The following is a 121,896-nucleotide window of genomic DNA, read 5'->3' as shown; positions in this document are numbered from 1 at the left end:
TTAGTCTTTCCGAGGGTGTATTTATGGGATGTTACCATATTGGAACAGTTGCTGTTCAGTAGTTAAATAATCTATTATTCTGTTAAGTTTTCCAATAGAGTTGTTAGTCTAATTCTTCTTTCTTTTGTTGTATTTTAACTATAGTGTTTGAATAAAGTGTGCATTGTTTTCAGCCTGATGGATTGATCAATTGAATTGCATCCAGAGCAAAACACCTTTAAAATAAGAAAAAAGTTAGGCTATCTCCTTGACATGTTTTGACAGGGTTTGGTCAGGTCCATAATTGAAGTGATTTATCAGCCAGATACCAGAATGATTTGCTTGACACTCAGAGCAGATTACTCAACCAACTAAAAAAAAGATATTCCTCTTGGTCTACATGTTGATGCCCATGAGAAATATATGTTTGACAGAACAAAAGGGGTAACACATCTAGTGTCTTCAAAATAGCACCATGTGTTCTTTGACAATCAACAACTGGATTGTCAGTTTAGTGCTGTTCTTAAGACAGCACCTCCAAAGGGCAGCACTCATTCAATGGTGTCAGAAATAGCCTTTTTTTAAAAGTTCTACATTCAAGTCCTACATGTAAATTTGTGATTCTGATACGTGTTGCAAACCGAGTTATAGCTGTCACACTTCGAATAAAATTTTAAAAATGAATGCCCAATTGTACTTTGTAATTTATTTATACGAGGTAAAAATTTATTTATACTGTTGACTGGTCTGTACAGAAGTTCAACTCAGTAGTTCTGTTTTCACAGATGCCGCCCAATCAACATTTTCTGTTTTATTTCAGACTCCTAGCATTTGCCATGTCCTGAGGAAGGGTCACTGGATCTGAAACATTAAATTGGAATAGGTGGGCGGCATGGTGGCACAGTGGTTAGCACTGCTGCCTCACAGCGCCAGAGACCCGGTTTCAATTCCCACCTCGGGCAACTGTCTGTGTGCACGTTCTCCCCGTGTCTGCGTGGGTTTCCTCTGGGTGCTCCGGTTTCCTCCCACAGTCCAAAGATGTACTGGTTAGGTGAATTGGCTACGCTAATGGGGGAGAGGGGCCAGCAGGAGTTCATTGTCCACATTGGACAGGAATTGGGAGGTCATGTTGGGCTGTACAGGACATTGGTTAGGCCATTGTTGGAATATTGCGTGCAATTCTGGTCTCCTTCCTATTGGAAAGATGTTGTGAAACTTGAAAGGGTTCAGAAAAGATTTACAAGGATGTTGCCAGGGTTGGAGGATCTGAGCTACAGGGAGAGGCTGAACAGGCTGGAGCTGTTTTCCCTGGAGCGTCGGAGGCTGAGGGGTGACCTTATAGAGGTTTACAAAATTATAAGGGGCATGGATAGGATAAATAGGCAAAGTCCAGAACTAGAGGGCATAGGTTTAGGGTGAGAGTGGAAAGATATAAAAGAGACCTAAGGGGCAACGTTTTCACACAGAGGGTGGTACGTGTATGGAATGAGCTGCCAGAGGATGTGGTGGAGGCTAGTACAATTGCAAATTTAAGAGGCATCTGGATGGGTATGTGGGAAACAAAAGCTCACTCACTTTAATAATTTCAGTCCGAGACCAAATATCTGAAACAGAGTCGTTTATTTGTACACTTGCAAGTGGGTGCCATGTCTAATTGCCAGGTAAGGCAATGACAAATGCACAGTAAACCTCAACAAACTCTCGCAATTTATAGTTTTGTCCCATATGTTTTCCTTATTCCATTGTTTGTTCCCTGCTTCGCTTACGTCACTCATTTCCTTAAGACTGATCCCACAACTTCTGTTTATCCGGCCTTGTCAGTGACAAATGTCTATCTCTGCCTCCCCCATAAAGTTGTTTGACGTCATCCCATCCTTTGCTTACCATTATCTGCTCCCTCCATCTGCGCTGCCCCTCACAGCATCTTATCACTAAGCCCTTTTAATTGGGGTTTGTTCCTGTGTCTCTGTACAAGTGGGGAAACAGATGTTTTTCCTGTTTGCCCATACATCCACCATTGTTCTGTAATCACGTCTCATGCTAACATACCATTTTCTTTAACGGATTATATGTTTTCTCATTTTTGCTAAGTCAGCTCTCGTCCGAAACAATCCCAAACTAATGTGAATTCATTTACTCTGTATCAGAACTTATAATTGCAGAAATAACATTAATTCACCTATATCCCACAGGTATATGAATAGGAAGGGTTTTGAGGGATATGGGCCGGGTTCTGGCAGGTGGGACTAGATTGGGTTGGGATATCTGGTCAGCATGGACAGGTTGGACCGAAGGGTCTGTTTCCATGCTGTACATCTCTATGACTCTATAAATTGCCCATAGTGTTAGATGAAGGGGTAAATGCAGGGGAATGGGTCTGGGTGGGTTGCTCTTCGGAGGGTCAGTATGGATTTGTTGGGCCGAAGGGCCTGTTTCCACACTGTAAATAATCTAATCTAATTTCCTTCACAGATGCTACTAGACCTGCTGAACTTTCCCAGCAACCTCTATTTTTGTTGCAATAATTTATCTTGTTTAAAGTGGCATCAGGTTCTGTATGTTTATTTTTAATGCAATTTGTAAAATTCTACTTGCTGAATTATTTTGAATAAAATGTGAATGCAATTAAAGTTGCCAAAATAGAGTTTAGGCTAAATACAAATTAAAGTTTTGGTTGTGAAGAGCCACGCCCCCTCACTAAAGGGTTCGGTAATTGCCGGAATAACTCGGGTCAGGTTCGGCCTTACTCGGGCCGCCGGGAAGTTTCGGTCTCACTCGGGAGGCTCGGGCCGGCAGGAGGGATCGGCCTCACTCGGGAGGCTCGGGCCGGCGGGAGGGTTCGGCCTCACTCGGGAGGCTCGGGCCGGCGGGAGGGTTCGGCCTCACTCGGGAGATTCGGGCTGGCGGGAGGGTTCGGCCTCACTCGGGAGACTCGAGCCGGCGGGAGGGTTCGGCCTCACTTTGGAGACTCGGGCCGGCGGGAGGGTTCGGCCTCACTCGGGCCGGCGGTAGGGTTCGGCCTCATTCGGGCGACTGTGGCCAGCGGGAGAGGGTTCGGCCTGACTCGGGCGACTCGGGCCTGCGGGAGGGTTCGGCCTGACTCGGGCGACTCGGGCCGGCGGGAGGAATCGGCCTGACTCGGGCCGGCGGGAGGGTTCGGCCTCAGTCGGCGAATCGGGCCGGCGGGAGAGATCGGCCTCACTCGGGCGACTCGAGCCGGCGGGAAGGTTCGGCCTCACTCGGGCTTACGGGAAGGTTCGGCAGTGGCCGGTCGCCGCTCGGCGAAAGGACGATGGAAGCGAAGGGAATCGGCATGGAGTCGCCTGAAGTGACGGCGGTTTCGGTGATGGGGGAAGAACAGATCGACATTGCCGAGCAGCTGCCGAGTACGGACGAGGGCGGCTTCGCAGGCAAGTGCGGTTAGGGAGGGGGAGGGGAGGAGCGGCTGGATATGAATAAAAATTAAAAGTGCCGGCCGGGCTCTGCAGTTCATGAAACAATAAATAAAATTAAATGAAGCTGCAGCGGCAACAACCGGCCGTTTAGGCTCGGGAGGCGACATTAAAATCCGAGAGGAGCCGATCAGGCCCGAAAGGGTTCGGCTTACAGCTGTCCACTCGATCCAAACGGAATTATTCTAGTCGGCTGTCTGTCGTTTAAAGGTGATGGAGTCACCTGGCTGAACGAAAATAGATCATTGGCAGCAGGATGGGAGATATGGGGAAAGTGGTTGGGGAGTAAAGTTATGGGGTAGGTTTTGTGAGGAGGGAAGGTGTGTGTTTGTGTAAGTTGGAGCAGGGAGCAAGGGGGGAGCAGTGGGTTCTGGCTGTGATTCTGGGGTAAGGGTTGGGGTGCGCGATGCTTTGTGGAGAGATTATCAGGGGTAGATGAGAATGTGAAATTTGAAACAAACAGAATGATCTTATTGAATGGGGATGTAGTCTCAAGGGAGGGTGTGAGATAGGGAATATCAGGATCTGTGGATTGGGTTGGGCTGGGAGATTGAGGTTGAGTGGTTAGATTCCCCTGTTTTAAAAGACTTCATGCAAGTTATTGCCTTGGGCTGTCATCATCCTTTTTTGGAGGGACTGCTACACACACACACTAGGCTAATTGTATTGGTAGCAAAATGCTTTGAAGTTGTCTGATGTCTATAATTCACTACCTCTCACAATTCTCAAAACTCACGACAGATGGAAGTTCCTTTGTTTTCTGGTTCAGAGAGTTTTCTTCACTCGTGACCCCGAATCATTGTTGCAAAATTTGCTGAATTGAATTTTTCCTGCCTTAACATTCCAAGGAGACCACCCAAACAACATTTAACTGGTAAAATAAAACAAAGAACAGAATTAAAATATAAAATATAAAACAGAGTTAACATTTTGAGTCCCAAAACATTCTGATGAAGGGTTGCAGAACTAGAAACATTAACTGTTTCTCTTCACAGATTCTGTCAGATCTGCTGACTTTCTGTAGAAATTTCTGTTTTTGTGTGTTTCAACATTTAGCCAGACCTGTCACTGCTCAGCTTCTAAGATTGGCACTGAACTCTCTGACTGGTGAGGACGCTAAACACTAGACCAAGGAGTCACTGAAATTTGTTCAGAGCAATAGCAACTTGAACACCTGGTCTGGCTTCACTGACTAACTGGAGTCACTGATCATTCACACGTAATCTTGACTGGTTGATTAGAAGTGGCGAGAATGTTTTAACTGTATTTTACCACTATGTAATCAAACAATTTTTCTGAACCAGAGAAATTGTGTGTTTGATGCATCCTCATGACAGAAAAGTATCCCAAATCGTATGGCTCTCAAATTGTTTTCATGTTAGTTCAATTTCTTTAGGTCATTAATGTCCTTTGAGAAAGATTAGCTACTGTCCTTACCTGGTCTGAGCCTATATGTGACACAGCAACCTGCTTGGGTTTTCATTGCCCAATAAGATGATTGAGCTCGCCACTTAGTTGTGTCAAACTCATAGTAATGACAACCGTGCATAGTCCTGACTAACAATTCAACACTAATGCCAAAGTTGGGAGGTCTGTCCCACGGATTAGTCATGTAACAGCTTGACATAGTTACTGTCACAGAATTGTCAATAGCCAATGCCCCAGTATCTTTCATCACCTTTCCTAGGTATGTCCTGTCATACCAGCAGGGTTGACCCATCAGAGAAGTTAGAACCCAGCATGACTGGAAAAAAAGTTTAAGCGTTTGCGACCATATTCAGCAAGAAGTGCTGAATGATGAACTGTCTCCACCTACTCCTTAGTTTTCCATCATCACAGATGCCAGCCAATTTGATTCAGAAATGGTTGAATACACAAGGCACAGCAAAGCCTATAGATCCTGACCATGTCCTGACTCCAGGATAAACCATGTGCCAAGTCAAGCTATTCAGGACATCCACAACATTGGCATCTACTCAAAAATAGGAAAATTGTGGAAAGAATGTACCTGGGTAAAAGAGACAGAACAAATGTAGCTGGATTAAAAAAAGCAGGATGGTACGGTGGTTAGCGCTACTCCTTGTGTCTCAGTGGGTTTCCTCCATGTGCTCCAGTTTTCTCCCACAGTCCAAAGATGCGCTGGTTAAATGTATTGGCCACACTACACTGCCCTGCATTGTCAAGGAATATACTGGCTTGGTGGATTAGCCATGATATAGGGTTATGTGGATCGGGTGGGATGCTCTTCAGAGGGTCAGTGTAACTCAATGGGCCAAATGGTCTCTTTCCTCACTCCAGGGATTTCATGATTATATAAAATCCACTCTTGACTAATTACTATTATTGGTTTACTCTCAATCAGTAAAATAATGGAAGGTACATTGTTCCTCTCATCAAGTGGCACTTATTTGGCAATAAAGGGCAGCAGATGCATGGGAACACCAGAATTTGTAAGTTTGGCTTCAAACCACACGTTATCCTTTGTTGACACTCTTTGTCAGTGGGTCAAAATCCCCTAACAGCACTGGATGTAGTTGCATCATATTGCCTGCACACGTTCAAAGAATACAGTTCAAGAGCATATTAAATGTGTGTCTTAGTGATATCCAACATCACAAAATGTATTAAAAAATGGATTGTGCTGGCTGATCATTGTCACTGATTCCTAAGGTAAAAATCTACATCTGTTCTCGATCCTGAATCCATCTTTGATCACAGATAGTCTCCGGCATTCACATTTCATGAGTGGTTGGAAATATTACAGAGAATGGAACATTTCATTTGCATTTTGTTTAATGCACCCACCTTTTTGGGACTCTTCAGTAATTCTAAGCCTAGGGGTAGGTAAGTGCTGGGATGTGGGGGCAGGTTGCTATTCTGTTTAGTTGATGTGTGGGGAAGATAGCCTGTATGTTTCTTGTATAATTTAAGTGCTAATACAACTATAGATTAAGAAAGGGGAGAGGTACAACCAGACCTGAATGTCCTCCTACACCATTCATTAAATGTAAACCAGTGAAGAAGACAAATGGTACATTGGCCTTCATAGTGAGAGGATTTGAGTACAGGAGCAGGGATGTCTTACTGCAATTGTGCAGAACTTTGATGAGATTACACCCGGAGTACTAGGTGAAGTTTTGGTCTCCTATTCTGAGGAAGAATGTTCTGGCTATGGAGGGAGTACACCAAAGGCTTACCAGACTGATCCACGAGACGACAGGACTGACCTATGCAGAGAGACTAGATCAGATAGGACAATATTCACTGGAGTTGAGAAGAATACAGGGTGAACTTGTAAAACCCATAAAATTCTAACAGGACTAGACAAGTTAAGTGCAGGAAAGATGTTTCTTATGTTCGGGGAGTCCAGAACAAGGTTTCATAGGCCATTTAGATCTGAGATGAGACATTTCTTCACCTAGGGAGTGGTGATACTGTGGAATTCTTTGCCACAGGAAGCAGTTGAGGCCAAAACGCTAAATGTTTGCAAGAACAAGTTAAGTATTGTTTTGAAGGGCTATATGGCCTACTTCTGCTTCTGTATTCTATGTTTCAATGTTAAGATTCCCAAGGACTCCTGGGAACATGATATTCTCACAAGAGCGGGAGAAAGTCTGTTCAAGATGTGGGATGGGAAATGAAGAAGAACCTAGTTGTGGAAATCTCCCAGTATTCCTGGGAGTGAGTTGGTCTTCTCTCTAGAGTCTGTTTGATGTTCTGATGGAATGGAATGGTTTGGGAAGTCCTTGGAGTTTGTCAGTAATACACGAGTTGGGGCATCCAGTATGTGTCAATGTTCTGCGGAAGTGGACAGGTTTGTGCAGCTCCTGGGAATATGTCAATATTTCAGTTGAAACTGACCTGACAGTACAGCAAGAAACAAGACACATACTAGCATTTCAAACTCTGAGATGGGATACACAGTGCACCATCAGTGTGGAATATCTAATGATTTCTGACACATGGAAGAATTATGCACGTTATTTTTACTGGTGGGGAAAACAGTTAATAGTTTATTTTCCCTGGTTTCTGGGTTCCAGAAGTGACAACGGTGACTGTGGGCAATATGACTGGACCTGCGGACAATGTTTTTACAACGTCTGTTGCGAATGCCTCCATATCAGAGCATGTACTGGTAAGTAGTTTCATTTACTCATATGTAGTCTTACATATCCCATTAACCATGAGGATCATAAGCTACCATTTATGTTACCTCCAGCGAGATGTCGTGACCAGCCATGTATTTCCTTCTCCTTCCTTGTCAGCATTCCACAGGGACATCCTGGTCCATGCCTCCTCCACTCCCAACATCTTCCCTCAACCCCACAGCACCTTAAAAAGCAATCACAGAAGATGTAACACTTCTCTGTTTACCTCCTCCTTACTCAGGTCTCCGCAATATGTCCCAGGTGAAGCAGCGATTTACTCTGTTATGGACCAGGCCAGACCCCCTCAAAACATTTCAAAAAAGTGGCCCAGACTCTCACTTTGCTGGTTCTTTTAAGTAGGTGTAGTGCAGATATTACAGGAGTGATGCAGCTGGTCAACCACTTAGTTTTAAACAAAACAGAATTTATTTACAATATTACCGAATGAAACGCGAACAAAAGAGTCATAGATTCCTAGAGATGTCCTTGTCGACCAGATATCCCACCCCAATCTAGTCCCACCTGCCAGCACCCGACCCATATCCCTCCTAACCCTTCCTATTCATATACCCAGCCAAATGCCTTTTAAATGTTGCAATTGTACCTGCCTCCATCACTTTATCTGACAGCTCACTCCATACATGTACCACCCTGTGTGTGAAAAAGTTGACCGTTAGGTCTCTTTTATATCTTTCCCCTCTCACCCTAAACCTATGTCCTCTAGGCTGGGTGACTGCTTTGCAGAACATCTTTGTTTGTCTGTAGAAATGACCTTGGGCTTCCAGTTGCCTGCCACTTTAACACACCACTGTGTTCCCATGCCAACGTATCTATCTGCTGCAGTGCTTTTGTGAGGCTCAGCATCTCATCTTTCACTTGGGGATACTGCAGTGTTTAGGAATCAACATTAAATCAAATAACATTTGAGCTTGATTGTGTTCTACCATTTTGTTTTACCTACCCTAATCCCTGGTCTTGTGATGACATGGTTTACTTTCAGCACAACCTGCCCATTTTCTCTTACTCTTAACTCTCATCATTTATTCAGATTCTCTTCAGTCCTGATTTACAATCAACAATGACTTATCTGTCTACCACTTTCATATCTCTCTTTTTCTCTGTTTCCATCTATCCATTCAGTTTTTCACCTCCCACCCCTCCTCCTTCTGCATAAATACTACTACTTCCAAGTTGCTATCAGTTCTGATGAAGTCACCTGACCCAAAACGTTAACACTGTTTTCTTCCCACAAATACAGCCAGATATGCTAAGTTTATCTAGAAATTTCTGTTTTTGTGTCTTGCATATCCCATGTTTTTATATCAGTTTAAATCTATTGTGTATTGGAATAGTATGTGTCTATTTCTGACAGTTGGATTTCTGTCAATGTTAGCCATGGTTCAGAGATAGCACTGTTACTTCTGTTACTCAGGAGGCTGTTGGTTCAAGTCTCACTTGAGAGACATAATCCAAAATCAAGACTGAAATTTTCAGTGTTGCCAGCAAGCGATGTTCATGTCCCACGTGTAAATTGTTTAGTGCGTGTGGGGAGTCATACACCAGACTCTCAAAGGACCGATACTGAGGGTGCACTGCAGTATCATAGGGTAGTACTATGGGAATGCAGGACTTGGAGAGGCAATACTGAAGGAACACTGGAATCATGAGCAGTATTTGAAGGAGTGCTGCAATGAGGCAGTATTGAATGAATGCTGTGCATTTTGAGTCAAGGTCTTTTTGATAGTTTGAACTGAAGTTTCATCTGCGCACTCAAAGGATGTAAAAATAATCTGTGGCACTATTTGAAGGAGAGCATAGGAGGTCTACCTAATGTCACAGTCAATATTTATTCCTTTATAAACTGCATTAAAAGCAGATTATTTGATCATTATTTCATTGCTGTTTATGGAATCTTGCTAGCCACAGATTGGTTAGAGACAAAACAAATTGCACATGCTGGAATTCAAGACAGACCAGCAGGAGGCTAGAGGTGACCATGTTTACTATGTCATTGCAATTCTTGATTGGCTGTGAAATTGTTTTGGATGACATGAGTTTGTTAAAGGTATTAGATAAAATGAAGTTCTCTCTTTATTTAAATAATTGACTTGTCACTTATAATTTCTTTATATACTGGTTTGGTCTCCATCTCCTCCTTGATATGCCTACAGAGTTCTTGCTGCCTGCTTTATGGCTGATTCCCAGATTTAATTTTCATCTGCTCATCTCTCCTTCCCATCCACAGAACTTTCACATTATTCTCATCTGGCTTAGGTGACTACGTTTCCACTCTTTTTGACATAGAACAAAAACTTTTTGTCCCAATGTTTTTCTATCATTGTGAAGTGAATTAAATCCCTCCTATCTTAATCTTGACAGTCTGGGTCCTAACAGTTTTCCAATTACCTTGAACAGCATCACCAAAACAGGTTAACAGATTATTTATCTCATCAATGTGAGAGTGCTGTACACACATTGGCTGTGTTTACCAAATTAGAGTTATTAAGCTCTGGTATACACTTTACATACTTCATGATTTCAGAATACAGTAATATAAATGCTTTTGAGAAACCAGAGAAGCGAATAAGGTGAGGGGTGATTTGAACAAAGTGTCAAAGTAGGAGGGGTTTGACATGGTTGGCAAGCAGAAATTGTTTCCAGTGATAGGAGGATCACTAACCAGATGTCATATATTTAAAATAATTCACAAAAGGACGAATTTCTTTTGATACACACTGAGTTGTTGTGACTTAGAGTGTACTGCCTGAGAACACAATAGACGAAAGTTCAATAATACTGTTTTGAAGGGAATTGGATAAATAGCTGAAGGAAAGAAATTTACTGTTCAGGGCAGCTAAGGAGACGCAATAAATATCAATGATGATGATATTGTGAGAATAAAGAACTAGTGAAGAAATAAATAAGTGACAACAATCTAATTCATGCCAAAAATAGCAAACAGTGAAACATTTTTAAAATGTAAAAGTTTGTTACTACATGGAACGTCTAGCCAGAAGTGGAGAAAAGCAAGTTGCAAGTAATCTTTTGAAAGGCATTTGGATAAATATTTGAAAAATTTAAAATTTCAAAAGGTATCAAGTACAAATGGAGGAATTAATGACCTTTCTTTCTGCTGCAAAATTCTATGGCAGATGGCTGAAAATCTCTTGGAAATAGCTAAGAGGCAAAAAGGGATGTTGATATGAGACTAGGAAGAATTGTCCCAGGTGTAGTCAGGAGCCCCTGGGGAAGAGTACAGGGAACCTTGTTCCAGCCTGGGAGATCCTGATACTGATGCTGAATGTTTCACTGTCAGGCATCAATTATTCTAATGCAATTTTCATTAAAAGCCTAAAGGTCCAGTCTTAAAAACCCAGAATTTCGACTGAGGACATGCTGTAAACCATAAATAGTCACATTAGCATCCTCTCAGGCTCAGGACTTCCACATTTCTGGCTTTTCTTGACACTTGACAGAGCGTTAGATGTTAGCATTAGAGATTATATCCTTGATGCTTCACAGAAAAGCATTCTTAAAAAAACATAGAAACCTAAACATCATGTCGGCTGAGGCCTATAAGACCATAGGACATGGAAGCGGAAGTAGGCCGTTAAAACCATTGAGTCTGCTCTGCCATTCAGTGACGTTATGGCTGCTGTGATAATCTGGAAATGTGTTGCTGGAAAAGCGCAGCAGGTCAGGCAGCATCCAGGGAACAGGAGAATCGACGTTTCAGGCATAAGCCCTTCTTCAGGGCTTTCCTGAAGAAGGGCTTATGCCCGAAACGTCGATTCTCCTGTTCCCTGGATGCTGCCTGACCTGCTGCGCTTTTCCAGCAACACATTTCCAGCTCTGATCTCCAGCATCTGCAGACCTCACTTTCTCCTGCTGTGATAATCCTCAACTTCATTTTCCTGTCTTTTCCCCATAACCCTTGATTGATTTACTGATTGTAAATCTGTCTATATCAACTTTTGAATATACTTAATGATCCAGCCTCTTCGGCCCTTTGTGGTACACAATTCTACAGAATCACTACCCTCCTGAAGAAGGAATTTTTCCTCATCTCTGTCTTATATAGGCAGCTCCTTATTCTGTGATTATGCTGATTGGACCTAGACTCTCCCACAAGGGGAAACAACCTTTCTACATCTACCCTGACAAGACTCCATAAGAATCTTGAACAAAATCAGAAATTGCTGGAGAAATTCAATAGGTCTGACAGCATTTGAGGAGAGAAGCAGGGTTAAAGTTTTGAGTCCAGTGACCCTTCTGAAATGATAGTAGCTAGGAAAAGGTGGTATATGTTGAAGAAGGCTTGGGGAGAATATGAGTGAGCAGATATTTGGGGATGGAGCCCAGAAAGAGAGAGAAAGACAGGTTGTAGGCAAAATAATGAATGATAGTATGCCAGAGAGCAAGAAAAGCTGATAATGGGGGACCGTAAGTAGGTGAAATTGGGTTGGCTGTGCTGAAAGCAGTCCACGTTATCAGAGGGTCTTGAGTCTGAAAGTGGGTAAAGGAGGTCTTCTAGCTCTAAAATTCTTTATTGTGATATTGGGACCTGAAGACTGCAGGGTCCCAAGAGGAAGATGACATGCTATTCTTCCAGCTTGTGTTAAGCCTCACTGGAGCATTGCAGCAGACTTGTGACAGACATATTGCTCAAAGTACACTGTGATGTGTTGATGTGATATATAACTGGAACCTTGGGGTCATTTCTATTCTTTCCACCAAAGTGAACAACCTCAGATTTTCTCTCATTATATTCCATCTGCCCAGTTTTTGCCCACTTACTTTACCTGTCTATATATTTCTGCAGCCTCTTTGTAACATTCTCACCCACTTGTCTTCCCACCTATGTTTGTGTCATCCATAAATTTGGCTACAGCACATTTACTTTTGTCATCTAAATGATTAATATTGATAAATATTGTAAATAATTGTGCTCCTAGCATGATTCCTATGGCATTCCACTAGTTACAGATTGCTACTCTGTCATAGAAGGTAGGAGTAGAAGTAGGCCACTGGCCCTTCAAGCCTGCCCTACCATTCACTTTGATCGTGACTGATCATCCAGTTCAATACCCTGTTCCTGCTTTCTCCCCATACCCTTTGATGCATTTAACCCTAAAAACTGTATTTGACTTGTTCTTGAAAACATTCACTGTTTCGGCCTCAACAACTCCAAAGATTCATCACTCTGTGGGCTTAAGTGTCTTAACCCATATCCTTAGACTGTGACCCCTGGTTCTGGACCTCCTGGTCACTGTTTTCCAAGTGTTTTGCTAATAAATCTTTTATATTTGGCTATAGCATTTTCCCTACTACTTAGGTCAAGCTAACTGACCTATAATTATATGCTTTTTTTCCCCTATCTTTTTTAATGTATGTAAGTTTGCTTGCTGAGCTGGGAAGTTCATTTTCAGATGTTTCATCACGATACTAGGTAACATCATCAGTGAGCCTCTGGTGAAGCACTGGTGTTAGTGACCCGCTTTCTATTTGTGTTAAGGTTTCCTTGGGTTGGTGATGACATTTCCTGTTCCTTTTCTCAGAGGGCGGTAAATGGGGTCCAAGTCGATGTGTTTGTTGATAGGGTTCTGGTTGGAATGCCATGCTTTGAGGAATTCTCGTGCGTGTCTTTGTTTGGCTTGTCCTAGGATGGATGTGTTGTCCCAGTCAAAGTGGTGTCCTTCCTCAAATGTGTGTGACGATACTAGTGAGAGTGTGTCATGTCTTTTTGTGGCTAGAAAGACTCCATACGGACAACAAGCAAAACTAATGTCATTTACAAAATACCTTGCAAGAACTGTAACAAACACTACATTGGACAAACAGGCAGAAAACTAGCTTTCAGTATCAGAGAGTGTTGAATATTGCTGAACATTGAGCAATCAGTGAACATTCCCACTTCTACCTGATAATGGAAGAAGTTTATTACTGAAGCAGCGGAAGATGGTTTACCCTAGGGCACTATCCTGAGGAGCTTTTGTAACAACCAGAGTTATATTTTTTGTTCTCTGTATTACTACAGGTAGTGGAGAGTTTTCCCCTGATTTCTATTGCCTCCAATTTTCTCGGGCACTTTGATGCCACCCTCAGTCAAATATGGCTTTGATGTCAATGCCTGACACTTGCACCTCACCTCTGAAATTCAGTTCTTTGCTCTTGAGACAAGGCTGTAATGTAGTCAGGAGCTGAATGAACCTTTGCAAGTCAAAACTGAGCATCAGTAAGCAGGTTATTGCTGAGCAAGTACTGCTTGATTGTGTCAGTGACCCCTTCCCATCCTGATCAAGATTAGACTTGTAGCACAGTATTTGACCAGGTATATTTACACAGCATTTTCACTGGACATGCGTGGGCAAACTTTCACATTGCCAGATAGATGCTAATATTTTAGATGTGCTGGAACATCTTGGCTAGGAAAATGGCTAGTTTCGGCACCCAGATCTTAAGTACTATGATTGGAATATTCTCGGGGCTTTTAGCACTTTGCAGTATCCACTGCCTTTAACCAATTCTTAATTCACATGGAATGAATCAGATTGGTGAACACTTGACATCTGTGATAGTAGGGGCTTCCAGCAGTAGTTGAGATGAATCATCCACTCTTCACTTCTGGCTGAAGACCATAGAACCATAGAAACGTTATTCAGCCTATCGTGTCTGCACTGGCTGAATAAACCAGCTGCCCATTCTAATTTCACTTACTAGCACTGATCCAAGGCATTGGAGGTTACACTGCTCCACATACAGATCTAGATTTCTTTGAAATGAGTTGAGGTTTCCACCTCAGGCAGTGAGTTCCACCACCTCTGGGTGAAAATCTTTTCTTCTTGTCTATTCTCTAATCCTTCTAGCAACCACCTTTAAATGTTTGTCCTTTAGTAATTGACATTACCGCTAGGAAGAACAGGTCTTCCCTGTTCTCTCTATCAAAGCCCCTTGTTATTTTGTACACCTTGATTAAGTCACCCTTCAGTCTGCTGTGTTTTAATGTAAACAAATCTATCCAGTTTTTACTCAGCCCACACTCCTCTCCCCCCCTCAGCTCCACCCAAGGCCCCAAAGGATCGCTCCACATCCAGCAGAGATTTTCCTGCACCTCCAAATACCTCATCTACGGTGTCCATTGCTCTCAATGTAGTCTCCTCTACATTGGAAGATAAGAAGCCAACTTGCGGAACGTTTCAGAGGAGATCTCTGGGACACATACACCAATCAACTCCACCGTCCTGTGGCTGAACACTTCAACTCCCCCTCCCACTCCACTGAGCACATGCATGTCCTGGGCGTCCTCCACTGCCAAATCCTAGCGGCCCAACACCTGGAGGAAGAACATCTTCTGCCTTTGGACCCTTCAATCACATGGGGATCAATATTGATTTTACCAGTTTCCTCATCTCCCCTCCCCCCAACTTATCCCAGATCCAAACCTCCAACTTGGCACCGCCCTCTTGAAGTGTCCCACCTGTCCATCTTACTTCTCACCTATCCGCTCCACCCTCCACTCCAACCTGTCACCATCACACCCCACCTTCAACTACCTATCATATTCCCAGCTACCTTCCCTCCAGCCATACCCCACTCCCATTTACCTCTCAGCCTCCTTGGGACGCCCCCCCCCAACATTCCTGATGAAGAGCTTATGCTCGAAACGTAAGCTCTGCTGCTTCTCAGATGCTGCCTGACCGACTGTGCCTTTCTAGCGCCATGCTTTTTGACTGCAATTTTCAAACCCTGGCTACTTTCTTGTAGATCTCTTGTGTAGTCTGTCTAGAGTAATTATATCCTTTGTACAATGTGCTGATCAGCCCTGTACACACCAATCCAGTTGTGGTCTGACCAGTTCCTTGTATAGTTTCAACTTTAAATCCCTGCTCTTGTATTTAGTACCTCATCTAATGAAGGAAAGCATCCCACATGTAGCCTTCACAGCCTAGCTACCTCTGTGCGGCCATCTTCAAGGACTTGTGTAATGCAGCCCAAATTGTGTCACTTCCTGTACTCTTCTCAAAATCCTCCCTTTTGCTTTGTTTGCCCTTGCTAAATGTGTAACATTTTACTTACCCAGATTGAATTCTATTGTCAGTTTTCTAAACGTTCAACCAAATCATTGATATCTGAATGTAGGTTTGCTCGCTGAGCTGGAAGTTTTGTTTTCCAACGTTTCATCACCATACTAGGTAACATCAGTGAGCCTCCAGGGAAGCACTGGTGGTATGGTCTGCTTTTTATTTGTGTGTTTAGGTTTTCTTGGATTGGTGATATCATTTCCTGTGGTGATGTCACTTCCTACTCTTTTTTTCTCAGGGGGTGGTAAATGGGATGCAAGTCAACATGTTTCTTGATAGAGTTCTGGTTGTAATGCCATGCTTCTAGGAATTCTCATGCGTGTCTCTGTTTGGCTTGTCCTAGGATGGATGTGTTGTCCCAGTCGAAGTGGTGACCTTCCTTATCTGTATGTAAGAATACTAGTGAGAGTGGGTCATGTTATTTTGTGGCTAGTTGATGTTCATGTATCCTGGTGGCTAGTTTTCCACCTGTTTATCCAGTGTAGTGTTTGTTATAATTCTTGCAAGGTATTTTGTAAATGGCATTAGTTTAGCTTGTTGTCTGTGTGGGGTCTTTCAAGTTCTTTAGCTGCTGTTTTAGTCTGTTGGTGAGTTTGTGGGCTACCATGATGCCAAGAGGTCTGAGTAGTCTGGCAGTCATTTCCAAAATGTCTTTGATGTAGGGGAGAGTGGCTAGGGTTTCTGGACGTGTTTTGTCTGCTTGTTTAGGTTTGTTGCTGAGAAATCAGCGGACTGTGTTAATTGGGTACCTGTTCTTTTTTAATACACTATATAGGTGATTTTCCTCTGCTCTTCGTAGTTCTTCTGTGCTGCAGTATGTGGTGGCTCATTGAAATAATGTTCTAATGCAGCTTCGATTGCGGATGTTGGGATGATTGCTTCTGTAGTTCAGTATTTGGTCCATATGTGTTATTTTCCTGTTTGAGGTTCCTCATTGGCAGTTTGTTTTACTGCGACATCTAGGAATGGCAGTCTATTGTTGTTTTCCTCCTCTTTAGTGAATTTTATGCCAGTAAGGGTATTATTGATGGTCTTGAAGGTTTCCTCTAATTTGTTTGTTTAGTGATGACAAAGGTGTCACCCATGCAGCATTCCCAAAGTTTGGGTTGGATGGTTAGCAGAGCTGTTTGTTCACCACAGGAAATGACATCACCAACCCAAGGAAACCTAAACACACAAATAAAAAGCAGGCTATACCACCAGTGCTTCCCCAGAAACTCACTGAAGATGTTACCTAGTATGGTGACGAAACATCTGAAAACAAATCTTCCAGCTCAGCGAGCAAACTTACATCCAGAACCTCAACCTGAGCTACAAATCTTTTCAAAACTCATTAATATCTCTCTGTAGTAAAGTCATTTTTCAATATCAAGGCAAATTTCTGTGTTGTCTGTAAATTTCCCAACCATGCCTCCCACATCTAAGTCTCAGCATAAATATATAGCACAGTCAGCAAGGGACCCAATCTTAGCATTGTGGAGCACCATTTGAAAAACATCCACTGACCATTTGCCTCTGTTTTCTGCCACTGAGCTAATTGTGGATTTGAATTGACTCATTCCATTCTATTCTGTGGAAGTGCACATTTCAGCTTTGTTTTTTGTATTCGTTTGCTGGGTTTCCCATTGTTGAGAATATGTATATTTGGTTTAATAGTCCACCGCCATTCACTGCTAAATGTGGGAGGATGTCAGAGCTTGGATGTGATCTGTTTCTTGTGACATCAAGGCATTCCACTGATACTTGCATTGCTTGGCATGGTTCAGCAGATTAACTGTTCATGTTTAGGAATACCTTTTGCTGGAATTCCCTCCTGTACCATTCATTGAACTAGGGTTATTTATGATGGGATGATAATGGTAATACAAGGCCATGAGGTTACAGATCGTGTTTGAATACAATTTTGGTACTGCCGATGGCTTTCAGTTCCCACGTGGATGTTCAGGTTTAATATTTTGTTTAAAGTCTATCCTACTTAGCACTTTGATAATGCCATACAACTGAATGGAGGGGTGTTCTCTGTGTGAAATATAGAAAAAAGGAGCATAAATTGGCCATTCTGCCCTTCGGGATTGCTGTGACATTTGAATATGATCATTGTTGATTATCCAACTCAATAGTAGTCTTGTTTTTCTTCCATGTGCTTTGATCCTTTTAGCCCCAGATGCTACGTCCAACTCCTTGAAATCATAAAATATTTTGGCCATAACTACTTTCTATGATCGCAGATTTTACAGGCTCATCACTGTCTGGGTGATAAAAGTTCTCCTTATCTCAGTCCTAAATGGTTTACCTCATGTCCTTAGACAGTGACCCTGGTTCTGGACTCACTTGCTGTTGGGAGCATCGTTCCTGCATCTACCCTCTCTAGTCCTGTTAGAATTTTATTGGTTTCTATAATATTCTCTGCCTAAATCTTCTGCACTCTCGCGCATATAATCCTAACCAATTCAACCTCTCCTCACATGTCAGTCCTGACATCCCAGACATCAGGCTGGTAAACCTTTGTTGCACTTCCCCTATAGTAAGATCATTGTTCCTTATATAAGGAGACCAAAACTGCACACTGGTGTAATCTGATCAAGGCCCTGTAAACTTGCAGTAAGACATCCTTGGTCCTGTACTCAAATCCTTGAGTGAAGAAAATGCTTATTTCCTCAATAATGAATCTGCAGTAGCCACTGCTTCTGATGCTGTCATGGGTAGGTAATTTGGCAAGAGTGATGTTATTGGATTTTCCCTTTTGTAACTTCCCTCAGCACCTGCTACAGGGCTATGTAATATTTTACATCCTTGAGAACTCAAGCCAATGTATTAAGATCTATTTCGAGCTAATCTTGGAGATACACATTTAAGTTACCTACCCAGAGTACACTCTGTGTCCCTGGTATTTTTGTGGTTCTTCCACTTGGTGGAGGAAAATTTTAAGAATATTGATTGGTCAACTGAAAGGGTGGTGTGGTAGGCGGTAAACAGCAATAAGATTGTTTCTCCATACTTGCTGTAATGTATGAAACTTCAAGGTCTGGTGTCAATATTTGGGAGTCCCAACAGCAACTCCCTCCTGACTGTATGTCCACTTTGCCCTGTTCTGTTAGGTCTGTCCTTCTGTTAGATTAGCACACTCACCCAGGGATGGTGATGGTGATGTTGGTGTCTTTTAGGTATGATTCCATGAGCATGACCACATCAGGCTGTTATTTGACTAGTCTATGAGATTTCCTCAAACTTCGCACAGGCATCCAGAAGTAAGCAGGGCTTTGCAGGATTAGACAAGGATATGTTTGTTGCTGTGATTTCTGATGCGTAGACAGTGCCGAGTAGCCTATCCAGTTTTATTCATTTTTGCCATTTTAGTGTCTGTCACAACTGAGTGACATGCTGTGCCATTTCAAAGCCAAGTTAAAAGGCAAGCATGTTGCTGTGGGTCTGTGTTCATGTGTGAGTCAGACTGGGTAAGGATGGCAGATTTCTTTCCCTGAAGCAGATTTTTAAACAGATGTTTTTAATAACAATTGGCAGTGTTTCTACATTTACAACAATATTTTATAATTTCAGATTTATAAATTGATTTTTATATTTCAGCTGGTAGTGTTCAAATCACGGTCCCATTGGCTACGGCCTGTGCAGTACTAGTCCAGTGCATTAGTATTACGACACTACCTTCCCATTAGTTGGGACTGGTAGGTTTTAAGCAAATGAATAGGGGGTGGGGAAGAAGAAACAAAATTAAGTTCTGTCATAGGCTGGAGGGCAGGAGAAATGAAACGCCAAGAGGCTTCTGGGTGCAAGACTAGAGAGTGTGGTAATGGGACAAGTAAAGAAACAAAAGGAGTGTGTTGGTGAAGATGTGAATGACTGAATCATGGGTGACCAAATGGCAGAGAAAGAGCAGGAAGGCAATTCAGGTGTCCCCTGCAGTCATGTCCCTCCAAAATAAGTATACCATTTTGGATACTGTTCGGGGAAATGGCTCACCAGGGTAAGGCAGCAGTAGCCAGGTTCATGGCACTGGCTGGCTCTGCTGTTCAGAAGGGTGGGAAAAAGAGTGTGGAAGGGCTATACTCATAGGGGATTCAATTGTAAGGGGAGTAGATAGGTGGTTCTTTAGTGAAAAACGAGACTCCCAAATGGTATGTTGCCTCCCAGCTGCAGGGTCAGGGATGTCTTGGATCAGCTGCAGAAAATTTTCAAGTGGGATAGTGAACAGCCAGTTATCGTGGTGCATATAGGCACCAATGATATAGGTTAAAAAAAATGGGATGAGGTTCTACAAGCAGAATTTAGGGAGTTAGGAACCAAGTTAAAAAGTAGGACCTCCGAGGTAGTAATCTCAGGATTGCTACCAGTGCCATGTGCTAGTCAGGGTAGAAATGATGGAATAAGCTGACTGAATGACTGGCTTGAGAGATGGTGCAGGAGGGAGTGGTTCAAATATTTGGGACATTGGGACTGGTTCTGGGCGAGATGGGACTATTACAAATTGGACGGTCTACACCTGGAACAGACAGGAATCCGTGTCCTTGGGGGTGCTTCTGTTAACGCTGTTGGGGAAGGTTTAAGCTAATGTCACAGGGGGATGGGAACCAAATGAGGAGGTTAGTGGACAGGAAAGAGGGAGTAACTAAAGCTCATAAGGAAATAGATAATGAAGTCAGCGTGACAAAGGGGAAGAGTAGGCAGGGAGCAGATGATGAACGCAAAGGGACTGGTGGTCTGAGGTGCATTTGTTTTAATGCAAGAAGTATGGTAAGTAAGGCAGATTAACTCAGGGCTTGGATTAGTACCTGGGATTATGATGTTATTGCTATTACTGAGACTTGGGTGAGGGAAGGGCATAATTGGCAGCTAATTATCCCAGGATATCGATGCTTCAGGCAGGATAGAGGGGAAGGTAAAAGGGGTGTAGGAGTTGCACTACTGGTCAAAGAAGATATCACAGCTGTGCTGAAGGAAGGCACAATAGAAGACTCGAGCAGTGAGGCAATATGGGCAGAGCTCAGAAATAGGAAGGGTGCGGTAACAATGTTCGGGCTGTACTACAGGTCTCCCAACAGCAAACGTGAGATAGAGGTACAAATATGTAAACAGATCATGGAAAGATGTAGGAGCAATAGAGTGGTAGTGATAGGAGACTTTACTTTTCCCAACATTGACTGGGATTCACTTAGTGTTAGACGTCTGGATGGAGCAGAATTTGTAAGGAGCGTCCAAGAGAATTTTCTTGAGCAGTATGTACATAGGTTTAGGGTGAGAGGGGAAAGATATAAAAGACACCTAAAGGGCAACTTTTTCACGCAGAGGGTGATACGTGGATGGAATGAGCTGCCAGAGGATGTGGTGGAGGCTGGTACAATTGCAACATTCAAGAGGCATTTGGGATGGGTATGTGAATAGGAAGGTTTTGGAGGGATATGGGCCGGGTGCTGGCAGGTGGGACTAGATTGGGTTGGGATATCTGGTCGGCATGGACGGGTTGGATCGAAGGGTCTGTTTCCATGCTGTTACATCTCTATGACTCCATGTAAATAGTCCAACTTGGGAGGGGGCCAAACTGGACCTGGTGTTGGGAAATGAGCCCGGCCAGGTGGTTGAAGTTTCAGTGGGGAATCGTGATCAAAATTCCATAAGTCTCAGAATACTCATGGACAAAGACAAGAGTGGTTCTAAAGGAAGAGTGCTAAACTGGGGGAAGGTCAACTATACTAAAATTAGGCAGGAGCTTGGGAACGTAGATTGGGAGCAGCTGTTTGAAGGTAAATCCATATTCGATATGTAGGAGGCTTTTCAAGAGAGGTTGATTAGAGTTCAGGAGAGATATGTTCCTGTGAAAATGAGGGATAGAAATGGAAAGGTTAGGAACCATGGATCACAGGTGAAATTGTGAGACTAGCTAAAAGGATAAAGGACGCATACATAAGGTCTAGGCGACTGAAGACAGATGAAGCTTTGGAAGAATATTGGGATTTGTAGGACCAATGTGAAATGAGAAATTAAGAGGGCTAAAAGGGATCATGAGATATCCTTAGCAAACAGGGTTAAGGAAAATCCCAAAGCCTTTTATTCATATATAACGAGCAATAGGGTAACTAGAGAATGGGCTCGCCCACTCAAGGACAAAGGAGGAAAGTTATGTATGGAGTCAGAGAAAATGGGTGAGATTCTTAATGAGTACTTTGCATTTGTATTCACTGAGGAGAGGGACATGGCGGATGTTGAGGTCAGGGATAGATGCTTGATTACTCTAGGTCAAGTCAGCATAAGGAGGGAGGAAGTGTTGAGTATTCTAAAAGGCATTAAGGTGGACAAGTCCCCAGGTCCGGATGGGATCTATCACAGGTTACTGAGGGAAGTGAGAGAGGAAATAGCTGGGGCTTTAACAGATATCTTTGCAGCATCCTTTGACACAGGTCAGATCCTAGAGGACTGGAGAATTGCTAATCTTGTCCCCTTGTTTAAGAAGGGTAGCAGGGATAATCAAGCTAATTAGACCTTTGAGCTTGATGTCAGTGGTAGGGAAGCTGCTGGAGAAGCTACTGAGGGATAGGTTTTTTTCCTATATGGAAATAAATGGGCTTATCAGTGATAGGCAACATGGTTTTATGCAGGGAAGGTCATGTCTTACAAATCTAATAGAATTCTTTGAGGAGATGACAAAGTTGATTAAGGGAAGTGATGTGGATGTCATATACATGGATTTTAGTCAGGCGTTTGATAAGGTTCCCCATGATCGGCTGATGGAGAAGGTAAAGTTGCATGGGGTGTTCTAGCTAGATGGATAGAGAACTGGCTAAGCAACAGGAGATAGAGTAGTAGTGGAAGGGAGTTTCTCAAAATGGAGACCTGTGACCAGTGGTGTTCCACAGGCATCTGTACTGGGTTGACTGTTGCTTGTGATATATAAACATAAATGATTTGGAGGAAGGTGTAGGTTGCCTGATTAGCAAGTTTGCAGATGACACTAAGATTGGTGGAGTAGCAGATAGTGAAGGGGACTGTCAGAGAATACAGCAGAATATAGATAGATTGAAGAGTTGGGCAGAGAAATGGCAGCTGGAGTTCAATCTGGGCAAATGGAGGTGATGCATTTTGGAAGATCCAATTCAACAGTGAACTATACAGTAAATGGAAACTTCCTGGGGAAAATTGATGTACAGAGAGATCTGGGTGTTCAGGTCCATTGTTCCCTGAAGATGGCAATGCAGGTCACTAGAGTGATCAAGAAGGCATATGGCATGCTTTCCTTCATCGGACGGGGTATTGAGTACAAGAGTTTGCAGGTCATGTTTCAGTTATATAAGACTTTGGTTTGGCCATATTTAGAATGCTGTAAACAGTTCTGGTTGCCACATTACCAAAAAGATGTGGTTGCTTTGGAGAGGGTGCAGAAGAGGTTCACTTGGATGTTGCCTGGTATGGAGGGTGCTAGCTATAAAGAGAAATTGACTAGATTAAAATTATTTTCATTAGAAAGATGGAGGTTGAGGGGGACCTGATTGAGGTCTACCAAATCATAAGAGGTCTAGACTAGGTGGAGAGCAAGAAGCTTTTTCCCAGTGTAGGGTACTCGATTACTAGGGGTCACAAGTTCAGAATGAGAGGGGAAAAGTTTAGGGGAGATATGGAAAGTTCTTCACGCAGAGGGTGGTGGGTGCCTGTCAGCATTGTCAGCAGAGGTGGTAGGGGTGGGAACAATAGCATAATTTAAGATGTATATAGACAGATACATGAATAAGCAGGGAGCAAAGGGATACAGATGCTTAGAAAATAGGTGGCAGGTTTCGATAGAGGATCTGGATTGGCGCAGGCTTGGAGGGCTGAAGGGCCTTTTCTTGTGCTGTAATTTTCTTTATTCTTTTGTTCTTTGTTGATGGAGAAAGTGAGGTCTGCAGATGCTGGAGATCAAAGTTGAAACTTTATTGCTGGAACAGCACAGCAGGTCAGGCAGCATCCAGGGAACAGGAGATTCGACGTTTCGGGCACAGGCCCTTCTTCTTTGTTGATGCACAGATTTGCCCAAAAACAAAGAAAGGGGAAAGCAAGATAATAAATCTAAAACCAAAGGTGACAGATGTTTTTGATGAGTCAAATTTTGATACGTCAAATTCATCGAAATTTATAAAACAGCAATCAAAAAGGTTACAGTTTCAGTAACACAACACCCCTTTACTTTCAGCACTCCCATGCTGAGAGTCTGTTACTTTCAGTAGCTGACATTTTAAGTGATTTTCAATTTTAACATATGTAGTTTAATTATTTTTTATCCAGTTACTGCAATGCAAGGGACAGAATTCAGTAACCTCACAGTTTGAGATTCCCTGCTCAAATGTTGTTTATTTTGATTTTTCTCAGTCGGGAAGAACTACACTTCAGATTGGAGAAGGACTCCCCACCGACAAAGCAACCCTAATAGTAGTTCACACGGATGGAAGCATTGTGGAAACTACTGGACTGAAAACACCCAGTGCACCAATAACTCCAGGTAATGTACTATGCTGCTCACTTCTCAGTACAACCAGTAGAAGGAGTGCTTGCTGTGGGATTGAGTTTCCATGAGAACTGCATGGAAAGGTTAAAAATCACACAACACCAGGTTATAGTCCAACAAGTTTAATTGGAAGCACTAGCTTTTGGAGTGCTGTTACTTCATCAGGTGGTTATGAATTTCACAATTGTAAGACACAGAATTTATAGCAAATGTTTACAGTGTGATGTAACTGAAATTATACATTGAAAAATACCTTGAAAAATACCAAATCATGCATGGAAAGGAGCACTCCTTGGAGATTATGGTTTAAGATTAAATGTGATTGATTTTCTATTCATGGGCAGTACCTGTCTTTTTTTAAACAACTCAGATATTATGTCTTCAAGATCACCTTGAACTACCTCTGTCTGACTCTGCAACCCATGCTCCCTTCATTATAAACTTAATAACCACTTGCATTTCTACATCAATACATCCAGAGGTGCTTCACAAGAACATTATTGAACAAAAAATTATTACCAAACACACACAAATGATATTAAGAGTGTGCAAAACTTGATCAAATAGGTGGCTTTTAATATTGGAGAGTTTAGAGGGTGGAATTTCAGACATTTAGGGCCTTAGCAAATAGTGGAATGATTCAAATCAACTGAGTGCAAATGGCCAAGTATCTCTGAGGATCATAGGGCTGGTAAAGGTAAGATATGGAGTAGCTACACCATAAAGTACCATAAATTAAGTTTTGGATCCACCAATCTTTACGTATTTGTTTACAGCACTTTTTAACTTTCTTCCTGATTGTCAGCTTGCAATCTATTCTTCCTCACTGTTTTAAAATGAAGATTTATCACATTCCTGTGTCTAAGGATATGATAATAAAAGGTACAAAAGATTATTTAGGCTACAATTAGAATACTGCATTTATGATGAGTTTGGGAACATTTTTTATTAAAGGGAATTTTGTTTGACAAATTTATGAGCTATTTTTGAGGATGTACATTTAGAACATAGAACATGACAGCGCAGAACAGGCCCTTCGGCCCTCGATGTTGTGCCGCCCTGTCATACTAATCTGAAGCCCATCCCACCTACACTATTCCATGTACGTCCATTTGCCTGTCCAATGATGACTTAAATGCACTTAAATTGGCGAATCTACTACCATTGCAGGCAAAGCATTCCATACCCTTACTACTTTCTGAGTAAAGAAACTACCTCTGACATCTGTCTTATACCTATCTCCCCTCACTTTAAAGTTGTGTCCCCTCGTGTTTGCCATCCCCATACTTGGAAAAAGGCTCTCTCTGTCCACCCTATCTAACCCTCTGATTATCTTGTATGTCTCTATTAAGTCAACTCTCAACCTTCTTCTCTCTAATAAGAACAGCCTCAAGGCCCTCAGCCTTTCCTCATAAGACATTCCTTCCATACCAGGCAACATCCCAGTAAATCTCCTCTGCACCCTTTCCAAAGCTTCCACATTCTTTTTATAATGCGGTGACCAGAACTGTACACAATACTCCAAGTGTGGCCGTACCTGAGCTTTGTACAGCTGCAGCAGAACCTCCTGGTTCTTGAACTCAATCCCTCTATTAATAAAGGCCAAAACACTATGTCTTCTTAACAACCCTGTCAATCTGGGTGGCAACTTTCAGGGATCTGTGTACATGGACACCAAGATCTCTCTAGGAGAAAGTGAGGAACTGCAGATGCTGGAGATCAGAGCTTAAAAATGTGTTGCTGGAAAAGTGCAGCAGGTCAGGCAGCATCCAAGGAGAAGGAGAATCGACGTTTCGGGCATAAGCCCTTCCAGCAACACATTTTTAAACCAAGATCTCTCTGCTCATCTGCACTCCCAAGAATCCTACAGAGATTAACGCAGTACTTTGCATTCCGATTACTCCGGCCAAAGTGTATCACCTCACACTTGTCCATATTAAACTCCATTTGCCACCTCTCAGCCCAGCTCTGCATCCTATCTATGTCTCCCTGCAACCTACTACATCCTTCGTCACTATCCACAACTCCACCGACCTTAGTGTCATTCGCAAATTTACTAACCCACCCTTCTAAGCTTCATCCAGGTCATTTATAAAAATGATGAACAGCAGTGGACCCAACATTGACATTTGCGGTACGCCGCTAATAACTGGACACCAAGATGAACATGTTCTATCAACTAAAACCCTCTGTTTTCTTTCATCAAGCCAATTACTGATCCAAACTCCCACAATCCCATTCCTCCGCATTTTGTATAATACCTGCTGTGGGGAACCTTATCGAACGCCTTGCTGAAATCCATATACCCCACATCAACCGGTTTACTCTCATCTACCTGTTTGGTCAGTTTGTCAAAAATGTCAATAAGATTCGTTAGGTATGACCTACCCTTCACAAAACCGTGCTGACTGTCCCTGATCAGATTATTATTTTCTAGATGGTTATAAATCCTATCTCTTATAACCTTTTCCAACACTTTACCAACAACTGAAGTGAGACTCACTGGTCTGAGATTACCAGGGTTGTCTCTACAACCCTTTCTGAACAAGGGAGCCACATTTGCTATCCTCCAATCCTCAGGCACTATTCCTGTAGACAATGATGATTTGAAGATCAATGCCAAAGGCTCGGCAATCTCTTCCCTTGCTTCCCAGAGGATCCTAGGATAGATCCCATCTGGCCCAGGGGACTTGTCTATTTTCACGGTCTACAGTATTTCTAATACCTCTTCCTTGTGAACCTCAATCTCTTCTAGTCTAGATGCAAGTATCTCTGTATCTTCCTCCCCAACATTTTCATTTTCTATAGTGAACACTGTCGCAAAATATTTATTTAGTGCTTCCCCTATCTCCTCTGACTCCACACATAACTTCCCACTATTATCCTTGATTGGCCCTAATTTAACTCTCTTTTATTCCTGACATACCTATGGAAAGCCTGAGGGTTAACCCTGATCCTATCCGCCAACAACTTCTCATGTCCCCTCCTGGCTCTTCTGAGCTCTCTTTTTGGTCTTTCCTGACTTCCTTGTAACCCTCAAGCGCCCTAACTGAGTTTTCACATTTTGTCCTAACATAAGCCTTCTTCTTCTTCTTCTTGACCAGGGATTCCACTTCCTTAGTAAACCACAGCTCATGTGTTCTATATCTTCCTCCCTTCCTGACAGGTACATACTTATCTAGGACTTTTCCTTGAATAAACTCCACATTTTTAACGTGCTCATCCCCTGCAGTTTCCTTCCCCATTTTACACGTCCTAAATCTTTCCTAATTGCATCGTAATTTCCCTTCCCCCAGCTGTAACTCCTGCTCAGTGGAGTACACCTATCCCTTTCCATCACTAAAGTAAACCTGACAGAATTATGATCGCTGTCTCCAAAGTGCTCACCTACTTCCAAATCTAACACCTGGCCAGGCTCGTTACCCAGTACTAAATCTAAAGTGGCTTCGCCTCTTGTAGGCCTGTCTACATACTGTGTCAGGAAGCCCTCCTGCACACACTGGACAAAAACTGACCCATCTATAGTACTCGTACTGTAGTGATCCCAGTCAATATTTGGATAGTTGAAGTCCCCCATGACAACTACCCTGCCTCTCTCACTCCTATCGAGAATCATCTATGCTATCCTTTCCTCTACATCTGGGACTATTCGGAGGCCTATAGAAAGCTTCCAGCATGGTGACTTCTCCTTTCCTGTTTCTAACCTCAGCCCATACTATCTCAGTTAACGAGTCCCCAAACATCCTTTCTACAACTGTAATATTGTCCCTGATCAACGATGCCACACCTCCCCCTCTTTTACCATCTTCTCTGTTCTTACTGAAACATCTGAATCCCGGAACCTGCAACAGCCATTCCTGTCCCTGCTCTTTCCATGTCTCCATAATGGCCACAACATCGAAGTCCCAGGTACCAACCCACGCTGCCAGTTCACCACTTTATTTCGGATGCTCCTCATGTTGAAGTACATACACTTCAAACCAGGTTCTCACTTGCCAGTGTCAGATATTTGATTTGGGACCTCCCTACTCTCATCCTCTTCTGTTTCTGTCCTACAATTTTGGTTCCCATCCCCCTGCTGTATTAGTTTAAATCCACCTTTAATAGTTTTAGCTATTGACCATGACTTGGGGCTGCTCTCTCTCCCCCCGAAGGATCCCAAAAACACGATCAGAGACATCACGGACCCTGGCACCTGGGAGGCAACACACTAACCGTGAGTCTCTCTCGTCCCCACAGAACCTCCTATCTGTCCTCCTAACTATCGAGTCCCCAATGACTATTGCTCTGCTCCTCTTCCCCCTTCCCTTCTGAGCAGCAGGTGCCCCACTGCTTTCCCCTGGTAAGTCATCCCCCCAACAGTATTCAAAACGGTATACTTATTATTGAGGGGAATGGCCACAGGGGATCCCTGCACTGCCTGCCGGTTCCCTTTCTGTCCCCTAACTGTCACCCATCTGTCTTTTTCTTTTATTTGGGGAGTGACTACCTCTCTGTAAGTCCTGTCAATAACCCCCTCTGCCTCCCGAATGATCCGAAGTTCATCCAACTCCAGCTCCAGTTCCCTAACGTGGTTTTTGAGGAGTTGGTGTTGGGTGCACTTCCCACAGATGTAGTCAGCAGGGACACTAGTGGTGACCCTTACTTCCCACATTCTGCAGGAGGAACATTCCCACTGTTCTAACTCCCGAAGTGACTACTAAAAAAATAGATTAGGAAATAAACTATCTACCTTATCTTGTCAATCTGGCTCCCACAACCTTTTTTTAGGTTTAGAGGAGGAGGATGGGTGGGAGACACTACCCGAGTAGTGTCTCGGGTAACGCAACCATGCAAATTTAACCTGTTCTACTTACCCTTCCCAGAAGTCCTTTGCTCACCCCTCCCTCACTGGTCTGAAGGTAAGAAGTTTAAATATACTTACCGGCCTTCACAACAATCACCTCACACCAACGTCACCTCCTCCTGGCTCTCGCTGCTCCGAAGTAGGTGGATAAAAGAGCCAGCATTTCCAAATGGCACTCAGTCAAGTGCCATACAAAATAAAGAATGATGGAGTTAGAAGTTTATATATTAGCATGGATACAGGATTGGTTATTAGGAAGCGGAGAGTATGAATAGATGTTAATTGGTTTTAAGTTAGTCAGTAGTCAGTTGGCAGACTATAAGTGGTGGTGTCCTGCAAGGAAAAATAACAGAGCTTCAACAATTTACACTCTGTATCAATAATTTAGAGGAAGTTATGAATCCATGTTTGCTGACAGTGCAAAACTAGGTTGAATGTACATTGTGATGAGGATACAGAGGCTGTGGAGATACAGACAACTTGAGTGAGCAGGCAACAAGGCAGCAGATGGAGTATAACATGGGAAGTGTGAGGTTATTAACCTTTATTAGTAAGAATGGAAAAGCAGACATTCTTCAAAAGATATGAAACTTTTAAATGTTTATGGTGAGAGACACTACTTCGTGAGCTGCTAGGATCCCAACTGATGTTATGGCTGAAATCTGTCTTGATTGATCAACAAAACAGAACTTTATTACACATAAAGAAAGAAAAAGTAAAACAAAAAACAAATTTTGCTATATAAGTATAATACTGTTTGAAAATTTTCAAAACACTCAGCAAAATGAAATACTATCCCAACATAATCACTTTAGAGCTATTAATCAAAGTCCAGAGAAATTTCCTTCCAAACTAAATCTGCAGCTTTGACTTAACGGCTTATTTCCAGTTCCTGTCCCAAGCTGTGAAGCATATTTCATGAATACACATACTTTCTCAGCTTTGAATAACCAATGCAGGTTACCAATCACTCATGATCTAGAAGTTTCACAATAGACTTTTAGACAGAGGTAATTTATCCCTTTAACTACTCTGAATAATCTGCTTTTCCAGGAGAAACTAAAGTTGTTTCTGACCCTAGTCAGGTGAGCTGAACCCAAAACTGAACTGAACCCAAAATCTTCTATGACAGCTAATGGCTTAAGTGTTTTCCCTCTCCTGTCAGAACAAAACCTAACATAAACAAACTTCCATTATCCTTTTCATGTCCTTTCAGTCATATCCCTCTGACATATCCTTGTTTAAAATCTTTGTTGCAGAAAGACTGGCCTAGTTAACAGTGCCCACATCCCATGAGTGAATTTTAAAAAAAAAACCTGGTTGTGCTTGTATAAAGAACACAGGAAGTTAGCAGGCAGGTCCAGCAAGCATTAGGATATATATGTTCCGTTGTTCTTTATTAGAAGAGTTTTGGAGTATAAGGATGAAGCACTCTTGCTGTAATGGTAGAGGGTTTGGTGGGATTACACCTGGAATACTGTGAACAGTTTTGGTCTCCAAATCTAGGTAAGGATATCTTGTGAGGTGGTACAGCACCTATTCTCTTTGAAGTTTAAAGAATGACAGTGATCTCATTAACCTTGTCAGATTCTGAAGGAATCTTGATGGACAGAAGCTGGGGCGTTGTTTCCTCTGGCTAGAACATGGAAACAAAGTTTCACTCATTGAATTCAGGGGCATGGTTGAGAAACTAAATTGCTTTCACCTGTCTTTGCCAAACTGCCGCAGTTGTGGTGGAAGTGATTGTTGAGATGCTGGGTGGGGTAAAGAGGAGATAAGGTTGATTAATCATCAGGACTCCATCCATACTAAAATGCCATATGGGTTCCTGGGCTTTATAGTAATAGCATAGAGTATAAAAACAAGAAAGGATAAAAGCTAGAACATTTTAAAACAGTAACTCAGTAATGGTAGCCCTCAGGTTTATGTCAGGAGACAGAGTGAAAAAAAAATCAAGCTTTTTTTTCTTAATATACCAAACTTTTATTTACAAAAAAATCTAAGGATAGTAGTTTTAAATGTCTCAACTTTTGACAGGTCTGTTGATGGTTCCAGTGAGCTTGACAATTTATGAACTTTTTGTGCATGTTCACGTTTACTTTTATTGATGCCAAAAGGAAGTTTACCACTCCCAAAGGTGTCCAGGAATTTTATCAAAACCTATGCCCTATTTTCTTGAAGGGGTATCTTGCAACACTCAAATATATGAAGCAGAGGTCGAACTCATCACTTAAAGTCCTGAAATCATGAGGAAAAATAACACTTACAGGCATGACCAATTAGTCACTGCTTCAAGTTGAATAGAAAGAAAGGTTGAGGAACTGGTCTTCCAATTGTGGACCACTTCTTGCTGCTGATAGGCTTCTGAGTAAATGGGAGGGGGTGAAGAGCTGCCTTATTGCCCTCCAGGGATTGGGAGTGTGGTTGGAGGAATAGATTGCTGCATTGAGTCTTGGGGAGATTGGAGAATTGCAAGGAGACATGGAAGTCACAAGGGGGTTCTGTGGAGTTGGAGGGCAAACCAGGGACATGGGGCTGGGGATAATGGGAGTGGGCTTTAGGGAATTGAGGGGTGCTTCAATGAGGCTGGAAGGGGGAGAAAGGGAAGCCTCAAGGGATGTGAAAGAGAAAGGCAGGCTGGAAAGTAGGGGAAGAGAGAGGTTGCACATAGAGAACTGTTTCAAATCTGTCAACAATGGAAGAATCGGCTGATTAGGAGTTAGGAAAATTGAAATCAAAGAGGCAATGAATCACTTGCCATTGAATTTCTATCTTAAAACTGCATATATTCAGGACCTTCTCTGGGGAAAAAATTGCAATGGATACTATTGATAACTACTGTATCAATTGTTAATATTAAATCTGACATGCAGCGAAAAGGATGATAACTGTCTGTTTAGAATATTTGAGTTTTTTTAAATTTGTGAGGGAAATACATTAGCTGTGACCTCATTAGTCTGCAGAATGTTTTTTGCTGGAAATTTACAATATACTGTTATTATTTTTGCAGTCTTGGATTCTGAAGTAGACATAAATTGGCTTTGGTTTTCAGTGTTGTGAAATTCTAATCCATTTTGCTTCAAGGACGGATCAGAAATTTGTTTGGAACAGTGAGTTAAAGACTGGTTTCCGAAGAAATTATGTCACTTTATCTAAATGACTCAATAAACGCCCAGTGAAATAATTATTGACTTGAGTGTTTGTGACCCACAGAAAAAGACAGATAACCAAGGGCCACAGGCAGATGTAGTTGAGAAGAAAACACTCATTTGAGCAGAAGGACAGTTTTTAGTTTGCAGGAGTCTTCAGCTATTTTAGTTGTCTCAGAGTAGTCCAATACAGATAAAAGCTATTGCGTTAGTCTACCTGTAACTCTCAGGGAAAGATAGTAACAAACATAATTTTTGGTGAAAATGTAGAATGTTGCCAAAACAAAGCTCCATGACCTTTTTCAGTTCAGTAAGAAATTTTTACATAATGATGGGAATGATATCTCAATGGGGTTTATTGTCTATAAAAGGTGTTGTCAGGAAAAAGAGGTTGAATCTTCTTTTTACTATTTATGATAAGATATTTCCAAACTGATTATTTTCTTTTCAAAGTAAGCTTGTCTTTTTGTTACAAGTAGATTTATAGCCTCGTGTGAATGTATTAAGCAACTAACTATCACGGTAACAAAATTACAAAAAGCAAAGATTGCATTCATCAGGATAATTTGCAAGAATACCAATGTAAAGGGAAAATCAACATTTATATTGTAAGAATGGAGTGTGCTGATTGGTTTGCAAATGCATTGCCATGGAGAATACACCAGTTAATGATGATTGACAGTTGACATGCAGGCTTTGTTTAAATTTTAAACCAGGCTGTAAAGTGCACAATATATGTACATGTTCTTGCTGTCTACAATGAACAGTGTCCCATGTATTAATATATGTAGCTTTCTGTGCATGCAAATATACCCAAATGTGAATTTGACTGAAAATCCTAAGTTTACTGTCAGTATAATTATGCTCCTGTTTCAACTCAGCAACATTTGTGACAGGCATTCACTGATTCATCTCTCTGGGCAATGCATTGTCCACTCAGTGTCAACCTGCCTGTTTTAATATTTAACCAAAGCTTGTCAGTTAACTGTTGATCATAATAAACTGGTTTATTTTCCATGCTATTGCCTCTGTCACTTACCAACCAATAAACATCTTCCAGTCATACAGTATAAAATGGGATGTTTCCCTTACATTGGTATTCCTTATTGTAAATTGCACCTATTGATGCAAGGGGGAAAATCTTTGACAAAATGTGCTGTTTTGCAGCAACAAGACCTATAGTGTATCAGGCCAGACTGCACTCTGGAATCTGACTTGTCCAGTAATACAATCAGCTGGATTCATGACATTGTGTTTTACATAGTGGCATTTTGTGTAGAAGTCCGAGTACTGAGTACAGGAGTTGGGAGGTCATGTTGTGGCTGTACAGGCCATTGGTTAGGCCACTTTTGGAGTATTGCATACAATTCTGGTCTCCTTCCTATTGGAAGCATGTTGTGAAACTTGAAAGGGTTCAGAAAAGATTTACAAAGATGTTGCCAGGGTTGGAGGATTTGAGCTATAGGGGGAGGTTGAATAGGCTGGGGCTGTTTTCCTGGAGTGTCAGAGGCTGAGGGGTGACCTTATGGAGGTTTATAAAATCATGAGGGGCATGGATAGTCTTTTCCCTAGGGCTTAAGTTTAGTGTGAGAGGGGGAAGATATGAAAGAGAGCTAAGGGACAACTTTTTCACGCAGAGGAGTGTGTCTGTCTGTCTGTCATGGGCTGCCAGAGGAGGAGGTGGAGGCTGTTACAATTGCAACATTTAAAAGGCATCTGGATAGGTACATGAATAGGAAGGGTTTGGAGGGTTCCGGCTGGGTGCTGGCAGGTGGGACGAGATTGGGTTTGGATATCTGGTTGGCATGGACGAGTTGGAACGAAGGGTCTGTTTCCATGCTGCACATCTCTGACTCTAAGTATGTACCAGTTATTTTGAAAAAATCTCCTGCTACCTTTGCCAGTTTAAATACTGTGGTATCTATTAAATCAACGCATTCCTTGTGTTTTACATTTAATGGGATTTATGCTCATTGAAGACATTGATGAATTCTTCTGATTCTGCTTCTTTGTAGTCCAAATACCCTGGTTGTCAATGCTCATACATAATATACTATGTGACTGTAGCACCTAACATAAGAGTTAGTGAGAATAAAAAAGCAGTCCCCTAAAACAAAAAGGTAACCCTCAAGGCGAGCCCTTTGGTTTTGGGTGGACATATTCTTTGCCCTGGTAGCTTAGCTATCTCAGCAAATATACAAAGTTCAGACCAGGACAAGTGATTCCGCCCCCCCGGTTACCAAAACCAGACATGACATGAGTAGTTGCTGATTGATATGGGCAGATGGCTTCGCAAAATGTGCTTGTAAAAAAACAATCCATTCACATTCCAACATTTGTGAAAACGGTAGGTGCCATATTAAAGGGTGAGACATCTGATTTTTGGCTTATTTTCTATTTTCACAGTGACAGAGAGGCTGTCTTTCATTGCGAAAATTCAGGCTGCTATGTCCAATGATCTGAGTGAATTCTTTCATTCCTGAGTCAATTGTGACATTTAGGAGGAAATTATATAAACTGTTATAATGCTGGCCAGATTTTAGAGTAGCTGGCTATGATATGGAGTGAGAAAAGACACACCATGACAGATTAAAGGCCTCCCATGCCGTACTTTCCAGGACTGTATGATATACAGAAATTAACTTATTCTTAGGAATTCCATACAAGAGCTGATTGCTTCCTTAAGAGTTTCTTTCATTATGAAACTGGCAGGCGTTAAAATGTTCTCTGAAACGTGTTATTTTCTGAGATAGCATTCTAATTTTTACTTGAATAGACAATATTTTAATAATCAAAGAACAAGGATCCTTATGTTTAATACTATTTCTGGTACTTTTCTTTACCAGGTCCACAGATAGCTTCGACTCCTCTGACATCAGGCCCGGACAAAGAGGGAACAAAATATAATTGGGACCCTTCTGTGTATGAAAACGAACTTCCAGTCAGATGTCGAAACACCAGTGGAATTTTGTTCAAAAACAAATTAGGTTCGGGTAAGAAAATCCAAATTTCCTAAGATGTTCTTCAGCTCGTGTAAAGACCTTTTGTAAACTAATGGATAATCAAAGATAATCATAAGCAAAGTGCTTAGCTAATGATTTCTGGAGCTACCGGCAGAACAGAATCACAGCAAAACATAGAACAGAAAGAGGCCATTGTACTCATTGTGTCTGCACCAGCTCTTCAAGTGAGCATCATTACCTCCTGACAATTTCCTGTTTATTTCCCCCATACTCTTGCACATTATTTGTATTTAAATAATTATCCAGTTGAGGCATTTAAGAGGGTATTGGACACTTATTGGAATATAAATAATGTGCAAAAAACATTGGGAGAAAGCAGAGAATTGACAGGTGATAATGATGCTCATTCCAAGAGCTGGTGCAGGCAGACTTCCAAGTAGTTCATTCCATACCTTAACTACTCGGTGTGTGAAAAAGTTTTTTTTCACATTATAAGAAGGTGGTTTGTTGTCGAGCAGTTTACATGTGCCTAGGTTCCAGTCCAGAACTCCTGATGACAATGTCTCAGCCAAAGGAAAGCCAAATTTATGATATTTTTCACAGTGAGCTATTTCTACAACGTAACCTTGATGTTTTATATTTGGATCAGTTCATCAGCAGTTCTGTGATCTAAGCATGATACCTTGTGAACTAGCGTGGTCTGAAGATAGAGAGACTTGTATTGGTGGAGTTGGTTTAGGTGGGAGGAAGTAGCTTGGATGGGAAAATCAGCTCTGGAAGAGCAGCTTTGTTGGAGGTGCTTAGTTTGGGGATCTGACTGCTAAGTGATGATATCAGGCCACTAAGAAGGAGCATTGGGTCAGTGAGTAGATTCTGACATTTTAGAGGCCCGTGTCCACCGTAATGGCTGTTGGTGGATCTGTGGATATCAGTGAGCATCAAAGATAGTCTATGACTCCAGAAGTTGGAACAGAGAAAAACTGCTGTTGTGGTTCTGTTCGCCGAGCTGGAAATTTTTGTTGCAAACGTTTCGTCCCCTGTCTAGGTGACATCCTCAGTGTTTGGGAGCCTCCTGTGAAGCGCTTCTGTGGTGTTTCCTCCAGCATTTATAGTGGCCTGTCCCTGCCGCTTCAGGTTGTCAGTTTCAGCTGTCCGCTGTAGTGGCTTGTACAGGTGTTCCTCTTCCTCTTTTTGCAATTCTGGTGTGCTGCAGTGCCACAACACACTGCACTACACCAGAACTGCAAAAAGAGGAACACCTGTACAAGATATTCGCCAAAAACGGATACCTGCGCAATTTCATCAACAGATGCCTAAGAGAAAGACAACGGAACGAGGACATGCTGCAACCCAAAGGACTAGCCACACTATCATACATCAGGAGCATTTCAGAACTGACAGCCAGACTACGGCGACCACTAGGACTTATAACAGCACACAAACCAGCAGCCACCCTCAGACAACAACTCACCAGAACAAAGGACCCGATACCCAGCAACCGCAAAACTAATGTAGTGTACAAAATCCCATGCAAGGACTGCACAAAACACTATATAGGACTAACAGGAAGACAGCTAACGATCCGCACCCATGAACATCAACTAGCCACGAAACGCCACGACCAGCTATCCTTAGTAGCCACACACGCAGACGACAAGCAACATGAATTCGACTGGGACAACACTACCATTATAGGGCAAGCCAAACAAAGAACAGCCAGGGAATTCCTAGAAACATGGCACTCATCCACAAACTCCATCAACAAACACATCGACCTGGACCCAATATACCGGCCACTACAGCGGACAGCTGAAACTGACAACCGGAAGCGGCAGAGACAGGCCACTATAAATGCTGGAGGAAACACCACAGAAGCGCTTCACAGGAGGCTCCCAAGCACTGAGGATGTCACCTAGACAGGGGACGAAACGTTTGCAACAAAAATTTCCAGCTCAGCGAACAGAACCACAACAACGAGCACCCGAGCTACAAATCTTCACCCAAACTTTGAAGAGAAAAACTGCGTTTGAATTCCTTTGTCACTATCTATGTCTCTTCCAGGGAATTATGGACCATATTAACAGAAACAAAAAACAAAAAGGAGGCCATCTGGCTCATTGTCCCATCTCTAGTTCGTTAAAAGAGCCGGTTCCATTTCCCAGACCCCTGCAATTTTTCCCTTCATATACTTGCTTAATTTCCATTTGAAAATTGTTCCTGAATTGGCTTTCATCATGCTCTCAGGTGGTGGATTCGTTTGTCACAACTCACTGTTTAACTACATTTTTATCTTTGTCTAACTATTTGGCTAATCATCTTTTTTGTGTCCTTTGGTTACAATTTTCCAGCCACTGGAAAGCTTCTCCTTATTTACTCTACCAAAACAAAAACTCATAATTTTAAGTACCACTAACAAAATTCCCCTCAACCTTTCGGCTCTGAGGGTTTCAATTCCAGCTTCTGTAGTCTTTCCATGTAACTGCACTCCCTCATTGGCTAGTATATCTGGTTAAATCACCTCTACATCCATCCTAAAATGTAGTGCCCAGAGCTGCTGGGTTTAACTATTGTTTTATAAGGCTTTAATTTAAATAGCTTGTTTTTGTAAGGTAGAACCTGAAATGTCATATGCAAGCAAATCATTGCCTTTCTGAAAATCTCTATTTTTACATAATCTTTCCTGCTTACCTCTGATGCCCAGCTTTGTGTGATTCACCGGACGTTTTGTTATCCTAACTATCTTGTACATTAGAAATCGTAATCAAATTTGTTTGTTGGAAACCAGATTGGCCGCAGAAAGTGCAGTGTTGCAGAGGTAGGATGAGGGTGGGTCTTGTGGAATTCTCTTCTGAAGGGTGGGCCAAATGGCTTTCTTCCATGCTGTAGGTATTCTGATTCTATAAGTGTCCGTATTGAGATACTTCTCCTTCAGCCTTTACCTTTAGTAGCTAGGGAAGATAGTGAGAGTGACCTGTGGTTTTATTTCCAGGAGGACGGGGTCGTTGTATTAAACATGGAGAGAATTGGTTCACTCCCACGGAGTTTGAAGGAATGGCTGGGCGAGCCAGTAGCAAAGATTGGAAAAGGAGCATACGGTACGCTGGACGACCCCTCCAGTGTCTGATACAAGTAAGGATCTTTTATTAATTGCAAATATCAATAGTAATGGTTTTTGGTAATTGTTGCTGCTTTAAACCATTCTGTATGTTTAATGTTCTGTTTATCTCAGTCAGAAGCTATCAAGAGGATAGAGCTCAGTATTATTCTTGTTGTGCTCAATTTGCAAATTATTGAAAAACAAGGCATTGCAAAAAAGACAATACAAAAAATGAGAGATAAGAGAAACAGCTTTGTAATGCTGGCTGCTAATGACGTGTAGCTTAAAACTGACAAATGCTTTTACAATCTGCATGCTTTCAAAGAATTAAGGATACTTGAGGAACAGATGGAGGCTTTTGAACCTTTGTGTCCATGCTGACTGTTTAACAGAGCTATCATGCTTTGTCTCAACCACTCCATTTTGTTTGCAACCCTGTGAGAGCTTTATACTAAAGTACCTATCCCATGACCTTTGAAAATAACTCATTGAATCAGTTTTTAAAATAGTTTCAGGTGGAATGTACCAGATCTGACAACTCTTAAATGGGGAAAAAAAAACTATCCCATCTTCCTTTTTAAATATTTTTTCAGTGATATTAAATTCATGAGCTATGGTCAATAACCAACTCACCACAAGCAATAGCTTTTCTTTATCAACTCTCAAGAACTTTCATCATCTTGAAAAGCTCTTCTCCTTCTTTCTTTGAAGGAGATAACTCCTAATTTTTCAATCCCTCCTCATGATTGATGTTCCTTATTCTCCACAAAGTCTGAGTAAATATCTATTCTTTGGTCTTTTCACCTTTTGCTTATGAGTATTGGAATGACTGGGAGTTGGCGTCAAATTCCCAGTGGTCAAAGAAAACATTGTGAGAAATTCTTAAGTAATATTTTAAACAAATTGCCCCCGTAATTTGTCATCAGCAACCACGAGGAGAGAAAACTGCAGCTACAATATGGTGCCATCTCATCAAATTCAAACCTTAAATCAAACAAAAGGCAGGACACCTTTAACTGGCTGGGAGTTTGGCAATGGCTTTGGTTTAAATTTTATTCCGAGAGAGTGTGATTACTGTGACTGGAGTTCAATTACTTAATTAAATACAGGGTTGGAGACCAAATATTTTTATGCAGTTCTACCTTAAAAGCCTTTGGGAAGCTGCTTGATAATTCAGCTGACTGGAGAATTGTGCAGTGTACAAATGAGCTCAACAGGAAAGGAATGCTTCAGGCTATGGCTACGATTCTGTAATCCACTAATTTCATCTCAGCTGCAGAAGAGCCAATGCTGACAGTTTTAGTGTTCCTAAGTTAATGGAGATTCAACCAATATTTGTTACCTCTTGTTAGTAGTTGTGTAGACAAGTGGACAGTCATCTGGTGAGGTCAGGATCGGATTTTGCTGTGAGGCTTCCACTTCCTGTAACTTAAACTATTATCCCTTCCTGCCTGTGCTGAACATCTTAAGAGAGATTCAAACCAATTTGGTACAATTGGCAGCCCATTGTGCTCTTTACAACTTTAACAGTGTGTATTTCATAGCTGTTTGAGGTGCCTGTCACAGGCAGGGAGGAACTTCAAGTGTGGGTCTAGCCTGTTGGATGATACCTAGCCAGATTGATTCCAGACACCACTGAAGAAAGGGAAAACAAAATTTTCATAAATATTGCAGAAGACAAACATGATGTTGAAACTTTTTGTTTTTACTTATTAAGACGTAGATGTAAGAAACCAAACTTGGAAAGTGAACACCATAATGCAACTTGAGAAAAAGATACTGATTGGTTGGACCATGGTTGGTATGGAGCAACAGCAACTATTAATTGTCAGTCTTAGCTGAAAAAACATCATGCCAGGCAGGTCGACTCAGATTGATCAGGGAGTTGAGCTGGTGAATCCAGCACGGATTGGTAGTTGCAATGATTTCTTTCTCAATGATAAAGGTGTAATGAAGGGAATAATTCCTTTTACCTGTATACAACTGGGTCCTGTGTGCTCATACATGTAGCTTCTAGCATGTGAAATACACCACACTGTTAATCTGACTGGTTTCCAGTACAATTCTTAACATGGAATTATTTAGGAAATTCCCATAGCAGAGTAACATTTAATGTTTGACATTGTGTTCTGAGGTTTACAAGCATAGTAAGTCTTGAGTACATTTTGCAATCTGTCCACTACGAATAGTCAAAAAGATGTATTGTTTGATACAGTCCACTAATCATTGGCATGTATGGCCTATATACCTGGCATTGGGCTGGCCCAGAAACTTCTGTATCATTTTACTCATTTGTTTGATATGCAAAACAATTTTCAGATTTAAGGCAGTATTTTGTTTGTGGAGAAATTGTATATCTTTGTTTTTGTAAAGAAGATAAGGCAATCCATATCTAACTTCAGATAATTCTCATATAACATTGCCCTGTTTGTGGCCTAATCCTATTCTCCATGTTACTGCTTCCAACATGATTTTCTGCACCATTTCTGGCTGTCACCTCTCCCCCTCCAAGGACCCTGGCAGCTGCTCCATTATTTCCTCTACCTTAGCATGTTTACCATTACCATTCAAGATGCATGTTTACACATATATGGATGTCACTTGTCCTTTCTCTTTTCAGTCTCTCTCAAACTATTCTTGGACTACACCCTATTTTCAAGCTACTATACTGACATGGCCCTGTTCATCTTCCACTCTTCATTCTATCAAAGCTATTCTTGATTTTAGAAACTTTTAGTAAATCTTCTGTACACTAGTGTATATCAGAGTGTACGCTGACAAATCTAGTTTCATCCATGACATTGCCAATATTGATTGTTCTTTGCGAAGTTTGTGGAAGCCTTGGATTCACTTACTCTGACTTCACACTTTCAGAGGACAGTAATTGCGAATAAGATTTCATTGTGTAGGTCTTATAAGCTTGGACACGGTTAAACTAACAGAAATTTGTATTTAACATAAAACAAAAATCAGGGGCATTTTCAAACCATGTTTAACACTGAGTCAAATGTGAGAAATTAGAATGTATGAACAGAAACTCGATCAAAGGGAGTGGCTATAAGGAATTTCTTAAAGGAGCAAAGAGACAATGGAATGGAGAGGTTGGGGGAGGGAAGATATTCCATTGAATTCAGCCCGTAATAGTTATAAACAGAAGCTCATTTAATCTAGAAGAGTTCTGATCGGTGCAGCATTTGACATGTGTAGAATCATAGCTGGACCCTAACCTCTTCGCAGGCCAGGATTGTTTCTGTTACCATCTGTATTGATATTGTTGTAATTCTGTTTTCTAGGATGGCATCCTAAATCCTCATGCAGCGTCATGCACCTGTGCTGCTTGTTGTGATGACATGTCTTTGGTAAGTTACTAGGCAGGAATTAATGATTGTGAAGGTGCTGTTCACATTTAGAGTTATTGGCAATTCAATTTCACGATTGTATGATTACAGCCTCCATGGTTCCAAATCTCTGAACTGAGAAAGAATATGTGTTAATTTTATGTTTCCAGTTACAAAACCATGACAAAATGCAAATCAAAGACAAAAGCTGGAATTTATCTAGCCCTTTAAAGCTGGATAATAAGCTTGGAAATTTTTTAATAAACAGGGCATCCCATTAGTCCCTGAAGTGTTCCCACCTCTGGATTAATTTCTTGAGCATTGGTAGTGAATGGAATCAGCTGCCCCCTGTGGAGGTTTGGTTATAGAGTCATAGAGAGGTACAGCATGAAAACAGACACTTCGGTTCAAATCGTCAATGCCGCCAAGCAGTATCCTAAATTAATCTAGTCCCATTTGCTAGCACTTAGCCCATATGCCTGTGAACCCTTCCTATTCACATACACATCTAGATGCCTTTTAAATGTTGCAATTGTACCAGCCTCCACTACTTCCTGTGGCAGCTCATTCCACACATGCACCACCTCCTGCGTGAAAACGTTGCCCCTTAAGTCCCTTTTAAATTTTACCCCTCTCACCCTAAACCTATGCCCTTTAGTTCTGGACTCCCCCACCCAGGGAAAACCTTGTCTATTTATCCTATCCATGCCCCACATGATTTTATAAACCTCTATAAGGTCACCCCTCAGCCTCCGATACTCCAGAGAAAATAGCCCCAGTCTATTCAGCCTCTCCCTATAGCTCAAACCCTCCAACCCTGGCAATATCCTTGTAATTTTTTTCTGAGCCTTTCACAACATCCTTCTTCTAGGAGGGAGACCAGAATTAAACACACTATTCTTTAAAGTGGAACAGCAAGCAAGTAAGGCAAGTAAAGCCTTAATTAACAGCCATGCTCATAGAAGACAAATTTCCTGACATTGAACAGTCTTTGGAGATTGCTTGACAGCGGACAGTTGAAGCTACAAACAAGCGAGACCTTTTAGTCATTTTCTGGCAATAATTCTTAAGTGTCACAATGCAGAAGGCATGAGCTGCAGTCATTTCTTAAAGATCCATGAATCTACTCATGCAGTACTCTCTGCAATAGCAACCATTTATTTCTTACTGAAGGTTCCTGCACTGTGCTACAACCATTCATGCTCCTGGTGATTGTGCAACACCCTCAATATGAAGGCATATCACAGGCCACAGTGAATGCACCTTCTTTCTCAGATTGCATCCACCAAGTCTGTAGTGATTGTATCAAGGTCAGTTAGGTGGACCTCATAGAATATGAGTTCTCTGATTGAGGCTGTTAATCTGGTCCAAACAGGAAGCTCTGGCTGACAGATAAGAACATGACTGTCAGACATCCTGGTCACTCAGAGCTGGCTCTGAGGAAACTGGATCAGTGCCAAGGACTCTCCATGTGTAAATAAAGGATGACTTGATGACAAGATACCAGCCTCTGTGGAGTTACTTAAATATTCTCTGCCTTAAGTCTTAATGAAACCTTTGTAATAGATGTGCTCAGAAGGGCGCACATGTACTTTGAGTTCACATTTAGAGCTCAATGATGGCTAAAATGGAAAGTGGTGCAAGCTATAATCAATTTCCTTTACTTTTTATACATAGACTGGTCCAGTCAGACTGTTTGTCCCTTACAAAAGACGCAAAAAGGAAAGTGAACAAAGTACGACCCCAGTCAAGAAGGAATCTCCCAAGAACATTACTTTATTGCCAGCAACAACTGGAACAACCTGTATGTCATAAGATTTCATGCATATATGACTGCCATCTTAAATTCAGAGATTGGGGTTTGTGGATGGGAAATGAATTGGCGGGGCGATGGAGTTCTTCTAGACTGTAAAATAATTCTCAGTGGAGAGCACAGTATGGGAGAGGCAGTTGGATTGTCAACTTTTATCTAACTATAGCCCAGTCAGGGTGGATAGAAGCTGATAACTACAGCATTCATTGGCTGTCCAGCAGTTTTCCACTTTGATGATCAGAGGAGTGCAACTTCAGATTATCTAGAGCTCCAGAGAAATGCATAATGGAATACTCTGTACAGAATGATGCTACGTTATGGATTTCAATATTTGTTAAAAGTTAATTTGTTTTACTGTCTGTTTCTTTTCCTTTCCTTTCATTGCCTTGCTGTTTAAAGGTGAGAGCTCATGATGTAGTGCAGATTTCTTTGTGACTACCTCCCATCTGACCCTAGGCAGTGCATATTGATCAGAGGGAGGCACACTGAGAAGTCTTATTGTGTTCTTGGATGGTTCTTACTTTGCTCTTGGTCCACTGATAGCTCATTTTTGAAATTGCCATTTTCATTTTCAAGTGTCTCCAAGGCCTTACCTGGATCTGCCTTTGTGATTTCCTGCGGCTGTAAAAACCTCTGAAATTTCTGTGCTCCACCAATTCCGGTCTCTTGAGCATCTCAAATTTTCATCCCTCCATTGTTGATTGCCATGCCTTAATCTGCCTGAGCCCTAAGCTTTGGAATTTTCTCCTTAAACCTCTCCATCTGTCTATCACTCCCTCTTCCCTTTAAGACTCTCCTTAAAACCTACCATTTTGAATGAGCTTTTTCTCATCAACCTGAATATTTTCTTATGAGACAGAGTCCTAAATTTTGTTCAAATTTTCTTTGGTGAGACACTTGTCACATTTTACATTTTACATTAAAAGCTGCTATAAATTTAGGTTGTATTATTGTGTACAGATCAAGATGAGAATTTCACTTTTCAGTCAATAGATTAAGTGCAATTTATTGGAATTTCCATTTTCATCCCAGTTGGAACTGACTAACTCAGTAATGGTAAACTTCAACTCCATGTGAATCATAACATGGTAAAACAGGTTGTTGGAACTCACTGTGTGTGTCCTGCTTGAGTATAGCCTTGTGGGAGAGATAATGAAGGTTATCCATGATTGTCGAAGCCTGTCTTTGCTTATTGTTATTGTTGGGATAGAACACATGGAAATTATCAGATCTATGTCAGCCTGTATTGAATTATTATTAACACACTTAACAACTGAGGGAGTTGGAGGTTGAATTCTCACAATTTATTGAGATTGATGAAAGTTCTATACTTTGGGGAAAAAAACGGTTTGTTTTCCAGTTACAGTGACACCCGCTGGGCAAATCACTCCTTCTGGGACTCTGGCGTTTGAACGAACATCTACAGCAGATGCCACTGCCATTATTTCAGACAGCACGGCACAGGGAGATGTCTTCACAAATACAACAGGTAATTTGCGAGAAGGCTGCACAACCCAAAATGCTGGTTGTTCAAACCAGACGTTCTTCATGCTCAGCTTGGTTTCCAGTTTGAAAATGTGTTGCTGGAAAAGCGCAGCAGGTCAGGCAGCATCCAAGGAGCAGGAGAATCGACGTTTCGGGCATGAGCCCTTCCCGAAACGCCGATTCTCCTGCTCCTTGGATGCTGCCTGACCTGCTGCGCTTTTCCAGCAACACATTTTCAGCTCTGATCTCCAGCATTGCAGTCCTCACTTTCTCCTTGGTTTCCAGTTTAACCTGTCCACTGGCCAGTATTTCCAGATCAGGTTCCAGCTATAGCTTGTTCTTTGGAGTAGCGGTAGCATTTATTGTCCTTGGATTCCTGATCCATCACGTGCTTTACTGAGGTTTGAAGTTATGGTCTCAGGATAGCTTGTTTGGAACAGTAGACGCTAGTATATGGTGCACCTAAAAAATTTGGTTCTGCTGTTTCAGTGTAAACATTAATAGCCTTTGGGCAAATGTCGTTCTTGTCCACAACTTTGTGTAAATAATTGAAATTTAAATTTATACAATGTCCTCGTTACACACAAGCTGACTGAGATTCAAGTCATATTCTGACTTGAGCAAGAACGACATTTGCTCAATCCTTTCCTAAATCTGACTTTTGCTTAAGGTTTTTCTTAACCTTGTCTCAAGCTGCTTTGGTGCAAAAGCCACTGCATGTTGTCCGACTACCTCCCTATTAATTCCTCATTCCTGTCACCATGCCCTGAAAGCAGTGATTAGCCCTGAACTCAGACTTCACATGACACTTCCAAAGCTTGCTGTTTGCCATGTGACATCGGTAATGAGGGTGAGCTGACCATTTGACCTTGGAATTTATCATGACTAAGGTATTATCTGGTGTCCATAGAAGAACTTCCAAGCAATAGTTACTGGCTAATTATCAACAGGAAAGCTGATTGATTTTTTTTCTTAAATCCTTGGTATATTGGGGCACACGTGCCACATCTGGAAAGGTTGAGGAATTCTGAGCAATCCAGCAGTGGACTTTGGAGACTTACTGCTCTGTGCAGTTTTCTCCTGTGCTTAGAGTGTGTTGTATTATAACACAGATCTGAGAAAGGCTGTATACCTTTTAAGGCAGCTAGATGTGATGGTCTGATGTACGACGCCTCCATCTTTTTCTCTGCATACTTCATTCGTTTGATCTTTACATACTGGTTGTTGGCAGGTAGTCTGTTAGCAAATAGCTAGCTAGTCAGTCTGTCAGTCAATTATATATATAATATAATAGTAATCTAAGTAAGCATATAATCCAGACTCTGGGTATTGTGGTAGTGTCCCTACCTCTGAGCCAAAAAGTCTGGGTTTAAGTCCTGCTGCTCCAGAGGTGTGTAGTAACAACTCTGAACAGGTTGATTAGAAAATATACATATCCCTGTCTGAGACTTGTATTAGTGTGATTACTTGTTCAGTTAGTTGACAATATCCAAGCTTGACTGATGAGTAGCAAGTAGCATTCATACCACACAAGTGTGAGGCAATGACCATCTCCAATAAGAGAGAATCTAACCATTTGATTTTACATTCAATGGCTCTACCATTGCTGAATCCCCCACTGCCAAAATCCTAAGGGTTACTATTTACAGTGTGAACTGGTCCAGCCAAATAAATACTGTGGCTACAACAACAGATCAGAGGTGGGGAATCATGCGGAGGTAGAATTTAAACACTAAGTCAATAAAAATCTGGAATTAAGAGACTAACAATAACCATGAAACCATTGCTGATTATCAGAAAAACCCATGTGGTTCATTAATGTCCTTTAGGGAAGGAAACTGCCATCCTTATCTGGTCTGGTATGTGACTGTAGACCCACAACAATGTGGTTGACACTTAACTGCCCCCTGGGTAATTAGGGATGGGCAGTAAATGCTGGTCTAGCCAGTGACACTCACATTCTGTGAATGAATAAATAAATGAAGTAAATCAGCCATTTGGCTCAACAGTCTTTGTTTAACCTCAATTGGATAGTGCTGCTAACCCCATGAGCTCATCCCATTCCCTATTTCCTTAATTGTGCCATCTATTGAACTGATAATTACATATCTAAGGGGTCTTGTGGGGCACTGGTAATGTCCTTGCCCTGGGCCAAAATGTTTTTAGTCCCACCGACATTGGAGCTGAGACATAAAAATATCCAAACAGGTTGATTGAAGTGTTTAAAAATTTATATAAAAATATTTTAATCACTGCAGTGAATTTATATAAGAGCTTTGCCTTCTTTGCCCATGTGACTAACTGCTTCAGTAAATTTGATCAGCCTCAATCTAATTTCCATTAGACTGGAGAGAGTGGCAGGCAGTGAACAGATCAGCAGGCCTTTCAAGAATTTATCTATCTTGGGCTACGTCTGAAGTGGGTGTGAGATTGCAGTTAATCCCCACTTTACCAATAAACAGCAGTTTTTTTTCCACAAACTCGGAGTTCACAGCCTTCAGGAAGCAAGTGAAGTCATCTAAATCGTTTACTGGCACCATTTGCAGTGATAATTGCTCCTCATCTTCTGTTAATTTTCAGTCTAAAGTTAGTAATTGTAAATGTTTTCTAATTATCATGGATGAAAGAAACCATATGCGCATTCAAGATTTTATAGAGCAAATTGCAATCTATGGGGGTTGGAATAAGTGACTCTCGATAGGTTTGCTGTAAATTGTACATTCTCTTCCCCTTGCTGCCAAATGATTTGTGTGCTCAGTGATGCATTTCAATTTCTGCTGAATAGAGTAAGTGCCATGTGATTTTAAGTTATACATGCAAGATCATAGCCTCAGATTGCCTGCTTTGCGTGGTTAGATAATTCCAGACTGGAAAACCATAGGATGCAACAGCTGACCTTAACCACCCAGCCCATGAGAGGGGAAGAAGCTCAGCTTTTGCTGTCGTCCCTCTGTCTGTCTGTCGCTATCTATCTCTCTCACTCTCTCTCTCTCACTCTCTCTCTCTCACTCTCTCTCTCTCACTCTCTCTCTCTCACTCTCTCTCTCTCACTCTCTCTCTCTCTCACTCTCTCTCTCTCGCTCTCTCTCTCACTCTCTCTCTCACTCACTCACTCACTCACTCACTCACTCACTCACTCACTCACTCACTCACATACACACACACACTCTCTCACACTCACACTCTCTCTCACACTCACACTCACACACACACCTCACTCACTTTAATATCCACTTCTTTCCTCATCCCCTCTAATTTTCCCTGCCCTTTACTATCCTTACTTGCACTTACTCTTATCACCTCAAACTTTTTCCCTGTTCCCTCTTTCCCCACTCTGCTTTTCTACTCTACTTTTTTCCACACTGTCTTCCCTCTATCTCTCCTTCCTGTCTCTCTTTCTTCCCCCACCTGAAACTTTTCTCTTTCTTCTTTCCCATCTCTCTTTCCTCTCTGCCTTGCTGTCTTTGCTTCTCTCCTTGCACACTCTGAAACCCCTTGCCACTATCTCCCTGCTCCCAGCTCTTTTTTTTTTTGTCACCCCCTTCACTCTCTACATAGGAATAGGGGTAAGCCTTTCTGCCCCTTTAGTGAGATCATGGTTGATCTGTGTTCTAATTCTATCCAGCTGTCTTTGGCCCATATCCCTTAATACCTTTGTTTAAGAAAAAAAATTCAATCTCACATTTAAAATTAACAACTTATCAAGCAGCAATTGCTAGTTATGGAAGTGTTACAAACCTCTACGGCCCTTTGGGGTGCTTCCTAACATTGCTCCTGAACATCCTGGCCCTAATGTTTAGACTATGCACCATAGTTCTCGAATCACCAACAGTGGAAATAGTTTATCTTTCAAGATTTCAATAAGATCACCTCTTAATCTTCTAAATTCTAGAGAAAACAGGCCTAATTAGTACAATCTCTCTAACAACTCCTGGAGTCCAGGTATAATTCTTGTAAACATACATTGTACTCCATCCAAGGCCATTGTATCCATCTTCAGGTTTGGTGCCCAGATCTGCTCTCAGTACTCTGTGTTGTCTAACCAGGATTTTGTATAACTGCAGCATAACTGCAGGGTCAGAAGTCACATGATACCAAGTTATAGTTCAACGGGTTTATTTGAAATCATAAGCTTTCCAAGCGCTCTTTCTTTATCAGATGAGGCACTTCTGCCAACTTAATCTTTTGGTTTACTCATTACCAGATTTGCCCTGTCTTACTATGAACAGTCTTGGAGTCCTCTCATTGATGTCAGCTTTACCTAAATCTAAAAGCCTGGCAGATATTCTGTCATTAGTCTGAATTCTGCAGCTTTCACCCCACAGTATTGGAGGGTTATTTTGAGCATACTGATTTCAGCATGTCAAGAAGTAGATTATTCTTGTGGGTGGCTCTGGATCAACACTTGTGCATATATATGTCCAGGTTCCCCTGATCTGCACTCATTTTAGATTGTACTCTTTCTTCCATATTTTCTTCCTACCAAAATTAATCATTGCACATTTTTCCAAATTGAACTTCATCTGTGACTTGGAGAAAGTGAGGACTGCAGATGCTGAAGGTCAGAGTCGAAAAGTGTGGCACTGAAAAAGCACAGCAGGTCAGGCAGCATCCAAGGGGCAGGAGAATTGACATTTCGGGCATAAGCCCTTCATCAGGAATGTCGGCTCATGCTGCCTGACCTGTTGTGTTTTTCCAGCGGCACACTTTTCGACCTTCAACTGTGACCTGAATGCCCGTTCCACCAACTTGTCTCTGTTCTTTTGAAATTCTACACCACAATCGCAGTTTACAATGCTTCCAACTTTTGTATCATCTGCAAATTTTGAACAATGAACAAGATACTGGAAATCTTGAAATAAAAGCAAAATGCTGAAAATACTCCACTAGCCAAGTAATCTCCATGGAGGATGAAAGAGCATGAAAATTTCAGGCCAGTGACCTTTCATCAGTACCGAAGAATGTTAAAAATGAACAGATTTTAGGTTAGTGCATAACCATAGAAAAGGATATGAGATCAAGAACAAAGGGGAATATTTGTAATTGGATGGAGGGCAATAGAGATTAACTGACGAATAAATGAATTTGGTATTATGAGAATATTTTAAAGAGTTTTTTCTTTACAATGACCACATTATGTACATTTACCAGTGCTTCGTGTTGTTACTGGGGTAAGATTTCACATACTTCTGAAGATGTCACCTCTGACCTTCACAGCAATAAGAACATTAATGTACTTTAAGTGTACTGTTGCTTAGTGATAGAAATTATACTAGTTGAACAATTAGCACAACCCAAAATATCTTGGTATAATTTAGCATTAAATATAATTATTTATAATGTTTTGTCATAATGTCAAGGAGTTGTTAATATGGTTGTATTGTTGGTAAGGCTGCGCTGTCTCTGACAGTCAGAGCTCTGACATGCTTTGCTGATAAATCTAGACCATTTCTCATCTACAAAGTCCCAGATTTTTGCACTGCACAAATGCACAAGCAGAGAGTCAGAATAAAAGCAAAGATATTCAGCTCCTTTCAAGAGTGAAGCAAGTAAATATTCATGCCAGAGAGTTGAGGTTGATTGTTTTAAAAAAAAAAGAAGCCTTGTTTGGTCCACAAATGGAAGGCAACCTGTTGTTCTTACCTTTTCTGGACTGCATGTAACTGCAGACTCACAGCAATGTAACTGACCCTTAACTACCTGTAAAATGACCTAGTAAGCCATTCAGTCATATCAAAACTGCTACAAAGCCTACAGAAAGGAGTGAAACTAGGTGGAGTAACAAGTATCGACTCAAGCACTGGGAAACAATAATGGCAAATCCAATCCTGTTGACACTGCCAAGTCCTCCTTCCTAACATCTGGGGACTTGTAGCACAAAATTGTCAAGCAACAGCCTGCCATATTCATACTTTGGCAATCTTATCTTAATGATCCATCACAATCCCCACCACCCCTGTGTATGTTCTACTCCCCACCTCCAGGCTAATGATGAATCAATATGCCTCAATGTTAAACACCATTTGGAGGAAGCGCTGAGGGTGGTATGGAGGATTTCAATGTTTATCACCCAGATTGGCTTGGAAGCACAACTGCTGACATCACCCTTAAACTGGGCCTGTTGAGGCAGCAAAGGCAACAAACACGAGGGAAAAACTTGCATCATCTTGTCCTCAACAATGTACCAGTCACATTTAAGTTTGTCCATGACAGTACTAATAGGAGCAACTACCACACAGTCCTCTTGGAGACAAAGATTCATTCTCACATTGAGGATAAAGTCTATTATGTTGTGTGCCACTATCACCAACTAAATTGGATATACTTGGAAAAGATCTAGCAACTCAAAACTTGGGCATTTATGAGACATTGAGGGCCATTAGCAATAGAATTGTATTCAACCTCAACCTCTAACCCCACTCTAACATTACAATCAAACCAGAATATCAAACCTGATTCAATGGAGAATGCAGGAGGGCATGTTAGCAGCAACTCCAGGCATACCTGAAACTGAGGTTTCAACATGGGTGAAGGTACAACACAACAACTTGCCTGCCAAGCAGTAGATGCAGCATTCAATAGTCAGAGCTAAATGATAGCACAAGCAATGGATCAGATTGAAGCTCTGCAGGACTGCTACATTAAGTTGTGCATGGTGATGAGCAGTTAAAGCAACTAACAGGAGAAAAAGACTCCATAAATATTCCTCCATCTCAATAATGGAGGAGCCTAGCACATCAATGCAAAAGACAATCCTGAAGCATTCTCATCTATCTTCGGCCAAAAGTGCCGAGTGAATGATCCATTTTGGCTTCCTTCTGAGGTCCTGCCATTACAGACACTGGGCTCGTTAATTCACTCCAAGTTATATCAAGAATTGGTTGAAGGCCCTGGAATACAAAGGCTATGGGCCCTGAAAACATTCTGGCAAAAGTACTGAAGACTTGTGCTTCAGAACTTGCCGGGCCTTTAGCTAAGCTGTTCCAGTATAACCACAGTACCAGCATCTATACAACAATTTGGAAAATTATTCAAGTTTGTCCAGTGCTCAAAAAACAGGATAAATTCAGCAAAACCAGTTACTGCCCCGTTGGTCTACTCTTGACAAAGCGATGGAAGATGACATTGATAGTGCTATCAAGCAGTTCTTGCAAAGTAATAGTCTGCTCAGTAGTGCTTAGCTTGAGTTCTGCCAGAGCAACTTAGCTCCTTATCTCATTACTGCTTTGGTCCAAATGTGTAAAACAGCTGAACTCCAGAGCAATATTTCTTCTCAGCCGTGCGTTCACATACACACTTCAGTGTTTCATACATGCCAACACAGATATAGCATTAACTTCCAATTCAAAAAATCACTGCCTCATACAGACCTTGGATGTTCATGCAGAAGGAAAACAAATTAGAGGGAATGCTACCCCAGAGCTAAGGTGATCAATTCTGCTCTTAACATCAAAGCAGGACTTTGACTGACTTTGGCATCAAGGAGCCCTATCAAAGTTGGATTCAATAGGAATCAAGGGGTGGAGACAGGGGAGTATTGTGGGTGGTGGTCATAGTGGGGTTGTTAGTAATTGAAAGTTCTTCGTTATTTGCAGTCATACCTAGCACAAGAATTTGTGCCTGAGGCCCAGGCGGCTTCAGCTATGTCATCAGTTCCCTTATCCATGAGGTTAGAAATGGGAATGTTTGGTAATGACTGAACATTGTTCAGCACCATTTGCAATTCTTCAAATACTGAAGCAGTCAGTAGTCCATATGCAGTCAGATCAGGACAACATCTAGGCTTGAACTGAAATGTTGCAAGTAATATTCACGCCACAAGTGACTGTCAGTGATCATCTTATACAAGAGAAAATCTAACCATTGCTTCTTGACATTTAATTACATTGCTATTGCTGAATCCCCCACTATCAACATCCTGAAATTATCATTGACCAGAAACTGAACTGAACCAGTTATATGAATGCTCTGACTCCAAGAATAGGTCAGATGGTAGGAATTCTTAGTGGGTAACTCTACTCTGCCCTCATCTGCTTGTCCTCATCTGCAAGACACAAGTCATGAGTTTGATCGAATACTTTCCATTCAAACAATATCGCCGGGTAAAAAATCCTCAAACTCCCTTCCTAACAATATTCTGTGGGTTTCCCTGTGTCCTGAGAATTGCAGTAGTTCAAAAAGACAGCTCAGTATCACCTGCTCCATGGCAACTAGGGATAGGCAACAACTGCTGGTCTAGCCAGCGATGCCCACATCCCTTCAGCAAATTTATAAAAATAACTTGGAATATTTCCATGGTTAAGGGGAAATGTGCCTGTAAGTTGGAATAACTGAACAGCTTTTTCAATAAGCACAACATACCAAATAGTTTTGTTCTGTGTTGTATCATTGTGTGATTCTGTACAATTAACTCCACAACTGACTTGTCTCCTTACAATGGCAGCACGGTGGCTCAGTGATAAGCATTGTGCCTCACAGCACCAGGGTCCCAGGTTCAATTCCGGCCTCTGGTGACTGTGTGGAGTTTCACATTCTCCCCGTGTCAGCGTGGGTTTCCTCCAGGTGCTCTGGTTTCCTCCAAAGATGTTCAGGCCAGGTGAATTGGCCATACTAAATTGCACATGGTGTTAGGTGCATTAGTCAGAGGGAAATGGGTCTAGTGGGTTACTCCTTGGAGGGTTGGTGTGGACTTGTTGGGCCAAAGGGCCTGTTTCCACACTGTACGAATCTAATCTAATCTAATCTAATCAAACACTAAAAGCCCTGTATATTTACAGTATTCTCTGTTTTAGCTTTGGAAGGTAGTTGTTTGTTTAATTTTACTTTAATTTTACTTATTGTGTGATTTTTCTTAATAAGCTTACAGTTTTTAAGAATCTAAATCATTGATGCCAGCCACACTAAAGCTGCTTCCAGCATAGCTAGCCTTACCTGGAGCCACACCACCAGAATCTGGCTATAAGCTGGTGGTGATCTCTGATTATCTGTGCACCTGCAAGGAATGCCAATTATTATGACACTAGTGAAGGCAGGCAGCTACAGAAAAAGTGTAATTCACTTGTGACACCTCTCCATTAGAGACATTTTCTTTTCATCTGTATCTGCCCATCCTATTCTTCCTCCCGTGTTTGTTTTAAGTTTCTAAATTCTTGAAGCCATCGACTTGAAACATTAACTGTGTTTCTGTCTCCATGTTTGCTTCTTGACCTATTGAGTACTTCCAACATGTTCTGTTTCGATTTTAGATTCTCAGCAAATATTATATATGGTTTGTTACAGAGAAGGCATTGCTGCTAAATATTAGCAGGTTGTAATTGCTGGCTAACTGGACACAGCAAGTCAATCAGAAGTACTTTCACTCCATCTCTTCATTGTCAGCTTCTTAAAGTATTTGGTGTTTTGTTTTCCCATACATGAAATGAAAGGCTGATTTGCAGAATATTCATCTTTCACAATCATTGCATTCTGTTCTTTATCTTCAGAGGATGGCATTCACCAGACACAGCCCTGCCGAGACTGGTGGTGGGATACAGCAAATAAAACCCCTTACCCATTACAAGCGCATGAGGCTCACCGCCAGGGAGGCCGTACAGGGCTGGGGGTTCCTGACGTTTGTGGAGACAATGGAGCTCAAGGTAGGAAGAGCGACTGGTAATGTAAGTTCAAAGTGATGGTGACTTACACTTTTGCTGAGTTCACCACAGAATGCCTAAGTTCTTACATTGTACAGATAATGTACATAGGGTGTCTGTACTGACATTGTGAGGTGAAAATCTATTCTGAGAGCTCATGGATCATTATCTCTTTGCACAGGGAGACCACAAACCCAGGTGGAAACCAATACAACAGTACCCTCCCGCTCATCTCCACAGTCTGTATCACCGACATCACTGGGAGCAGCTGCCAGCCCAGACACGCACACATCAAAGAGTATTAGTGAATTTGAGGAGGGAACACAAGGTAAGTCATGGATAAGGAAGGAACAGAGTTGATGGATGAAGAAAGGCAGAGCGTTGTTATGCAAGGGTTTAGGATGGATTTAGATCTGTTGAATGATTGCAAATTTATTCACACTGAGCAGTTGTGGCTACAGGTCATTCAGTCCAGGACAGTCAGACTGTTGTGCTCAGTTTTGAGACCATGTAATGACTTCACGTCTTTGAATAATGATTCCAAGAGTTTCAATGTAGCCATCGCCATCTTCTTTCTTTGCTTTATATAGTGTTAAGCTCGCTCCCTGCCCTTGCAGTGCCAACTCCTTCCACCCCAACCAAAACCATCTCATCTACAGCCTTGAATGGATTAGAGGTAGCTGAGCAGCGCAGCTGGCTGTACCTAGAAGAGATGGTCACCTCATTGATGGCCACAGCTCAGCAGCTAAAGACACTGATAGAGCAAGCAAAGCAAGCCAGCATCGCTTCAAAAGATGGCGCGATTGCACAAGCCAAACTGCAAGCAGATCGTGAAAGGAAAGGGGTAAGTGGCATTAATCTCATGCCAAATGAGATATATGGTACAGCAGCTGGGATACTCTCTGTAAAAACATCAACGTTAATATCAGTCAGACCATGGGACTGCATCAAGTGGCCGGACAATGCAAAGGTATAGAGGCCTAGATCTTATTCAGAACCTGGTCTCAACCAAGGACACCAGTTCATGATTTGGGAACAAATTCCATGATCCGATTTCCATTCCTGTCCCAAACTGGGAGCTGATGTTTGGAGACAGTTTGTTGTTTCCTCCCTTTCCTTGATCCCCACTTAGCCAGCTCCTCCCTCCTCCCTTCTGCTGTCCTGTCTTCCCTGCTGCATGACTCCATTCCACTCACTAGTTACTTGCTTAGGGAATAAGCACCTCAGAGTTTGTTCAACTCTGAGCCCATGTTTGATTCGCCAGTAAGACTGCTGACTTTCATCTTTTCAGCATTATCTCTACTCTGCTACGCCTCCAGTACTGCTAAAACTCTTCACCCTGTTGTCATTCCTTTGAGACATGACCTTGTAATGGCTTCTCTTCTTGCTCCTGCATTGTTACCTCTTGTGTCCCAAGGATCTATACATTGCTCCCTCATATTCTCATCTCCATGCTGCCCCTTGGCAACGTTATACAAAAGTACAACATTAATATTCACATGTATGGATAAGCAATCATTTCCTTAAATTAAACTTTGTGAAGATTGAAGTTATTGTTTTCAATTCCCATTCCAAATTCTTGTTCCCAAATCCGTCCCTCTTCTTGACAACAGTCTCCAATTCAGCTAGTCTTTTTGCATTCTTACTGTTCCATCTGATCCCAATTTGAGCCGCTGGCCCCTCATTCATTCTTATCATTATTAAAACTATACACTTCTAATTCTGTAACATGCCTTTATTCACCCTTTTCCTCGGCTCCTTTGCTGCTGAGACCCTCGTTCATTTCTGTTAATTCTAGACCCAATTATTTCAGTACATTCCTGGTTGATCTGAAACATTCTATCCTCCATAAACTTGAGGTTGTCTCAAGTTGACTGTGTCTTAACTCACACAGTGTCCTATTACCTGACACTCCTGTGTTCACTAACTCACTTTGGGCTCCTGATTTTTAAATTCACTGCCTAGGTTTCAAATCCCTATGTAATGTCTCTGTAATCCTGTCCAGTCCCAAGATGTACCTCTGTTCCTCTAATTCTGGCTTCCTGTGTAATCCTAATTTTAATCAACCCACCATTGGGAGCTGTCACTTCAGGTCCTTGAGTGCTACTTCTGGAATTCCACTCCACTTCACCATCTGGCTTTCCTATGTTAAGACACTCCTCAAAACCTAATTCTTTGACCAGGCTTTTAGTCAACTGACTTAATATCTCCTTTTGCAGCTCAGTGTCATACTTTGTTTTAAAATACCTGTGTTAAGCACTTTGGAAGATTTCATTATGTTAAAGATACAGTTGAAATATAAATTGTTGTGACTTACTTCCACTAGCCTCCTATACGCTGTGTACCATAATTTCCATACTGTCCAGAACTGATTGCCTACCAAGGCCCATTAACTTGCTGATGATATTCAATGTTCAAATATAAAATCCTCCTTTGTCTCCTACCCTAGCCTCCTGTGAATCCCCTACTCTACGCTGTCTTCAATGACAAAGCTTTAACTTCATTGACCTTAATTTCTCAATTCACTCCATCTTCACAACATATCTTTCTTCCTTCCTACCAACTCTTGCCTTGGTAATCTTTGACAGCTGCACCTCTCTGGCCTCCTCTTCCTGTCTGACAAGCTAAATAATAGAGAAAGTTTCTTCCCATCAGAAATTTTAGTGGAAAAAAAATCAGATGCAAATTCAAGTTTCATTTTCCATACTTTTGCATAAAAATTATTGAGAGAGGACTTTAGCCTTCTAGTCCCCATGATCATGAGGCTGAGCAGGTGATGCTCACAAAGTGTGTGAATTAATGTGGGTTTTGCTTGGAGAGATATTTAAAATCATTTTGAAGACGAGGCTGAAATTGATTTTAAGTTTTGATTAAAAATTGGAAATGTTAAATGAGGTTAAGGTGCATTTCACTGACAAATGGTTTGTTTCCTGTTAAACATAGAACCTAAACCAGTACCAGAGCCAGGTGCCATTTCATTCAACTGAGGATGTGGATGGTAAAACTGAGATCATCATTAAGGTGAGAGGTGAATTATCACGTTTTCCTGATTTACTGCTGCCTGACAAAAACAGTGGGTTGGATCTCATGTGATGTCTGCTATTAGCTGTTACAGAAACTCAGATGTGTAGTCACGTTGTTGCTACTGGGATCACATCTTGTCATAAAAGTGTTTGACTACAATTCAAAAATAGCACAATATTAGCTATCAAGTGTTGAGTGACATCCTGTGGTTGTGAAAGGACCTGGTGAAGTTGTTGTTTTACATAATTTGACAACATTTTAAATTGTTGTTTTATTGTAATGATGATGATAATCATCTACATCTGCTTTTCCAGAGCTACTGCCTAAATTAGCTCCATATTGTCAAACATTTTACATCATCGTAGGTATCAGATATAAAGGCTTGCAAACGTGATAATCCAAAGCATAGTCAGTAAAACTTTGGTCATTTACATATATCATGAATAGCTGGGGCCCAAGCATGGATCCTTATGATCCTCAATTAGTGGTGCTGGAAGAGCACAGCAGTTCAGGCAGCATCTGAGGACAGGCAAAATCCGAGGACAGGCAAAATCGACGTTTCGGGCAAAAGCCCTTCATCAGGAATCCCGAAACGTCGATTTTGCTTGTCCTTGGATTTTGCCTGTCCTCGGATGCTGCCTGAACTGCTGTGCTCTTCCAGCACCACTAATCCAGAATCTGGTTTCCAGCATCTGCAGTCATTGGTTTTTACCTCCTTATGATCCTCCACTAGTCACTTTCTGCCACTTAGAAATGACCCATATATTCCCACTCTCTGTTCCCTCCCTTTCAAATAATTCTCAATCCATGCTAACATATTATCCCCATCCCATATGGTTTAATTTTGCCCACTAATCTCTTATGAGGGACCTTATTAAAAGCCTTTTGAAAATCCAAGTATACCAAATCTAAATACCTTAGCCAATGGTTACACATGTAGTTCTTCACAGAATATGTTTGGTACTACTCCTTTTACCTGCACCATAGAGGATTTCTATATTTCATTTTTGCACCACCTCACAGAGTCATAGGGTTTTACAATGTGGAAAGAGGCTGATTTTCCAGTCATCTCCATGCTACTCATCAAGCACCAATGTACTCTACATCCTCTCTACAGCAATCTCATCCATCCTATAATGTGGCAACCAGAACTGCACGCAGTACTCCAGCTGTGTCCTAACTAGTATCTTATACAGCTCCATCATAACACCCCTGCTTTGGCTAATAAAGGCAAGGATCCCATAAACTTTCTAACCAACTTATTCACAAAACCTGTTGCCTCCAAGGACCTGTGGGCATGCATACCAAGGTCCATTTGATTTTCTGTACTTCTTAGGTTCCCAGCATTCATTGCCTATTACCTTGTCATATCAGTCCTACAAAAATACATCACCTCATAACTTTCCAGATTAAAATTCAGTTGCCACCGTTCTGCTCATCTGTATTGTCCTATAGTCCAAGGCTATTGCCATCGCTATTTACTACGCCACCTGTTTTTGTGTCTTCTACAAGCATATTTGTCAAACCTCTTACATTCGTGTCTAGATACTTAAGGTACACTACAAGCAGCAAGGGACCAGCATCAAACTCTGCAGTATGTCACTGGATGATAGCTTCCAGTGAGCAACGTTTCACCATCACTGTCTGCCTCCGAACACCAATGAATTTTGGATCCAGATTGCCAAATTGTCCTGGATACCAGGGCTCTTACATTCTTAATAAGTCTCCCTTGTGAGACCTTGTTAAAAGCAGTATGAAGCCCATATGGACCAAATCAACTGTAATATCCTCATCTATATACCATGTCAACTCATTGAGAAACTCAAATTTGTGAGATTTGATCATTCCCTGAAAAAGTCATGCTGACTAAGCTTGATTAACTTTTTTGTCTCTCCAAGTAGAGATCAATCCTGGCCCTCAGATTCTTTTTCCAAAGATTTCCCTACCACTAATGTTAGACTCACTGGCCCGTGGGTCCATGGTATCATAGCTAACATGAAGGTCCTCCACCAACCTGGCCTGGAATTGTGAAGTGACATCCTGATCATCAAGGTCCACAGGGAGGCCTTAGAGAACGGTGGCCATTTCCAACACCTCAGGTGTGTCCTGTCAACTAAAGGAGCAGATGAAGAGATCCAGCATCATCTCCAGTGTGCTATCGCAGTCTTCGGCTGCCTGAGGAAAAGGGTATTTGAGGACAACAACTTCAGATTGGACACCAAGATGGTGCTATACAGAGCTGTGGTGGTTCCCACCTTCTTATATGGCTCCACGACATGGACTGTATACAGCAGACACCTCAAGATGATGGAGCAGTATCACTAATGCTATCTGTGCAAGATCCTGCGAATCTGCTGGGAAGAAAGACACATCAACACCAGTGTCCTTGACCACATCAACATCCCCGGCATTGAGGCACTGACTAACCTTGATCGGCTAATATGGACTGGGCACATCATTTGCATGACCGACACGAGATTCTCCAAGCAGATGCTCTACTCTCAGCTTCGAAATGGCAAGCATGCCCCAGGTGGACAGAGGAAGCCTTCAGTGATACCCTCAAGGCCTGACTGGCAAAGTGTGGCATTCCCACTGACACCTGGGAATCACTGGCCCAAGGCCATCCAATGTGAGGGAGTAATCGGGAAGGGGTCAAGCACCTCGAGATTTGCCATCGGGTAAAAGTGGAGTCTGGATGTAAACAGCGAAAGAAGCATGCTGCCTCACCAAGGCCCCACCCAGCCCTTCCTGCAACCATCTTCTGTCCCAAGTGTAACAGAGCCTGCGGTTGCAGCATCAGTCTGTACAGCCACCTATGGATTCACCCTGAGAGCGGAAGGGAATCATCCTTGTCTGCGAGGGACCACCAATGAATGAATGAGCTAAACTGAACCTTATGGTAGTGTAGAAAAAGGCAATGAACAGTCTAAAGTTTTTAAAAAAACACTTACTACAGAAATGTAATAAAGCAATTGACTCACTGGCCTGTAGTTCCCTAATTTATCTTTACCATTCTTCTGGAATGATGGTAGCACATTAGCTGTCTTCCTACCCTCTGGCACCTCTCCTGTGACCAGAGAGGATTTGAAAATTAATGTCAGGCCCCTGCAATGTCCTCCCTTGCCTCCCACAGCAGCCTGGGATTCATTTCATCAGGACCTGAGGACTTATCCAATTTTAAGCTCACCCAAAATTCCTTCCCCTCAATTGTAATTTGTTTATTTATCACAGTCCTCCTTTTTGATTTCTGTACATATATTGTCTTTCTGTACAGTGAATATAAATACAAAATACTGATTCAAATCCTCACTTAAATCTTCTGGCTTCACACACAGTTTGCCACTTTGATTCCATATTACTTAATCCTATGTTAAATGACTTTTGATTTTCTTTTATTTATCCGCCAGTATTTTGTCATGCAACCTCTTCGCTTACCTAATTTCTTTTTAAGTGATTGCCTACACTTTCTGTATGTCTCTAGGATGTTAGGTGTTTTGAGTTTTTGGTATATACCATAAGCTTCACTTCTTTTCTTTCTCCAATCCTGTGTATCCACTACAATAAAAACAGAAATTGCTGGAGAAACTCAGCAGTTTCTGTTTTTATTTCAGATCACCAGCATCCACAGTTTCTTGCTTTATCTAATTGTATATCCACTGGCTGACAGGATATTTCCATACTCTGTCTTTGTTTCTCTTATTTCTTTTTTCTCTACCCCTCTGAACTTTGTTATGGACTCAGCCAGACCACTCAAAACATTCTAAAGCAGGCAGCACAGGCCATAACTTTGCTATTTGTTTCAGTAAGTGTACAGTGAGAATTACCCAGAGTAAGTTAGCTAGGTTGAATACCAGGTTTTAAACCAGTCAAAAATATATTCACAATATTATGGGAATGTAACACAAAAAGAAGAATATAGAGTGCTCACAGAGCTCAGTCTTTCCAAACCAGACTTAATTATGCTGTTCTGAAAATATGCAACAGTCCCAATGAACAAACCCCTTTAAACACAGCAAAAATGAAACAAAGTCTTACAGGTCGAACGTTAGAAGGGCAGATGGAGAGAGTGTCTAGCAGCCGGTTTCCACACAGCCCACTGCTGCACTGACTCAAACAAGACTTCAGCTTTCAGGACTGACCACTCCCCTTTCATTATACATGTTACTTCTAAAACATGAAAGCTGTGGCCTAAAGTCTCATCTGTTTACATATAAACAAAAAGGCCACCCTATACCCTTTTCATCTCTGTATCAATCCAGCTGATTCAAGGCCCGGCCTGAGTACGACCCCTCTGAAAAAAATCAAGGACACAGTATCCTTGAGAAAAGGAACAGCTTTTAGAAAAAGGACTGGCTTTGTGACAACTTCCTCAATTTAGCCAGGTTCTGTCTTGTCATCAACCTCACTTCTGTTGAAGACACTGTTTTGCTGCTCCATCCTGCTCTCTGTCTCTTTTGTCATCTGAGGAACCTTGGCTTTGTTAAACCCAGCTTTTCTCCTTTGTTGAAATATATCTTGCTTCTACCAAAGTATCTTTTCTTTAAAGGCAACCCATTGTTCGATTATATTTCAGTATTACATTTTCTTTGCTTTAGATTGCTCTTTGTCCTTTTCCATGGCTAACCTGAACCTTATGATGCCACAGACACCATTTCCCTGTTAGGAAAATATATCACTCCATTATCTGCAGCTAGTAAGCCTGGGCTTCCAGTATTGTCAGTTGGAAATGTACGTTAATTAGTTTCAGGAATTGGGTTGCAGAGAGCTGCCTTTAATTTCTGGTCAATGTTTGCCATACAAATTTGCATATCTATAACTCCTTTCACAACCTCGGGTGTGAGGAGGGGGGTTTAGTCACACTGGTAATGTAGGAAATGTAGCAAAAATGAAATTGATGATAAAACAATTTTTCTTCTTGATTTTGAATGAGGGATAGTAACTGGGGACATCTTGGTCTTTTGAAGGATCTTTCCTGTGTGCTGGAGAAAATAGAGACTGGGTTTAAGCTGTTGTCCAAAATATACCAATTCCAACAGTCTTGCAGTCCTTCAGTGCTCTTCCCTTAGGGGCAGCAATTGTTGCTCTGAGTTTGTCCATACTGTCAGCAGAAGAGGACTGAGAACAGAGAAGAAACAAATCCAAAAGTAGGCGTTAGCCAGTGTCGAATTATTCTTGCAGTGCAAATGGTTCCCAGGATATTAGTTTTAACCTAACTTGTTCAAATATCTATAGCCCTTACAGTCATCTTTAAATCACCCTTTCAATGTTTCATTCAGTGTTCAAACAGTAAGAGGAAGCTAGGGTCATGTCTCTGAGAAGAAGAAATAGAAGGGTAAGGTTATGGTTCAAGGGAATGGAAGGTTTTTTTAGGCTCTCCTGGAACATAAACACTGGCTCACTTGACTCAAACATTCTGTCTGTTCCTGTGCTGTAAATTCTGTGTGATGCTGTATGAAATCCACTTTGTTGTTGTGGAGGTTTTAGCAAAATAGGCTTCTGCAAATTTGTCATCCCAAGAATTCATATCAAAGCAATTTTTGAGAGTTCAGTGAATGAATCTGTGGGCTTGTTCTGACTGATGCTTCATACTGTTCTGTTCACTCGTAAACATTTACTGGTGTATAAATAACAGATGATGTTTACTGATTATTTTCTGAAGACGCTGGCTTGATATTCAAAGATTGTATCTCTTGAATATTGAACTACTGTTCCCTTTTTTTATATTTTAAAGTTTATCAAAACTCAAATAATGGTTTGGAGCCAAGCATGGAATGCAAAGATTCCAAGGAACAACCGTTACTCATCTTTTTCCTAACCATAATTCTTTATAGCAAACCTGTGTGAACTGTGGGCGGGAGGCAATGAATGAATGCACTGGATGTCACAAGATTCATTACTGTTCAACATTTTGTCAGCGAAAGGTGAGAAATAAAGAACTTGTATTTCTAAAGCACATTTTACATTTTCAGGAGGTCCCAATGTATTTTGTTTCCAATTAAATACTTTTGAATTGGAGTCAATGTTGTAATGTAGGAATGTCAGAGGCTAAACAACACACAGCAGGCTCCCACAAATGCTAATGAGTGAATAATCGACTTTTAGTGATATTGATTGAGGGATAAATACTTGCCTCAAAAGTGAAGACAATTCCATAGTTTTTTTTCAATAGTGCTATGGTGTCCTATAAATCTGTTTAAGATGGCAGGCAGGGGCTTAGTTTAATATCTTATCTAAAAGACAACACCTCAGATCATGCAGCAGTGTCTTCTGCTAGTGCAGCATTCCTTCCGTAGTGCCCTTCCAACAGTATAGTATCTCCTCAGCACTGATCATCTGATAATGCAGCACTCCCTCAGAACCGGCTCTCCAATAATATTGACACACCAGCAGTGAATCACTCTTTTTAAATACTGAGCCTCCAACTGTTTAGCATTTGGTCAGTACTGCCATCCTACAGTGTAGCACTCCCTCAGTACTGCCCCTCTGATGGTCCAGCGCACTCTCAGTATTGTTCTTCAGTTTTGCCCTATGGTAGTTCGGTGCTCCTTCAATATTGAATTGTAGGCTTTATCCTGGATTATGTGTTCAGGTCTCTGGAGTGAGACTTGAACAATGTTGTTCTGATGCAGGGGAGAATGATATGCATTGAGCTCTGATAGTTACTTTGTTATATAGCTTTTTTTGTTTAGTCTAATACCCGTTGGAACAATATCAGCATTAATTACTCAATGTTTAGTATCAGCATTAATTACTCAATATCAGCATTAATTACTCAATACAGTGTTGGGCTACATTGAAAGTCTGCCCCATCAAACGCTCCTACAGAAGTTACAGTTTAGGGTTGGGTATAGAATAAAGCTCCCTTCTATACTGTCCTGTTAATATACCAAGGACCTAACTCAGGAGACCAACTTCTATCTAGGGTGACCATTTTCCTGTTTGTTATGACAGCTCTGCTCTGTTTGACAACTGATGATTGACAATTAGTTCTGAACTGAAGAGAGATTTGCATTGTAGGCTGGTAGAAACTGTGCTGAAATTCTCAGTTGTATAATTTTGGCTTCGGAGAATGATCAGTGTCTGACCCAAGTAATCAGATCCCATCACTTATAATTTTTCTAATAATGGACTATGTGGCTTTGCATAATTCAGTGCAGGAAAAGCAATAAATAAGTAATATGAGCTTCAGGTCAGATCTGTCAGACTACTGATTGTGCCCATTCATCTGTGCATAAAAATGATTTTTCTTGCCGTCTTGTTTTTCTAGGACTGGAAGGACCATCAGCACGTGTGTGGGCAACCAACAGCACTCACTGTACAGGCAGAGGAGGTGCAGGTGACAGAGGTCGATGTGGAGAAAGTCAAAGTTTGAGGGTCCTAAAAAGAATTCAGCATATTGACTCGAGTGACTGAGATAGTGAAAACATAGATTCAGACTTCAAGAACATAATGTTCTTATTTTGGAGGCCTGACTTTTTATTGTTTGAGTACATTGCATTCCAAGAAAGGGTTGATACATGCTCATGAGCTATTGACGAGTACCTCGAAAGGCAGGTTAAGGGTTACTTAAATATTACACAGACTCACTTTTCATCAAACTGCAGAAAAAGCCCTGTGGAAATATTGCAAAATGTGCCACAATTAGGTCTTTGACTTGTTACTCAGCCATCGTTGCCTGTCCTTGATTTGTTTTCTCTGTTTAGCCTTACACGGAGTCTGAGGTACTGGTCTTTTTATATATGGCTATCAGACACACAGACAGTGGCACACATCTTCATTCACTTATGCTCTCAGAAACCCTCTCTACACACACTTATTCCCTTGCATACCTTCTCAGGCATCCTCATGCCTTCCCAGTTCTTAATACCCTCCCACACACTGTCATCTGGTTGAAGTGAAGTAGCCAGGAGAAGGGGAGCAACCTTATTCAGATGAAGGCTGATTTGGGGATTGAGAGGAGGGGTAGGCCTCTGGTTCCGCATTTCTTTTAAAAATTAATTTCACTGCTGAGGAAAGTTGCTATCAAAGATATACCTGATGAACTCGAGTTCATACCGTTGTCTCAACCAATGAGGGCTGCATCCTCCTGTTGTCACTTTCTGACCTTTAACCTAAAGATTGACTATATGTATCCCAATCTGATAGATTGCTTCTAGAAGGTTTCATGGCAGGGAAAAGGCATGTCCTTGATGCAGTGATTGATGAAGAACTTCTGGCTTTGAGCTAGCAGTGTCTCCTTGTACATGAGGCAGTATTCAGACAACTTAAATGAATGGAAATCATCAGTATATGTAACCAGGTGGACCATGGTTTTGTAATAGCCTAGTTGTTAATGGGTTTACACCATCACTGTGATCTTGGATTGGAGAGATGACAGATTGTATGTCAAATATAATATAGCAACATTTCGATATTACTTTTGTGTTAATAGAACAATTTGAATTTTGCAGTAAGCTATATTATTAATCCAGTAATGCTAATAATGGCTGAGTAAATCAAGTAATAAAGAAATATTGTAAGTTAGTGACACAAAAATGTATCATAACTAGGCAGAAACTGTGATCAGATGGGAGTTCTGAGAAGGTTTAATGAAATCAGGAGCAGTTTTCTTGGAAGCTTAATCATTGTTGATTAAATGATTGCTGTATCTACAATGTTGCACTTGGAACACTTACAAAAATGCTTGTTTGCATGTGTGGATTATTCTTGGTAGTCCAGGCATTAACTGCATTATCGTTTTTCTTAAACTTGGAAACTGTGTTTCTGGATTGCTTCTTGTGAGGAGCGGCAAAATTCGTAATGAATGGAATGTCTCCAAGAGATTAAAGCAGAATTTCTCCTTTCTGGGAGAGTGAACCTTTTTTGCCATTGGAAATGAATACTTGTAAATAAAGGTGTAAATTGCTGTATGCACATCTGGGGAAAAATGGGGGTGATTGTAATGATGCCCTTCCCACCAAGTGTTAATTTTGATAAAAGAGGCATATTTGATGTACTTTATGCAATTTCCAGCATTGCCATTATCAAGTTATTCTTGTATTTTGTAAGTTTTGTGTATTTTTAATTTTGACAAAGCATGCTTGTATACATGTTCAATAAACAATGATAGTATTTTATAGAAACTTCCTTAGTGACAAATATTTTCTTCCCTGATTATCTAGGAGTTGCTTCTGGTGTCTGGTGCTGTGTCTGGAGAGGAGGCAGTGAATTGTGTGAAATAACTATGCTTACTGAATTAGAATTCATGAATTTTGTACCCAAAGTACTTTCCCTATGAATTCCAGGTCACAGAACAATCCCAAATAATTTGTTCTGGAAGCCTGGGCCCTGTCCCACTAACATAGGATAATTAGAATTAAAACCAAGAGCATAAAATACTAAAATAATGATCACACAATGATTTGACCAAGGTTAAGAGTTCCCAGTGTATGCCAAATTAAAGAGTGATCTAACTGAGGCATTTGAGATACTAATTGGGTAAAACAAAGAAACTGCTTTCTCTGGCTGGAGTTCTGAACAGGGCAAAACCTTAAAACGAGAGACAGGTTATTTGCATGATATTAGGCAGCATTCTTTCACACAATGGATGGTAAAACTCTGCAATTCTCTTCTTGATAAACTTAGTTTGTGGGGTCAGTTGAAAATTTCAAAGCTCAGACTGATAGATTTTTGTTGAATGTGCATTAAGGCTTACTGAACCAAGGTCAGGGGATGGAGTTGAAATACAAATCTGACAGGATTAGATTAGATTATTTACAGTGTGGAAGCAGGCCCTTCAGCCCAACAAGTCCACACTGACCCTCCGAAGAGCAACCCACCCAGACCAATTCCCCTACATTTACCCCATCACCTAACACTACGGGCAATTTGGCATGGCCAATTCACCTAACCTGCACATATTTGGACTGTGGACTGAATTAAAAGGTTTCCTCCAGTTTCCACGTGTGAAAATTTTGATAAAATTCTCTAAAATTATGAAGAGATTTGATGGAGTGGATTTTTTCCATTTGTTGGCAAAATGAAAATTAAGGGTCTTAAATATAACGTGGTCACTTGTAAATCTAGTGGGGAAATCAGGAGAAATGTCTTTCCCTAGAGAACGTGGAATTCAGTATTGAAGGGAGTAGTTTGGATGAATACCCAAGATGCATTTAAGGGAAGCACATGAAGAAAGGAACAGAAAGGAAGTACATGTGGATAAACACATGAAGAAAGGAACAGAAGGTTATGCTGATAAGCCCCATCCCACCTTTCTTCTTATCACCTTATGAAGAGCATAAATATTGGGATGGGCAATTTGGACCAAGTTACCTGTGGCAGAACTAAAAATACCAGGTAAACATCATGTTACAAAATTTCTTCAAAATGAGTTAAGTCTATTGTAAGTTTTATTTTGAAAAAAGACAACTATCTCTTGCTTAGGGAGATCCACCAAGTTTTCCTGGGTCTGCTCAGTTTTTATTGGTTTAAAACAGGTAAATTTGGTGTAAGTATCTGAATTGCTTGGAAATGCAGAGAGATGAACTTGCTGTCTGCATAGCTGACTCAGCATCGTTTCATTTTTCAATAATTCCACTGCACACAGTACAGAAATGTTTATTGACACAACCTTTACAGAATTATTATTATTAATCATACATTATCTGCACTCAGAGGGCAGCAGGACTTTATGCCCTGCAATGTAGAACCTCACAACTACCTGATAAAGAATCAGCATTCCGAAAGCTAGTGCCTCCAAATAAACCTGTTGGACTATAACCTGGTGTTGTGTGATTTTTAATTTTGTCCACCCCAGTCCAACACTGGCACCTCCACACCATGATTTAGACTGCTAATCCTTCTTGGAAATTGAAGGTAAGGCGTATAGATCCTTGCATGTGTGTGCTGCTCAAAGCATCAATAAATGTAATTTGTGGTACCGGAATGGAAGTCTGACTGCCTTACTCCTGTATTGCATAGTACTGCCAGATAAAGTTCAATAACCTCACCAGGCCTGACACACTACATGTCTAATCTTTCTTGCCTACCTGGGCAGCAACACAACCTTCAATCCTCATTGTAGCTACAGCAAAAGATTTCATTTACAACTTGATAGTAGCTCTGGACAAATGAAACACAGACTGTGTAGGAGCTGTCAGTGATCACAGATGCTTGATGATTATCAAGAAAGTTAGAGTCCATCCAAAAATTAAAAGTCAAATTTGAGACTGTCAATCAAAATAGCCATTTCATAGCTTTCACTGTATTTTGTATGGCGTTTATTTAAATTTACAAAGTGAATTACTTTACATGTGGTTAACAAAGTAAAATTGAACTCTAACATTTCAATTGGAGTGTGTAATGTTAACGTGACCATCTGTGTCAACAACACTTGTCAGGCCCATCAGTCATATCACATTGTAGTGAGGGATAGTCAGTCATATATTACTGATGTGATGGATTGTGATACATATCACACTGTCATGAGGGACAATCAATCATATCACACTATTCTGAGGGACAATAGGTCATATTACACTGTAGTGAAGGATGATCACTCATGTCAAATACAGTAAGGATGACCTATCATGTCATACAGTAATGCAGTGGCAAACTCATTATGTGAAAAGTTTTTTTGCAACATCTGTTAAGTTCCAAATGGCCTAGAAAATCCAGCTGAACTAAAACCCAAACACTGGCAGCAACACCTTGATTTCATTGGGTGAGTGTTATAAACACTTGTTCATCCTTTTGTCTGAATACTATGAAAACCATCAAACCTTTTAGGTGAGCTGTAACTCAGTGAATGGGCATCTTGCCTCTCATTCAGAAGGTTGTGGTTTCAAGTCAGTCCAAAGACTTGGGTCCTATAATCCAGGAATTCCCAAGGTTGTACTGAGGAGTGCTACACTGTTGGAGACAGTGTTGAGGGAGGGTTGCATTTCAGAGATGGCAGTACTATGGAGTACTGCCCTGCCAGTGGTGCTGTCTTTCAGGTGAGACAACAAACTGAGTTTCTGACAGTGCTTTCAGGTGGACGCAAAAGAGCCCATGGCTACTGTTGAAGAGTCAATACTTCTTCCACAACTACCAGCTTTAAAACAGATTATCTTGTGATAATAACAGTACTGTTTGTAGGCGCTTGCTGTGTGCTCAGAGAATGCCACATGTCCTACATTTGAACAGTGAAGACTTTTCAAAAGCACTTTGTTATGAACAGCTTTCGGGCATCCTGAGATTATAAAAGGTGCTACATAAATACAACTTCTTGCAAATTAGCACATTTTAAAAAGACCTTGAATTCCACTTAGTTTCCTGCATGGATTGCATGCAAGTGTTGGTCATTGTGCCTGTTGGGACTGATTTGTTTTCCTTCTGTTAATCTCCAAATGTGGAGATTCCTGACAGTTATGGTTAGTAGAAGATTGAATGTCACAGCAGGAAACCATTTTAATCATCTATATAAAACAAGCTACCAACACTATTTTATATATAAATCACTTCAATAGTAGAATTTCATGTCAGCAACAGGGGTGCAGAACCTTTCTGAAGAAGTTCCTGAATTCCATGTTGAAGATAGTGTAAATGATTGGATTAACAGCACTGTTGACATATCCGAGCCACGTTACGAAGTTGAGAAGATGAGGTGAAATGTGGCAGGTCTCACAAGTTGCTCTTGTTATATGGACCACAAAAAACGGAGTCCAACAAAAGAGAAAAGCACCTGAAATGAGAAGGAGAATCACTGAAGACAAGGAAAGAAACGTGTCTGTTGGAATTGTCTTTTTGGAGTGTGGGAAGATCACCCTTGTCATTGCTAACCGTAAATTAAGCATGTGATTTGCAAAGACAGCAATATCTGATTAGGATAATTCTTCCCAATGTGGGTGTTGGGACCGCAATTGAGGTTGCAAGCTAATATTTGGGGTTTGTGAATTCTGAGGTAGCAATGACTGTTCCCGTATCATGCTCACAGGTCTTTTCCTTCTGCTGTCCCCACACACTGAGGGGTCACAACAATTTGAGCCTCACAATGTGACTGCAGTGGGAAAAAGTTTAGGAAACACTGGATTAGGGATCAATCAATAGATGTTTGTGCTGCATATTGTCTCTGTTATTATACTAAATTGTAAATGTTTCCCGTTATATTCATGAAGAGGCTGAAAGTTAGAACAACTCAGATTAAGTCTCTAAAGGAATTTGTGGAACTCCATTCTGATCCTCACATTTCACAGACTTGTCAATCTTATTTGAATCAGTGGGTGATTTTATTGGAACTCGCTATCTGTGAGTATGATGGAAGTGGAGAAGATTAATGATTTCATAAGTAAATTGGATAGGCACCACAAGAAAATAAATCTGGACAATTATGCAGTAGAGTAGAGGGCCCTAATGGAATAATGGTCATGTCCCTACCTCTGGGCTCTTGAGTCCTGGGTTCAAGTTCAGAGTTGTGTAATTCTGCAACATTCACAGAATTATGTTTTCTGCATCTAAGTATAAATACATATCAAGAAAGGGAAGAGAAACAATTGAGCCCTGTAGAACATGCTAATAAAATCACAAAATCACCCCTAAATCATTCTACTTTCCTTGCTGTCACAAGAGTTTTGGATTCAACTTAATGTTTTTTTAAAAGTCATTTGTGGGATGTGGGTGTCACTGGCTGGCCAATATTTCTTGCCCGTCCCTAGTTGCCCTTGAGAAGGTGGTGGTGAGCTGCTGCCTTGAACCGCTGCAGCCCACCATTGGTTCTTGGATTACATAAATTTTGAACTTTCTGATTAATCTGTCACATGGAACCTTATTATCAAAAACTCAGCTTAAAATCTGTGTTGACTGCATTAAATATCATTACCCTCAACATTCCTTAAAAAGTTAATTCCTCAAAAAAATTCAGTGACAGTTAGATTCAAAGTTACCTTAACAAATCTACACTGATAATTCTGGATTAACCCATGCCCTCTAAATGACAATTTATACACTCAGAATTTTTTCAACTAATTTGCCTGACAATGGGGTTAGGCTGATTGGTCTCTAATCATACCTCTATCATTACCCTCCCTTTTAAAGCAACATGCTCCAATTATCAAGCACCACAGCTGTGTGAAAATCCTGCAGCCAGGGATCTTGAGCAGTTCCCTGCTATTTTTAGGTGTTTGATATTCCAAGATTTGTGACCTTGTGTAATCAAGCGGATTTGCAGGAAAACACATTTAATATCAAAATGTTTTCTGAGGACACTCCAAAAATTCATAATTTTAATTTTTCATTCTGAAAAATTGACAGAGTGTATTGACATGATCTCAACACGCACAAACATAGAAACTTGAATTACAGAAAGAACTATTCAGTCCATTGTGTTGTGCCGAATATCTCACAGATATCCAGTTAATTCCATTAAACTACAGTTCTTTCCCTGTAAAGCAGGATGCTTCCCTTGCAAGAATTTGTCCTATTCCTTTTTGAAAGTTATATTGAATCTTCAGCATCCTTCTATGCAGTAGCATTCAGGATCACAACAGGAAAACTTTCCTCATCACCTACCAAGTGTTAGTTGCTAACATTTGGAGAATGTGTGATTCATGATCAAACTGTGAGACATTCGCACCTTCTCAATTTCAGACAGGTTGCAACAGTATGTCTGCTCAGTACATTTCCATCGGTAAATTCAGTTTACCAAATCCAGGCTGGTTTTATGTCACTGAATAGGGATCAATCCTCATACAGTTGATGAAATGAACAAATAGCAGATTCAGGGGAAACTCTGGTCCAGTTTCTGCTTCTCATCCTTTAAACGAAAAGGTTTTAAAGAGGTGTAGTGAGACTCACATCAATTAGAGCTGAGAAAGTGAAAAGAAGACATTAATATCAAGGTGGAGAATCTTTTGAGGGAGCACCTTCTGGCCTATTGGACTGAATACTGAATTCAACAATTTTAGACCATAATTTAATTTTGTGTTCTTTTGATGGTTCACTTTATTCTACTTCTTAATCTCCTTACTTTGTATTCAATCAGTGACTATCTTGCCTGTCATACCTCCATACAAGCATCACGCATCCTTTGTTTCTTGTCTTGCCCCATTACCACTCATTCAGTTTGTATGGTGGTCATAGGCAAGAAGGAAAGTGGAGTGAAGGGAAATGGGATCGGAAATCTCTCATCTTCTTTCAGCTGCTAGGGTTCCTGAGACCTGGAAAAATCAACTCCCTCAGATTCAGTTTAAAAAACAGAGGTCAAATATGAACATTGAACATGAAGCCTCGTTAACATATTTATAAGAACAATCTACCTCCTGCATAGGCTTGTTGTCTATTCCTTCCCCCTTCTACTTGTAATGTCCCATGAAACTAATGTCCCACAGGATCCAAATGACCCTTTTTGAGGGAGTAAAATTATTTCCAATCAACCTAGATTTATTAAATATAAACTAATTTTACAATTCATTTTTCAGGGGATAATATTGGGTTCAATTCTAAAATCAGAATGCTTCAATACGACATCTCTCTGAATTACAAATTTGAAATTGCATAGCACAGCAAGGACGCTATTTGGTCCACTGTGCCTGTATTGACTCTTTGTAGGAGCTATTCATTGAGCCCTGCTTGCATGTACTTTACCCCACAGTCCAACAAGTTCATGTTAATTTTTCCTCTATTGCTCTTTCAGGCAGCACATTTCAGATTGTAACAAATTGTTATGTGAAAATGTTTCTTTATGTTCCTCCAGATACTTTGCCAATCATTTTGTATTTATATATTCTGGTTATTGATCCTCCTGCTACTGGGAACAATTTTTCCTTCTTTATTTTATCAAAGTCCTTCCTTATTTTGAAGACATCCTTTAAATCTCCCATTAATCTTTCCTGTTATCAAGAAAACAATCCTAAGTTCTCCACATAAACCAAGTCCACCCTTCCAAGATCCATTCCAAAGCCATTGATATCCTTCCTAAAGTGTAACCTTAGAATTGAAAACAATACTCCAACTGAGGCTTCCTTACTTTTGTACTCAATGCATAGGCTTAGAAAGTCAACAAGTTCAACAGCTTTTTATAAAAGTATGTACATTCATCCTAAGCTTCTCTGTTCCTCCGCCCACTTTAACATGTTGCCATTAGTTTATATTCCACCTCCTCATCCTTCTTTCCAAAAGGTGTCACTTCAAACATCTCTATTTCACCTGAGATATATCTACCAGTTTCACCAATCTACCTAACGCACTGAAGCCTCTAAATATCTTCCTCTGTTTTGGACATTTCTGGCTTCTGAGTTCAAACTTTGAACTTATGTTCTGTTTACCCAAGTTCAGGTTATCATTCTATAATCAAACAATAGTGTTCCAATACTAATCCCTGTCAAATGCCACTGTATATTTCCTTTAAGTCTGAACTACGATTGTTCACCACTATTTTCTTCTTTCTGTCTCAGACAATTTTGTATCCACATTGCCAGTGTCTCTTCAATCCCAAAGATCTTAACTTTGTTAACACATCTATTATATCGTATTTTGTCAAACACCATTTGAAAATCCATATGCAGAACATCACACACACTAAACAAAAAAACTCAAGTGTGGATACTAGAAATCTGAAACAAAAACAAAAATTGCTTGCAAAACTCAGCAGGTCTAACAGCATCTGTGGAAAGAAAGCAAAGTTAACATTTGGATCCAGTGACCATCCTTCAGAACCCAACTACACTATCCTCATGCACTGTCCCTTTATGCTATCAAAAGGTTCAATCAAGTCAATCAGGCATGACTTTTCATTACTGACTATCATCTATTAATCCTGTAATCTTTAACTCCTAATCAGTACTTCAATAGGGAACATAATATTCTAAATTAACCCTGCTCTTCCTACCATTATCAACATGAATCTGGAGTGCTAGATTAACTCATAAATGAGAGGATGGGGAAGCAAAGTTAAGGAAAATCAGCCAAAATCTTCTTGAGTGGTGATGCAGATTTCTTCTAATTGTGATAAAATGAATGAGGAACAAATCTATCCTAAGATTTTACCTAATATTGGCAATCGTCATCTTTGCAAATGTTGGGGTTTACCAAAATGTCACGGCATTTTTGTAAACCAATATTAATGGAATGATTTATTTTAAGTTTGATGTCCATGGATTAGAAGCTATTACAATGTATGAAGAGGGATTGATACAAAATTGTAGGGATTACTGGACAAATAATACTACATGAGAGGTTTTAAATGCCATTTATAAAATAAATGGTACAAGTAGAAAACTTAATGCAAAGTAAGTGATATTAAGTCACTCTGGCCTCTATGTAAAAAAAAAATTCCTACTAAATATTAAATATACAAAGTGTCATGGAGTACATTTCTAGCTCCAACATTTTCTGTGTTGGAATCCCAGTGTCAGCCACTGAGTGTGTGAAAAACAATATTAGACCTTTGACTTCCAGTAGCTCAGCTCAGTTTTGTAAAGAGGAGAAGAACCTGATTGAATTTTTGAAGAGATTACAAAACTAACAGACAGGAAAATATCTATGTATATTATTTATATCAACTTCCAGAATGTATTTGATAATATTCCTCCTAAAACTGAGTTAGTTAAGTTTGTTGCTCGAGGAAGTGAAAGCGAATTATTGGCTTGGTTAAGAAACTTGACTGTGTGACACAAGGCAGAGAGCAGGTAGTCCAATTGGCAGGATGTGACTGTGGGTATTCTGCAAAGATCTGTGCTGGTGATTTCAATATTCATCTAGATAATGGAATAGAAAGCCACATATGCAAGCAATGGAGATGGAAGTGTAAAATTCCAAAGAGATATTGATAAAGTGATTGGAGAAATGGATTTTAATATAGGCAAATGTGAGTTCATTCACTTTAGACTTCAAGAAGGACAAAGCAGGCTACTTGCTAAATAGTGAAAAGCTAGAAACAGAGTAGTTCCGAAGAGACTCTGGAGTCCAGGTACATTATATCAAAATGCTGGCCTTTATATCTAGAGGACCAGAAAATCAGGAATACGGGTTATGCTACAGTTATACAAAGCCCTGGTTAGAATCCATTTGGATTACTGTGAACAATTCTGGGCATCACACTCAGGACTATATTAACCTTGGATGGAATGCAATGTAGATTTATCAGAGCATCAGCTGCACTCCAAGAAATAAATTAAGAGATTATACAAATAGGTAAATATTCCCCAGATTTTAGAAATTTAATGGTTGATATAATCAAGATTTTCATTATTTTCAAGATATTGAGGGGCTCTGATACAATAGATAAATCAAGGGACTGTTTCCACTGATTGGAGTGTCAAAGACTATAAACTTGGAGTCATGGACTCACTATGCTACAAAGAAGGCTATTTTGTCCACTGAGTACATGTGAGCACAATCCAATGCCCCAGTCTATTCCTAAATATTGGTAAAAACAATGACTGCAGATGCTGGAAACCAGATTCTGGATCAGTGGTGCTGGAAGAGCACAGCAGTTCAGGCAGCATCCGACGAGCAGCGAAATCGACGTTTCGGGCAAAAGCCCTTCATCAGGAATAAAGCTATCTAATCAATGAGTTCAAAGATGTTATTACATGACTGGAGCAAATGGGATGTGAACCCAAGCCTCCTGGTCTAGAGATAGGGACACTACCACTGCACTACTTGAGCCCCATTCCATGCTATCCCTGAAGCCTGCTAATTTATTTCTCTCAGGTACCTATACAATTTTCATTGGAAATTGTTGATCACCTCCAACAATTCTGTGGGCAGCAAGTTTCAGATACATCGCCTAAAAATCATCTAAAATTAGAAACAATTCTACAGACACAGTAGTTGAAGTTTGGGACTCTTACGTGAACGACAAATGATGCTAGTTCAGTGTTAAATTTATTACAAGATTGATTGATTTTTGCGATTCAAAGGTATTAAAAGATATTGAGGCAAATGTGGATTTTGAGAGTTAGGTACAGACGGATCTCAGACTGGAGTCCGAGATGAAGCACACAAACACACGTTGACTCATGCAAAGCTTACACAACGTAATGGTCTATAAAGTGAAGCCGAGTAGATTTGCTGACAGCAATGCATCCCTCCCCTGTGAGCTTATTGCGGTTTATGCTCATTTTGGACCGAAAGTCAGTGAAATTATATTACCTGCCCCGAAACCCTTGAGTCTACCTGTACCCACTGTCACTGCTGCAGACGTCAGATCGGCCTTTTTGTGAGTGAACCCACGGAGAGTGACTGGCTTGATGGGAGTCCCTGACCATGCACTCAGATCCTTCCCGGATGTTAGTAATAACACACATCAGATCCAGCCTTCCAGATTGCCTTCGTCCACCACTATTCATCTCCTATCGCAACAGATCCCTGGAACATCTGAATAACAAGGACACCTACATCAGGTTCCTACTTATTGACTTTAGCTCTGACTTCAACAGCATAATTCCAACTAAACTCATCTCCAAACTCCAAGACCTAGGACTCCACTCCCCCCCTCTACAACTGGATCCTCAACTTCCTGACTCACAGACTGCAATCAGTAAGGACCGGTGACAACACCTCCTCCTCAACATTGGTGTTTCTAATTACTCAGCCTCTTACTATACACTTTATACACTCACAACTATGTGACCAAATTCTACTCAAACTCCACTTACAAATTTGCTGATGACACCACTGTAGTGGATCGAATCTTAAACAAAGACGAGATAAAGTTCAGGAAAGAGATTCACAACTTAGTGGTATGATGTAGAGACAACAATCTGTCCCTCAATGTCAGCAGAATGAAGGAACTGGTCATCGATTGCAGAAAGCGGTGTGGAGGACACACCGCTGTCTGTATCAGTGGTGCTGATGTAGAGATAATCAAGAGCTTCATGTTCCTAGGAATAAATATCACCAACAATCTGTCCTGGTCCAGTCACATTGACGATACAGTCAAAAAGCACATCAACTCCTCTACTTCCTCAGAAGGCTAAGAAAATTTGGCATGTTCACAATGACTATGACTAATTTTTATATTTGCACCATAGAAAGCATCTTATCTGGATGTGTTACAACTTGATATTGCAACTGCCGTGCCCAAGAATGCAAGAAAATTACAGAGAGTTATGAACGCAGTCCAGTCCATCATGAAAGCCAGCCTTCCTTCCATCGACTCCATCTGTACTTCTTGCTGCTTTGGGAAAGCTGCCAACATAATCAAAGATCCGTCCCACCCCGGTTACATATTCTCTTCCACCTTCTTCCATTGGGCAGAAAATATAAAAGTTTGAAAATGCGTACTAACAGATTCAAGAACAGCTTCTTCTTTGCTGTCATCAGATTTTTGAATGGCCCTCTCATTTATTAAAATTGATCTTTCTCTGCAGCTGTAACACTATATTCTGCATTCTGTTCCATTACCCTTATATACATATGTAAGATATGATTTGTTTGGATAACACACAAAACAATACTTTTCACTGTATCTTGGTACTTGACAATAATCAATCAAATCCAATTTTATAAAAATGTAAGGACAATCCTGGAAGATTGAATAGCCTTCTCCTTTTCCAGTGTTGCTGGATTGATCGACTGACTAAATACCTAATTTCTAAAACAATTCATGTTGCTGCAGAATTTCACAGGTAAGTGAACCAAAGCAAAGCTGAGAAGTGAATGTGGGAGACATGATCACAATATAACACAGTTTGAGTTAATGATTCAGAATTACAGATAATACAATGACCAAGCTAATGGATTAGTGAAAACAGCCAACTCTGTGGGAACAGCAAAGCAATGAAAGGAGATAAAACAATACAAAATATTTTCAGACAAATATACTAATGTTAAAAAGGGAGATCAATAGAGTTCAAGTGTAATATCTGAACAAACTAACCATGTCTGAAATACAATTTATAAGCAAAAAGATACCCTCACTCCCTTTGATAGCCTATTCAATCTAATCCCACTCTCCTCCTAATTTCCAAGTCCTTTAACATCCCATCCAGTCTATTACTACATTTCCCATGTCCTCTAGCATTTAATAGCCCACATTGTTGATTAATTAACTTCCCTGTCACCCCTGTCCCTCTTCAGTGAATTTCTCTTTCTAATAACAACCTACAATGAAACCCCTTTTAACATTCCCTCAGAAAATAAAGTTACAGGAACAATATCATCGTACCTTAAAATGTGTTCTGAAACAGGTAACTAGGGAAATTAAAATAAGTCATTTCAATAAAAAGCTAGTATCAGTGATGGTGACTGTGGAAATATTGCATTTTATTAAAAAAAACTCAACTGGTTCATGAGAGTTCTTTACAGAAGGAATTATGTCAACCTTAACCTGGTCTGGCCTACACGTGACTCCAGATACTCAACAATGTGGTTGACTCTTAATTGTACTTTGATCTGGTCGAGGAAACCATTTAGTTGTATTCAGAAAGGTGGCTCACCATCACCTCTCCAAGAGTAAATACAAATGAACAATGATTTCCGGTTTTACTGATACCCATAGTCTGTAAATGCTTGGGGGCAAGGGGGGGATCATACCTGCTTACTTGGACCTGGACCTGATTATGCTCCCGTGTAACAATCAGAGAGTGACAATGTGGATGCAATTTTTGCTAACGTGCCATTTTTCTCCTTCATAATTTCTCTCTGTGATGTGAGCATTGCTGGCTGGACCAGTATTTAAGGCACACTCCTAATTTCTCCTAAATTTCTGGATGTAGGTTTGCTCGCTGAGCCGGAAAGTTAATTTTCAGATGTTTCGTCACCATACTAGGTAACATCTTCAGTGAGCCTCCAGATGAAGCCCTGGTGTTAGATCCTACTTTCTATTGATATGTTGGGTTTCCTTTGATTGGTGATGTTATTTCCTGTTGTGACATCATTTCCTATGGTGATGACATTTCCTGTTCTTTTTCTCAGTGGGTGGTAAATAAGATCCAAGTCAATGTGTTTGTTGATACAGTTCTGGTTAGAATGCCATGCTTCTAGGAATTCTCGTGCGTGTCTCTGTTTGGCTTGTCCTAGGATGGATGTGTTGTCCCAGTCGAAGTGGTGTCCTTCCTCATCCGTATGTAAGGATACTAGTGAGAGTGGGTTTTTTTGTGGCTAGTTGACAAGCAAAAGCATACAGACAACAGCAAAACTAATGTAATTTACAAAGTACCTTGTAAGAAGTGTAACAAATACTACATTGGACAAATAGGCAGAAACTACATGAACATCAACTAGGATCCCATTTATCACCCCCTGAAAAAAAGAACAGGAAATCACCATAGGAAATGATGTCACCATAGGAAATGACATAACCAGCCCAAGGAAACCCAACATATAAATAGAAAGCGGGCTACACCACCAGTGCTTCATCCAGAGGCTCACTGAATATGTTACCTCGTATGGTGACGAAATGTCTGAAAATAAACTTTCCAGCTCAGCGAGAAAACCTACATCCAGAACTTCAGCCTGAGCTACAAATCTTCTCAAAACTCACAGCGGTGGTGAGCTGCCTTTTGAACTATTGCACCCATGACATTTAGGTACGTGACTAGGAAGGGAGGTCCAACAATAGTGAAGGAGCGACGATATTGTTCCAAATCAGGATGGTGTGCAATCTGGAGTGGACATTAGAGTCAGTAATATGATACTCACTATATACCAGTAGTTTTGATAACTTATTAAACTCTCAGAGGTAGATTTCTATCACTGATACCTAGACAGTGATCTGGTTGACATCTCATCCAAAAAACAATAGTTAAAAAAGTTTTAATTGAACATCTTACTCTATGCATTTCCTTGATACGACAGTTGTTCCGCTGATAGATCTTATTGTAATCTTTTCAGAAAGCTGTTTACAGGGCAGCACGATGGCTCAGTGGTTAGCACTGCTGCCTCACAGCACCAGGGACCCAGGTTTGATTCCAGCCTCAGGCGAATGTCTGTGTGGAGTTTGCACATTCTTCCCGTATCTGTCTGGGTTGGCTCCAGTTTCGTCCCATAGTCCAAAGATATGCAGGTCAGGTGAATTAGCCAGGCTAAATTGCCTATAGTGTTAGGTGCATTAGTCAGAAGGAAATGGGTCTGGGTGGGTTACTCTTCGGAGGGTCGGTGTGGATTTGTTGGCCCGAAGGGCCTGTTCCACACTGTAGGGAATTTAATCTATATGTCAAAGTGAGAGGGTCCTTGAGACAATTCACTCTAATTGTGCATTTGGTGTCACAACCCAAATCTAATCAACATTATACTACCTGACGATTTGCCATGAATCATAGAAACCGTACAGTGTGGAAGCAGGCCATTCAGCCGATCAAGTCCACACCAGGTTTTCAAAAAGCATCCCACCAGACCCACACCACCCCTGTAACCCTGTATTTCCTTTGGCTAATCCACCTAGCCTGCATATCTTTGGACAGTGAGAGGAAACTAGAGCACCTGGAGGAAACCCGAATGGGGAGAATATGCAAACTCCGCACAGATAGTCGCCTAAAAGTGGAACTGAATCCAGGTCCCTGGCGCTGTGAGGCAGCAGTGCTAACCACTGAGTCACTGTGCCACTCATGCACAGACAAGAATCCAAACTGCTCTTACACCTACTTGCCTTTTCACAGTTGGTCTCTGGAGATCGGTCTCTGACAGACTCAGTGCAACAAACATGTAATAAATAATGTAATTGTTCGTTGTTCATACCATTACAAAAACTGAATTGTTAAAGGGGGTTAGCAAGGATTTGATCTTAATTTAGCATTATGCTGGCGGAGATAAGCTGCTGCATTGTCCTTTGGAAGCTAAATATGGAATAATGTGTGATGTTCAGGAATTCTACACTCATGAGCCACACAAAATGCTATACTTTATCGCAGAACCATTCGTTTATGTTACAAATTTGAATGCCCTCCAGAATGACAAACAAGCTAACATTCTGTTTTACAACTTTCAATCATTAATACCCTGTAGTTTTGTGTTTAGAAAGCTGGTTAATGAGATTAACCCAGCTCAAGCTAATGCTGCCTGATATCTTGAGAAAGATCACCTCATGTGACAGTGACAAACAGTCATGTGATTTATTTTTGGTAAACTCCTGGTCTCATTGATTTAATTTGAACAGCACACCAGGGAGTCAGTCCTTATCTTCTCCTTCCATTACGCTGCTGGACTCAGCCAGCTTGTCCCATGACAATGAAGCAGATTTCCCCAGTTTGCAGTAAAGAACCATTCCCCAGTTGTTCTGCAATATCTGCTAATACCTGAGCTATAGCAACCTCAATCACAGCCAGAATGCATCAATGTTTGTCGGTTCAACATGTTCTGTGGGAGGAATGGGTGAATTTATTGGTTGGGTGGAATGGTTTGTTTCAACTTTCTTATCAAGGAGCTAAGTATAGAAATAACAATATCCAAATGTAAAACAAACAAAAGGAGAGATTGCTGGAAAGGCTCAGCAGGTCTGGCAGCATCTGTGACGATAAATCCAGAGTTAACTTTCATTTCTTGCCACATGCTGCCAGACCTACTGCACTTTTCCAGCAATCTCTATTTTTGTTGCTGATTTACAGCATCCATAGTTCTTTCGATTTTTAATATACAAATGTGACCCTCTCCCAATGATTTTCAAATCACTTTCCTGTCTGTAACTAAGACTGCCTAATTCCACCTCTGAAACCACCTGACTCAGCACATCTGTTGCTGAAACTCTTCGTTCACCTAACTCTCAGTCATCCAAAGCTCTGTGCTCTAATTCACACCGACCTTCATTTACCCATTACCTGCTTACTGAACTACATTGGCAACATCTTAATTTCAAAATTCTCATGCATGTTTTTAATCCTTCCACAGTCTCACTCCTCCCTACCTCCCTATCTCTGTAATCTTCCTAGGCCCAACACCTGTGTCCTCTTCCGGGTTGCCTCATGCCCATTCCCGATTTTATTAGCTCTATCATTTGCAGACTCCGGAATTCCGGAATTCCTACTCTCTCTCTGTCACTCTGTCCTTCTTTAAGACTCTTCTTAATTTGATGAAGTTTTTCACTAATATCTCCTTCCTTGGTGATAATTTTTGTTGATGACACTCCTGCAAAATTCCGAGAAATAGTTTAGTGTATTAAAGGCACTATGACAATGCCAGTGGTTGGTGTGATCTGTTCTTGCTATTTTTCTACAGGATGGGGAATCTGCGCTGGCTGTCAGCTATATCCTTTGGAGTTCCTCCTCCAGCATGTTCACAATTGGGAATTTCACCCGGTGAGCAGGGTTGGGAGTAAGTGAAGCAAATACCATTCAATGCTTCATGGGCAATGATGTTCTAACACTGCAGCACTCATAGATAACATAGAAACATAGAAAAACAGGAGCAGAAGTGGTTCTTTCCATAAGACCATAAGATTTAGGAGCTGAATTCATCCATTCAGCTCGGGTCTGATAGGTTTCTCAACCTCATTCTTCTGCCTTCTCCCTGTAACCATTGATTCCCTGACTAATCAAGAACCAACATATCTCTGTCTTAAATATACTCAATGACTTGGCCTCCATAGCCTTCTGCAGCGATACATTCCACATATTACCTACCTTTGGCTGAAGAAATTCCTCCCAATCTCAGTTCTCTTTACTCTGGAGCTGTGACCTCATCTCTCTTATTAGTTGCAACATCTTCTCCATGTCCACTGTCTGTAGACCTCTCAATATTCTGTAAAGCCTTTTAAGACTGCTCATCATTCATTATGATGATGGCTGATAATCCAACTCAATAGCCTGTTCTTGCTTTTTCCCCATATCCTTTGATCCCTTTAGCCCAAGTGCTATATTCAATCCTTCTTGAAATTATACAATGTTTTGGCCTTGATTTCTTTCTGGGGTAGCAAAGTCCACAGACTCACCGCTCTCTGGGTGAAGAAAATTCTCATCTCAGTCCTAAATGGTTTAGACTGTGACCCCTGTTTGTAGACTGACCCCGACATCAGTGACATCCTTCCTGCATCTACCCCCTGTTTCATTCTGTTGGAGTTTTATAGGTATCTATGAGATCCCTACCCCCACATTCTTCTAAATTCCAGCAAATATAATCCCAAATGATTCAAACTCTCCTCACACCACAGTCCTGCCAACCCAGGAATCAGCCTGGTAAACACTCACCGCATACCCTCTATAGCATTCTTCCTCAGATGAGGACACCAAAGCTGCACACAGAATTCCAGATGGTCTCAACAAAGGCCTGTAAAATTTGAGCATGACATCTGTGTTCCTGTACTTGAATCCTCTTGCAATGAAGATCCACATAACATTTGCTTTCTATGCTGTCTGCTGCACCTGCATGCTTACCTTCAGTGACTGGTGTACAAAGACACCTAGATCTCTTGCACATTCCCTTCTCTCCAATTATAGCCATTCAAATAATCATCTGCATTTCTGTTTTGGCTACCACTTTTGTTTCCTGCCTGTCAACCAGTTTTCCATCGATCTCAATCCCAGGTGCTTTCATTTTACATACTTATCTCTTATAAGGGACTTTGTTGAAAGCCTCCTGGAAGTCCAAGTAAACCACATCCACTTACTCCCTCTCCTCAACTCTACTAGTTACATTCTTGAAGAATTCCAGCAGATTTGCCAAGCATGATTTCTCTTTTATAAATCTATGACGACCCTGTCTGATCTTGCCACTGTTTCTAAGTGCTATTAAATCTTTTAAAATGGACTCTAGCATTTTTCTCACTAATGGCATCAGGATGACTGGTCTATAATTCTCAGTTTTCTCTCCAGCTCCCTTTTTAAATAGAAGGATTATATTAGCTACCCACCAGTCTATAAGAACTGTTGGAATATTGGGTGCAATTCTGATCTCCTTCCTATCAGAAAGATGTTGTGAAACTTGAAATGGTTCAGAAAAGATTTACAAGGATGTTGCCAGGGTTGGAGGATCTGAGCTGCAGGGAGAGGCTGAACAGGCTGGGGCTGTTTTCCCTGGAGCGTCGGAGGCTGAGGGGTGACTTTATAGAGGTTAACAAAATTATGAGGGGCATGGATAGGATAAATAGGCAAAGTCTTTTCCCTGGGGTCGGGGAGTCCAGAACTAGAGGGCATAGGTTTAGGGTGAGAGGGGAAAGATATAAAAGAGACCTAAGGGGCAACATTTTCACACAGAGGGTGGTACGTGTATGGAATGAGTTGCCAGAGGATGTAGTGGAGGCTGGTACAATTGCAACATTTAAGAGGCATTTGGATGGGTATATGAATCGGAAGGGTTTGGAGGGATATGGGCTGGGTGCTGGCAGGTGGGACTAGATTGGGTTGGGATATCTGGTTAGCATGGACGGGTTGGACCGAAGGGTCTGTTTCCATGCTGTACATCTCTGTGACTCTATGACTGTAACTGCTCCTATAGAATCTAGGAAGATGCTCACCAGTGTAACCACGTTTCTAGGGACACTTCCTTACATACTCTGGAAAATAAATTACCAGGACGTGGAGATTTATTAGCTTTCAATTCCATCGATTTTCCTACACCATTTCCCGAACAATGTTATTTCTTTCAGTTCCTCTGTCACACTAAACTCTGCGTTTCCCAATATTTCTGGTCTGTTATTTGTATTCTCCTTTGTGAACTCAGAACCAAACTGTGTATTTAGTTGGTCAACCACTTCTTTGACGTCTGTTATAAATTCCCCCATTTCTGATTGTAAGGGACCTACATTTATCTTCACCAATCCTTTTCTCTTCACATACCAACAGAAATTTTAAAATCAGTTTTTATGTTTCCCACAAGCTTACTCATGTCCTCCCATTCTTCGTCAATCTTTTTGTCCTCCTATGCTGAATTATAAACTGCTTCCACTTCTCAGATCAGGGTTTTTTTCTGACTAATTTGCATGCCTCTTCCTTGGATTTAATGCTATCTATAATTTCCCTTATAAGACGTAGTTTGGCTACTTTCTGGTTTTACTTTTGCACTAGACAGGAATTAAACCATTGTTGCAGTTTACCAATGTGCTCTTTGAACGTTTGCCCTCATCTTTTCACTGCCATCCCTTTAAGCAATGTTTCTTAATCTATCATAGCCAACTTGTTTCTCATACTATCATAGTTTGCTTTATTTAGTTTCAGGACCCTAGTCTCCAAATCAACTACGTGACTCTCCAACTGGATTCAAGATTCTTGAATATTATGGTCGCTCATCCCAATGGGCCTTGCACAACTAGATTATCAATTAGACCTTTCTGATTATGCAACACCCAGGCTAGAGTGGCCTATTCTCCAGTTGGTTCTTCTATGTACTGATACTGAATGAACCTTCCTCTGCAGTAAAGAATTCCACAGATTATCTACCTCTGAATAAATTCATCTTCATCTCTGTTTTAAACGTCCAGCCACTTACTCTGAGATTTTGCTCTCTGGTCCGAGACTCTTCCACAAGGGGAAACAACCTCCTTGAATCTACCCTGTTAAGTCCCTAACAATCTTGATTTGGAGGAGCTGGTCTTGGCCTGGGGGTGTACAAAGTTAAAAATCACACAACACCAGGTTATAGTCCAACAGGTTTATTTGGAAGCACCAGCTTTCGGAGCGCTGCTCCTTCATCAGGTGGTTGTGGAGTATGAGATCGTTCGACCTTAAGGGCTGAAGGAGCAGTGCTCTGAAAGCTAGTGTTTCCAAATAAACCTGTTGGACTATAACCTGGTGTTGTGTGATTTTTAACCTAAGAATCTTGCATGTTTCAATAAGGTTGCCCCTCATTTTTCTAAATTCTAATGAGTACAGGCCAAACTTATTTAAATTCTCCTCATAGACAGTCCCTCGACACTCGGTATTAGCCTAGTGAACATTCTATGGCCCTGCTTCCAATGCCAGTGTATTTTTCTTTATATTAGAGCCCAAAACTGTTCACAGTTTTCCAGTTGTGATCTAGGAATGGTCTAACTAAGCAGAACCTCCTGATTTATATTCTCCAATTTCTTTGAAAGAAAGGCCAACATTCCATTTGCTTTCCCTATTGCCCATTGAACTTGGATGCCAGCTTTTTGTGATTCTTGGTTGAGGGCTTCCAAATCTCTCTGTTCTATAAAATAAAATAAAGGACTGCAGATTCTGGAAATCTGAAACAAAAGCAGAACTTCCAGATCTGCTGAGGATTCTCCAACAACTTTTATTTCTAATTCCTTTGTTCTATAGCTTTCTGCAGTCTTTCTCCATTTAAATAATATTCTAGCTCCTTTATTCTTTCTGACAAAACAAAAACTCACATTATATTCCAACTGCCAAGTTTTTGTCTACTTGCTTAACTGTCTAAGGCCCTCTGCAGACTCTTTGTCTCATCCTCACCACTTAACTTTCCACCTATTTTTGCATCATTTGCAAACTTAGCTATAATACATTTACTTTCCTCATCGAAGTCACTCATACATATTGTAAATAATTGTGGTCCCTGCACTGGTACATGTGCACTCCACTAGTTACTGGTTGCCATTCTCAAAATGCCCTTCATCCCAAATCTCTGCCTTCTGTTCGATAGCGAATCCTCTATCCAAGCTAATATACAACCTCTAACACATAGACTCTTCTCTTATTAATCGACTTATGTATGGTACCTTCCCAAACACCTTCTGAAAATCCAAATATATTACATTCAATGCTGTCCCTTTATCTCACCTGCTTGTTATCTCAAAGAATTCTAGTAAATTTGTCAGGCATGATTTCCCTTTAATGAAGTGATGCTAACTCAACTTGATCATATCAGGTGAGAGTGTGGTGCTGGAAAAGCACAGCAGCATCCGAGGAGCAGGAAAATCGATGCCTCGGGCAAAAGCTCTTCTTGTATTTGTAAATACTCTGCTATTAGTAATGTTAAGCCAACTGGTCTGCAATTACCTATTTTTTGTCTCTGTCCCTTTTTACGTTGGCACTTGACACTTTTGCAGAATCTAAGGATTCTTGCAAGATTACTGCCAGTGTATCCACTATCTCCTAAATATCTTAGGATGCATCCCTAGCGAATTTCAGCCTTATTAGTTTCCCTCGCACCTTCTTGTTGTGCTCCCTCAATACTACATTTTCACAGTGGATTTGATGGGTGAATTTTACACTCTGCTGTTTGAATGTAAAATCTATTGGGTGAACATCCCGTTGTCTATTTTCCCATCCATGACCGCTACAAAAATCTACGTTGGGCTGTGGGGTGAGGATTTACAGGAGACGTGTCAGACAATTTTGGGCCGATTCAAATCATTAAGTGTCTAATACATTAAACGCCACTGCCAATATTTTATTGGCAGTGGGGGATGGCCCACACATTGCGAGAAGCCTGACAGTTTTTGCTACGCATGCTGACATCAGACAGGATATACCAACCTCCTTTGAGGAGCCGCAAAGCCCATTGGAGTCATCCTTTTTTAATCTCCCTCTTTGGCTTCTTGAATCTAGCCCCTCAGCGCTTCCTCACTGAGACATCTGATTCCAGATATATCTGGGCTCCCAAGCACTGGGGACTATCTGTGGTCCCACTTGTGACCAGCCCTCCTGGTGGCAGTGTGGAACTACAGAGTGCTGGCCATCTGATTGGCCCAGTGCTTTCTGAGGCAGGACTGTTACCAAGTTGGCGCACAAGTCTCGCCTTAAAGCAATCTATGCTGCTCCCAGTGCAACATTGCAGCCATTGGGATGGTGGGCAGGATTCTCCCAAAATTCCAGCTGGGAGGGGGAGGGAAATGCATGCCCATTATGCAGCGCTGTCATAGGACATAAACTTGTGAGTTAAAGCTTCGCAACCTGCCTGACCAATATATGGGCACAACAGTCATAAACTACCGCATAGGGTTTGGATTGACGGTCCTGAGAAAATATGTCTCATTGTAATCAGCACTCAGTACAAAGACTGGTTTCTCTGGATTTACATCCCAAACTGCTAACGGCTAGTCCTAATGCCCTCAACATGCTGCTGCTGAATAAGCATGTATTGTGTCTGCTGGGATTATTGCATCAGATACAAGATTAGTCTGGATGCTCAAACACTCACGTCACTGACTATCTACGACGTGTGGACTCTGTTCACTCCGGATTAAACCTGACATGTCACCTCATCGCCTTAAGCTATTCAGTAATAGAAATAAAATATTAAGCTCACCCCTCACTGAGGGACGGACCGGTTTGTCTACACCAAGTTAAGTTGCTATATTGGTAAAATATTAACTAAACACTGAAGCAGGAATTAATATATTAAAGCACTTACTTCCTTCAAGTTCACAGAAGACAGAAAGAAGGACAATGTTTTTTATCTCACTGAGAGGCATGAATCTTTGGAACTGTGTGCCTCAAAAGGTGGTGGAAACTTTGATTCTTTCAGAGTAAAGGTAGATAGATTCTTGAATAAGCAAAGGACAGAAGGTGTTCAGGGGTTGATGAGAACATGGTATAATGATCTTATTCAATGGTGAAGCAGGCTGGAAGACAGAGTGGCCTACTCTGGCTCTTAATTAATATGTACATACGTAATGTATAAGTAGGGTTTATCAGAAAACTGAGTGACCAAGTAACATGTCCAGTTATCACCTTCAGTTCATTTAAACACAAATGTTACTGTAAATGAAAAATCTGCCAATGAGATTCTAACTTTCAGCAGCTTCCTAAATGAGAGAAATCAGATGACAATATTAAAATCAAATGATACAAATATTGATATACTAGAACTATTACAATAGGTTTAATAAATTAATGGCTAAACTGTAGCAGATGTATTATGTCCAGCTCTGGGCACAACACTTTACACATGAAGTGGCCTTTGAAAGGCTCTGGAGGAGATTTACTGAAATGCTTCCGTGGATGAGGGACTTCAGTTATTCTGAAAGACGGGAGAAGACGGTGTTGTTCTCTTCAAAGCAGAGGGAGTGAAAGAGAAAATTAACAAAGCTGTTCAAAATCATGCAGGGCTTTGATAGGTCAAATAAGGATAAACTGTGACCAAAGGCAGGAGGGTCAGTAACTTGAGGGTACACATTTAAAATTATAGTCAAAAGAACCAAGGGGAGATAACAGGAATATTTTTCAGGCAGGAGCTTCTTGTGATCTAGATTGCACTGCCTGAAAAGTTGGTTCCATATTAACTTTCAAAAGGAACTTGAAGAAATAATCAAGGGTAAATTCTGCAGGGTTATGGAGGTAGAATTGGAGGGGTTGCAAGTTGGACTGACTGGATAGCTTCACCGAAGAGTCAGCATAGGTATGATGGGTTGAATGGCCTGCTTCTATGCAGGTGAGATTCTTAATTTAAAGCTTCATTGGAACCGACTGGAACTTCCAGTTGTTTTGAAGCAGGGCTGAATTTAAACAGAATCAATGGAACAAAACATGAATTGGTGACAGCGAGTTGAGAAGGTTTGTAGCTCAGGTTGAGGTTCACTGAGCTAGAAGGCTTGTTTTCAGACGTTTCATCACCATATCACCATCCGAGGTAACACCATCAGTGAGCCTCTGGTGAAGCGCTGGTGTTATGTCGCGCTTTCTATTCATGTGTTTAGGTTTCCATGGGTTGGTGATGTCATTTCCTGTGTTAGTGATATCATTTCCCATTCCTAGTTACCTAGTATGGTGACGAAATATCTGAAAATGAACCTTTCAGCTCAGCAAGCAAACTTACATTCATGAATTGGTGACAGAACCAGATACAACATACACAGTGCCTGACACTCACCTACAACAATGGGTAACACTTTCATTGCTTTGCGCTCTCTTCCATTAATCTTTGCACGCTTCCTCCTGTTCACTGGGCGCGAGCGAACGTACTTGACTTCTGAAAATGTTACAGTCTGAATGGACCGGTCCACAAACTGTCTTGATAAATCACAGTCTGACTTTGGAAAGAGATGCAGTTCTTCACGTTTGACTTGTGTCGGACTTCGGTCTATTAGCGGAGGAGGACTCTGCGGCTCAGTGGGGTCTCCATTAATTTTCCTGAAACCATGCAAGTTATGCCTTAGCTTGCGTTTCCGTGCTTCCTCCCACCGCCTGAGGCCCCGGAACATACCACAATACAAAAGCAGCATAATTGGGCAGGGGAGAAAGAAGGAGCAAACGGAAGAATAAATTATATAATTATTATCCTCCAATTGACAGACGGTCTGATCTCTGTCAGGAACATTGTTCAGGCCAAAGACAATTGGTGAGGCAACGGCAAATGCCAAGATCCAGGTCATGGAGATCAAGATGATCTGCCGGAGATCCACGTGTTTCCTGTTGTAATTCAGTGGGATCAACACAGCAATAAACCTGAGAGAGAGGAGAAACAGAAACAGTCCTGTTGAGTAAAGCTGGCGCTAAACAGGGTCCGCATAAATACAGCATGAGATAATGAGGACATGAGAAAAAGGCAGTACATTAATCACAGATGACTTCAATCTTCATTTAGATTGCAAAAGTCAGATTGCCAGAGGAAACTATAAAGAAGAATTTATGGATTGTATCTGGGACAATTTCCTCAAACTGTATCCAAACAGTTTAGGTCTGGTAATGTGTTATGAGGCAGGTTTAATAAATAATCTCAGAGTAAAAGATCCCCCAGGAAAGATGGTAGAATTTAGCACTCAAATTGAGAGAGAATAACTTGGGCTTTGTAAGGATAATTACAAAGGAATGAGGTCAGAGTTTTCTGGAATGGACAAGGCAAGGGGTTTACCAGCAAAGTCTGTCAAGGAACAACAGCAGGTAGTCAACGAAATAGTTCATGGTTCACAGCAAAAATGCATTTCAGTGAAGAGAAAGATTCTAGGAAGGGGATAAGCCAACTAATCAATGAAGTGAAAGAAAAATGGGCAATGGGCAAAGATTAGCGGTAAGATAGCGAGGGAAAAACTAACAAAAGTTGACCAAAAGAAAAAGAGAGAACAAACAAACTTTGAGGATAAACTTGCAAGTAACATCAAGACTGATAATTTCTTTGAATGCATATAAAGGAAAAAGAAAGGTCAAAATAAACATAGGCATCTCACAGAATGTGGCTAGGGAAATAATAATAGGGAACCAGGAAATGGAAGGGGTATTGAATAAATACTTTGGATCAATTTTCAAAGTAAAAACATGAATAGCATTCCAAAATTATTGAATAATCACTGGGCAAAAAGGGTTTAGAAAATAAATACAACCATAACTGGAGAAAGAGAGTATCATCTCAAAAACAACAGAGATAAGGAGGAATTTGTTCTCTCAGAGGGTAGTGAATCTGTGGAACTCTTTATCAGACAGTGTTATAGAGGCTGGGTCATTGAGTATATTCAAGGCTGAGATAGACTGATTTCTATTCAAGGGCTTTGGGAAAAGGCAGGAATGGGGAATTGAGGCTTATCAGATTAGCAATGATCTCATTAAATGATGGAGCAGACAGAATGGCCTACTTCTATTCTTGTAACTTATGGAGTTATGCTCTGATACTCCTGTTGGTGGACTTTCTATATCTCTTTTCGTTTCCTAACTCTATACAGTCTTCTAGTTCCATCGAAGACTATAATACAATGCAGCCAATAGACTTTTCAGCGTGCTGTATTCTCAGCTGTGGGCTTTTCTGTGATTTTTAGTATTACTAGAGGTGTCCATGCTGAAGCCCAGTGACAGGATTGGTCTCAAAGTTCTTCACCCACTCCTCCTCTTGTGGATGGGACTCCCTTCCAGCTTTCCGCATCTTCTGCAGTCAGATTGGTAGGTTAGCCTCATCCTTCATCTGTGGCACTTCACTGCTACTGGGCTTCTCATCAGCTGTTCCCTTGATGCTGGCCACTGTTTCTCTAGATCTGATGAACACTCACCATCGTGTCTGGGTTATTGATTGAAGGTGGGCCACACCCATGTTAGTGAACATCAGCAACCTTTTAAGTATACAAAGGAATGGTAGGAGAGGACATCACTAGAACCCTATACACCCGAGTTGCAGACCTATGTTATCTGATGTTATGGCATAACTCATTATGTGGTGGTGACTCAGCTGCCTCACGGCGCCTGGGATCCGGATTTGATTCCAGCCTTGGGTGACTGTGTGCTGTTTGTGTATTCTCCCTATGTCTGCTTGGGTTTTTTTTTGTGCTTAGGTTTCCCCACAATCCAAAGATGTGCAGGTTGGGTGGATTGGCCATGCTAAATTGCCCGTGTTGTGCAAGCTAGGTGGGATAGCAATGGTAATGTGGGGAAGGGTCGGGATGGAAGGAATGCTCTTTGGAAGGTTGGTGCAGACTCAATGGGCTGAATGGCCTCTAGCTGCATGATAGGGATTTTATGATTCTATACTCAGTGCTAATATTAGTGTAAAGGTACACTTGATTCTTTACTCCACAGCCTGAATGTTGTCCAGATACTATTGCATGGACTGCTTTAGTATCTGAAGAGTGCGAAATGCTTCTGAATATTTTTAATTTCAATTGTGTCAGAGCCAGACATTTCACAGTGGCTCAGTGGTTCGCACTGCTGCCTCACAGTGGCAGGGACCCAGGGTTGATTCCAGCCTCAGGCAACTGTCTGTGTGGAGTTTGCACATTCTCCCTGTGTCTGTGTGGATTTCCTTCAGGTGCTTCAGTTTCTTCCCACAGTCCAAAGATGTGCAGGTTAGGTGAATCAGCCATGCTAAATTGCCCACAGTGTTCAGGGATGTGTAGGCTAGGTGCGTTCATTAGGGGAAATGTAGAGTAGTAGGGTCGGGGAATGGGTCTGGGTGGGTTACTCTTTGGAGGGTCTGTGTGGACTTGTTGGGCCAAATGGCCTGTTTCCATCCTGTAGGATTCTATGATTTGCAATTCAGCACTAATGACCTAAGGGCAGAAGAGTGGTGTGAGCTCATCCCTGACAAATTGTTATGTTTGGCAGGTTAGTTGCCAACTTTGACTGGACATATTGCTGGACGTTTCAGCACTTAGCTTCCCATTTTTAACCATCTAACCTGGTCTAACAGGCTACTGTCCCATCTCCAATATTTTTAAAGTGAATATATTTTAAAGAGCATGAAATGAAATAATTTTTCTTTTAATTCTGAATAAGTATTTTGTCCTCCTGAGATTTGACAACAATGTTGTCCTGAAGCTAAATCTTTGATTCCGAGACATCAAGGCACTCCTGGAGAGGTGACAACTTTGGAACCTCCAAGAAGTTATTTATCCTTCAGTGTGATTCTTCTGTCAATAGCTTGTCTGATCTCTGTCAGATCTGGATATTTTTGTGAGGCAAGCCATTGCTTTTTTCTAGTTCAAAGTCCATCTTAGGATACAATGATTTAAAATTTGGAAAGTACTTACCTGTCCACACTGATGGAACACAGATTGAAAATTGAAGCTGTGCACAGCATCACATCCACAGTCATTAGATAATCACAAAGACCTGGGCCAAGTGTCCAGACTCCACCCTGAAACTGAAAACAAAACTTCCTCACAACCGTACCATTGATACAATCATATCCAACCAAAGTAAATAACATTAAGGGAGATATACTTTATACAGCACATTTAACAATATGCAATGTCCCAAGTATTTCACAGGAACAGACATGACACTGCGACAGACAAGAAGATATTAGGTATGACAAGCAACTGCTTATGAGGTTTTGCTAGTGTTTTAAAGGAGGGAAGCAAACTACAGAAATGGAGAGGCGTAGGGAGAGGATTTTAGAGCCTGAGCCTCAGACTACTAATCGTGGAGCAATTCGAATTAGGAGGAGTGCACAAGAGGTCTGAATTAAAGGAGCACCGAGACCAATGGGAGTATGCAAGGGGCCTTCATAGTGATTTAGATAAGAGGAGTGAATGGGCAATACATGGCAGATGCAGTAGAACATGGTTAAGTGTGAGGTTACACACTTTAGTGTGATAAACAGAAAGGCAGAGTATTATTTAAATGGAGATATATTAGGATAATGAAAATAGACAGGCAGGTGCAGCAAGCAGTTAGAAGGTAAATGGTATATGGCCCAGCATTGCAAGAGGATTTGAGTTCAGAAGTAAAGATGACTTACTTCGGTTATACAGGACCTTGGTGTGAGTACACCTGGAGCATTGCATGCAGTTTTGGTCTTCCAACCTAAGAAAGGTTACACTTGCCATAAAAGAAGTGCATCAGAGGCTGATATCAGAGAAGGTAGGACTGACATTGAGGAGCAGTTAGTTTGACTGAGCATGTACTCACCAGAGATTAGAAGAATGGGGGGAAATCCGATTGGAATGTATAAAATTCAAACAGAGCTCGACAGACGCAGGGAGGATGTTTTCCCCAGGTTGGGAACAGGGGTCACAGTTTCAGGATACAGAGTAGGCCAATTAAGACTGAGATGAAGATGTGTATTCACTCAAAAAGTAGTGAAACTGTGGAATTCTTTACCACAGAAAGCTGTGGAGGCCAAGTCATTCAATATATTCAAGAAAAAAAGGAGATACTTCTTAGCCATTAAAGTAATCAAGTGTATGGAGAGAAAGCAGGAGATGGTACTGAGGCAGAGGATCAGACATGATTGTATTGAATGGCAGAGAAGGCTCAAAAGGCAGAGTGGCCTACTCCTGTTCTTCATTTCTATGTTTATATCTTTGAGGATTGAGATCCGGAAGATAAGCCAGAAATAGTGAGGGGCAAAGATACCAAGGAATTTGAATGAGAATTCTAATGTTAATATACCTAACCAGGAGCCATTGTAACTTACTAAGGGGTGATAAGAGAATAAGATTTGCTGTAGGTTAATACATGGGCTTCTCTGATTATTATTGTTGTCTGCGTGGGACTAAAGTATGTCCCATGAAACTGTTGTCTTTCTTGAAAAGATCAGTGTGGCTGCAGTGATAACGGATTTCATCAGTTATAATCTTCCAAAATTTTCCTGGTTCTGGAAAGGTCCCAACTGTTCGGAAAGTACCAAAATTATCACGGCTGGTAATCAAGAGAAGGCGGGAAGCATGGAGAAAGGTTAGTCTAACTTCTGTCAATGGGAAGTATGCTTGAATCCTTTTTCACGTTCTTGCGATCTGTTTTTATATTTCTTGCGACAGGTTGGTAATTTTTAAATTCAAATTTATTCTCCTTTGTTTTAATTTAGTTATCCTCTGAGATTTTCACAATCTTTTAGCCAACCGCTATTCCTCACAGCATTGAACACCCTCATTTTCAATTCAGTACAGATGGGCTGGATTTTATGGGCTGATGAAGTACCCACCCTCATGACCTAAAACCTAGTTGGCATCTCCCCAACATGAAATCAGGCTTTCCTGCAGCAATAATACACCAGCGGTGGTCTCCATTAGTGAGACGCTTGCCCCTCAGAGTCAGAGAATCCTGCCTTAGGGAGCTACGTCTGGTTAAAAGGGAGTAGTGGCCACTGCTAGAACTACATCTGCAGAACTAAAAATATCATCCGGACATGAGTTACACCCAATCCAAGGCAAGGAGATAACATTCCAAAGGTGAGGAATGCCTTCCCCTTGTGAGCTCAGGGGACCCTCCAGAAGAAGCCTTTGATGCAGTTCCGCATGGTAGACTGATTAGTGAAGTTAGATCACATGGGATCCAGGGAGAGTTTGCCAATTGGATACAAAATTGGTTTGACAGTAGGAGACAGAGGAGGGTGGAGGGGGGCTGTTTTTTGGACTGGATGTCTGTGACAAGTGGTGTTCCACAGGGATCGGTGCTGGGTCCACTGTTGTTTGTCATGTATATAAATGATTTGGATGAGAATTTAGGAGGCATGATTGGTAAGATTGTGGATGATGGTATAGTTGACAGTGAAGAAGATTATCTACAATTACAAAGGAATCGTGATCATTTGGGCCAATGGACTGAGGTGTGGCAGATGGTGTTTAATTTGGATAAATGCGAGGTATTGCATTTTGGTAAAATGAGTAAGAGCAGGACTTATACAGTTAATGGTAGGGCCCAGGGTTGTGTTGTCAAACAGAGGACTAGAAGTTTTTTGAAAGTTGCATCACAGGTAAACAAGGCATTGAGCACATTTGCCTTCATTGTTCAGACCAATGGTATAGGAGTTGGGACATCATGCTGAGGATGTACAGAATGTTGGTTATGCCACTTTTAGTACTGTGTACAGTTAGTGGTCACCCTTCTACAGGATGGATATTATTAAATGGCAGAGGGTTTAGAAAATATTTACCAGGATGTTGCCAGAACTGGAGGGTTTGAGTTATAAGGAGACATTGGAAAGGCTGGGACTTTTTCCACTGGAGTGAAGGAGGTTGAGAAGTGATCTTACAGAGGTTTATAGAATCATGAGGGACATAGATAAGGTGAATAGCAAAGGTCTTTTCCCTAGGATAGAGGAGTTCAAAACTAACGGGCATACTTTGAAGGTGAGGGGAAAAAGATTTAAAAGTGACCTGAGGAGCAACTTTTTCACACAAAGGGTGGTTCGTATGTGGAATGAACTGCCAGAGGAAGTGGAAGATACAGTGACAACATTTAAAAGACTTTTGGATCGGTACATGAATAGGAAAGGTTTAGAGGAATATGGGCCAAATACAGGCAAGTGGGATTAGTTTAGTTTGGGAAATTTGGTCGGCGTGGGTGAGTTGGATCAAATGGTCTGGTTCCAAGCTGTAGGACTCTGACTCTATGCTTATTCTACCATCTCTGTGCTTATTGCCTTGTCTGCTACACTTCCACCCATCCCGTAGATGGGACACAGATCAGGAGTAAGTCAGCAGACAGGAGGCAGGCTTTATTTTACATTCCTCTCCTTTCAAACCTGTCAGTGGAGAGCCATAAATATTGATCCCATTGGAAACTTCCTTTGTTAGCCACGGATGATTCATCCTTCTTGTCAACTACTTCTTTCTCAACAAAAGATATCTTTGCTGATAATTATGAACTATTTCCTTCAATGTTCATCACTTTCTCTGCCTTACTTTTTTATCTATTGTCCAAGTTTACTTTGGCCAATGCTGTCTTCATGCCTTTGTCATTGCCTTTAAGTTTAAGACATTAGTTTCAAACAGAGGAGTTTCCAAATCCGTAGGCACTTTAACTAAGTAAAGGGAATAATCTTGGGCAGGTCAAAAATGGGAAAATCTCTAAAGTTTTTTGACATTCTACAAGACTTGTGAGAAAAGTCATCAGTTAATATATCAGCTTAGCATTTGTTGTCAGCAGTTTCCACATTCTCAGCTTTTAATCAATCAACTTAGGGTTAATTTTGGAGCTTACATTCACTTGAATATTTGATTTAAATCAAGGGATGTGTTGCGTACTGTGTCACGGGAACAGTACATTAAGGCTTGCTTGTGATATGATGCATGTCTTGGATTAGTCTCTGGGATCCAGGCACCAATAAAAATGTAAGTGATGCCATCTGGAGGGATGGGCACTGTCACAGAGACCAATTAACAGTCACGGGATTAAAAGAGGTTGGTGGCAGCATGAATACAAAAATTGGCTGTGGAACAGAAACAAGCAGAAGTCATGAATGATCATTTTTTTCAGACTGGAAGGAAATGTACTAAGATGTCCACAAGAAGTTGGGGGGGGGGGGGGGGGGGGGGAGCTTCTATTGGGACCACTGTTCTTCTTGATGTATATTAATGATTTAGATAGTAACAGACTTCAGGGGAATATAGACAGACTGGAGAAATGGGACACAGATGGCAGATGAAATTTAAAACAGAGAAGTGTGAAGTGATTCATTTCAGTCGGAAGATGAGGAGTGACAGCATAAAGTACATGGTAGAAATGTAAAAGAGGGTGCAAGAACATTTCGTTGTATTGCACAAATCTTTGAAGGTGACAGGACTAGTTCGGAAATTTTTTAAAAAGACAGCTTTATTAATTGAGAAATTAAGTTCAAAAGTTAAATAGAGCAATTAGTTTCAAGAGCAAGGATGTTAGATATTTAAAATATAAACAGTGAGTGCTGGAGAAACTCAGCAGGTCAGGCACCATCTGTGGAGAGAAAGCAGAGTTCAATATGACTCTTCGTCAGACTTGAAGCGATGTAATTGTGATGGAATTGATGCAATGAAGAAGGAGGGGTGGGTGGGTGGGTGGAGGGAGGGCACATAGCGTAGAAGAACAGGGAGACTGGAAATCAAAGATCTTTACAGGATAAAAGCTTGGTCCATACAAACATATGAAATAGGAGCAGGAGGACACCATTCTGCCCCACAAGTCTGCTCCACCATTTTATAAGACCAGTTCTGATGAAGATTCATAGAGATGTACAGCATAGAAACATACCCTTTGGTCCAACTTGTCCATGCCAACCAGATATCCCAACCTAACCTAGTCCCATTTGCCAGCACTTGGCCCTTATATCTCTAAATCCATCCTATTTATGTACACATCCAGATGCCTTTTAAATGTTGTAATTGTACCAGCCTCCACCACTTCCTCTGGCAGCTCATTCCATACACGCAGAACCCTCTGCATGAAAAAGGGTTGTGCGTGTGATAGGTCCCTTAGATCCCTTTAATATCTTTCGCTCTCACCCTAAATCTATGCCCTCTACTTCTGGATTCCCCACCCCAGGGAAAATACCTTGTTTATTTATCCTACGCATATCCCTCATGATTTTATAAACCTCTATTAGGTCACCCCTCAGCCTCCGAAGCTCCAGGGAAAACAGCCCCAGCCAATTCAGCCTCTTCTTCTTGCTCAAGCTCTCCATCCCTGGCAACATCCTTGTCAATCTTTTCTGAACCCTTTCAAGTTTCACAACACCCTTTCAATAGGAGGGAGACCAGAATTGCACACAATATTCTAAAAGCGGCCTAACCAATGTCCTGTACAGCCGCAACATGACCTCCTAATTCCTATACTCAATGCTCTGTCCAATAAAGGAAAGCATACTAATTGCCTTCTTCACTATCCTATCTACCTGTGACTCCACTTTCAAGGAACTATGAACCTGAACTCTCTAGGACCTTACCATTAAGTATACAAGTCCTTCTCTGACTTGCTTTTCCAAAATGTAGCTCCTCACATTTATCTAAATTGAACTCCATGTGTCACTCCTCAGCCCATTGGCCCATCTGATCAAATACCTGTTGTACACTGATGTAGCCTTCTTCGCTATCCACTACACCTCCAATTTTGGTGTTATCTGTAAACTTCTTAACTATACCTCCTATGTTAACATCCAAATCATTAATATAAATGATGAAAAGCAGTGGACCCAGCACCAATCCTTGTGGCACACCGCTGGTCATAGGCCTCCAGTCCGAAAAGCAATCTTCCACCACGAGTTCTGTATCCAATTGGCTAGTTCTCCCTGTATTCCATGAAATCTAACCTTGCTAACCAGTCTCCCATGAGGAACCTTGTCAAACACCTTACTGAAGTCCACATAGATCATATCCACCACTCTGCATTCATCAATCCTCTTTGTTACTTCATCAAAAAACTCAATCAAGTTTGTGAGACATGATTTCCCATGCACAAAGCCATGTTGACCATCCCCAATCAGACCTTGCCTTTCCAAATGCATATAAGTCCTGGCCCTCAGGATTGTTTCCACTGGATTTGAGACATTAACTCTGATTTCTCTCCACAGATGTTGCCTGGCCTCTAGATTTTCTCCAGCAATTTCTGTTTTTACTTCAAGTTTCCAGCATCTGCAGTTCTTTGTATCTAATAGGATCATGGGTGATTTGATTATAGCCTAATATCTACTTTCCTATATACCTCCTATACCCTTTGAGTTCCTTTTTACCAAGAATCTATCTATCTATCTCAATCTGAAAAGTATTCAATGGTTCACTCTCCAGCACGCTCTGAAGAAGAGAATTCCAAGGCCTAATGATGCTTTGAAAATGAAAACTTCTCATCCTGTCTGTCTCAGTGGGAGATCCCTTACTTTTAAACTGTGCCCCTTAGCTCTAGACTCTGGTGAACAGCTACGGTCCTTTCCTTAGAGTAAGGGAGTTCAAAACTAGGAGGTATATGTTTAAGATGAAACGAGAAAGATTTGAAAGGGTCCTGAGGGGCAAAGTTTTCATACAAGGGTGATTTTTATGTGCAATGAACTGGCAGAGGAAGTGGTAGATGCAAATACAGTTACAACATTTGGATAAGTACATGAACAGGAAAGGTTTAGAAGGATATTGGCCAAACACAGGCAATGGGACTAGTTTAATTATTCAGCATAGATTAGTTGGACCAAAGGGTCTGTTTCTGTGCTGCATGACTCTATGTCATGAAACAAAAGACAAAGAAAGTGATAATGGCTGTACAGAAGACAAGGTACAGATACACAGCAGGCAATAAGGACGGAACAAGACATGCTCTGACTGAAAGCAAAATAATGCAAGACAACCTCAAATGGTATTGAGGTGGGACAGTGTTGGTGGAATATCAAATGGAGTTCAGAATTGTTGAATTCAGTGTTAAATTTAGAAGGCTATAAAGTGCCTCAACAGAAATTGAGGTGCTGTTCCTCATTGGACTTCTATTGGGCTTCGCTGGAACACTGTGGCAGACCTAGGATAGAAATGTGAGCACAAGAGCACGACCAGAGCAATCGTAAGGTTGGCATCATGCTTATGGATTGAGCAGAGTTGTGGGCCGGGGGGGGGGGGGGGGGGGACCACATTTTGAGTGATGAATATAGTAGACTAGACTGAAAGAAGTACAAACCAATCACTGCTCCACCTGAAGGATGGAGAAGGTAAACAGGCACATGTTACACATTAAATGATGTTGTGGGAACGTGGCAAGAGTGGGAATGAAGTGCTGGGGGTGATGGAGCATTGGATCTGGACATCACATAAGGAATTGTCCATAAGGAATGCTGAGAGGGGAGGGAAGATATATTTGAGTTGTGATATCATATTGAAGGTGTTAGAAATGACTGAGGATGGTCCTTTGTTGTAGATCTTATTAGCTGGAATATGTTATTCAATTCCAGACACACCTCAGGAATAACATTAACATCTTACAGAAGATACAGAGGAGATTTTACACAGTTGTCCCAGTAATACGGGACTTCAATTACATGGAAAGAATGGAAAGCTCTTTCCAGCAGAGAAGGCTAAGAGGAGATTTAACAGAGGCATTCAAAAATCATAAAGCTTTTTCATTGAGTAAATAGGAAGAAACACTTTCCACTGGCAGAGGGTCAATAACCCAATGGTTTAGATTTATGGTAAAAGGCAAAAGAAACAAAAAAGGGAGAGAAATATTTTTATGTAATGCACAAATAAGTTGGTTATTAAGGCAGAGACTGATAAGTCATTGGTAACTGACCTCCTGCCTCCTCAGTGCCTGTCTACTATCTCAAAGGCATAAATCAAGAGTATGATTGAATACTGTCCACTTGACTGGATGGATCCAGTTTCAACAATACTCAAGAAATTTGACACCATCATAGTTTGCTAGATCCCCATCTACCACCTTCAACATTCACTCTCCAACGCAATGCCAGTAGTGGACCATCTATAAGATGCACAGCACTGACTCAAGAAGGCTCCTTCAAAGTTATTATCCAAACCCATGACATACCCCACCAAGGAGGATGAGAATAGCAAATTTGTGTGGGTCATATTGTCCTGTCACTGAGTGTGTTAGATCCCAGTTCCTACAAGTGAGGAACTCAGAGCTGAGATCCTATAACTGAGGGAGTCAGAAGGAGAAAGTGAGGATTGCAGATGCTGGAGCTCAGAGTCGAGAGTGTGGTGCTGGAAAAGCATAGCTGGTCATGCAGCATCTGAGGAGCAGGAGAATCGATGTTTCGAGCATAAGCCCTTCATCAGGAATGAGGCTTGAGGGTCGGGGCTGAGAGATAAATGGGAGGGGGGGGGGTGGGGTTGGAGGGAAGGTTGTTGAGAAAGCGATAGGTGGATGAAGGTGAGGGAGGAGGAGATGGGTCAGAGGGGGAGTAATGGACGTGTCTGGAGGGCAGTGTCGAGTCGGAGGCTTGGGACTGGGATAATGTGGTGGGAGGGAAAATGAGGAAGCTGTTGAAATCCACATTTATCGTGTGTGGTTGCAAGGTCCCAACATGGAATATGAGGTGTTCCTCCTCCAGGCGTCAGGTGGTAACGGTTTGGCAGTGGAGGTGGCCCAGGACCTGCATGTCCTTGATGGAGTGGGAGGGGGAGTTGAAGTGTTCAGCATGGGGCAGTGGGGTTGGTGGGTGCGGGTGTCCCAGAGATGTTCGCTAAAATGATCCACAAGACATCCTGTCTCCCCGATGTAAAGGAGACCACACAGGGTGCAATGGATGCAGTAGATGACATCGGTAGAGGTACAGGTAAATTTCTGATGGATGTGGAAGAATCCTTTGGGGCCTTGGATGGAGGTGAGAGGAGTGGTGTGGGCACAGGTTTTGCACTTCCTGTGGTGGCAGGGAAAAGTGCAAAACCTGTGGGCTGGTGGGGGAATGGACCTGATGAGAGCGTCACAGAGGGAATGGTCCTTTCGGAACACTGAGGGAGGGAAATATATTTATGATGGTGGGGTCCTTTTGGAGGTGGCAGAGGTGGCATTGTATGCGGAAGTTGATGGGATAGAAGGTGAGGACCAGGGAAGTTCTGTCCTTGTTGCGTTGGGAAGGGCGGGGTTCAAGGGCGGTGGTGCGGGAAGTGGAGGAGATGCGCTGGATCATGGCCTCCTTGTTCCACGATTGCAACTTCCCTTCCCACGTGGTTGACAATGCCCTCCAGCGTATCTCCTCCACTTCCCGCATGACCACCCTTGAATCCCACTCCTCCCAACGCAACAAGGATAGAACACCCCCGGTCCTCACCTTTCACCCCACCAACCTCCGCATACAACATATCATCCTCCGCCACTTCCGCCACCTCCAAATGGACCCCACCACCAGAGATATATTTCCCTCCCCATCCCTAACAGCATTCCAAAAAGACTATTCCCTCCACTACTCCCTCATCAGGTCCACACACACCACCAGCCCACTGCCAAACCATTACCACCCGACCCCTGGAGGAGAAACTCCTCATATTCCACCTTGGATCCTGCAACCATATGAGATAAATGTGGAATTTAACAGCTTCCTCATTTCCCCTGCCTCCACATTACCACAGTCCCAAGTCTGCAATTCGGTACCGCCCTGCAGACCCGTTCATCACTGCCCCCCTGACCTATCAACTTCTCCCTCACCTTCATCCACTATTGCTTTCCCAGTTACTTCCCCACAACCCCACCCCCTCCCATTTATCCCTCAGACCCAACTCACAAGCCTAATTCCTGGTGAAGGGCTTATGCCCGAAACGTAGATTCCCCTGCTCCTCCGATGCTGCCTGACCTGCTGTGCTTTTTAGCATTACACTCTTGGGACTGAGGGGGTCAGAGCCCCGATCCTATAACTGAGAGGGTCACAGACCCCCGATCCAATAACTGATGGAGTCACAGACCCTGATCCTATAACTGAGAGGGTCAGTGTCTCTGATCCTATAACTGAGGGAGTCAGTGTCCCTGATCCTATAACTGAGGGAGTCAGAGCTCCCGATCCTATAGCTGAGAGGGTCACAGAGCCCCTGATCCTATAACTGAGGGAGTCAGAACCCCTGATCCTATAACTGAAAGGGTCAGAGTCCCTGATCCTATAACTGAGGGGTTCCGAGCCCCTGATCCTATAACTGAAAGGGTCAGAGTCCCTGATCCTATAACTGAGGGAGTCAGAGCCCCTGATCCTATAACTGAAAGGGTCAGAGTCCCTGATCCTATAACTGAGGGAGTCAGAGCCCCTGATCCTATAACTGAAAGGGTCAGAGTCCCTGATCCTATAACTGAGGGGTTCCGAGCCCCTGATCCTATAACTGAGGGGTTCCGAGCCCCTGATCCTATACCTGAGAGGTCACAGACCCCGATGCGATAAGTGAGAGGGCCAGAGCCCCTGATGCTATAACTGAGAGGGTCAGTGTCCCTGATCCTATAACAGAGGGAGTCAGAGCCCCTGATCCTATAACTGAGAGGGTCAGTGTCCTTGATCCTATAACTGAGGGAGTCAGAGCCCCTGATCCTATAACTAAGAGGGTCAGTGTCTCTGATCCTATAACTGAGGGAGTTAGTGTCCCTGATCCTATAACTGAGGGAGTCAGAGCCCCTGATCCTATAACTGAAAGGGTCAGAGCCCCTGATCCTATAACTGAAGGGTTCCGAGCCCCTGATCCTATAACTGAGGGGTTCCGAGCCCCTGATCCTATACCTGAGAGGTCACAGACCCCCGATGCGATAACTGAGAGGGCCAGAGCCCCTGATCCTATAACTGAGAGGGTCAGAACCCCTGATCCTATAACTGAGAGGTTCAGAGCCCCTGACCCTATAACTGAGAGGGTCAGTGCACCTGATCCTATAACTGAGGGAGTCAGAGCCCCTGATCCTATAACTGAGAGGGTCAGTGCCCCTGATCCTATAACTGAGGGAATCAGAACCCCTGATCCTATAACTAAGAGGTTCAGAGCCCCTGACCCTATTACTGAGAGGGTCAGTGCCCCATATCCTATACCTGAGAGGGTCAGTGCCCCATATCCTATAACTGAGAGGGTCAGTGTCCCTGATCCTATAACTGAGGGAGTCAGTGTCCCTGATCCTATAACTGAGGGAGTCAGTGCCCGTGATCCTATAACTGAGAGAGGTTCAGAGCCTCTGACCCTATAACTGAGAGAGGTTCAGAGCCCCTGACCCTATAACTGAGAGGGTCAGTGCCCCTGATCCTATAACTGAAGGAGTCAGTGCCCCTGATCCTATAACTGAGAGGGTCAGTGTCCCTGATCCTATAACTGAGAGGGTCAGTGTCCGTGATCCTATAACTGAGAGGGTCAGTGTCCCTGACCTTATAACTGAGAGGGTCAGTGTCCCTGATCTTATAACTGAGAGGGTCAGTGTCCCTGATCCTATAACTGAGAGGGTCAGTGTCCCTGATCCTATAACTGAGGGAGTCAGTGCCCCTGATCCTATAACTGAAGGAGTCAGTGCCCCTGATCCTATAACTGAAGGAGTCAGTGCCCCAGATCCTATAACTGAAGGAGTCAGTGCCCCAGATCCTATAACTGAGAGGGTCAGTGCCCCTGATCCTATAACTGAGAGGGTCAGTGCCCCTGATCCTATAACTGAGAGGGTCAGTGCCCCTGATCCTATAACTGAGGGAATCAGAGCCCCTGATCCTATAACGAAGAGGTTCAGAGCCCCTGACCCTTTTACTGAGAGGGTCAGTGCCCCTGATCCTATAACTGAGAGGATCAGTGCCCCATATCCTATAACTGAGAGGGTCAGTGTCCCTGATCCTATAACTGAGGGAGTCAGTGTCCCTGATCCTATAACTGAGGGAGTCAGTACCCTTGATCCTATAACTGAGAGAGGTTCAGAGCCTCTGACCCTATAACTGAGGGAGTCAGTGCCCCTGATCCTATAACTGAGAGGGTCAGTGTCCCTGATCCTATAACTGAGAGGGTCAGTGCCCCTGATCCTATAACTGAAGGAGTCAGTGCCCCTGATCCTATAACTGAGAGGGTCAGTGTCCCTGATCCTATAACTGAGAGGGTCAGTGTCCGTGATCCTATAACTGAGAGGGTCAGTGTCCCTGACCCTATAACTGAGAGGGTCAGTGTCCCTGATCCTATAATTGAGAGGGTCAGTGTCCCTGATCCTATAACTGAGAGGGTCAGTGTCCCTGATCCTATAACTGAGGGAGTCAGTGCCCCTGATCCTATAACTGAAGGAGTCAGTGCCCCTGATCCTATAACTGAAGGAGTCAGTCCCCCAGATCCTATAACTGTGAGGGTCAGTGCCCCTGATCCTATAACTGAGAGGGTCAGTGCCCCTGATCCTATAACTGAGGGAATCAGAGCCCCTGATCCTATAACTTGAGAGGGTCAGTGTCCCTGATCCTATAACTGAGAGGGTCAATGTCCCTGATCCTATAACTGAGAGGGTCAGTGTCCCTGATCCTATAACTGAGAGGGTCAGTGTCCCTGATCCTATAACTGAGAGGGTCAGTGTCCCTGATCCTATAACTGAGAGGGTCAGTGTCCCTGATCCTATAACTGAGAGGGTCAGTGTCCCTGATCCTATAACTGAGAGGGTCAGTGTCCGTGATCCTATAACTGAGAGGGTCAGTGTCCCTGATCCTATAACTGAGAGGGTCAGTGTCCCTGACCCTATAACTGAGAGGGTCAGTGTCCCTGACCCTATAACTGAGAGGGTCAGTGTCCCTGATTCTATAACTGAGAGGGTCAGTGTCCCTGATTCTATAACTGAGAGGGTCAGTGTCCCTGATCCTATAACTGAGAGGGTCAGTGCCCCTGATCCTATAACTGAGAGGGTCAGTGCCCCTGATCCTATAACTGAGGGAGTCAGTGTCCCTGATCCTATAACTGAGGGAGTCAGTGCCCCGATCCTAAAGCTGAGAGGGTTAGTGCCCCTGATCCTATAACTGAGGGAGTCAGTGCCCCTGATCCTATAACTGAGACGGTCAGTGCCCCTGATCCTATAACTGAGAGGGTCAGTGCCCCTGATCCTATAACTGAAGGAGTCAGTGCCCCTGATCCTATAACTGAGAGGGCCAGTGTCCCTGATCCTATAACTGAGAGGGCCAGTGTCCCTGATCCTATAACTGAGAGGGTCAGTGTCCCTGATCCTATAACTGAGAGAGGGTCAGTGTCCCTGACCCTATAACTGAGAGGGTCAGTGTCCCTGATCCTATAACTGAGAGGGTCAGTGTCCCTGATCCTATAACTGACAGGGTCAGTGTCCCTGATCCTATAACTGACAGGGTCAGTGTCCCTGATCCTATAACTGAGAGGGTCAGTGTCCCTGATCCTATAACTGAGAGGGTCAGTGCCCCTGATCCTATAACTGAGGGAGTCAGTGTCCCTGATCCTATAACTGAGAGAGGTTCAGAGCCTCTGACCCTATAACTGAGAGAGGTTCAGAGCCCCTGACCCTATAACTGAGAGGGTCAGTGCCCCTGATCTATAACTGAGGGAGTCAGTGCCCCTGATCCTATAACTGAGAGAGTCAGTGCCCCTGATCCTATAACTGAGAGGGTCAGTGCCCCTGATCCTATAACTGAGAGGGTCAGTGCCCCTGATCCTATAACTGAGAGGGTCAGTGCCCCTGATCCTATAACTGAGAGGGTCAGTGCCCCTGATCCTATAACTGAGAGGGTCAGTGCCCCTGATCCTATAACTGAGAGGGTCAGTGTCCCTGATCCTATAACTGAAGGAGTCAGTGCCCCTGATCCTATAACTGAAGGAGTCAGTGTCCCTGATCCTATAACTGAGAGGGTCAGTGTCCCTGATCCTATAACTGAAGGAGTCAGTGCCCCTGATCCTATAACTGAGAGGGTCAGTGTCCCTGATCCTATAACTGAGAGGGTCAGTGCCCCTGATCCTATAACTGAAGGAGTCAGTGCCCCTGATCCTATAACTGAGAGGGTCAGTGCCCCTGATCCTATAACTGAGAGGGTCAGAGCACCTGATCCTATGTTCCAGTGAAAAATGTCCTAGCCTATCCTTATAACTCAAACCTTTCATTTCCAGCAACATGCTGGTAAACCTCTTCTGAACCCTCTCCTATAACTGTGCAACCAGAACAGGACACAGTACTCTAGAAGAGAATTCACCAATGCCCTGTGCAGCCTCAACATGACATCTCAACTTCTATACGCAAAGGATTGAGCAATGAGGGCAAATGCCTTCTTAACCAGCCCGTCTACCTGTAACACAAAGATCTATATACCTGAACCCTAGGTCTTTCAGTTCTACAACCCTACCCAAAGCCTGAATATTAATTGTAGAAGTCCTGCCCTTGTTTGTTTTATCCACATGCAATACCTCATATTTATTCGAATTAATTCCAATGCCACTCTTCAGCCCATTAATCAAGATTTCTTTGTAATTTTAGATAACCTTCTCACTGTCCATTATCCTGCCAAATTTGGTGTCTTCTGCAAATTTACTAACCATGCCTTCTATATTCTCATCCAAATCATTTATATAAATACAAAAGTGGATGCAGCCCCAATCCCTGTGGCGCAGCGCTGGTCACAGGCCTCCGGTCTGAAAAACAACCCTCCACCATCACCCTCTTGTGTCCTTTAAAAAAAAGTGTAATGTAAGCTAATTTACCTCAGGATTAGATAATGCAACAATAAAATCTCTATCAGCTCATGCTTCCACCTGAAGGTTGTATAAACACGGTTGAGACAATTAAAAAATAAAGTGTTGAAACCCATCAGTGGTCTGGGCTCTTAAAGGAGCTCCATTACTTTCCACTTCTTCCTCGTGCTTTCTACACCCCAGAACCCGGTTCCCTCCACCTGAGGGATCAGTGTCCCTCACCCTCAACATGCTGGGGCTTGTGCCCCTTCTACCCTGCCCCCACCCCAACGTTCTGGGACAATCACCCCCGGGGAGTTGGGACTCGCTTTGGCATAGAGAATCCCTCCCCTACCCCAGGGTGGTTGATGTGTTGTAGGGGGAATGGGGGTTGTGTGGTTGTATGTTGTGGGGATGTGGGGTGCTGTGGGATGGTGTCCTCCTGGGTGGGTTGGGGTAGTTGTGTTGGGGTGTTGTTTCGGGTGAGTTGTGTGGGGTTGTGTTGTGTGTGGGCAGTGTTGTGTGGGGGAGATGTGTTGTTGGGAGTATTGTGTGGGGGTGAGGGTGTTGTTGGGGGTGTGGGTGTTGTGTGGGGGAGTGGAGTGCATTGTGTATGGGTGGGCATTATGTGGGGGGGTGCAGTGTATGGATGGGGGTTGTGGAGGGTGGGAGATGTTGTGGGGGTTTGGGGTGTCGTGTGGAAGGGTTGGGGGTGATGTGTGTGGGGTGGTTGGTGGTGATGTGTGTGGGGGGGGATAAGGGGGTGATGTGTGTATGGGGGGGTGATGTGTGTATGGGGGGTGATGGTGATGTGTGTGGGGAAGGTTGAGGGTGGGTGTGGGGGGTGAGGGATTGTGTGGGGGGGCAGGGAGTAAGGGTGTGTGTGTTGGGGTGAAGGTGTGTGGGGGGAAGTGAGGGTGTGTGTATGTGTGGGTGGGGAGTGTGTGTTGGGGGTGTATGTGGGGGTGAAGGTGTGTGTGGGTGAGTGTGTGCGTGGGTGAGGGGTGTGAGAGAGAGGGGTGTGGGGGTGTGTGTAGGGGGGTGAGCATGGGGGGTGCGCGTGGGGGGGTGCGCGTGGGGGGGTGCGCGTGGGGAGGAGCGCGTGGGGAGGAGCGCGTGGGGAGGAGCGCGTGGGGAGGAGCGCGTGGGGAGGGGGTGTGGGGAGGGGGTGTGGGGAGGGGGTGTGGGGAGGGGGTGTGGGGAGGGGGTGTGTGTGGAGTGGTGTGTGGGTGTGTGTGTGTGGGTGTTGTGTGGGTAGGGTTTAGGGGGTGTAGGGGGTTGTGTGGCGGGGTGTGTGGGGGGGGGTGAGGGGTGTGTGCGGGGGGGGGGTGCGGGGGGGTGTGCGGGGGGGTGTGCGGGGGGGTGTGCGGGGGGGTGTGCGGGGGGGGTGTGCGGGGGGGGTGTGCGGGGGGGGTGTGCGGGGGGGGTGTGCGGGGGGGGTGTGCGGGGGGGTGTGTGCGGGGGGGGGTGTGCGGGGGGGGGTGTGCGGGGGGGGGGGTGCGGGGGGGGGGCGGGGGGGTGTATGGGGGGGTGTATGGGGGGGGGTGTATGGGGGGGGTGTATGGGGGGGTGTATGGGGGGGTGTATGGGGGGGGTGTATGGGGGGGGTGTATGAGGGGGTGTATGGGGGGGTGTATGGGGGGGGTGTATGGGGGGGGTGTATGGGTGGGGGTGTATGGGTGGGGGTGTATGGGTGGGGGTGTATGGGTGGGGGTGTATGGGTGGGGTGCATGGGGGTGGGTGCATGGGGGTGGGTGCATGGGGGGGTGCATGGGGGGGTGCATGGGGGGTGCATGGGGGGGGTGCATGGGGGGGTGCATGGGGGGGGGTGCATGGGGGGGGTGCATGGGGGGGTGCATGGGGGGGGTGCATGGGGGGGGTGCATGGGGGGGGTGTATGTGGGGGGGTGTATGTGGGGGGGTGTATGTGTGTGTGTGTGGGTGTGTGTGAGGGGGGTGTATATGGGGGGGTGTATGTGGGGGATGACGGTGTGTGTGTGGGGTGTATGTGGGGGGGTGACAGTATGTGTGTAGGTGTGCTTGTGTGTGGGGGGCTGTATTTGGGGTGTGACGGAGTGTGTGTGGTTGGGCGTATGTGGGGTGTAACGGTGTGTGGGTGTGTGTGTGGAGGGGTGTATGTGGGGGGTAACGGTGTGTGTAGGTGAGTGTGTGTGTGGGGGGGGTGTATGTAGGGGGTGACGGTGTGTGTGTGTGTGAGTGATGTGTATGTGGGGGTGACAGTGTGTTTGGGTGAGTGTGTGGGGTGTGTGTGGGGTGTGTGTGGGGTGTGTGTGGGGTGTGTGTGGGGTGTGTGTGGGGTGTGGGGCTGGGTGTGGGGCTGGGTGTGGGGCTGGGTGTGGGGCTGGGTGTGGGGCTGGGTGTGGGGCTGGCAGGGGTGTGTGGGGTGTGTGTGGGGGGTTGTGGGGGGGGGTTGTGTGGGGGGGGTTGTGTGGGGGGGGTTGTGTGGGGGGGGTTGTGTGGGGGGGGTGCAGGGTGTATGTGGGGTGTAACAGTGTGTGTGTGTGTAGGGTGTATGTGGGGGGTGTATGTGGGGAGTGACCGTGTGTGTTGGTGAGTGTATGTTTGTGTGTGTGTGGGGGGTGTATGTGGGGGGTGATGGTGTGTGTGTGTGTGGGGTGTGTGGGGTGTGACAGTGTGTGTGTGGGTGTGTGTGTGTGTGGGGGGTGACCGTGTGTGTGCGTGAGTGTGTGTGTGGGGGGGTGTATGTGGGGGGTGATGGTTTGTGTGTGTGGGTTTGTGTGTGGGGGAGTGTGTGGGGGGTGATGGTGTGTGTGTGTGTGGGGTCTATGTGTGGGGGTGAGTGTATGTGTGTGGATGAGTGTGTGTGTTGAGGAGGTCTATGTGGGGGGTAAGTGTGTGTGTGCGTGTGTGTGTGTGGGGGGTGTATGTGGGGGGTGACGGTGTGTGTGTTGGGGGTGTATGTAGGGGGTGACAGTGTGTGTGTGGGTGAGTGTGTGCGTGTGTGTGGGGGGGTGTATATGGGGGTTGACGGTGTGTGTGTGGGGGGGCTGTATGTGGGGAGGTGAGTGTGTGTGTGGGTGAGTGTGTGTGTTGGGGGGTGTATGTGAGGGGTGAGTGTGTGTGGGGGGCTGTATGTGGGTGGTGAGTGTGTGTGTGTCTGTGTGTGTGTGTAGGGGGTGTATGTGGGGGGTCACGGTGTGTGGGTGAGTGTGTGCTGGGGGGGTGTTGGTGGGGGCTGAGTGTGTGTGTGTTGGGGGGGGGGGGGGGGGTGTAGGGGGTTGCTGTGGGACTCTGCCCCCTCTCCCTGTTACCTGTGAGTACACATAGAGCGGGAGGACGAGCACAGCGAGCAGGAGGTCAGACACCGCCAGGCTGACGATGAAGAAGTTGGTGGTTGTCCGGAGCGGCTTCTCGGTCCAAACGCTGAGACAGACCAGTAAGTTCCCGGCGGTGATCAGGAGGATCAGGAAAGTGCCGAGAATCAGAGCGGCTAAATCATGTCCCTGCGACTGCGAGCCCGGCTCGGTCTCATTGCTACTCACATTGTTCATCTCTGCAACTCCCGGGATGCCAGAGAGTGAGGGCAGTGCCGGCATCTCCCTGGCCCGGGGTCCCCTCCCAAAACTCCCTCACATCTCACCGCCTCCCGGACACCAGAGAGCCGTCCCGACCCTGAGACACAAAACCTAGCGCAGGGACCCCCAAATCCTGCCCAGAGACAGCCCCTCCCCAAATATAGCCCGGGGACCCCCAAAACACAGCCCGGAGACACCCCCCCCCCCTCCCAAACAGCTCAGGGACAACCCCCTCCCTAAACACTGCCCGGAGACACCCTCCCTCCCCAAACCCAGCTCAGGGACAACCCCCCCCCCTCCAAACACAGCTCAGGGTCAACCCCCCCCCCCCCCCCAAACACAGCTCAGGGTCAACCCCCCCCCCCCCCCCCCAAACACAGCTTAGGGACAACCCCCCCCCCCTCCCCAAACACAGCTCAGGGACAACCCTCCCCCTCCCCAAACACAGCTCAGGGACCCCCCCTACCAAAGTCCTGCCCAGAGACCCCCCTCCCTAAACCCACTCCTTAAACGGAGGGGCGCCCAAAACGAACCCGAGAAATCCAAACCTTGTCCCTTCAGACACAGACCCCGCAAACACGTCACTGAGACATTAAACCTGGGCAGAGGGCCACAAATAAACTAGACCCGGTTTTAACCCCAAATTACCCCATTTCACCCCCGAAGTCCAGAAAAAGATACTAAATAAATCTCCATACACCAGAGACTTTCCAAAACCAGTCCAGAGACTGGGACCTCCGCAATTGAGGAAGAGGACCCAGTCTCAGCCCAGTGACCCCCAAATGACACCAAATATATCCCCCAGACCCCAAACCCCAGAGGCAGCCCTCTCTCCGAACTACAACTCCGACCCCGAGAGCAGAGACTCAAAACCTTTCCTGAGGTTTAAAAGCATCTCCATCGCAATCCCCTGCCCGGTACCAGGAGCTGGCGAGTCGCTGGGAGAAGTTTTCCGGGAGCTAGGAACGGGTAGCCGTTTCCAATGTCCTGCTCGCTGTCGGTATCGGTGCTGTTCGGTTCCTTTCCTCGGGCTGGGTAATACTAACTGATGGGTCACAGCGCTCCGCCTGACTCCGTTGATGCTTCGAGACTGGCGAGGGTGCTCGAAATCCTGCTCCGGCTTACAGCAGACAAACCTGAGCAGAAACACCCTCAAACAGCTCACGCTGTAAATATAGCGATAATCTCCAGGTGTGCGTATGTGCAAAATCCTCTCAGGGAGCGGGAACATCCCAGTGTTACTACTTGGAAGAAAAGCTTATTTTTTGGACAATATTTATTCCCCGATCAACATCAGACTTTTATCACATTTCTGCTAATGGGATCTTGCTGCGTGAAAATTGATTGACTTGGAGGTGGGGCCGGTGTTGAACTGGGGTGGACAAAGTTAAAAATCAGGCGAAAGTGAGGACTGCAGATTAGAGAGTGGTGCTGGAAAAGCACAGCATGTCAGGCAGCATCGGAGGAGCAGGAGAGTTGACGTTTCCGACAAAAGCCCTTCATCAGGTGGTTGTGGATGAAGGAGCAGCGCTGTGAAAGCTTCCAAATAAACCTGTTGAACTATAACCTGGTGTGTGATTTTTAACTTTGAAAATTGATTGGTGTTTCTTGCATTATAATGTGCTTAACTGACTTTAAGGCAGTCAGCAGTTGGGGAATCCCCACAGAAATGCAAGTTGTTCTTCTTAAGGTAGAGATAGTCTTAAAAGTTTATGAGAGGGTATCCAACTGCTGATGTTAGTGAGACTGTTCATCTGCAGTACATGATGGATAGCGGAGGTACTGGGTCTACAGTAGTTTGGCATTCATTAGAGCAATGACTAGCAATATTGAGAATGCTGGGATCTTGATGATGAGGGACTTGTGTAAATCCAACGTAAAGCCAAGGTTAACAAGCCAACAAAGTTGCTTGATCAAAGAGCTAGCAGGGCACAATAGGCTGAATGGCCTCCTTTGTACAATAAATTCTGCAAGATCCCACAGAGGGTGGTACATGTATGGAATGAGCTGCCAGAGGAAGTGGTGGAGGCTGGTACAATTACAACATTTAAAAGGCATTTGGATGGGTATATGAATTGGAAGGGTTTGGAGGGATATGGGTCGGGTGCTGGCGAGTGGGACTAGATTGGGTTGGGATATCTGTTCGGCATGGACGGGTTGGACTGAAGGGTCTGTTTCCATGCTGTACATCTCTATGACTTAATGATTAAGAGTTGGGACCCATTGCAAGCTGGACAGATTGTACCTGGGCAGAGCAGCAATGTATTAGTGGCAATGGGGAGGAGGGTTAAAATGAATTAGCCCAGTATTGGGAACCAGAAGGTACCGGTGATATTATAAAAGACAACCCAGGTGCACAAAACATTGTGGGATTCATATAAGTGGAAGTAGGCAGCTGTGGATGCTGGAAATCTGAAATAAAGCTGGAAAGATCAGTAAAGTTGTGGATAGTGTAGAAGGTTTTCAAAAGATACAGATCAGTCACAGACATGGGTAGAGAAATGGAGATGAAGTTTAATCTGGGAGAGTGTGACGTCCTGCATTTGGGAAATCAAATGTTAATGTAAAGTATTGAGGTTACCATGAAGGACTCTCCTTCTCAACCTCTTCCCTGGCCTGAGGTCTGGTGGCCCTCAGATTAAATCACTGCCAGTCACTTCTCTCTAATAAGAGAGCAGCCCCTATGGTCTGGTAAGACAATGGCAGCACAATGCACACACAACAGTTAATGGCAGGACCCTGAACAGCATTGATGTACAGAGGGATCTTGGGATTCAATCCATAGCTCCCTGAAAGTGGCCATGTGAGTAGTTAGGGTGGTTAAGAAGGCATATGGCATGCTTGTCTTTATTGGTTAGAGAACTGAGTACAAGAGTCAAAATGTCAGGTTGTAGCTTTATAAGATTTTGGTTAGGCCACACTTAGAGTATTGCCATCAATTCTGGTCGCCACATTACAGGAAGGATGTGGAGGCTTTGGAGAGACCGCAGAAGAGGATGCTGCCCAGATTAGAGAATATAAGCTATGAGGAGAGGCGAGAAAAACTTGGGTTGTTTTCTCTGAGGCTGAGGGGAGACTGGATTGAAGTTGATAAAATAATGAGATGCATCGATGGGATTGACGGTCAGCATCTTTTTCTCAGAGTTAAAATGTCTAATACTACAGGGCGTGCATTTAAGGTGAGAGGGGAAAGTGAAAAGGAGATATGAGGGGCAGGTTTTTAACCCAGAGAGTAGTAGGAGTGTGGACTACACTGCCAGGGTGGTAGTGGAGGCAGATACGATAGGGATGTTTAGGACACTTTTAGACAAGGTCATGAACATCCAATGAATGGAGGGAAATGGATCAAGGGCAGGCAGAAGGGATTAGATCAATTTGGCGTCATGTTCAGCACAATATCATGGGCCGAAAGGCCCTTTCCTGTGCTGTATTGTTTTATGTTTATGGAAAACCTGCTGGAGAAACTCAGCAGGTCTGGCAATACCTGTAGAGAAAGATAGAGTTAATGTTTCAAGTCCAATTTAACTCATCTTCAGAACTGAAAGGGGTTGGAAAATGTGGTTTGTGTGCTATTGATAGAGGAAGAGGAGGAGTGACTGGAATAGAAGGTGAGCAGAGCAAAAGATAAAAGCATCGCTAATGGTAGTGAAGGAGAGAGAGAGATGTAAATGAAGGCCTGAAAAGAAGATATTGCTGAGAGCAAAGTCAACAGATACAAAAAAATATCATTGTGGACTTCAGGGTGGGGAGGGGAGTGGGTGGTTAGGGTGCAGTGGGCAGGGGTGTCATGCTCTGATGCTGAGGAATTCAATATTAAGATTTAGATGCTGTAAACACCTAAATATAAAATGTTAGTGCTAAAGAAGGGTTACTTGACCCAAAGCATTAATTCTGATTTCTCTTCACAGACACTGCCAGACCAGTGGAGCTTTTCCAGCAATTTCTGTTTTTGTTTCTGATTTACAGCACCTGCAGTTCTTTCAGTTTTTAAATAGAAAATGAGTTGTTCTTTTTCCAACTGGAGTTGCGTTTCATTGGAAAACTGTTGCAAAACAGAAATGTTTGCAAGGGAGTAAGACGGTAAGCAACTAGAAGGTCAGGGGTAATTCCTACAGACAAAGCAGAACTGCTGTGCAAAGCGGTCACCCAGTCTGCCTGTGCAGTCTCACCAAAGCAAAGGAGCGTTGTGAGCAGCAAATGCAGTAGACTAGATTGAAAAAGCATAATTAAAACAATTCTTCACCCGGCAAGAGTGTTTTGGGCCTTCAACAGTGAAGATGAGAAGAGGTGAATGGACAAATGTTAAACCTTTAGTGATTGCACTGTCAGTGCCATACGGGTGTGAGGAAGCATTAGGAATGATGGAGAAGTGGACCCAAGGGTATCCCGGAGGGAATGGTCTTGCAGAATGCTGACAGTGGTGGAAAGGATGATGCTTCCTGCTGGGGCTGGTGAAAATCGCAGAAGGTACTCCTTTGAATGTGGAAACTGGTTGGTTGAAAAGTCAGGAAAAAGGGAATGTTGAAATGCATGTAACGCCTGAGTAAGAAATTGGTAATAGGCAGGGTCAGATTCGAGGAAATGTAACAAAGCCTAAATTCGTTACTTTACAGCCTTCTGGATTCAACACTTAGTTGAACAATTTCAACCATGGATTCTGACCTCATTTATTTTTGGAATGCACCAGTCTTAATCTTGTTTCTCTTGCTTTTGGCAAATGCAGGCAAATGGGACTAGTTCAGTTGGGGAAACTTGATTGGCACAGTTGAGTTGGACTGAAAAGTTTGTTTCCAGGCTGTATGAATCTATGAGTCTATGGCTAGTGCTGCTTATCGCTCTGCCATTTGCACTTATTCTGGACAAATGCTCAAATAAAAGCAAAATACTGCAGATGCTATAAATCTGAAAGAAGTGTCATGCTGGACTTGAAGAATCTCTGTTTTATTTTCCCTGGATTCCATAGACTCAATGAGTTTCTCCAGCACTCTCTGTTCTTTAGCTGGAAAACTGTTTGCTTTTCACTGGAACCATCACCACTCTCTTTGATTTTTGTTCCAAGTCAGCTTTGTCATTTAATGTATCCAACACTTTTACCGTAACCCCTTTTTGTTCTTCTTCCTCCTGAATACTTTTAAAAGTAATCTACCATCGCTCATAGAGTCATTTGTTTCTGTCTCGACAGATGCTGATTTTCCAGCACTTTCTGTTTTAATTCATGAATGAGATTTACTGTGCAAGAATGCAAATATGTGAAGTGTGGTAAATAAGGTTGGTGAGCTGCAGGCACAAATAGCCAAAGGTGAACTTAATGTTGCAATAATACCAGAAAGCTGGCTCAAAAAGGGGTATTCAATATTCAGGGTAAATAGGAAATGGGGGGAGGTGGCAGTATCAATAAAAGAGAATATTGCAGATGTTAGAGAGAGACAGAGGGGTCAAGAACATAATCTATTTGGCTGGCCCTCAGAAACCATAAAGGAATCACTTCATTACTGAGCATATTTTGTAGGGCACCGACTGGAGAGAAAGTGGAAGAGGAACAAGTGTGCAGGGTAATTACAGAGGCATAAAAGAATGATAAAGAAGAGGTTGGCAACAATGTAAACGGCAGAGACAACAAAGTCCTTGAATGTTCGAAGGAATTTTCAAAATATCATTATGTTATGAGAAAGGAAGCAATGCTGGTCCTCATCCTTGGGAGTAGCATAGATCGTGTGTCAGTACAGGCATTGTTAATCATCGTTTCTGAAGATTTAGGTTGGTTGTGGAAAATATGAAGCACAATCCAAAATTATTTAAGTGGAGAATGGCAGATTTCAGTGCAGTGAGAAAGATGTGGCAGTCCACAAATGGAAATGAAGATTGGTAAGAAAACTGTAATTAAGTATTGGGCTACCTTTAAAGAGGAGACACTTTGGTACTACCATAGAATTGTGGTTGATAAAGAGGTTAAAGAGCAAGTTGAAGCATAAAATGTGTGCACCTGACAGATACAGGTGAATAATACAATTGGGAATCAGGATCAATAAAGAAGGTTCAGAAGGAAAGTCATAAAACAAACAAGAGAAGCAAAAAAACATTAGAACAGACTAACAACTGCCATAAAGGGGCATTTGAACATCTATTGTATATTTATAAACTGTAAAATGATAACAAAAGAAGGGATGGAGCTAATAGGAACCTAAAAGGAGCTCTGTGCAAATTGGCAGGGACTTGGCTGAAGTAACGCATAAAATACTTTGCACCTGTCTTTACCAGAGAAGAAGCTGCCCCAGTCATAGTGAAACAGGAGGTAGCAAGCGGAAAATACTGTGGTTATTGGAATCTGAATTAAGGACACTCGAAAAACTCATCAAATGTGTGGAGAGAAACAACATTAGTGTTTCAGGTCAATGACCTCTTTATAATTAATTGAGACACTTGGAATAAAAGTTGAAGGAAAGAGTAATAGTTAGGATGGATGTATTAAATGAAGATTAGATTTCCTACAGTGTGGAAACAGGCCTTTTGGCCCAACAAGCCCACACCGACCTTCCGAAGAGTAACCTGCCCAGATCCACTCCCCTATCCTGCATTTACCCCTGACTAATGCACCTAACACTATGAGCAATTTGGCATGGCCAATTCACCTAACCTGTATATCTTTGGACTGTGGGAGGAAACCCACAGAGAGAAACACAGGGAGAATGTGCAAACTCCACACAAACAGTCGCCCAAGGCTGGAATCAAACTTGGGTCCCTGGTGCTGTGAGGCAGCACTGAACCACCATGAAGATAAGTCATGAGAACCAGGTAAGATGTATCTAAGGATACTGAGGGAAATATGGCAAAAAAATTGCAGAGTTCCTGGCCACAATTGTCTAATATTCCTTTGATTCTGGAGTGGTGCCAGAGATTTCTAGAATTACAATGTTACACTTGTTCAAAACAGAAATAAGGACAAGCCGCAAATAGTGACCATGCAGCTTAACCTCTGTGGTGGGGAAGCCTTTATAAATTATAATCAGGAACAGCAGTCAACCAGGCAAGCAAGAGTTAATTAATGAAAGTCAGAATGGATTTAATACAAACAAACTATATTTAATCAACTTGCTTGAGCTTCCTGATGAGGTAACAGGATGAGGCCAATAATGCTTATGTGGTGCACATGGGCTTGCAAACGACATATGATAAAATGCTACACGGCAATCTTGTGAGTAGAGTTAGTGTTCATGGAATAAAAGGGACAGTGATGAAAACACAGGTGAAAAATGATGTAAACGATGGTGAATGGTTCTTTTTTGGACTGGTGGAATGTGTATTGTAGTCTTTGCCAAGGTTTAGATGTTACCTGTGTTCTCTCTGATATGTATTAGATCGCAGGGCACCAAATCAAAAGTTGTGGCTAACTCAATAATTGAAAATATTGAGAACTGTAACATGGAGAGTAAACATCAAAAGAAATGGGCAAACAAGTGACCAGATGGAATTTAATGCAAGGAAAAATGAACTGATTCAAAATAAAAACAGAAAGTGCTAGAGGAACAAATCAAATTTAGGGGCCACTACAGAGAGAAAAAAAAACAAAGTTAACATTTCAAGTCCAATATGACTCTTCATCAGAACGCATGAACTGATTCCCTTCGGTAGGAAGAACAGAGTGTAGAAAGGAATAATTCTAAAAAGAGCAGCGATGGAAAATCTGAGCTGTATATGTGTAGAAATAATTGGAGGCAGCAAGTCCAAAAAGCAGCTCACAGGACCTTGGACTTTATAAATAGCAGCACAGAGTTCAAAAGCAAGGAAGTTGTGATAAACTTGTGAGAAATACCAAAATTAAAGGACAATATAGTGGGTGCTATAAATATGAACTAAAAATACAAAATAGTGGAAATATTCAGCATCTATGGAAAGAGAAATATAGTACAATGCAAATGAATATGTTAATACTGATGATGGACATGCTGATGTAAGAAGATCAAACTGAAAGCCTCCTCTGTGATAAGTATCTCAAATGTTTTTAATTTTAATTTTATATATCCAGCATTTGCGTTTTTTGAAAACGAGGAGATCAGTTCACCAGTAACTTCAGGTGATCTGTGTGCATGGTCTACTGGAATCTGGTCCTCAGAAATATAGTACTCCTATTGAAGAATTTCATAATGAATATAACACAACTGCTAGATGAGCAGATCTAGACTGTCCGATCAATGAGAAAGATTTGGAATGAATAGTGATGAAATAGTATTCCAACATTAGTTTGAAAGAGCAATAGTGAATTAATATACTGTCTCACACACCACAAGATGGGTTATCAATTGACAATGGTTCTTTGTCCAGTGTTACTGGAATGGATCAATGAACTACCAAAGTAAGGCTGACCAAGAAGAAGATATACAAATGTTTCTAGGCTTGGTAGTGCAGTGTGCAGATTTCATGTGGCTGTTCCAAATTGTAATTATTAACACTCACTGATCACAAGCTGCTAATTCTTACAGATCTTAGAATCATAGAGATGTATTGCATAGAAACAGACCTTTCGGTCCAACTCGTCCATGCCGACCAGGTATCCTAACCAACCTAGTCCCATTTGCCAGTACTTGGCCTATATCCCTCTAAACCCTTTCTATTCATGTACCCATCCAGATACCTTTTAAATGTTGTAATTGTACCAATCTCTACCACTTTTCTGAACCTGTTCAAGCTTCATAATGTCCTTCCGATAGGAAGGAGACCAGAATTGCACACAATATTCTAAAAGTGGCCTAACCAATGTCCTATACAACCACAACATGGCTTCCCAACTCCAACACTCAATGCTCTGACCGATAAAGAAATGCATACCAAATACCTTCTTCACTACCCTATCTGCCTGAGACTTGGTTATTTTGATGTGTTATTTATTCATCAAGAAGGGAACCATTACATTGGAATAGTAGGAGGCTCCTCAAGGCTCTTCCACCATTCAATGTGATATGTGACCTTATTCCATATAAAGGTAAAGTGGCATCATCCTAATGAACAATAGGCTTGCTCTCTCATTGGAGAGAGATGACTGGTGGTAGTTTAACCTGAGGGTGACCACTCCTCAGGTGAGGGGAGAGGTTTAGAAGGAGAGTCCTTCACAGTAATCTAAGCTAATGTGGGAATTGAACCCATGCTGTTTATACCATTCTACATCACAAACCAGGCATCTGTGGTGACCCATCAATTTTATTTTTGCAATTTGGTTACAATAGTGGTCAGTCACTAAATATAATCACAAGAGGCTGCCAACGTACCTTTAACAAAAGAAAACAAGTTTTTTACACCAAATGAAAAGAAGTACTAAGACAATTTTGAAAGCTCTTACTTCAAACAATAAAATAAAAGATTCCATATCTCTCCCAGCAATATCCTTTGAAAATACTCAACCCGAGTGAAGTATCACTCATATCTTCACTTTATAATTTCTTACTCAGTTGACAAAGGGTAAACATTTCCTTTTAGGAACTTTCTGCACATTCACCAAATGTGGTTCTGTCTGTTACTGTCTCTCCCTGAGACACACAGTCACAGACTAACTTACTCATTTTTCTCACTGATCTCTCAAAAAAAGGCTAAGATCCCAGATTGTCCTGCATTTCCCACCATTGTGATGTTAAGCTTCCTTGTTATTTTTATTGTCAAAATGGAAAATTTCACTTTTCCACATTATATTCCATTTGCTGGATCTTTGACACCTCACTCAATCTATCTATATCTCTTTGCAGCCTCCTGATGTCCTCTTCACAGCTTATATTTCTATCTATCTTTGTGTCATCAGCAAATTTAGCTATCATACCTTCAGTTTCTTTATCCAAGTCATTTATAGAAACTGTAAAATATTGAGGTCTCAGAAGTTAAGTGGCAACTCACTTATTACATCTTGCCAATCAGGGAATGA

The 121,896-nt window shown here is 42.4% G+C and overlaps 2 protein-coding genes across 6 annotated transcripts; one reads left to right on the top strand and one right to left on the bottom strand.

Moving 5' to 3' along the window:
- The first annotated feature begins 3,138 nt into the window (after positions 1 to 3,138).
- LOC122557750 (deformed epidermal autoregulatory factor 1 homolog) lies at positions 3,139 to 66,747 on the top strand. 2 transcript variants are annotated; one of them, XM_043705707.2, is made up of 14 exons: positions 3,139 to 3,389; positions 7,472 to 7,566; positions 24,013 to 24,142; positions 34,990 to 35,136; positions 38,096 to 38,235; positions 41,497 to 41,562; positions 43,219 to 43,345; positions 44,715 to 44,843; positions 54,322 to 54,474; positions 54,653 to 54,799; positions 55,062 to 55,315; positions 57,415 to 57,492; positions 63,327 to 63,416; positions 64,763 to 66,745. In XM_043705707.2, the coding sequence occupies exons 1-14, from the start codon at positions 3,272 to 3,274 to the stop codon at positions 64,865 to 64,867; spliced, it is 1,779 nt and encodes a 592-aa protein (XP_043561642.1). In that variant the 5' UTR covers positions 3,139 to 3,271; the 3' UTR covers positions 64,868 to 66,745. The 2 variants fall into 2 exon arrangements, with proteins under 2 accessions (XP_043561642.1, XP_087852588.1); XM_087996462.1 differs by lacking the exon at positions 63,327 to 63,416 and having other exon boundaries at positions 64,763 to 66,747.
- Positions 66,748 to 68,075: 1,328 nt separating this feature from the next.
- On the bottom strand, positions 68,076 to 112,151 carry LOC122557749 (D(4) dopamine receptor-like). 4 transcript variants are annotated; one of them, XR_015760145.1, is made up of 5 exons: positions 111,729 to 112,151; positions 93,692 to 93,804; positions 90,115 to 90,689; positions 70,891 to 70,967; positions 70,066 to 70,198 (listed from the first exon to the last, which is right to left on the bottom strand). XR_015760145.1 is itself a non-coding variant. In XM_087996458.1 (4 exons), exons 1-4 carry the CDS (start codon positions 112,011 to 112,013, stop codon positions 69,996 to 69,998), a joined length of 1,176 nt encoding a protein of 391 aa, XP_087852584.1. In that variant the 5' UTR covers positions 112,014 to 112,147; the 3' UTR covers positions 68,076 to 69,995. The 4 variants fall into 4 exon arrangements, 3 of the variants coding, with proteins under 3 accessions (XP_087852584.1, XP_087852586.1, XP_087852587.1); XM_087996458.1 differs by lacking the exon at positions 70,891 to 70,967 and having other exon boundaries at positions 68,076 to 70,198; positions 111,729 to 112,147; XM_087996460.1 differs by lacking the exons at positions 70,066 to 70,198; positions 70,891 to 70,967 and adding an exon at positions 70,990 to 72,317.
- Between the last annotated feature and the right edge of the window lie 9,745 nt (positions 112,152 to 121,896).

Source organism: Chiloscyllium plagiosum, unplaced genomic scaffold, assembly GCF_037043375.1.
Source record: "Chiloscyllium plagiosum isolate Xiang-an unplaced genomic scaffold, Cpla_swu_hap1 HiC_scaffold_18, whole genome shotgun sequence".
Classification (NCBI taxonomy): Eukaryota; Metazoa; Chordata; class Chondrichthyes; order Orectolobiformes; family Hemiscylliidae; genus Chiloscyllium; species Chiloscyllium plagiosum.
Note: the sequence above shows the minus strand (reverse complement) of the source record. Positions and strands in the feature narration are given on the sequence as shown.

Bases quoted from the DNA above. Each gene is read 5' to 3' on its own strand.
- LOC122557750 (XM_043705707.2), top strand. From the start codon at position 3,272: ATGGAAGCGAAGGGAATCGGCATGGAGTCGCCTGAAGTGACGGCGGTT. The intron at 24,143-34,989 runs GTAATGTACTAT...TTTCTTTACCAG, and splicing joins CAGTGCACCAATAACTCCAG to GTCCACAGATAGCTTCGACT. The intron at 55,316-57,414 runs GTAAGTGGCATT...TGTTAAACATAG, and splicing joins CAGATCGTGAAAGGAAAGGG to AACCTAAACCAGTACCAGAG.
- LOC122557749 (XM_087996458.1), bottom strand. From the start codon at position 112,013: ATGCCGGCACTGCCCTCACTCTCTGGCATCCCGGGAGTTGCAGAGATG. The intron at 93,805-111,728 runs GTAACAGGGAGA...TTTTGTTTTCAG, and splicing joins CGCTCTATGTGTACTCACAG to TTTCAGGGTGGAGTCTGGAC. The intron at 70,199-90,114 runs GTGAGTGTCAGG...TTCTCATTTCAG, and splicing joins AGTGTTACCCATTGTTGTAG to GTGCTTTTCTCTTTTGTTGG.